General features: G+C 40.1%; 5 protein-coding genes across 8 annotated transcripts; 3 read left to right on the plus strand and 2 right to left on the minus strand.

Moving 5' to 3' along the window:
- Positions 1–7,772: 7,772 nt before the first annotated feature.
- LOC111609279 (E3 ubiquitin-protein ligase TRIM32-like) lies at positions 7,773–10,965 on the minus strand. The gene is made up of 3 exons (XM_023336614.1): positions 10,586–10,965; positions 9,037–9,295; positions 7,773–8,956 (listed from the first exon to the last, which is right to left on the minus strand). The coding sequence occupies exons 1-3, from the start codon at positions 10,963–10,965 to the stop codon at positions 8,222–8,224; spliced, it is 1,374 nt and encodes a 457-aa protein (XP_023192382.1). The 3' UTR covers positions 7,773–8,221.
- Positions 10,966–14,984: 4,019 nt separating this feature from the next.
- fam160a2 (family with sequence similarity 160 member A2) lies at positions 14,985–39,569 on the minus strand. Of its 4 annotated transcripts, none has more exons than XM_005803000.2 (12): positions 39,256–39,569; positions 33,909–34,445; positions 30,993–31,397; positions 29,980–30,210; positions 27,328–27,573; positions 26,824–26,991; positions 26,245–26,324; positions 24,861–25,030; positions 22,633–23,994; positions 20,864–21,042; positions 20,402–20,564; positions 14,985–19,226 (listed from the first exon to the last, which is right to left on the minus strand). In XM_005803000.2, exons 2-12 carry the CDS (start codon positions 34,032–34,034, stop codon positions 18,922–18,924), a joined length of 3,435 nt encoding a protein of 1,144 aa, XP_005803057.1. In that variant the 5' UTR covers positions 34,035–34,445; positions 39,256–39,569; the 3' UTR covers positions 14,985–18,921. The 4 variants fall into 4 exon arrangements, with proteins under 4 accessions (XP_005803057.1, XP_023192978.1, XP_023192979.1 ...); XM_023337210.1 differs by lacking the exon at positions 39,256–39,569 and adding an exon at positions 37,443–37,496; XM_023337211.1 differs by lacking the exon at positions 39,256–39,569 and adding an exon at positions 35,298–35,343.
- cnga4 (cyclic nucleotide gated channel alpha 4) lies at positions 39,542–49,750 on the plus strand. Its single transcript, XM_023336615.1, has 7 exons — positions 39,542–39,616; positions 41,530–41,613; positions 44,699–44,805; positions 45,616–46,199; positions 47,360–47,605; positions 47,758–47,923; positions 48,951–49,750. The coding sequence occupies exons 2-7, from the start codon at positions 41,543–41,545 to the stop codon at positions 49,748–49,750; spliced, it is 1,974 nt and encodes a 657-aa protein (XP_023192383.1). The 5' UTR covers positions 39,542–39,616; positions 41,530–41,542.
- Positions 49,751–51,093: 1,343 nt separating this feature from the next.
- Positions 51,094–77,473, plus strand: trappc10 (trafficking protein particle complex 10). Its single transcript, XM_005803002.2, has 23 exons — positions 51,094–51,265; positions 56,077–56,158; positions 58,790–58,925; positions 63,400–63,599; positions 63,915–64,110; positions 64,223–64,334; positions 64,435–64,682; positions 64,774–64,920; positions 66,114–66,228; positions 66,601–66,677; positions 66,837–66,928; positions 67,199–67,339; positions 67,628–67,737; positions 68,203–68,735; positions 69,488–69,629; positions 70,475–70,633; positions 71,385–71,614; positions 71,987–72,087; positions 72,868–72,991; positions 73,209–73,373; positions 73,544–73,724; positions 74,766–74,960; positions 75,848–77,473. Exons 1-23 carry the CDS (start codon positions 51,205–51,207, stop codon positions 76,093–76,095), a joined length of 3,795 nt encoding a protein of 1,264 aa, XP_005803059.1. The 5' UTR covers positions 51,094–51,204; the 3' UTR covers positions 76,096–77,473.
- A 2,505-nt stretch (positions 77,474–79,978) lies between these two features.
- On the plus strand, positions 79,979–82,769 carry LOC102233502 (protein DVR-1-like). Its single transcript, XM_014470229.2, is given in 3 exon segments — positions 79,979–80,014; positions 80,016–80,337; positions 81,631–82,769. Coding segments are annotated over 3 exon segments (1,215 nt in total). The 3' UTR covers positions 82,488–82,769.
- Positions 82,770–144,179: the final 61,410 nt, after the last annotated feature.

A 144,179-nucleotide genomic window follows, 5' to 3' on the forward strand; every position in this document is an offset into this window, starting at 1 on the left:
GGCCAAATTCATGCATACATGCAAATAATTTCATTTTAGACACAGCATACACATATTTAAATTTACATACTTAAACTTTGAAGGTCATGCTGTTTTTTTGGGGTTTTTTTAAGAAATATACATATGTAGAAATTTGAACAACTCATGTCCAGGATGTGTGGGGTTTGAATCAGGAACTGGTCTAGATCAAGAACATGACCCTCTGTGTCTGGGACACGCCTATTCTCGAACGAATTGCAAAGAAACACCAATTTCAGAGTTTGAGGACGATTCACAAGTTGTTGACCGCAGCTGGAATCAAGAGTTTTAAAGCGCCAACTCACACAAACATATCCAGGAAATGGGCTGCGCCGTTTGGGAGTCTTAGTGTTAAACCACGTTTGAATCACACAACGTCACTCAGGAACATCTTTCCTGGGCAATGGAGGATGTCGCTCAAAGAACTCTTCAGAAGAAGCTACATTTAGCATTGCATTTGAAAGGCAAGGTTCTAAATGACTGCTGTTGCTCCACTGAGTAGAAAGTTACTGAAAGCTGAATTACTGACTGACCACACTGTGCTTAACTGGTCATCAAACTGGCTTGACCTAAATGCCTTGTAGGATCTGTGACCTATTAGCAAGAAGAAGATGAAAGACACCAGACCCAACAACTTAGACAAGCTGACGACTGGTTTTAAACCCACCTGGGCTTCCTTAGCACCTCCTCATAGCCACAGGATCATCATCTCCATGCTGCTGCGCAAGGACACCGTGATTTACGCAAAAGTAGCACCGACAAAGTATAAAGTACATAAACGGTACAGTTTCAACAAGTTGACATTTATGTTACACATCCTTTTTTATTGGTCTTAAGAAATTATATCATCTGAGAAACCGAAGCTTGTGTTTCCATTAGCTGTAGGCCATCAACATCAAGAAGAACCAAAACACTTTAATATTTCGTCCACCTGTAATTACAGGGTTGGAAGTTGTAGGTACTTAAACAATGTTAAGTTGTACCACAATGTAAATTAAACAATGTTTAATTGTAGGTACATTGTGAATTAAACACTTTGAAGTCGATCCTCTCCCAGGTGGTCTTTCTCTGGGTCATTGTCATCTATGAGCTCTTTACTTAAACGACCAGCATGTGAGCTTTTGTTAAGGAGAGCAATGGCTGAAATGCTTTGTTTGACAGGATATTTGAGTAATCTTCATTTTTCCTCAGTCCACCTTTTGTGTCTTCTCAAAAATCTGTTTGCTGTTCTCTTAAAAGACGCGCAGCTGAGTCTTGACCTCAGCACCGTTCTCCTGACTTTGTACCACGCACTTGTGAAGTGGTTTGGTCTCCCCTGTTTAAAGGGTCAAGTGTTGCTTGCAGAGATTAACTCAGTCACACGCCTTGCTACTCAGCTTGATGTTTGTGTGCTTTATTTAAACTGGTTTCTGGCGGCGTCACGTTTGAAGTACACCAGGATATTTGGAGAACAGACCTTGAAGTGTCTCACACATTCCTGCCTCATATGGAATGACAATATTTTAGCACTTGTTCATCTTTTCTTGAGATTTTTCCAAATTAGTTTTGCTTTGTTGGTCACCAGCAACACAAACGTCTAAGATTCTCAAAAGTCAAGAAAATAATTGCGGTTCTTTTATCAAGCACTTCGGGTTGGATTTTGTTCTCAATTGTACGAAGGAGGAAAGTCAAGAATTCATAATACAGTAAAAAACTATTTGGATTAAAGCTGTTGTACCTCTGCTTCCCGGTTCACCACATATGTCGCTTTGCCAGTGAACACGATTCATAGATCTAACTCATTGCTCATTTTGCCGACGAAAACATTTCATTAATGCTTTTGTTTGCAAAGTTTCTTTTTCTGGACAAAAACTAGATGAAAACTGAATGAAAGTCATGCAGAATGATTAGAACTGTGAGAAAGAGGTAGCTAAAGGATTTTAATTTTCATATAGAACGACAAACTTTGTTATATTTTACTGAGATTTTTTACATAAATTAAAACATACTTGTAAAGTGGAAAGAAAATGGTTTACAATTTATAAATCTAAAAAAAATATTTGGTGCTACGCCTCCATCAGCCTTACATATACCCTCGTACCTTACTAAAATCATGGCCTAAGTCTTTTATTTTATTTTTTTGCCAAAATATGTCTTAGGCAAAAAAAAAAAAAAAAAGAAAAATAATAATCATTTTGGCAAAACTATATATATATATATATATTTTTTTTTTTTTTTAGGAAAGTGATGATATCTGGGAAATAAAATTGGTTCCTTTGCTCTTTGTAGAATCGTATAAAATCAAATCTGGGTGCAGGTTCTGTATTAGATTTAGCATCGGACTTTAACTGGGCCGTTTCAACACAGAACATCTGTTTGATCTAAACTCTTCTATTGTCTGTTTGTTTTGGTTTGTTTTCCTGCAGGAAGGTGAACCTCCGGCCAAGTCTGAAACCTTTTTTCTCTAACTTTTTCTTTTTTTTTTTTTTGCACAGTTGCCCTATAAAGCTCCAGCTATCTCCCTATTGACTCTGACCAGTTGTTCCTACTGAAGAAAAGCCTTCCCTCAGTACATATTACTGTATAAGGTGAACTGCTGTGTTAGTTTGGGTTTTTTTTCTGCCAGACAGCATTTTGCATGTGGGCCAGAAAGTTTATTTTGGGTCCTGCCAGCCCAGAGCACCTTCTTCCACATATTTGCCGTTTCTTCTTTCCTCTTTTTGTTGGTATTTTGCATTAAATCCCAATCAAATATAAAGAAGTTTGCATTCAGTCCCAGTAGTTTGAACACTCTGGGACTGAATGGAATACAAGTCAGTGCGTGATCGGATTGCAGTTTACACGCTATATTCAGGTGAAGACGCTGCATCTTTTTCCTGGGTATCATGATTTGCCACTTTGTTCCCTGTGTGTCTGCAGCTGTGGTGAGTCATGGGCCAACACTGCTGCGCTGTAAATAAAATATAACAAGCCGACTACAGAATTAGGTAAGAAAAATGAGCGAGCTGAGCGAGGAACAGGAAAGCTTGATGACAGGATGGACATCAGGGGCTGGAATTAGGGAGGCTGGTGAACGGGGAACAATGGAAAAACCGGATAGATCATCAGCTAGGAAGCAGCTGAGGGGAAGTAGATGGAGCTGCAGCGGAGGAGGGGTGGAGGCAGGAAGGCTCATTCTTCAGAGACAAGAGATGCAGCTCAAACAGAACTGGACATTTCAATCTGCGCATTAACAGCCCTGACTTCACTTCTGGAGATATGCCTCATTGGTAACATCCAGTGGCAAAGGCAGTAAAACACAAATCTACACCTTGACCTGCATTTCTGCTTCAAGCCGAATGTGGCTGGATGCATTTTCCCTTGCTGCTTATGCTGCATACGAAATACCTATAGTGGGAAAAGAGTTCGTGGTGGAATCTAATCAGCTGAAGATGCAAGGAAGGCTAACAATTCAGGTTTAGAACCCTTCTCTATTTACACTGTGCTATATTTGAAACCATTCTATTCTAAAACTAGAACATTTCTGAAGAAATTTAAAGGGGGCCATGCCCGTCAGCGGGAACCCAGCATTCTGATGCTAAACATTAGCATCAATGCTAAGGTAAGCAACAATGTAGTCAATAGCATGTCTGCACATGCTACTCACAAACCTGTTGACTAGCATGGACTTACTCCATTCAGTATCCCAGTGGTTCCCAAAGTGTGGGGTCATTTAGGGAGGACGGGGGCGCAGGAAGCGGTATGGATGAATGAAAAAAAAAAGAAACAGTTGCACAGAAGTGTTTCACTGTAAAGATGGTTGGTAGTGTGTTTTGTTGCAACCTGAAGTGTGAAATAAACTTCAGTGGAGTTTGAAAACAAAATATGCGTATAGGTTTATGTCTGGTTGAACGATGTGTGTGCCCCGTTAATTTTATTTTTTCTGTTTGGTGGGGATTTTATTGTAATCCAGAGGGAGGGGGGGCGGAAAATCTTTGGGAACCACTGCATTTGTGTACAAGCTCAAATTAGCCGAAATGCTAATGATATCCTACAGGCTGTCAGAGGCATGTGGGGTATAACTAGCATGTTGTCTTACTTTGGCTTGCTCCAATCAGTGTACTAAACATGGCTAATCAATAAAAAAAGATATAGCTAAAATGCTTATTTAAAGGAAAAGGCTAATGCTAATGTGCTGCCTTGCCATGGCAGGCTCCAATAAATTAAAATGATACCATTGCTCTCCTACCTATCCTGGCAGGTAGGAGAGCAATACTTGCCACTATTACTACCTGCCACTAGTGGAAGAGTGCCACTTCCACTAATAGTTCCACTATCAATCTTCCTTCACATAAACTACATTTCCAGCCCTCAGGTGAGACCGTGAGCAGCTCTCCGGCCTATTATAGATTCAAAACACTCACTTCTAACGCCCATGTAGATCAGCATTAACATGAATGTAAATGTACGCATTTGTGGTCCAAAGTGGTGAAGAAGCATCTTGAGAAAAACCCACTCGTGTGCATCGTGAACATGTGAACTCAACACAAAGAAAGCGTCGACCTTCTGCCCGGTTGGCGACAGCCGTCACCGGCACAGCATCGTCTGAGGCAGCAAGTCAGCAGTTTGACAAATCATCTGATCGTTTCTCTCCTGGGTGCACCTTGTGTCAAAAAGGTTTGGACAGGTACACGCTTACCACCATGTTGCGTCACTCCTCCGTCCACCCCCACCTCCAACACCTTGTAAGTGTTTATGAAGACAAGGATCCATCAGTTTGACTTTTTTAAACAAATTGCTTTGTTTTGTTGAGGAAACAGGAGGTGCAGCTTTGCCCTGCTACATGGACAAACTGTCATAGTGGATCAGAATATTTATATATTATTTATCTATTTATACTTATAGACGGCAATGACTTTGTTTCTCCATCTGTTGTTGAATTTCTTTAGATCGGGACACAACGTGCTGCTTTGTTTTTTAAAATCGTTCAGCCCACTTCATGTTGTCAGACAGGCTCTCTTTACAAAAAACCCCCCAAAAAAACAGACTCGACTACAAATAATATTGCTCCTGTTCAAAATATTTTTGCAGCACAGACTGTTAAGAGCAGCTACGCAGTCAGGAGGCATTCACAGGCTGTGACAACAGACTACCTAACAACCTATGAGCAGCTGGCGGGGAGTGAGGAGGAGTTTGATGTGTGGACAGGTGGCTGTGTGCTACGAGTCTCTCACATGTGCAGAAAATGTACTTAAAATGCAAATAAAGTCCTTATGTTACACATCACTTGGCAACAGACACAAGCGAGTGGGAGTTTGATCGAAGGGGCTCCTGCCTCAGTTCTTGAGCAAGTTTTATTCTTTTATTCGTTTATGTAAAAATCCACTCGTGGCCGACTTGTGTTCGATTCCCGTTTAGTGTCAACAAACTGTCCAGTAACGGCCACTTATAGAGCCTAAAACATGTTCAGGTGAAAACAGAACAGTTTTTAAGCATTGAAAGTACTGAAAGATATTCATATTTAAAACTGAATTATATTTTAACCTTTTTAACATCGCTCTAACTTCAGTTAGTCTTGATGATAATGTGTGATCAATTTGGAATAAACTACACTCATTATTTAGTGACTAGCAAATTGATCAGAAAAGAAGCACAGCAAGGAGAATGTTCTAGTTATTTTTATTAGTTGTGGGATGAACAACATTGAAGCTGTAGACGTTTCCAAAAAGCATAGAGTGTGACTTGTTGGCCTTATAGTGAGTGAATATTTTATTATTATTATCTGTGGGCTAAACTGAAGCGAGGAGAGCAAAGTAGAAGATGCCAGCTTTTCATTTAAGTGCGGTCATACTGTGATTAACGATTATCTTAAAGTTAAGATGAAAGTGAAGCAGAATGCAGATTAGGAGTTTAATCTGTAGAGCAGCCAATGTCCTATCACCGTAGTAAATGATCCATTTTTAGATTTAGTGTTTAGGTTTCAGAACAGGAAGCAAAAAAAAAAATGCAAAAGTGTCAATCTAAAATGTCAACAAACCTTGAGAATGAAAAATGTTCTGCACACACACAGGCAGCATCAAAACACATTTGCTGTGGAAACACACCAAGCATAATCATTATTGGTAGAAAGACAGAAGAGGAAATACACAAATATAACCAAACACATAGTCAGTGCATTAAAATTAAAAGGTTATATCTATAACTTCGCAATATGTTTGAGTCCACTTGACAGGCTTTCAAACTCTACACACGTTTATGTTGGATTGTAGTGTTGTAAAGTAGTTTGTGATGCTTAACACGCTGAATTAAATCATGATAACAATGACTGACTCCAAACAGACGTTTTGCTTTTTTATTTGTCTTTGCTGCCATCAAATACTGAACAGCAGTTAAACACTTCTTTGGAGCTTAGAAATTAACCAAAATGCACACAATACACTAAATTTAATATATAAACCCAGCATAAAAATAAGGCAATATGTATAATTGGTTAATTTTCTTTTCTTTTTTTGCTTTGTAGAGATGCAAAAACTGCTATACTGTTGTAAAGCCCAGCTTAAATGTTCTCATATTTGTAAGGATGAGCAGCTCACAAAAACTTTATAAGTCTTTCTAAAATGTACTCAGACTTGTACCTTCAGTCTTTGTTTAGCGCTTAAGATTTTATTTGAAAATAGTGTCTATGTCTAAAATTGCCTACCGATCTGCGTATTGGTGTATAAATGTGTGTTTGTGAGTGCGAATGGGTTAATGTGACTCTAGTGTAAAGCGCTTTGAGTGGTCAAAATGAGTGGAAAAGCGCCATATAAGTTCAGTCCATTTACCATTTAAGCTGTAAAACGGGATAATTATTACACAAAATGTTGGTGAAAATATTTTACTGAAATGATGGCATGATGTGACAAGATGTCAAATCCTAAATACAAAAATGACTACATTTCACTCAAACATGTGAAACCAAAATAAAAAATGGAACAAAGTCTTGATATTGTCGATATCTGACCAATTTAAGTGCTGATTTATGTTTGATTTCTTACTTTACTAGGATTCTGTTCTTTAAAGTTATTATAAATACAATAAAATACAGTGAACCCTCGTTTTTTGCGGGGGTTACGTTCCAAAAAGAAACCGTGATAGGCGAAATCCACCAAGTAGAAACCTTTATTTTTTTTTAACAATTATTATACAATAAAATACTCCATGATACATTGAAACCAAAGAACAAAACCTTTTTACAGGCCCAAACATTTGTTTAACAAATAAAAAGTACTGTATAAACATTTAAAAAAAAATTTTAACAAATAACTACTGTACTGTAAAATAATAATTTTAATATGAACTGAAAGCAGATTCCCGTGCCTGAATTGCGGAGATCAGCCCCGCCCCACCGCAACCTGAGTCATTGGATTAGAACGGGAGAAAATAAAAAATTATTATGAAAAAAAACCAAAACAAAGTACAGTAGGACAAATAGTGACTTGTGTATTTCACTGCTCTTCTGACTGAGCCTCTGCATCCTGACTCCGCTCTGTAGCGGGTTTCTTTCTTCTAAAGCCCGCGGTGCAGGTGTGTTTTTTTCGAGAGAACATAGTTATCGGTAGCTGTTGTCGCTGTTTTTTCTTCTGGGCAAAAAGATTCTTATAAACCGACATGCCACCATCGATTATGTTAAATATGGCAAGCTGTTTTACGTACGTGTACATTTTAAACCGCAACGTTGTTGACACACAGGTAGAGAAGAAGCAGAGAGACTGTTTAGCCAATCAGAATGCAGAGCACAACACACGATGCAAATCCGTGAAGCAGCGAGACCGTGAAAGGTGAACCGCGATATAGCGACGGTTCACTGTACTACAAATGATGTAACGCCTCTCGATTGTAAAAGCCACACAGCAAACAACAAAATAAAGACAAACTAAAATACCAATGGTAGATAACCTTAACACATGCTAGGCAGTGTTTTGAATCTTTACAGGTTTATATTGCTTCTTTTTTTAAGGATACCCTTGGACTTACAAAGGCAACCAAATGTGTCTTCCAGCTACTGCAAACTCAAAATTATACTGTATCATCGTCAAACTGATAGGATGTATCATCCTTACAGACATATCTGACCATTACCACATCAGCGGTAAGATGAACTAGATTGTTTTTATTATTTTAATACAAGTTCTAGATACCAGTGTTTACCTCACCAGTTTGTCAAACCTTCTCCTTAAATGTAAATAAGGTCAATTTAGTCATGTCACCCTTTATAATTGTAAATCTTAATGCAATGGTGCATGCTGTCGGACACGGCTAGTTGCCCGTCTGGTAATAAGGTCAGGCCGCGTGGGCTGCTCAATCCCTGGCGTACGATGGGCCAGCCCACGCCTTGAGCAGAGTACAACACAATTCTGTGCTGCTCTCCCCAGTCTGCAACTAAGATATTGCTGTCTTTGTCGATGCATATGCCCCAGGGAGATGTGAGGACTGGTCCCATGCCAGCACATACGCCAAGAACTCTCACTGTGTTCCAGCTTGGCTCCAGAACTTTGATGCAAGGCACTCGTCCTGTTTCATTGCCCCTTTCGGACACTGCTACCATGCCTGAGCTCAAGCAGGTTGCCACCAAGTAAGGCCTGTGGAATCCGGTCACCACTGTGCGTTCGAGCCTGGAGCCCGTTTTAGGGTCAAGCTTCAGGGCGATGAGGGTACCTTTTCTGATATCAGCTACCAAGAATTCATCTAGTCTAGTTACAGCCACCCCTCGGGGAGCTTCTAGCTCATCCTTTGCAGTGCCCAACGTAGATCCTCCAAAAGTCTGGAGCAGGCGACCATGTCGGCTGAACACAAGCAAAGCTCTTTCTGCAGCACAGCTTAAGGCGATTAGACCCTTGGCATTGACGGCAATGTCAAAGTAGTTACGGCATCTTCTGGAGGAGCCACTGATGTTTGGTGAACTTACTTGCTGAAGGACATTCCCCTGAGGGTCAGTCACCTGTTTAAAAATGTACATTCAGTTAAATTTTCAATAGTAGACATTATATTTATGCTTAAGATGATACAAAGAAGACAAACCTGGACACGTGCATTTCCGCAGTCAACTATAAAGAGCTGCCCCTGTGATGTGGCATGGATACCACTTGGCAGGGTAAGATCAGCCCGGCCTGAACCTTGCCTCCCAAACTGCCCCATGAGCTGAACACCGCTTGCAGTGATTTCCATGAGCAATGGATCGACCTCTTCCTCCAACTCCACCAGGGCTGTCTCTCCTCTCTCCTCTCTGCCTCTCTTGTGTTCTTGAGAGGAACCATCTATGACTGACATTGACACTGACCTAGCCACAGGGACTTGTCTTAACCCAGTTGTGGATTTCTTAGGCTGTGGCAAGATGCTATGACCAACATGATTAGGGTATGAGAGGATCTGACCGCTGTCAAATCCTCTACTTAGAGGTGGTGAGGCTGAGGTGGAGCTCAACATGGAGCTGAAGTTGCCACTTCTAACTTTGCATAATTCTTGCTTATTTGCACCACTACTAATCAACGGCCTTGTCTTGTGTGTTAAATCCACTGCCGACTTGGACAGGTGAAAACTGTGATTCAAAGAGCCTTTGTTCAAACTGAAGTTGTCTGATGGGCTAACAATAAAGGTATAGGTGGAGTCAAGGCTGTCTGCTGGAGATGGCGCACGTCCAGAGTCACCTAACGTCCCCAGAGAGTGTTCATCAGAAGACTGGCTAAGACGAGAGTGTGATCTTACTTTGGAGGTAATATCTAGGCAGCTTTGACTCACCAAATGATCTCTTTGAGCCATCCTAGGAGATGCTAGTGTACTACTAACATAAGGTCCATTATTCGAATCAAGTCTTCCTTTTCTTTTTTCTGCCCCATTGCTATCTAGGCTCAAGCAACGACTCATCTTGGCAGATTCCTGTCTTCGCTCAGGGGAAGGAGACGCTTTTCTACTAGTGGCCACAGAAAGAACCTTTCTCTGATTAGAGGGTGAGCAATATTTTCCAGCATTGCTCATCGTGCATACCATGTCCTTTGCTTTAATATCCTTATTTTTAGCAGAAGGGACAGCCAAAAATAAGTTCTCCCCTTGTTGCTCAAAGCAACTTTTATCCATCTCATCAACTAGGGATGCTTCCCAGGCAAACTGTTCACATTTAGGCAGCCAGTGGTGTATCTTTGCAGAAGAAAGCTTCTGCTCTTCCTCTGACTCTATATCACTACGGTTGAAGAGGTTGATCCTTTTGACCGTCCTGCCTGTCGGTGATGTCCAACCCTGTCCTTCTGTGCTTTTTGCCCTTTTAGAACTTTGTTGGTTTATGTCTTCACAATGCATCTCCTGTGAATGTAAGGCACACAGCTTTCCATTTGGCCCACAGCCTCCAACATTCAGACAGAGATGTTGCTCTTCCACTCGAATGTCTCCGAAAGTTACTGCATTGGGCTGGGAGCTTGGTTTGAAGTTTACTTTCTTAAGAGAAACAGAGATTTCCCAGGGCTGCAGGAACTCTGAGATCTCCTCTAGTAAGGGGTTTTTGTTTGGTCCCTTTTCAGATAGAACAGACTGATCCATTGTCTGGAGTCGTTGTTGAAACCGAACCAACTTCTCAAACCTTTGCTCCAACAGAGACTGACTCACCCTGGCAGCTGCCATGTTCTCTCTCTCAACTTGTTCCAAACGTTGCTGAGTGTCCCTATGGTCCTGCTCCACCCTCTCCAGCAGACGCTTCTCTTCTCTGCGTGCTCCGAGGATCGCCCGTTCTACGCCCCGCTTAACCGTCTCAATCTCAGTTGCACGACGTAGCTGAATCTGACGTAACTCCTCCCGGGCCTGGGCGAGGTCGCTCTGAGCCTGGGTTGCCCAGCAGGGAGGCGAATGATGTGGAGAAGAAGATGAAGGACCATCTGACTGAGAATCTGGACTTTTGGGGTCTGGACCGTTTGCTTGGACGGGACAGGTTGAACTGCTATCGAGAGGGGTTCCCACAAACATCTTGAAAGGATGGTAGACTTTGTTCTCAATATCTGGAAAAAGAAAGTGAATGAATAATTATTATAAATACAGAAGATATTACAGAAAGATTGTTATGAAACAAGAAAGGGACATATTTTTAGCAGGGACTTGCAACAACGTCATTGTGCATGGGCCCGATTCATTGGAAGAATCATCAATCTCACGTTATTCATTTACATATATAACAATTTGATGACAATGATGGCAGTATTTTAGTCCGGTATTCCCCAAATGCACAAAAAGCAAAATAGCATAACTTAATCAGACATAACATTGAAATATATGGACACACTCCTCTGACAGACATTGACAGAACCAATGGTTCTGACAAAATATTGGTTCTGAAACAATATTAAGTTCTACAACAGCTTCAAGCTCATCTGTTGTATTCAAGCCTCACTTCCCAAGTGCATCAATAAATAAGCCAGCTACAGACCAATCCATGGTAAAAACACTCAAGAAAATTGCAGATAGGATTTTAGGGTGTACCACTTTATTTTGTTTCCAAGTATTTTTTGTGTGTGTGTTCTTTGTGTAAAAAAATCTAGCGTTGACTCTGTCGTGCGGTTTTAAACATTTGATGTTTCAATAATCTTAAAACCTGACAAAAGCCTGCTATGGGGACAGACTGTTTCTCTTTTCAGCGACTGTGGAAAAGATCAAGCGACGGGCAAGAAAAGGTTTGAATCCAACGCTGAGAATTCGACTTGTGTTTAAAGCCGTTATAGAAAAGGAATCCAGAGAGGGCAAGAGTAGGAGGTACTGAGTGTCAACAGTACTTCTCTGCTCCCCGGTGCTGAGAGTAGATTTTACTTTGATGTTTTATTCATGAAGTGAATAAAGTGATGCAGAGAAACAGTAGTCAAAGTTAGTCATTCTCTATAATAAATATGTAGGAGCAATTTTTTATTTTTTTTACCTAGGACCAAATAGAAAAAACTTCAAATGGTTTAATGTTTAAACTGCTGTCGTATTTTATCTTGTTTTGCCATGACTATTGGCATGTAAAAAAAAAAAAAAAAAACGCATGACATTGGTCTAAATGTGAGAATATGATGTGCATTTTGTGGAACATCATATCCTGTCATTAAATGATTCACCCTCATTTTTACAGTGCACACACTTTAAAATATGAATTTATAGTGTGTAGGATGGGAAATGGCACTTTTCCTGGATCACTGCAGTGAGATTCGCATTATCCTACAGGTATCTATAGCAGCTCCTGCTGGAGACATCATGGAGCATGCTACAATACAAAATGCTCAGAAGCCGAGACTATGCATTACTTACTTAAAGCTGAGTATTTTTCTACATCTTTAAAATACGAGGGAGATAAGCAACAATGTGATAGCGGTACGAGGAATGACTTCAAGTAGGACGTTTTAGCACAAAACGTAACAGACGCAAATTTAACTCAACTTTCCAGAAGTATATTAACGGTAAATAATTCTAAAAACAATTATGTAAAATTCTAACAGCGTCTTCAACACAGAAAAAAAAATGAATAAGATTTTACACTGGGTAGCCTTGTAGGACTGAAACGTTTTTAAGGGCAAAGCACCATTTTTTGTTTTTAATGGTGGTGTGAGAAAGTCAAGGTGAATTTACAAAATGTAACTTATTATTCAGCTGAAATAGCCACCTACGCCCCTGGGCTTTTACATTAACAATTGAACATTTTGAAAGAAGCTAATTTAAATTGAGCTTTTAATAGTTAAAGTTAGGTTTTCTTGACAAATATATCATGTCCCACTGGGAATTAAATATTTGTAATGAGAGGATGGGTTTTGTTAGCTTCATGCATCACTGGCACAGGCAACTTGTAGATTATTTATGGTGAGAGGATTAACCGAGGCACTGGGTCAGTACTGCTCCTTTTGTCATCAGGTTCCTGATCATATTGCAAAACTACATTATGCATTAGAGGGATCCGGTTTCACATCGTATGACCCGAATTTGAAAGAGCAGAAGAGATACTGCTAAAAAAAAAAAAAAAAAAAAAAGTCAAATGTAATGAGATTATTTAACTGTGTTCAGAAAGAAATTTTCTGCAACTTAATGTAACACTTTCACCTTAAATAATTCAACATTAAAAACTGAACAATAAAAAAGTAGCTTTCTTTTATAAATAAAAGAGGGAACCCCCCCCCCCACAAAAACTCCAATGCATCCCATTGCCTTACCTGTCGTCCTGTCACGGTGCTGCAGTGATCCTCCGCTCTTCTTCACCACATCGCTCACCCACTTCACTTTTCCCACCAACCTTTACCCCCGCTCTCCCTCACCATTGTGCAGTTTTTACTTCTTGTTGGCTGTTGCTAGGATACTGCCAAGCTGACTCCAGTTTCCTCTGTGTGCAAACTCTGATACATGTGCATTCACTCTTGACATTTGTCTTGCTTTCAGAGCTGTGTACTTTGCGATTTACTCCGTCTAAAAGTGTTTTAGCTGCGCATTTGGAGTGATTAATGCCAACTTCATGCTAGCAGCCGCCTGGGTGTCGCTGACGTGAAATAGTGGATTAACTTTCCTCTTTTTTTTTTCTACAACAGAAGCATAAATGATTCAATTTCCCTCTTTTCCCCCCCCAGATATAGGCGCAAAGATTAACATTAGCAAATTACATTAGCATCAACGTTGAGGTGTCTAAGAAGTAACGTCTTGGTAAACATTTCATGAGTCTGTGATCCTTCTTTCTGCATGGACTGAATATGAAGGCGTGACTCTGGTCAGAATGATTTCCATTTTATGATTGGTGCAAGTTTTCATAGTCAAGCTAGCAGCTAAAATCAGAAAAATAGTTCTGTGCAGAAGATTCAACTCCTCCTCATTCCTTTCAGAAAGACAAACTTACAACATTTTTATCCAATTAAAATAGGTCATTTTTCAGTTGGTGTTTTTATTTTAAATTTATTTAGCTCTTGTTTTGATCAAATTATTCTCAAACTCTACCCACTTTGAGAACTTTCCTATGTGCTTTGACCGCTGATGATTGAAATAAATTGGATAACATGTGCATACTTATTGTGAGGAAATGCAGTTACATTACCTTTTCCATAAGAAAAAAAAATATCTGCACTAGAACAAATGTAAACAGGGTGTGCTATAAAATCCTGGGAAAAAGTACAAAGAAATTTACTGTAATTTCTGTTTGAGCGTTTGAGCAGCATTGTGTTTATCACCTTAATTAATCAAACATTTAACTGAACTACCAAGACATTAAATCTGACACGGCAGTTCAGCACATGGACATGAAAAGGAAATAAACTGGGATAAAATGAGGGCGCGGATTAGTGGTTGGGAAAGTGACCCAGAATTACAATTTTTATGCTTTTGAGTTTTATTGGTCAGAATGACTCATACCATAGAGTTGGGCAAAACCAAAACCACTTTAGAGATTGCAAGAAATTCATAGCAAGAAAACAAAAATTCTGGATATGAATGTCTACTGAAAGGTCTTTAGTAACTTCTTTCTAAAGGAGGTGGCTGTAAATTAGACACAGAACTTGTACAGTGGGTCAAATGCGGTTCTGTTTTTGAAAGCAGGCCAGTTCCTCAAGAAGTCCATTTTTATTTTTTTTAAGGCCGATTCTGTGCAAATCGTGGCAAAGGCTCTCAGAGGAAGACATTACGTATTTAAAGTCCTAAATAGCTCCCACATATTTATGAGTTCCTGTCAAAGCAGAAGCTGGACAGTCTGAACCCATTTCCAGAACCTCCAGGTTCGGCCGGCTGTGACTGGTCAGGTCCAACCAACTCTCATTCTGCTGCAGTTGTGGCAAAAAATAATAATACATCTGTGATGATTAATGTTAGATATACATGTTTGCATTAAAGAATAATTTATTTCAAAAGGCAACAAAAAAAAATGACACCAAGACAAATGTGATCTTGCTAAGCAATGAATTTATAAATTAATAAAAACTTCCCTTTGTAGTGTTCTTCTGACAGCTTTCCCACTATGATTTTTTTTTTTGTCAGTTTTTTCTTTTTCTTCCTCCTAGCGATTTCAAAATATAAAAAAATATTTACGACAACATTCATCGTTACATTTGGAAACCGTTTCCATTCTGCCGCTTATTCCACACATCTCACTTAGACCGACCGGCTTGATTGATCTCTTCTATTTCTTTTTTTTTTTTTTTTAAACAGTATTTACAAGTTAAAATCAATCCACATCTTCATTCAGCTCCAGGGCAGGGATACCAGAGTGTGTGTTGCATAGATTGCACAGGAGATGAAAAGTTGGAGAGAAAAAAAAAAAAAAAAGATACAGAAAGAGCTTAAACATCCGATTATGGGGGGGGGGGGGAACAAAACACTGCATCATAATAACACACCATGAAACAAATGTGCTTCAGTTACATTTTTCATCCACGACAAAAGAACAATCTGAAGGAAAGTGAAGCTAGAAAACAAAACTTGTGTTTGCAGAGAAGGCGAGATGCAAAACGTTCTGAATTTTGGCAAAAATCTGAAAGTAAATGAAATTTTGATGAATGTCAGATCAACTGTAGTGTATAAAATGTGCATAATGTGCTGATTGCCAGCTGTAGGTTCACCAATCATCACTATTTTTGTCAGGTAGTCAAAAGAGAAAACAGACAATAAAGTAAACATAAAGCTTTTTTTTTTTCTTAATCTTTGATGTCTGAATTCGACGGAAAAAAGTCAACATAAATGAACTTTTTATGCTAATTTAAACATTAACATAAATGTCTCTGTCCTTCTTTCAAGGACAAAGAAGCTTTGATTGAATTCGGCATATCTTGTTTCTTAATTTTTGCTTTATTTTGTCGTTTATTATTAGACAGACGCGCTGTGCTGAACAAAGGTGTGTTTACAGATAGGGAAGACATTAAAGCCCCTGGAAGGACATGTTCGCTCATCAAATACCTCCTTCTACGTTCACGTCTTTTATAATGTGTTCAAATGAGAGAGTTATATGTTTAAAAAAAAGTGGGAAATGACTCAGGGAGTGTATACAAAGTTCATAAAGGTAACTCGAATTATAACAAAAGAAGAAAAAAAAAAACCATACAAGCCTGGTTGTTAATGTCAAACCTCAAAATAAAAGTTGGCACTTTCAAAAAAAAAAAGAGGTTAAAGTATGGATGGATGATTACTGAGGGTAGATGTGGGAGCTGAGGGTTTTTCAGGCGATTGTATTTGGTGTCCATGAATGCATCAAAGAGAAGGAAGGCCAGTGACTGGAATCGCTCGAGAAGCGAGAAACTACGGCCTGAATCCACCAAGACTCTTTACGACCGTGTCTAAAATCGGATCCAAATGGTAAAAAATAAGAAAAAATAAAATCTCGAGTTTAAAATCAGGAACCTGACGAGGCCACCGAGGAGCGAGGCGATGGATGGCAGTGGGAAAACTTTTACATGTAAAGAGAAACATTCAGTGGAGGACCTGCTCGTCTCCACACACTCCTGCAGGTAAAGGGGACGACGTCTGTGACAGAAGCTCATCAGTGCTGCACGAAACACGATTAAACTTACATTTCATTAAACCCGGCCAGAACCGGCATGCAGAAACCCTTTTCAATAAAAAACTGCGGGCTGGTATGAAATGGGTCTAGAAAGTCAGTAGAAAAGTGGCGTACAAATGTAATAAAAGATATGGCTTTAACAAGATGAAAAAGCCTTTTTTTTTCTTTCCTTTTCTTTCCTTTCTTAAAGGTAGGAGAGATGAAAATGTCAACAAAAAATTTTTTTTTCAGAGAAAAAGGCTTTACAGGCAGTTTTTCTCTGCTGCTCGGAGTTTGGAGAAAGAGAGAAAGCTAGTATGTGCAAAGAAACGCGTCCCACAGTAAAAAGACGAGAAGAAGTGACCGTATCAATCTGTTCTCGAGAGGTTCTCCATCGTTTAAAATAGAGATGCAACGAGAATTTTCAGCTCGATAGTTCCCAAAAAGTCACCAGCCAATTAGAAATGTTTTGGGTTTTTTTTTTTTTTTAACTGAAACCTAGACATTTTCAGTATAGAGTAAAGCTGGGAAGTAGAAGAAGCTATTAGCTAGCTAACTAGGGCTGCAGCAGAGAGAGCAAGACTTAAAGCGAAAAACGTCATGGCGAAAACAAGCTGTTATCATTTTGAGCCTTCAACCGCAATCAAATGAGTTTTAGAAATCTCAGAGTTTCTAAGAATCTACATACATATGCAATTAAACACTGCAGACTGCAGCTGTAGCGCTGCTAGCATGCTAACTGTAATAATTGTTAATAAAAAGATAGAAAAGACATTTTTAAAGCGCCTTTACAGCATCTGCTCTGTCACACAGTCACCTCTAAACCTTATGCAGCTAATTATATTAGAAGGATTGAGAAAAATATTTAAAATCATACTTGTCTTTTTTTTTTTCTAGTCTGTCAAAACTGATCCGCAAGAGACAAAACTGATATGACAGACTCCACAAAATCCAGAGATGAGAAATCAGCCCCAAAATTCAGATCGCTGCATCTCTATAATAAAAGTGCAGAAAATAAACCGTCAAGTAAATGAAGGGAGAACTTGGCAAAAGCTTCCAACACTGAACTGCAACTCAATTCAACCTTCGATGCTATAAGAAAGAAACAAAACAAAGCAAACAAAAAAAAAAAAAAAAAACGCTGATCAGAACTGGCTTCCTCACACACACGTTTAGATCTGGTACCTACCAACAAACTGAAGAAACAGTGGCTACGACACTAATTAAATCAATGTTAGTGTTTAAAACAAACAAAAAAAAAACCCAACATATATAGCAGCATGTTAATTTATGAGACAAAAACGTTCAGTCTGGCCTTTTATCAAGACACAAAGCAAAACTGTTAAAAACGGAATAGATGGCTTCTTGAACCCTCAATTTGTCGCTCACTTATTAAAAACAAAGAACTGAGAAGAGTGAATGCCTCAAGGGATTTTTTTAAACTAATTGCAAGTCAATTTAAAACTCTTAAAATAACAAAAAAAAAAAATAAAAATAAAAATAAAAAAGCGACTTCACACAGTGCGGTCTTTTCTGTCCCCGGCTGCTTTATGGCGACGGACTGATGAGTCAGTAATGGCCTGAAGAACTGGCGTCACCTTTGGAAAGGAGTCATTCATCAAAAAATAAACTTACACAATGGCACATGCCTACACCCACATGCTGCTGATATGTCAAGTAAATGGTGCAAATTAAAAGAAAAAAAAAAATCATACATAAAAATGGCATTTAATTACCTAACACTTTCCAGGACGTTCTGTAATTCCTTTACAGAAAAGAAAAAGAAAAGGAAAAACTCCACCTCTTTTTTTTCCACCAGTTTTTAGCTGTCGTTTCAAAACAATTAACTCTGATGATGTCACCAAGTCTGACCTGGTCTTTCCTTGACCAGGTCCTACACAGAAGATTAAACGCTTTGATGAAAGCTAAGACGGGCTTGATGTACAAATATTGATTTTTTTTTTAATATATATATATTTATACTTTCAATGTTTTCCCGCCAAGAAATATTTGGTGTTCTGCTTCCGTCTTGTTGTCTGTGCTACCTGAGAGCACGCTTCCTAACGAAAACATAAGGAGTGTGAACTAGCACCAGTATGTGCACCTACTTCCTTTACGATACCACGCCGTGGTGGGTTTATTTACAAGCTCCCAAATCTCAAGCGTTTAGCGAGACTTAATGTGCACAGAATGTAAATATAACCCATGATATGCACAAGCTCTTCTGTTAAAACAACAATTCCAGTCCTTCAGGTTTCCTATGCTAATTTTGGTAGAAAAATGCCACCGTTTTCCTCCTGTTTTTCTGTCTGCACCATTGCAGACTAATATTTCAGTGACAGAAAGTCTCAGTGCGCAAGTCTGGTGAAGGGAGAAATACGTTTTACAGCTTCAAATGAATAAAAAATAAAGACAAGAAAATCCAGGAGTCAAGTTTCAAAGGGTTTGTGTTTACCAATCTACTCCTCGGCCTTCTGGCTCCGAGGGAAAGGTAAAGTGACGGCGTGCTCTTGAGCCATGGCTGCCAGCTCTTTGAGGAACTCGCAGAAAATGACGGCGCAGTAGACGGCGTTTTTCACCCGCAGCGCCTCGGCTTGCTTCTCCAGCCCAGACGAGCCGCTGCCACCCCGGAACAAGGCGCTGTGCAGCGATTGGCCGCCGTCCCGGACGTGAGCGAGCGCCAGCTGAGCGGCGTGCCGAGCCCGCGTGGGGCTGTTGGTGTGTCGGAGGATCAGGTCTCCAAGCGACGGCTTTCGGCTTTTTACTGGGAAGTAGGAATGTCACAAGAAAATGTCATTGCAAAGTTTCTAAATGTTTCTCCTAATAAAAGTTGGATTTATTTTCGGCAGTTTGAACAGCATTCTGATCATTTGAGAACAAAATATTGACCTTGAGCTGCTTAAATAGTAGATTTTTTTCTTGCAAGTTCCACAAATCGCAAAACACAGAACTGAAATTGACGTTCATTTGTAATAATGCGATTTAAAGTAATTTCCACATTTTGCATTTGTATTAACATAGTACAGCTCTGTTTTTAAAACCTGCAATTCTTGCATTGCCAGACCTTTATTATTACCTTTATGTCGTTTAAAGAAAAATGTTAAATAAAACTTTAGATCGACATTTCAATGAGACACAGTTAATTAAAATTCTAATTCAAAAATATTTCATTAACCTTAAAGGGAAATTAAATAACGGACCAGACGTCCAGTTCAACCCAAGTCTGAAATTGTCTAAAACCCAAAGAGGAGTGAAATGTCCTCACTCAGTAAGTCAAAAACAAAAATACTGAGAAGTAACAGGTTACAGTATAATGCTTTAGGATATTTTCTGTTTTAAATTATTAAAACTTAAAGCAAGTCTGGCACCTGTTTTTAAAAGTAAACACTACTAATTCAGTTTCATGACATTCAAAACACAGTGCAAAGTTTATAAAGCAAATAAACCGCTTTTCCTGTTGGTTTTGTCACAATATGAGCGACTGGAACTGCACTAAAAACTATTAACTGAATTATCAACAAGTCATATCAAAACAGAGAACAAACAAGCTAGCACTAGCCAAACACTCTGCAGAAGAAGCAGATTATTGATAAGTGAGTGGCCATGTCTAGTCAAATGTGTCTTTAGAAACGTGGAAGAAAATATTTGTCACCATCAAGAAAAACAGATGCAGAGTACTCACTGTCACTGGTGGGTGAATTAACAAAAGCAGAATTAAAAAATCTCTACTGAGTTTGTATTGGGAACAAAAAAAAAACAAAACAAAAGACGACGCAACCTAAATATGTTTGTTTGAAAATAAAATGTTTCTAAGTAAATGAGAATACAAAGAACTTTAATCTGAAGTGTGATGATTCATTTTAACCTGAATGAACCAAACCGTTCTTCTTTCAGAAGAGCTCAGTCCCAACACGTCTCCAGTCCGCTTTCTGTGCTCACCTAGTGAATCAGAGCGCCGCAGTGGGGGAACTGCAGCAGCCATGTCGGTCCAGTCCACTTTCCCTCGAGCCACCAGGTACTGCTGGGCTTTCCTCAGCATGGCAGGGAAGTCTTCGTGAGAAGCTGCAAAAGCCTCAATGCGGTTCTTCACAGAACCTAAAACCTGAGGGCAGAAACAGAACAGAGAGCCTGAGCTGAAATGGATTCTCGAAATTTTATTTTGGTTGGTATTGTTTATAGATGTCACGATATGCCCAAACCGGTAGGCTACGATTGGAGACTTGAATCCAATCAAAGTAGGAACAGAGAGAAACTTCTACAAATTTGAATTAGAAGAAAATATGAGGGTGTAGTTGGACAACAATCCCTGGAAAGAACCTTATCTGAAGAACAAACAGATCTTCATTCAGTCAGGACTGCACAGAGCTGGGGTTCGGTTGAAGCTAGTAGGAGTTGGCGTACCTGGATCAGCGACTTGACGCTGGGCTGGAAGACCATGTTGGTGTTGAGCAGGAAGGAGCGTAGGAGGGGCTGAGGATAACAGGCCAACTGGGCTACGATGCCAGTGAGCAGGATGTTGACGTACAGCGAGTTTTGGAGCATGTTCTCCAGCTTGGCAAACAGAACCACCATGAATGGGCCTGCACAGAGGAGAACGAGAAAAGAAAACCAGAAACAAAAGGTTTTGAGTTAGAATGTGCGTTAAATTGTTCTTCCACTTATGGTTTCTGATTATAAAAACAAACTAGAGCTTTTTAATCCAGGTGAACATCTTGGGGATTCACTGACTATTGCGTGAACAGGAGGATGAACAGAAGCAAAGAGGATCCTGTGCAATCTGTTGGCTTCTGTAGCTGGGCAACCCTTTAAAGACGCTGTCTTAAAGCAGACGCGTATTTTCTCAGTGTGTATTCTGTTTCAGTAAGTAGCCTTTTCTGCCTCTGAAGGCTGTGGAGATGCTTTTTATTTTTCAAAGATGGAGAAATTGATCAGGTCTGACACAATTCGGAAAAATGTGTAAAAAAAACCTCAAGTTGCTCGGAAATGTGTGGTCACTGCTGGTTTGTCACTTCTACATCTAGTTTATTACAGCCATGTGTAGAGTCAACATCTGACAAAATTACACTTTGTGTAGCCTGGCTCCAAATCAAAAGACAGGAACACACGTAATTAGCTCTTTTTTTTTTTTTAACAACATTTTTTAGAGTTCTCTCAAAAACTTGCATTACATTTGGATGGAAATTGGATGAAAACATATTAGCCACTGATGAATTTTGAATGGATAATTATTGGCTTAGATTCCAAAGAAAGAACAAACACTGACTGACATATACTGAGAAAAACATGATTAAGATGAAGCTTAATTTAGGGGATTTTCTATTAATTTCACCCGTAGATTGAAAAAAATGACTAGGTGCAGCTTGCTAACAAGTGTAATAGAAACCAAGGGGAATTGCTCTTATTTAACAATGCACTCTATCAGACTGATGAACACCACCACCTCATAGACGGTTAAATAAACCTGTTGCGACAATGATACTTATTCAGTTCTCATCAGATTGTTGAAATGAGGAAAAGCTTCCATCTGAAGGTGAGTCATGCTAGTGTTTGCGGCTCATAGATTTGCTACAGAGGCTTGCAAACCTATTCACGCGCCTTTACTTTTTCTCTTTTTGTCACAGTAATACCTCAGACTTTACTGTATTTAATTCTTTAGACCAAAATAAAAAAGTTCACACATAAAAACGTGGCATTTGTTTGTATCTGGTAATTCAGGTGTAGATCTGGGAAGAAAAGCTAAAAACAAACTCTCAATTTAACAGTATGTTCTGGCCTCGACCGACGTTTATGGAATGTTGATCATTTTTGCAGAACTTTGAGTTTGAGTTGGTTAGTCTCAAAAAATCTTAGTTATTGTTATACTGGGACAAAGGAGAATGGATATTTTGCAAGTAACTGTAAATGCCTCTTAAATGCTACTTTAGTTTGCTTCTATATTTTTCTACTGTAAAATCCTTGATAAATGATTTATAATTAAACATACCATGTTCAGAAAGTGCACACAGATGAAGGAAGATAAACAATACCAAGGGGGAAGCAATATTATTAGAAGGGGAAAAACATATTTGGTAATAAATACAGACAGCTAAAGTGTTTTCCAGCCTAAAATCTGCTCAGATTTAAGTAATAAAAATACAACTAAGAACATTACTTGCCACAGAATAATTTACCAGTGTATGGCTGCGAGGCAGGCTGGTTAAGTGGTCTAGCAGGACTGCAGACTCCCACCTCGGGCCCCTCCCCTTTGACATCACCAGTCAGTTTCGCGTTCAGAGCGGTGGAAAGCTGTTCGTCCTCCTGCTGCTCGGCGGACAGCGATTCTGCAGCGGCGTCAGACTGCAGGGAGGCGGCTTGGCTTCGCTCCTTCACCCGGTCCTCCAGCTCCCGCAGCTCCTGGGTGAAGGCCTCGATGCTGATGCCCTGACCGTTGGCGTCTCCGGGGAGCTGCTGGGGGTCGTCCGGCGCCTGTTCCAGCAGTTCTTCGATGAGCCGCTCCACAGATTGTTGCAACTGTTGGTTGGTTTCTGGGAGATCTGAGGATATGCTGTGCTGCCCTGAGATGGCCAGCGGTTTGGTATCGGGGGCAGGAAACTGTAGAGATTTCACGTCGCTGCTGTTCCTGTAGCTGAAAATCGACTGGGGGACGGCGGCGTGACTGTGGGAGGAGTAAGAGATGGGAGAACCGTTCTGGTTGGCGTTCTCATCCAAGAACTGCTGCTCCCCCAAGTCTCTTTTCACTTTTTTCACTTCTAGTCCTCTATCCCGGCTGTCCGAACAACCGTCCGCCTGCGCGATTGTCCCGTTATACATCGGCTGGTAACTCACAGTGATGGTGGACGTGGAAATGTGCTGACTTGGGGAGGAGGTGGAGTGTGAAGCCGACAGAGCGGAGGCAGCAGACGAAGAGGGGACGAGCGGCGGCACCGGTTTAGGAAGCAGTTCCTCCGTTTGAAGGGTGCGCTTCTTGGAGCGGGGCGTGAGACTGATGCAGTTGTTTTTGCCTATTGTGACGTCCCACTCACCGCTGTCTCGGTCCGAACTGCTCCAGTCTGACCGCGCCGCCGCCACAACGGCAGCCCTCTGCTGGCCCAGAGGAGTGCCACCACTTCCTCCGTGCTGGAAGGAGAAATGCTCTGGGAACATGGCTATGGAGGCGTTGGAGGTGGGGGGAGGTGGAGGCGGAGGGGCTGCGTTCGGGGAAGGGTTTTCTCCGTCGTAAGGCGCGGACCAATCACGGCAGGACCAGGAGCAATGCTCGATTTCCCGACGCGCATCCTTGAGGTACTCCAGGTACCCCGCGTCCCACTCCAGACACTCTGTGTGGGTTTGCTGCTGGTGCATGGGACTGTCCGGGGACAGAGCGTGGGACCCGGATGGACCAGGGTGCAGCGGATCCACGGCGGGAAGGTTAGATGTGCCCCCTCCTCCCAATCCGCCGCCGCTGCTGCTCTGCTGCCGCATGAAGAACGACAAGCGGGACGGGGTGCTGGGTCTGGGTGGAGCTGGAGCTTCAGTGCTTGGATTGTTCATGACTGTGGATGACACAAGAAACCCCAAAAACATTCACATCAATTGAAAAATATTATCTTTAAAAGAACAAACTCCAACTTGCCAAAATCTGAAGCTAGAGTTTGGGTGTCCAGGCAAATTTTTTTTTTTCTATTTTGTTCCTGATGTTTCATGACATAAATCAGTCATTACCAGGGAATCCGCAGGTCAAATTTAAGACCTTTGTAACCGTTTACATAATGAATGAAATTTAAGACTGGCATCATAGAACAATTTTGGCAGAATTTGCCAAAAGGTTTTGCACGTAGCTTCGCATAGGTTGGAAACAGAATGAGTAAATGGCAAAGGCGAACGTTGTCAAGGCAACTGATGAAAAATGTACACTGTACCCACGACAGACACAAAAAAGCTAACAAGATTTGCAGCTCATTAGCGGTAGCCTAATCCTCCTTGAGTCACAGAATACAATGGAGACGCCTGCGTACGACTCAAACTTTTGCCTGACAGAAAAATCCAGCAAGAAAAAAAAAAACTCTATACAATATATGTAAAATATGAGTTTAAATAGTCCTGTCATGACAAAATATAAGACCTGTGATTAACGTATTTAAGCCTTATATATTTTTTATGAATTCAAGACAACTTAATGCCTTAATTTTAGATGCACAAAATACTTTTTAACTCCTTTTAAGGATGTGCAGACACCCTGCATTTGTGTATGAGGAAATACAGAATCTTAACCTTTAAACCAACCCTTACAGACTACTTCACTGTGTCAAGGTAACAACCACTTTATTAAACTGTAATTTAGTTCCTTTGCAATCAATCCCGGTGAAGCAGATCCAAATCGCTTTCCTCTTTCCTTTTCCCCCAGATGGTCGTCACTCACCTTTGCCCCAGAATGGATTGTCGTCGTCGCGATCGGTGGAGCTCGATGCGTTCAGCCGACAGCACTCCGGGATCAGCGACAGGAACTTGTTCGCCGACTTTCCGTACATGTCCGTCTCCCTGATGGCACGACGCTGACTCAGCATTACATGGGTGCAGGGCAGGAGATACCTGGGAGAAAAACAGACACATGGAGTTTTGCTAAGTTTTTTTCATTATTATTATTATGATTAGTTCTTAGTCTACACACTGAAAATACACAATACCCCCTGAAAGGTTTTGTCATATATTTATATATATTTGACATATTTTTGCAAAGGTAGCTCATAATTGTGAAGTAAAATAAAAAGGATGAATGGTTTTCTAGAGTTTTTATACATAAAAATCTGAAAATGTGACACACATTTGTAGTTTCTCAAACTTTACTCTGACACAAATAAAAATCCATTGAAGCCACTTCCTTTCCAAAGTCAACTAATTACTGAACAGTCCAAAGAGTTGTGAAGGCTTTAGAAGTTTGTTAGAGGTTATGAAATAAACAGCACGATAAAACCAGAGGAACAAAGTACACAGGTCAGGAATAAAGTTGTGGAAAAGTTTCAAAAAAGTGGAAACTTTATTCCACAATAAAGTTGTGGAAAAGTTTCAAACCAGCAACTTTGGGCTTGTCAATCGCATAAAAAACATTAAAGTTTATGATCGTAACATGAAAAGAAAAGTGAGAAAACTAAGGGGTGTAAATGCTTTTGCAAAGTGCTGTATGTAGACTTCAGCAACTCCATTTCTTGTTCTTATAAAAATCTACATATATATGTATATATGGTTATAACCACACTTTCCAAGGTCCTATCAACCATTCTATTTATGATAACAGACTGGTTACGGAGAAGAGAAAGATGCTCTGTAAGCACTATGAGGAAACATTTCTGCACTGAGCTGAATAATTTCACACTGCTCATAAGACTGTCGCTGCGTATGATTTGTTAAATCTTTATTCCATTTTAAGCTGCAGACACAGCACTGAAGTTAGCATGTGACTCACACCTGCTGATTTGGTGGAAAACTAAAGGGCTAGTTCCCTTTTTTTTTTTTAAGGAATCTTAACTGCATTTTATCATCTTAAGTTCAAAATTTATGTTACTGACTACATGTTTTAGTAAAACATATTTCTTATGTATGCAGCTTTTACTCTTTCATTAGAAAACGCTAAAAGGTTCTCTGCTAGAAAAGCACAATACCTAGAGAAGTTGAGCCTGGACTGAATTTTTGAGAAATAATTTATTTCACCTTTCTTTCCATACGTGACTTCTGAATCATAAAAGGTTTTCTGCTCATATAAGAGAATTCACCCACAGTATCAACGCTCGGGAAAACTCGGGAAATACCTGAGAACAAGCTGCAGCATGATGTCCTCACAATGCAGGGACAGGAGAGTCCTGAACAGACTCAATGAGACCATGCAAAGCTGCAACAATAAAGAAACAGTCATACACAGGAGATCCATTCTTTTTTGTTTTACACTATTACAGCAGAAAAGTTTTTAAAAATTCTGACTAGAAATTTAAAATAATGTTAATAACGTATCCAACCTCTGTAGACACCAGACTTGCTTTAGATTTTAAATAAATAACTCTGACACTCATGCAGGATGATGAAATCATATCCCATTAATAGTTTCCCAAATATTTATTGATCTAAACATTTCTTTTCTAGCCCAGAACTCGTGAGTCGGTGCGAGCATTTCAACTGAGATACATTTCTGAATATAAACATCCAACACAAAAGTAGGTTCTTGCAGCAAACACGAAGAGATTTAGTTTTCTTTTTTCGTTGTTGTTGTCATAGCCCAGAAGCTTCGCTTTTCTGCTGTCAGATTTTGCCCTCAGCCCACTCAGCGCCCACACAACCGTGTTCATTTTAAAGCCTCAAGGCTCTTTCATAAACAGATGCACATGTATACAGACCCTTGAATTGCTGCTTATGCGCGTGAGCAGCGTGTCCAGGATGGTGTCATTGTCATGGCGATGCAGCAGGATGAAGCGCAGGAAGGTTTTGAGGAGCGATGTTTCCGTTATGCTGCGCAAGAAAAGATCCAGGTAGGCGGTGCTGGCGATCATCTCGTCCACCGACGACTGCAGACACACAGGCGCGCGCAAAAACGCAGTTTAAAGAGGAACAATGTGACGAATCTTCCCGCCGAGGAGAATTTAGCAGAGGACAATTTCTTCGGTGGGAAGTAATTACTGATTCATCGTCTGACTCATCAACACCAATTGAAGAAAATTAAATTCTAAACCTCCACGTTTTTTGTCAGTTCATCTCAAAACACAAGAACATCAGCGAGTCGTTAAACAAAGTGGAAAGAATGTGGATTTCATCTCTCCTAAATGTTCTGGACTCCAGCAGGCAGACTTTAAAAACATTACACAAAACTATTTCTAAACCAGAAACAGAGTTCAGTTTCCAACCTTGTGCAGGGCGGGGCCCATGACGGGGACGAGGAAGCCGTTGTGGAGGTAATCCAGGAGCTGAGAGCGGACCAGGGGGTGTGCCACCTGCACCACGGCGTTGCAGAACTCCAAGGAGTTCATGAAAAGCACGAGAGACGACACGCCCATCCAGTCCTCCCGCCGCAGAGAATGCCAGTCGTCTCCACGGACCTCGATTTTCCTGGGCAGAGAGGAGTAGAGGGCGCTGAGCCCCGTCGCCAACACCTGCAGGAACGCAGAGAGATTCAGGTTAATAATCGATTACGAGTTAGTTTGAACGAAAGAAGCTTGAAAACTTCTGGTTACTAAACCATTTATAAACCTAAACAATACAAACAATTACTCAAAAAAAAAATTAGGAAATAATCCTTAATGTTACATAAAATTAATATATCACTTGTAGGGACATCCATGTGCATTTTAAAGTACAGAACAGAGCTCCTTGTCACTGCGTTTTCAGAGTCACAGTCTCTCATTAAACTCAATTTGTAATTACTGTCCTGCAATTTGCTCAGGCAATTTTTAAAAATGATGAGCTACTTTCATCTGTACAGTTTGCCTTTTTGTTCACCCTTCCCACTGAAGTTGATGCACAAAAAAAAATAAAAACTATAAGCTGCGGCAACTCCAGGTCAAATAGTCTGCAGACGGCTGTAGCTAACTAGACGAGTGTTGAAAAGTGTGTTGCTCATAATTAATTTGTGATTTAATTGGATTTTACTTCATTACTTCTTCCCACGGGGACAGGTTGGTTTAGGTAACTTTCTCTTAACAGCATTTTTTTGTTGAAGTGTCAAAACAAAAGTAAAAACAGAAGAAATGTGTAAGAAGAAAAACCCTTCCTCAGCACTTAGGTTGAACCACAGTACTAATGCAGGACATGTGATTTCAGTGAACTGTAAAGGTAATGAATTTTAATCACATACATCAATTTTAATGATTTAGTGATACTTTCTGAAATTAAATAAGATCAAAATATGGGGAAAAATAATCCTCTGTTTAGACAAAATAATTAAAGCTATTTGTATTAATATGTCCTAGGTAAGATCATAGTGTGTGTGTATGTTTATTTAATTTTTTGAACACACACCAAGCCGTCTACATCCTGTCAATAACAGCCTAGATGCATATTCGTGTCTTAAAGTAGGCCTTGAATGAGTAAAAGTGGTATTACGTGAAACACAAATTCTATATTGCATCATAAATGTTGAGTGACAACTTGTAAAACATAAATGTTAAACCTGTGTATGAACACTTTATGCTTCTGGATCATTTAACATTTTTAAACCAATTAAATTTTAAAACTCAAACTATGATGTCAGAGAAATACAAACAATAAATATCTAGAAACATTAGTTCACAAAATTACAAAAAAAATGATGTCTAGAAGAGGAGAAAAGGCCAGTTATGGATGCAGAGGGAAGGTGCTGCAATGACTCGATAACAGACATCTCCTTTGAAAATGGCATGCAAAGCTGAAAGTAATGGGTTAGCACGCAAAGACAGAAAAAAACAGCGCAAGTCAGGCGTTGGGTCCTCCATGTTTCCTCCACTGGACCTTTCCAGAAGTAAGTAGGTCATCTTGAAACTGCTGGGAGGACAGTGAGCAGAAATAGCTGAACCAGCTCACTGCCACCATAGTTCACAGAAAAAGTCAAAAGATGGAAGTAGTGACCACTCCTTTGAATCTCGCATAAAAGCGCCACACTGTTTTGATTCTACAGGGAAGGTTTATCTCACAATGGCTTACCACAGTTTAGAATAACTGCCCTGAAAAGTAAACATGCAAATTCTCACTGAAAAAAAAATCATTAGGACTTTAGCAACTCTTTATTCTCATCTGGTGGCAGCTAAAGGGAATTGCAAGAAGGCGTGCAGATTTTTTTGTTGGCTGATTTTTTAAAAAGTAAATATTTTAATAATAAATCAGCTGAATCTGCCTTTTTTAGTGGTAAACTCCAAAATAGTGACATCTCCTAAACTGATTTCTTATCCAGAAACGCTAGAAAAACTGAAGCGTTCACTGAAAAAGATTGACAAAAATCAAACAAAAATACAATAAACCCACATGCACATCATAAGGAACCCTTTTATGAGATATTCCTCTTAACATGCAAGCGTTTCTTTGAGTGTAGAGACTATTTTGTGAGATGGTCACAGGAAACTATGTGATAGGATGTAGATAAGGGTGGCTGATCTGTCAGAGTGCATAGTCATCTTCTTCTGCAGCCATTATCACGCATCATCACTAATGCATTAGAGTTCCAGAGCCCACATCCTCCTCTTTCTGAAGAGCAAGAGTCAGACAGCAAGCCAGGGTCTCGCTTTTGGAGCTGTACTCAGCTGCTATATTAATAAAGAGGTCAGCTTCTGTTCCCTATACATCACTTTGACGCAAGAAGTCAAAATGGCAATATGTTTATCAGCACGATGCTGTATTACATAGTAGAACCTCAGCAAAACCAAAAAAGATATTACCAGTCAGTTTGAAATCATCCATAAAAACACAAACTTCCTCCATATAAGAATTTTGATATTAAGCTTTAATCTTTCTAAATGTTTTGTTTTGTTTTTTATTTTTTTGAAAAAAAGAAGCCTGGCACTAAAACAAAAACAAATGTTGAGGTTTACCGGGCAGAAATAGGAGTTTTCGGCAATGTGTCGCGCCACTGCCTCGTGACTGGCCGAGGCCGCCATCACCAGCAGCAGCGCGTCTCGGGCCTGCTGGCCAATGGCTCCGTCCCGGTGGATGAACGGCACGAGGAGGGAGAAGATGAGCAGGTTGGTGGAGCCCTGTTGGGCCGGCGCAGCCTGGAACAGCATCTCTAGGACCACCGGCTGCCGGGCCATGGTCACGCAAACCTGTTGTAGATTCAAAAAAGTGAAAAAAAAATTAAACTAATAAAAACACAAAGGTTTCAATGAAGTTCAAAGCAAGCATTTAACAAGAATAAAATATTATAGATGACCAATTATGCTTCCTTGAGGAGGTTAATATAGGTCTATGGGCTACACAAACATGATAAAAATTTTTTTGCAAAGTATGATTCTTGGGTTGTGATATTTCAGTCTGTCTATCTCCTTTCAGAAGATATTTTAGGGCTCTTGTCACTTTAAATCCACATAAGCCACGCCTACCAACTCAACGTTTACACTCGCAGGTGAAAATAGCTGCAAACAGACGTAAAATTATACAACTGAACAGCTTTGAAAAGCATTAGTAGAGCCTCCTGCAGCAAGTGGTTTCTGGACGGCAAGTCAACATCAAAACACTTGTCTTTTCCAGCAGCTATTGTACAGCGCACACAGCTGTAAAACCAGCCGACTACACATGCTGGAGCTCTGCTTGGGTTGCTAGGTGATGAGTTGGGCTTTGCTGGGGTTGCTGAGTGAGGGACAGTGCCTGCTGATTTGTGACATTACATTCGGGAGGGTTTTTGAAAAGGCTCATTTTCCACACGTCAAAAAACAACTTATTGACAAAATACAGCTGTGTGTGTGTTTTTTTTTAAGAACTTAATCTATTTTTAGAAGCTTTAGAAACTCAAATGGAGGTAAAACACTTTAATTTGAGCAACAAAAAAAAACAACAACTCAAAAACACAGTTATGAAGTATACCAAAGATTTATTTCTTTTTGTGTACCTGATTAAGCAGCAGTACTAGGCTGTTCTCCAAGGCCGGGGGACAGCCGAGTTCTGGGTCGGCGCATGCTCCCAGCAGCCTCAGCAGGGGGTGGAGAACAGCTGTGTGCTGCAGCAGAGGCTGCTGGGACTGGCCGATGAGCATCTCGAACAGTTTGAGCAGGGCCCCCTGGCTGTCCGGGTCCAGGCCGCGCCAGAGGTGCCATTGAACCAGGCGCTCCAGGATGTTCTCCGTGACGACCAGCTCCAGGATGGGGCCCATGGGCGCCACGCAAGAGCCGCCCTCTGTGCTCTCGGCGGGACGCTCCTCCGCCAGCAGACACAACATCTGGTCGGTGTTGTTTCGCACCGCAGTCAGGTCGTCGCTGGAGGATGACGTTTCTCGCTGATCCAAAACCCAAGAGACCTGAAGAAAGAAAAAATTACGTTACAAGGATGATATCCTTATAAAGCTCCTTGTATCCTTGAAATCGTTTTTTAAAGACATACAGCTCTTGGATTACTCCCAAGTTCAAAAATCACATAAATATGCAACTACAAAACATGCAACATGAAAAAATTTGTAAAATGTGGAAATATTTCCACTAGTCTGTATGTTTAGATTTGGTCCAGCACACTTAAACTGAGTGGATAACTCTTTACTGTGAACAAAAATCAAGGTAAAGAACAAGATTATTATTAAACTGAGAAGTTGACTGCCGAACAGTTAGGCCTTTCAGTTCCTGAAGATTGAAGGAAATGGGATGGACACAACAACAAAACCAAGGACAGCTGCAGTCAAGGCCAGCTGAGCCACTAAATAGTAAGGTGAATTGCTGCCTTCAACACATTTCCTCTGATTCGAATGCAACTAACCTCCCATTAGAGCAGGCTTCTCAAACTCCAGTCCTCGAGGGCCACTGTCCTGCAGTTTTTAGATGTGCCACAGGTACAAAACACTGGAATGAAATGGTTTAATTACCTCCTCCTTGTGTAGATCAGTTCTCCAGAGCCTTAATGACCTAATTATTCTATTCAGGTGTGGTGCAACAGAGGCACATCTAAAAGTCGCAGGACAGCGGCCCTCGAGGACTGGAGTTTGAGACCCCTGCATTAGAGCTTAATGTGGGTTCTTAATTCTGTTCCAAAAAACCCACAGTCCGCCATATTTTATATGAATCTCTGCTCCAGCACAAATGACTGCATTAACTCCTTAGAATGGCATCAGGTGCAACAAAAGTCTGTTAATCATCTATTAAAACATACAGGACATGGGGTTAATAACCTGGATGGAGAATCACAGGTTTGGAGAACACAGTCAGCATTTTAAAATGAAAGACTTTGATACTAAAGTTCTTTCAGTGAGCTAAAAAAAACAGGCCATTAACTGGTATCAAGATATACTAAGGTTTTAAAATGTTTTAGTTAACATCTTACAACTTTTAGGCTACGTTTACTCGCGAGTGCTGTCAGGGAGCTACTGGTATTTTTGGATGTTAATGGATGAAATTACTAATACATACTATAAGAAGTATTTAACAGCAGTCTGACACAATCATTCAAAGATAGACAATAAAGCAGCATTTGAAGTGTTAAATGTAACAAGAGGTTTCACAACATTATCACAAACAAGTGTGATGTGCAGTCACCATGAGTCGACACAACGACCAGGGTTTGGTTAGCCAACATGACAAGTCGGAACAACTGCGTCAGTGGTGAAGCTGCACATGTGCAGAAACTGAGATGAGTTAACACACAGCCAGCAACCAAACATACAAAACAGGGCAGATGTTCGCCCACACAACCAACGTCTACTTATTGTCTTCTCGTTGTAACCACTGCTCACACTGTCATGTCGGAGGGAGAAGAGATTATTTTTAAAAGTTTGCAACATCAGCACCACAGCTACATCTTCTGAAAACAATTTTTTGTTGAACAAAAAAGCATCCCGTTGAGAGTCCGGTTGAAAGAGCAAACATCCAACAAAACAGTCTAATGCTGCCTCCAAGCCATTTAACCCATCAGGAGGAGGCAGCGCTGTGGAAGCCGTAACGCTTTTTATCCAGGGACTGGACATGAGCCAATCTGGCTCCTTACATTAGCACTGGCACGGTCCATCTAAAGTGTTAAAATCTACACTTCCTTATTGGTCAGATCCATAAAAGCACTGACAGACTGTAAGATGTATAGCCGTCTTAGCTATACAAATAGACCGACAGTGTCAGTAGCTAGAGGCATAAGCAAACATGCAGTTTGATTAATTAAACAGATAATATAAGCTTGTTATAGTTGTTGATCTATAAATACAATAGCAGAGTGGCAACATCTAACTCTGAAAAACAGGGAATTGAAAACAAGAACTAAATTCAATGTCTGTGTTGCCCTGGGATTAGTGTTTGTACTCAAGATTATCATACAGTGACAATATCACACTGGCCTATGCCTAAGCACAAACTAATGGTGGAACTTAGCTTATGCTAACTAAGTTCCACCATTAATTAAATCTAGTTAATTGCAGCATCTGTAATTAATTAATCGAATTGAATCGGTTAAAGTCCTGCTCATTTAAATAAGCATTTATTGAATTTTATTTAAACAAGCAAATCCTTGAAAATGTACAATATGCATTTGTAAACATTTTATTTGGACTTTATTATTTTATTATCTATTTTCCAAACTACTACTTCAGATGTGACCCAGATCATTTGTAATAAAGATGTTTTTTCCCCAATTAGGAGAGTAGATTTAGTGCATAAATTAGCTGAGTAGCAACCACGGCTGCAACCATCAGTAACAGGAAGCCAGTCTTTTCTTTTCACAAATTATATTCACCAAATTAGGTTCAGTCTGGGTTCATTTTTGACTTGTATCTCAAAAATGTCTTCCAGCAAAGTAAATAAACAGAACTGTGAGCGTATGGCGTCGCAAAGCAGCGAACCTGTCTCCAGTGGTTCTCAAACACCATCAGGCAGGTCTCCGGGTCCGCAGTGCACGGGCTGGAGGGGGCGGCGGAGGCAACGGCGCTGCGGCCGGACCGTGGGTTCAACCTGCTAAGCCAGCTCATTCCGAACCCAGCGGGAGGCAGGTGAAAGGTCTCACAGACTCAAACACCAGTGAGGGATGGGGGGGGAAAGAAAACAAAACAAACAAAAAAAAAAGCAAAAAGGGAACTTCTGAGTCCAGAAAACAAAAGCGCCCAGGACAGAAAGCAAGAGCTCAGGAGGGGAACTAAAGGAAAAGATATGGACAAAGATAAAGGAAAAAAGAAAGGGAGGAGGGACGGAGAGGGGAGGAGAGGCGATCCCAATCAGAGAAAAAGGACGACGCTTGAACGAGCTGTCACTGCCGATCAGCCAACTCCAAAGGGAAGGGTGTTGCTGATTTAGAAACTTTGCTTTCTTGTCCTCCGGGTGGACGCTGTCATCCAGTCTGAAGCCAACACCACTCCATAGCCGGTCAGGACGGGTACACCTCTCTGTGAAGACAAACAGAGAAACGACTCCTTACTTTAAATCTACAGCTTTTCTGTACCACAAATTGATGATGAACAAACAACCACCATAACTAGGGTAATGTAACAATTTGTACTTAACTAGAACTAAAATTCCTTATTATGCACACATTGCTCCACTACATATCTGCAAAAACTGGAACAAAGGATGTCAATAGAATAATTTTTTGTCCATTACAAATTAATTTCTCTGCAAAAACCTCAGAAAATAAATGTCCTAATTTCTATATTGTCAGATTTCTTGCAAGCCGCCCATCAAAAGGAAAAGAAAAAGACAAAAACAATTCAAGTATGTAGAAAAATCACCTTTTTTCCCCCCCAACAAATATAAGTAAGCCTCTGCAGTACGCTGTTACCAGGGAAACTGTTTCAGTCCTCTAGTAGAAAAAACTACAAGTCCCGCTCATGTTTACTGTGGACCTGGGAGGCTACTGGCAAGAGAAGCAAGCAAATAAACAAGTGTTCATGCTTTAAGTGACAAACTCATTCATACTGTTGCATCCTTTCTCTTCACAAGCTTACAATTAAAAAGAAAATGTGATATATATTTCAGATATTTAACAACTTTACATTTAATAATCAATACTAAGTGTAAAAGACAAATCTATAACGTTGGATACCAAATTTGTGTTGTACTTTCAAAGCTTAGTTGTTCAAAGAGTAACAAGTTTAACTATAAGACAAAAGGAAGTAGAACTAAAAAAAAACCTGCGATTTCCAGATATAAGAAAGCCAGTTCAGTTCACACAAATTTAACCACATCACAAACCAAACTTATTATGAACATTTGGTTACAGGTGAGTTCAGTGCTGCCACCTGCTGCTCCTCCGCCCCGATGCGCAGCAGGACGCTCCGCTGACTCAGCAGCGGCTCTCTCTGCGGGATGAACCGACATTCAGACGGCGGCAGAGATCGCCTCCATCAGATCCTCAGAATGAAGCTTAGACTTAGTTTCCAGATGTTGTCAGACAGTATTTTTATAAGAGCGTAAAAGTGCCAGGTTAGTAGCTTCAATACGCAGGGTGACGCTGATCAGTTGGATGGATGAAAAAGCCCGACATCATGATGCATTGTGGCACATTACTCCAATAGACTTTTTTAAAGAATGTTTTTGTCACTAGTTGCCTTTATTTGACAGCAATCCGACAGGAAGGGGGGAGAGATACATGGGCCAAGTGAACAGAGGATGGCAGTCATACTCCAGTCTGCCACGGTCTACAGTCTCTACATACAGACATCCGCTAGCCTTTGCTGGAATTTTCTCTTTGGTAAATTATTTACATTTTTATACAATCTGAAGCTGTTTGACGAACTCACCTGGTTCATCTTTCATTTTATCGGAAAAATTTGTTTCGTCACGTCATTGCGACTAGTCGACTGGCCCCGTAAAAAGTCATTTCAGAGTAAAGAATCAACTAGTCGACTAGTTGGTGCAAGCCCTAATTTAGCTCCATCAGTACTGACTAGCTTCAATGTCCCTGTTAAAGAAAAGCATAGGCACCATGTGTACGATGTGTTTTCTCAATATGCTGCCATTATGTCCAGGATAACACTTGGTTGCACTTGACTTAATGCAGGAATATCATAGTAAAAGGGGCAGCACACAAACAAGTGTAACATTTTTCATTAGTTCAAAATCATGTGTCCTTTGACTTCACAGTTATGCATGATGCTGTGTTGGGCTATCACAAAAATACACTGAAGTTTGTGGCTGAAACATGGCAACAGTTTAAAAAGTTGAAGAGGTCTGAATATACTAAAAAAACATCCTTAATCCATCAAATTGTACATTTAGGAAACCATTTGACTTGTGCTTGAACAAAAGGATCCATTATAGGAAACCACCCTAATGAGTCAGTAAGCTAATATGTTCGGTGTTACAATAAGAAATGTCATCATTACAAAGATTTGTAACATGCTCCTCATTTCCACATGACATGGATAAATGACTCATGATTTCCACTTGGGATCAGACACAAGAAAAAATAAAACCTCCATCCAGAACTTTCTTTATTTTCTCTCAGTAGCTACACACAAGTGGTTCTGAAAAGAAGCTAGGTCACTGTTTATCCTTTTGTTTTTCCGTTTAATGATTAACCACTCCTTATTTTAATAAGGTCAGCATATGAGTTCGTGCAGAGAGCTAAGGATATGAATGGGAGGAAAACACACAAAAAAAACCTCAGGAATACTGTTTGACTAAGATTTGTCCTCAATATTTATGTAAATTCAGTCAGAAAACCTGAAGTACTTTCAACGAAAATACCCTAAGCTCGACATGCAGATTTCAGCGCTGCAGCACACACGGAAATTCAAAGTTTCTTTAACTTTCAGGTCACACACAGCATCATAACAGCACTCATAAAACGAGTTCAAAGTGCAACTGCAGATACCACTGAAGGGAGGCGGCGTTCCTAAAGACCTGAGCCGAATATCAGTGATCAAGCTCACCATTCTTTAGGCTTGAGTATTTCCACCTCTTGTAGCAGATCAAACTCTTAAAATAGGCTAAAAGTCAGGCAAGAAGTTTTGTTTGTTTTTCCAGAGTTGCTGTGATTTCACACAGTGGACAAACTGAAACAGACTCCAGCTTAACCAGTATCCTTCAGGGATTTTTTGCACCTGGCTGTCTGGTAGACTTGGTTCGATTGAGAAGCAAAAGTTCAACATTTGTTGTATGTTCAGCTGGTGCGGTTCGCTTTCACACTGCACTGTATCAGATGAGCCAAACTAATTGAAAAACCTGTCCACCCCCTCGCCTGTGGTGGCGCTGCACCAAGAACCATTGAAGGAAGCAACGTGAAAACCTCTGAAGAAGACACTGAGCGCAACTTCCTTCTTCACCAAATGTAAACAAAAACTTGAGTGGCATCAGATTTTAGCTGTTGTAAGATTTCTCTTTTGACCACAAGCCACTTCTCCCGCTAGCGCCAGACTCGGGTTTGTTTTGGTAATACTGACCCCAAATGCCTTGCGCTGTAGTCCGCTCGCTTCCTGCTTTTTGACCAAACGGAGACCGTCACAGTCTTCTCCTGTTGTACTAGGGATACACGATATAATCTGCACTAACATCGGCATCGTCCGACATTATTTAACATAATGGTATTGATCGAATAAATAAAACTGAGCCAACAAAAATACTTATTTTGATGCCTTTGTAATTGCAGAAGGTTAGTCATGTGTTGAAGTGCAGGATTGTGGGGAGAAGCGGTGATGAAGTCAGCGGTGTATTGCTTTCTGTCAAGGTGTCGAAAGGGTAGTGAAATGTAATGTGTATAATATCGGTAAATATCGGTTATTGGCCATAAGAGCTATATTAGTATCGGATATCGACACTGGGCCAAATTTCCATAAGCGCATCCCTATTTTCCACCTCTAAACCTATACCAGTCTTCACAGATAACATCAGAGTCTGTTGTGACTGGAAAGATACCAACAGATGTCATTTCAATTGGATTTAACCATTTAGGAGTAACATTTCATTTGTTAAAAACGTTTATCTAAATTGCAGTTTAGCACATATGGCAGCTGACTGCACCAACACACTTCCTGCAACATGATCCAAAAACAAAATTTGACAGCCAGCTTTAAAAACTGCTTTTAACGTTTTCTTATAAACAACAACCAGGGTGTGAGCTTTGTTTATGTCGATATAAAATACATCATCAGAGTACTGGTGTGTGAAAGTGAAACTTGGATGCCAACAGCTGTATAGAAAGACGGTAGACAGGAAAATGTTGGGTAAATGCAATCAATACCACCATTATATCTAATCGGAGACGAAAGGCAGACGCACATCATCCGTCTGCTATAGACGTTCAGCATTAAAGTTGTGAGAAATACTTTCTACACATTTGCACTTCCTCAAAGGGTGACATGTGCAAACATTGTTATCTAAATATCAGATAAGAATTTTTAAAAAGTGGCCAAATAAACCACCAGAGATAAAGCTATGCACACATGTACAGATAACATCTTCTCAACAGTGTTTGCAATTTTACCCACTACTTATCTGTCAAGAAACAGGTTAACGGGTTAATGCAAGTGACTGTGAATTATATGTCAGCTGGGACTCTAACCAGCACACTTTTATGAGCAAGGCAGACTCATATTTGATGGAGACCAAAAGCATAAAAGCAGTAATACTAGGCAGACTTTTGGGTAGAAACTGAGAAGTCTCAGAAAATGAAATCCTTTCTACCTACTCCTTTACTCTTTTTTTTTTTTAAACAGTGGTTGCATATTTTATATGTGAAACATAAAAACCCAAGAAAAGTCCGCTTTACTTTGATTCACCGTGGGTTTTATGAGGTGAGATGACAGCCTATTGAATGGTTACTGTTTAGCCCCAGAGTTTAGAGATAACAACCAGAGGCATGTGTCCGAGTCAATTAAACTAAGGAGGCAGGAGTTCAAAGGTCGAATCTTTCCTAATGCTTGTACATCATATGTTCGTGTCAGTCACTGCCTTTGACTGACACTTAACGCTGCCTTTCTGATTAACACTTTCATTTTTGTATTTCTTTTTTTTTAGACCTGCCATTCTGCATTTCAGTTTAACCAGCCCGCAGAGGCGTTTTCACCGGGCGACGTCGGAAAAACAACAATCGATGCAATTCAATTTCGAAACGATGTCGCGACCTAGTTTACACTGTCAAATATGAACTTATTCCATCTCAAAAGCCCTGTATTAAACACACCTGACCAAGGAAAGCCAACACACACACACACACACACGCGCGTAAATCAAGAAAGCAACACCAAGAATGCGCACCTTGTTTACGTGCAGGAGTCTCGGCAGCTGTACAAAGAGGAGCAGATTTCCTCGGATAGCTTAGCTGCCAGCTAGCTGCCTGCTAACGCCTAGCCGTTGATGAATTCCACAATGTCAGAGCAACGAACGGCCGACGGACACGAACGCAGCGCAGAGACAACCGGCGGACTGCTCCACACCGACCCGGCGACGCTAACAGACTAACCACTCCTTCTTCGGGGCAGCTGCGCATCCTGCCAGCGACAGATAAACATCCCATTTGATGATTTCTCAAACACTCTTCCCTCTCCCGCAGCCATCTTACTTTTACTCCTCCCACACGGCTTCACTGAGTCACGGCGACGCTGCTCGCAGCTGCATGGTAGGTATGGAGGGTTTGGAGGGGCAAAAACCCGAACCGGTTCCGATAAATGTACACTGTGTGCTAATATTTGTGACATTATGGAGGTGCGATGCTGCCACTCTAGGAAAAGAAAACTGGTCATTTTTGTAGTGTAGACATATTTTTTTGCTTCAACAGTAGACCGCAATATATTTCTATGTTATATTTCATTGTTATAACTCGATAACATTGAAATAGCAACTAGCTTGGGCTTGTTGCTGAAGGTTTTGGACCTAAGGAAGCTTAAATAATTTTAACCATCCCAGTCATCTCTTAGTAAAAGTCAACTGATTCTGTTTGTGAGCACTATGCTTGATTATCCCGCAGAACGCACAGATTCCATCAAAAAAATTTGACCTATTTTATAACCCAATTTCAAGATTTAACTGTGAAGATTTGCTTTCTCTCTATTTGAGCAAAACATATATATTTTACAATACAAATTGTGACTTTTTAACTGAATGAAAATAGTTTTTACAAATCTTTTTTTCTTTCTTTCTTTTATTCTCACTACCAAAAAAGGCGAACACTGAATGCGGACTATTTTGTGACAATATATAAATCCAAAAAATGTATTTTGGGTCACAATATTTCACAGATACAACTTGAAAAGATGATCAATTGTATGTAATTAACTTGAATTATCCCAGTACTTTGGCTATTAACAGCTCCAAACATGATATTGGCGTAACTTGAAAGTTTTCTTCATATCTCCTTCAGACGAAATCAGTAGTTTTGATATTGGACTCTTTTTGACATTTTGCTGACATTCCAAATATACATTATGGAAACACGTGCTAATGCAGTGTAACCTGTAAATATGAGCACATCTGACTATAAGTAGTTGTTATTTTCTTTTAATACAAACAACTCTAAGTGTCATGAATTGGACTCTGATGCCACACTAGCAAGATCACGAGCAACCCCAGAAGGGACCGTAGTTTTATTCTGTCAGTAGAACATTTCCTTATTCACATTCAGTCCATCACCAATGAGGATGTCGGTGGTAGAAATCAACATTGTTTTTCTAAAGCCATCAAAATGGTTTGTGCAATCCAGGGAAGAAAATTACAGAGCTCCACCCAAAGAAAGCTGATGTCTTACCGCCATAATCTGTGTAGAAGCAATGTTATGGCAACATGTTGAAGCAAAGGCAGAACTCAGTGTCTATGCAAAGGGTTCTTTTGAATAGCAAGGCAGAAGACAGGATACAAGGGTTACTACTTCCAAACACAGAAATTTAAGGTGTCTCTGGTGTTGCTGCTGTTAAGCTTTAACAAAAACTTGATCTAAATTCAGTTTGGTCAGGATAAAGTTAATTAATCATGTTCATTGTTAACCATGAACTCAGTTCAGATGTCCAGCGTGAATTTGTTTTGGTTCATTAATCATGTTTTTTGTCCAAATAAACTTGGTTTATGCTAATTCACAAATTAACATCCCTTTCATTCTCTCCTTTGATCTTTGTTTTGCATAAATTGTGTTTTATAATGGCTAGATTCCAAAAAACACTGCTCTTATTTGTACACGTTAATTCTTTTGTAGATCTGAATTTTTGAAAAAATGCAAGCAAATGAAAATATCACATTCACAATATAAAATGCACATTATTAGTATCCATAAAGTTTTCACACCTAAACGTAAAAAAAGCTATGTTTGTCTTTTGCTGTGGTGGCAGCATTTGCTTCCATATTTGTTTAGAAGCAAACAAATGTGGTTCTTTTGCTTGTTTGTTTTTTTTGTTTGTTTTTTTTTTTAACAAAAGAAGCAAATGAGCAACATCTTAGGCACTAGTTTGCTCTAAAAAACATTTTTCTCAACAGAACCCATTTGTAATTTTGGCACACCCTCTATAAGGCACATTTTACATACCTGTAATTTTTCATAAGCAGAGGCCTTCCAACTATGTCTGATGCAGCTGGTACTTCCATCCATCCCAGACTCTCAGTGCAGAGAGAGCTCGGCCACACTGCTTGGTAATTATATGTTGTTTCTAGACGTTAGCAGCTATATTTGCATACAGTTTACCTTGCTAAGATTACCGGTAGTCATGCAAAACTAAAAAGAAGATAGTTTTGCATAACTGCATTGTATTTTACTTTCCTTAAACATCTAAAATTAAAGCTCTGAGGCCACATGAAAGCAATTTTGATTACTATGTTTTCTTCGTTTAAGATCAGCTAGGATTAGAGGCACAATTTATCTTCGTTAAATGCCAGAATAATCCGGGAGAGAGAGTTTTTCCCGATTTAGTTTTTGTTTCCTTCAAACATTCATACGCATTTCCCTACAGTACTTTGTAGAACCGCTTATAAAACGTGTCACTTGGGTCAAACATTTTAGGCGTCTTATCTCAAAGCAGCAATAATTTGCTGGAATGTTGACCCACGACACCTGCCAGACATGTTTTTGCTCAGACATCACTTTTCGACTCTAATGATTTTTTTAAAATTAGACTAAAATCTGGGCTTTGTGATGATTACTACAAAACACTGAGTTTGTTGATTTCTTATTGGAATTAGGGCCATTATTAATTTGGAGGACCCATTTTCGACCAGACTCTAACATCATTGCTAATGTCTTGACATGTTGCTTCAGGATTTCTATGAGCCTTCATAGATTTCCTAAGTTCATAGATTTTCTAAATTGGTGTGAAGTGCACCAATTCCCCCTGAGGCACAATACGTTGCTGCCTCCCATTACTTCACAGTTCGGTTAGTGTTCTTTTGTTTTTGATTTCCCCCTATTCCTCTAATGTCAGAATGCTCGTTGTGGTCAAACTATTCAACTCTAGTTTAATCTTGTCACCAGATATGAAGATATGAAGGTCTTATTTTTGTTGTATGCATTTGCAAAGTGTTATCTGTGGTTTTTATGTTGCTTTTAGAGTAATGGCTTCTTAGTAACTGAGTGGCATTTCAGCCCATGTGGATACAGGACAGAACTGGTTTTATTGATGCACCTCCAGCGAGGACCGCTACAAAGTTTGGTTTTTCTTTCTTTTCCTTTTTTTTTGATTACTTTGCACATTAGAGTACAAGTAGACGTCATAGTTGAAGAAAGTCATAAAAAATATTACCTAGTTTCCTTGTTGATATTTTGTTGGGCGGTTTGTATCTATATATTTTTACATCAGATGTCTATGAGTGATTGTTCAGATATTTTGAACTACTACTTGCATAAAACCTCTTCTAATTATCAGTCAATCAATCAAATTTTCTTTGTACAGCACATTTCAGCAACAAGGCAGTTCAAAGTGCTTTACATCATAAAAACGCAAAAATTATAAATAAATTATTGATTTTTGTTTGTGAAACTTTCCGCCGGTGATTGAACCGCTTTCACCCCGACTGCCTCGTTTTCAATTTGTCCATTATTATGGGCATAATTATGACCAACTCCTCTAGCTCCTGTTTCTTAGACACATACAAAATGTTTCTTGATGAATAAATGATCTGTGTTATGCACTTTCACCTGCTAGTAGTAGCTCCTGACCAGCATATTTTGGGACATGTAGGTTTACCTCTGTGCCACACTCGGTGTCTGTTGTGGCTGAGATAGAAGAGACAAGACCCTCTTGGTTTTCTATGGGGAGGAAAGAATTCCCTGAGTACCTGTGACACCTGTTGTTGTTTCCTGCCATAGAGACGGGCATCGCTAGGCACTGCGCAGGTAGTTTATCAGGTCAGCATTAAACCTTTCTGCCCGATGCAAAGCGCCCAGCTCTGAGGACCTTAGGAACACCTACTTTTGAAGTGGAAGTCGTAAGAAGCTAGTTCCGATAATGGATGATTTAGGTAACGTTAGTGTCAGGACGAACCGATGGCGTGGGCTGCTCAGGCGGCATCATGGACAAAAAATGAATGAGGAAAGTAAAGTCGGAGGCAAGGATGAAGAGAAAAAGAAGCCCTTTTGGGACATGAAATTTAATTTCAAGTGAGTAATTGGTAATATGACTTGACATAAAAAAAATATTTGGATCTTACTTAAAGTTTGTCATCATTTTAATGTATATTCAGGTTTCATCTGTTTTGAATGAGTAAAGACTACTGAAATGTTTCCACAATATCTTCTGTTCTGAAAGGCATTTTGATGACAAATCATGTTCTATAAATATCATTTTCTTGGGTACAGCATAAACTCCTGCAATTAGTCAGTCAGAAATAAACTGTGTTAATACTTTTGAGTGGCTATGGCAGATTTTGTATATCAACAACACTATAGAGGGATCATTGTGGAGGGATCATTATTTAAATTAGGCAGATGTTTTTGGTTTTTTTTACATATTCAGATTTACAAAGCTTTCAGAAATCATTGGCTTTGCTATATATTTTTGATTTTCAGTTTTCTTGAATGTTTGTATATTTTTGTCATGTTACAACTACAATCATCATTCTATTTTACTGGAACTGTATGCAGGAAACCGATACAAAGACGTACTTGTTTAGAGAAGTAAGTAAGCCATGTGTTGGCAGTTTAACAGCTTTCCTGTTTTGGATTATCGAGTGAAATGATCACAGATAATCTCTCACCCAAGTGGATTAGAAGACTTTTTAAAGCCAATAGTTACATTAAATTTGAATTAGGAGTATTAGATCAAAAGGGGTCGAATATAAAATGCAAGCCACACTTTTTTAAAACGTTGCCTCTAAAGTAGTTGAGCACTTGTAATCTTTTCCTCCAACAACATCACTTTGTGTTGGTCCGTCTCATACAATTCTGAAAGAATACATTCCACTTTGCGGTTGTACTGTGGAAAATATCAGAAGGTAGGGTTACTTTTGCAATTGTACACTTTGAGTCATCGATGTGGAGTCTTGTAAGTCTTTCTGCCTGTTTCTTTCTTCCACGTCACATTCCTCTCAGCTGGAGAGAGCAGGCCATTGATCCTGCAGAACAGTTCTATTATGTCTGGTTGCAAGTGATGATAGTGCCGATTGTTTACAACTGGGTAATCATCATTTTAAGGTAAACGACGGCAGCATCATGCATTCACTACGGTATAACTTGTAATGAACAGACGTCCTATTAGACAAAGTACTGTTGTTTCTGTTTTATCAGGACCTGCTTCACAGCGATTGGTCTGAGCTATCTTCCTGTGTGGGTCACGCTGGACTATGTGTCAGACCTCATGTATGCTGCTGACATGACTGTCACTCTGCATACTGGTAAATACAATTTTTCTGATTTGATTTCAACTCTTGGTCTCTACAGCCAAACATAAAAACGGACTTTAAATGCAACAAGGCACTCCAAACCATCAAAAACTATGGAATTTAGTTTTACTTTTGTTGCCATAGTCAACATGTTAGTATCTCTTTACCGTTATCAAAAGAGAAATGTTATCTTTTCACAAACATACAGGCTACTCTCGGTCAATTATTTTTCAGAGTTCCCTTTTGAGCATCAAATTGATAGTAATGGGAAGTGACTTTAATCCAAATACCTGCTTCCTGATTGGATTCAGTGACAATACAACATTAAGAACTTATTATAAACCCAAATATTACCCATTCATTTTTAGAAAACCCATTTAAAATGGGATAAGTGATTGTTAACATTGATTGCTGCTGAATTCACTGTCTTTGGATTGTTAGCAATACATTTTGAAATATTTGATCAGCAATGAACAGTCTATTTCATTGTAATGGTGGCTTGCAATAAATTGTTTATTCATTTTCCTTCTTTTTTTGGTCTCACTCCCATTTCTTCTTTTTGCATTCTGAACCTTCTAAAGGTCTAACTGTGCAAAATGTGAATTCTTGCCAGTTTTCGACTGGTTTTAAAATTTAGATCAGGAGTGTATTCCACAGCTAACAGGCTAACAAAGTTCAGTTTTGGTGGTTTGGGCTTACATAAAAAGCACACTCAGATATTTGCAGCAGTGACGTCACCTGTATCCACACGCTCCAGGTAGACATCTTTCAAAAACTGGGGAAATGTGACGAGTTCATCCTTCCTTTTCCACTCATCTGCAGGCTTCCTGGATCAAGGAATTCTCATCAAAGACCTGACTCGCCTCAGGAAGCGCTACCTGCGCTCCAAACATTTCATGTGGGACTTAGTTTCCCTGCTGCCCACTGACTTCCTCTACTTTGCCTTTGGCTTCGAGACGCCCTTGGTGAGGATCAACCGGCTTGTCCGTATCCCGCGGCTCAACGAGGCCCTGGATCGGATGGAGACAAGAACCTCCTACCCTAACACTTTCCGCATCATAAAGCTCATGATCTACATCTTTGTGCTGATCCACTGGAATGCCTGTCTTTACTTTGCTCTGTCGAATTACATCGGCTTTGGAAGCGATCAGTGGGTCTACCCCAACATCACTGATCCAATGTTTGCCTCCATGCGGCGCCAGTACTTTTACTGCTTCTGGTTCTCAGCCCAGATTTTCACCACCGTAGGAGACACCCCTCTGCCAATCAGGGAGGATGAGTATTTATTCATGATTGCAGACATGCTCATTGCCGTGCTGGTGTTCGCATCGATTGTCGGGAATGTCGGGAATGTCATCACGAACTTAAGGGACAGAGACAATGTCTTTTTCCCCAACCACGAGTTGGTGAGTTTCAGAGTTCCTCTGTTTTTGTTTTGCTTTGTCAAATAGAGTTATTGACATCTGTCAATCTGTAAAATAGTACTATTTTATAAGGTTTTTAGCAAACTAGCCTTGTGAAAACAGAGGGTTTAGATCTTTGACTATTGGGAAATGATTGGCTTCCTGGAAATGTGGACTCTGTTGAAGTTTTAAATTTTACCCACTCACTAATGTTTGGCAGTGATCTCTGTAATTTGCCAGTTTGACGATACGAAAGCTTACCGGAAATTACCTGCACTGGAAACAACCATCCTCCACTGCAAAGAGAGACGTGTCGATGGCTGCTAATAAGATGGCTGCAAATATTAATTTAATATTTGGAACTGTGGCCAACAAGGACTGAACGACTTTGTTCACTTTCTCCCTTGCCATTGCTAAAACTGCAGGCAAACTATTCTTAAAAAAGCGCAGAAAATCAACATCATCATTCACAACTTCTCCTTCTGTTTGCTAATTGCTCCGGTTCACATTCTGCCGGAGAAATCCACTTCAATGGAAGAAAGCCCAGATGGACCACTGAAAGATGAGAATTGAACAGAAATACACATGAAGGCAATGGTCAGACTTTGTCAAACCGCAGTGAGAATCATCATCCAAAAATGGAGGAAACATGGAAAAGTGGTAAAACTTTCCAGGAGTGGTCGACCGAGCAAAATTACTTGGGTTATACAGCAGGAGAATGATCCAAAGTAGAACAGTAAGTCCACCTAGCAATGGCTTGAACAAAACAAACAAGTGGCATTGAAGTGGCATAGTCAAAGTCTGGACTTCAATCCAATTGATATGCAATGCTATGACCTTAATCAGGCTGTGAAGGCTTGGAACCCATTCGATGCGGCTGAATTAAAAAACAAATCTACAGGAAAGATTGGACCAGAGTATCATTCCTATAAATATAATAGGAATAATAATCTAAAAAATAAATTTCCCTTTTTTTCTATTCAGGGTGTCTGATATTAAAATGTGTTTTATGAAATATTTAGTAAGTCAAAAGAAAAAGCAAAAAGCTCAATCAGAAGAAATCTAAAATGAGGCTGACACCTTTCACAGAACTGTCCTAATTCTCTCTGAAAACATTTTTTGCCTAGGTGTGTGGATGATGAACTTTTATTTCTCCCCTTCAGGTCAAAGCATACCTGCGTAGCCACCACGTTAGCAAGGAGCTTCGACAGCGCATTGACAACTGGTACCAGCATCTTCACATCAACAAGAAGATTATGCGGGAGAACGAAATCCTGCAGCAGCTGCCGTTGCACATGAGGACAGAGATCGCCGTCAGCGTCCACCTCCCGACTCTTTCTAAAGTCACCATCTTCCAGAGCTGTGAGAAAAGTCTGCTGGAGGATCTGGTTCTTAAGCTCACACCTCAGGTCAGGGGGCGGTAACACACAGAAGTCCACCAGTGTTCAGACAGCAACAGCAACAAGAATTGAGTCTTTGCGGCACACCAATAACTATAAACTTGTTTCCCTTGCACACTGTTGCATTAAATACTTGGTATCCCGTGCCTTTTGTCTTGCAGGTGTTCAGCCCAGGAGAGTATGTCTGCAGGAAGGGAGACGTGGGCCACGAAATGTACATCATCAAAGAAGGGAAGCTCGCAGTTGTAGCAGATGACGGCGTTACAGAGTTTGCGGTGCTGAGTGCGGGGAATTTCTTTGGAGAAATCAGCATCCTTAACATCAAAGGTAGGATAAAGGCTCTGCATGCTTACATAAATAACGTTTTATATACTTTTTATAGCTTTTTGTGGATTTGCAAAGAAATCTTATTTCTGTGTTTTACAGTGCGACAAAACAAAATTACAAAATAAAAATAAGCTAAATCAAACATGGAATCATTAAAATAGGTGTTTTGAAACCAAAGAATAAAGAGGAAGTACATATACGGTGTCTTGGAAAAAATACTATTTCCAAGCACTGTTCAGGTGAAATCACTCAATCAGGTTTATTCATATATTGTGCACAATACAGAGAGCTTGTAGGACATTCAGTAATGAAGCAGGTCTGGATGAGAAAAGCTCTGCCAGACAGAGACACATGAGTTTTATACCAAGGATAAAGAATTAACAACAAAGCCGAGACAGTCTGGTTCTGATGCAGCTGTAGAAAACAACTTCCAACGTTCTACATGTAACCCAAATAGTTCTTTTGGTGAGAGTTCATAAGCATTTCATATAACATGACTAGCAGATATGACCTTATTGTAATTTTTCCATCACAACGGCATGATTTGATATATGTTACTTCATAAATACATAGCTGCTTAAGTAAAAATATACTAAAAAGGCTGTTTTAATTATCTAGTCGGCAGGTAGTTTTACCCAAGTCGACCAGTAGGTGGTGCCATGGTGTTATGAAAAAGCATATAAATTGTTCCCAACACCAAATGTATGTACACTTTTGAATTCGAGCAAAGTTCCAAACAGAAACAACCCCTGCAAAGTTTTTTGGAATTTAGCAAACAGAAATAATGTTGGTATTTCTAACTAAGCTAAGACAAGTAAAGTTTGGTCTGATTTAACTTCAGAGAGTGAGGTAAAAAATGTATTTATGTATTTTTATTCAGTATAAAATATCTGGTTTCAACTGTAGAAACAATATTGGAAGATACTGAATTAATAATATTAACATTAACATTTAAGGTCTTGTATACTTCAGGATTATATTAAATCCTTAAGAAAATACTAATTCCTCCGCCCTCCCCTCCTCCAAGGTAACAAGTCGGGTAACCGTCGCACTGCCAACATCAAGAGCATCGGCCACTCCGACCTGTTCAGCCTTTCCAAAGAGGACCTGACCGACGTGCTGTCTGAGTTTCCTGCAGCCAAGCGTCACCTGGAGGAGAAAGGCCGGCAGATCCTTATCAAGATGGGGATGTTGGAGGAAAGGGCCGAGGTGGAGGAGGTGGAGGCTGAGAAGGTTGAGACAAAGATAGAGAGGCTGGAGAGCAGCCTGGAAGTCCTGCGGACCAAACTGGCCCGGCTCATGGTGGAGCTGGAGTCGAGCAACAGGAAGATGAGGGCCAGAGTGGAGCAGCTGGAGATGCGGGTCGCTGTGCTGCACATTCACCTGCCACCTGGTGAGGAAGGAGGGGAGGGGGCCTCGGGAAGAGAGGACGGGGTCGGAGGAGAAGCTGACTGGGAGCGGGAGGAAGCAGAGGGAGAGGAGGAGGGTGAGGAGGAAAATGGGGGAAAGCAGGGAGATAATAATGATGTGACCAAAGAAGGAGACGGTGAGAGCACTAAAAGTACAAAGGATTTGACTGAAAGAGTGGCGGTGGGGAATAAATTTGATCTGAAGGACTCAGACTGTCTGAAAGGCAAAGAAAGTGATGGAGAGAAAATCACAGAGAAAGGAGACGGAAGACCTGGGAAAGGTGATGGAGCTGAGATTGAACCGAGGAATCACAAACACGACCCATCTGAAGAGGGAGAATCGGTGGACAAGGAATACCAAAGAAGACTCAGACGAAAAAGACGCGCAGGGTTCAAATTAAAAGAAAAGAAAAGTTAAACATTTTCAGTGTAAGTTAATCATGTTTAGAATAGCACAGGATCAGTGAGAGGAGTATTTTGTGTGTGTGGAGTATATCAAGGAGACGCGTCTGTTTTTTGTTGCTTTTTTTTTTTTTTACTTTATTTGTGTTATTTTAACAGTTTTATAGATACACATACATACATTGAACAGTTAGACCCCTCTCTAACAAAAATTACAAAATTACAAAAATTACGCGTCTGTTTTAAAGTCACTAAAGGTTCTGCTGTAATACACCCATCTTTCCCTAGATGGCAGCATTGCATCTTCCTCACAGGATGATTTTGGCACCCAAACCAGAATTGTAGTTTATGTTAACCTTTCTAACCATTATGGAGATGTGTGGTTTTTCATGCGTTGACATATATTATATATGTAATATAAACAATTATTTGACAAGTTGTGGCACTACACTGTTCTTTTTTTTGTATTCTGTATTATGTATATCTTTGTTATTTTTTTGTGATTAAAATAAACATTTATTTATTTTTATTTTATTACAAATCAAATTTACCTCACTGTTTAAAATATATCAGTGAAGAAAATTTACTGTACCCCCCCGCCCGTCATGTGTAACGTAATGTGATATATTTTTCAAATCTAAAATCTTGTGTGTTACTTTAGTCAATGTACTCTTGGTTTGTATTTCAAAATATTTTTTTTAATTGTTAAATTAAGTTGAGATAATTAAAATTTACTAAACCAAACCATAACACTATCATCTCGAGTTTACTTGATGTTTGTAAAATTGGGCTGCACCTATAGGGCCAGTTGGTAGCACTTTTATCTTGCAGCAAGGAGGTCCTGGATGGCGTTTGCATGTCTCCCCCTTTTATTTTATGATTTCTTTTTAAGGAAAATAAAAGTAAAGTAAATTTCTAACTACTTTATTCTGGAGCTGTGATGTTACGTTCAAGCTGTATCTAAAACCCCATAACTAAGAATTACTTTACATTTTACATAATAAAACGAAATGAAATCAAACCAAAATAAGCCACCTATTTATCTTTTGAACTGTATTTATTTAGTTTTATACTTGGTTTGTAATTTAATTGTAATAAAAAATAAAAAAAAAAACAATATATTTCCTCTTGTGTTCAATTTAAGTTCTAAGTCACCTTTCATTAAACCTTTTACACTTTTAAAGGACATTTTATATGCAAAACGACAACTGCAGCTATGTCTTAAGAAGTATTTTTATGCGTATGTGTTTCAATCAAAAATAATTTCTTCATGTTTGCGTGTTGTCAACGTTTCCTTCGCCAAAACCAAAATGACAGACTGGCCCTTTAATGACGCAGGGCTTACGCACTTCCCGGAGGTGCAGTGGGGACGCAGGCCCCACCGATTCAACAGAGCTGCACAAAGAGGCACTTCCTAATAATAAAGCCCTGTTTGGAGGTTATTTTCATGGAGGACTACCCTTAAAACATATGGAGAGTCAAGAGGAAAAGCCAGTCATCTATACCATGGAAAACAAGCCGATTGTAACATGTAAGTGATTGATAAAACGAGACGGCCAGCTTCACTTTTCCTTCTCTTGACAGCTAGCCTGCTAGCTATATTCATTAGCTCTTTTTAGCTGAGCTGGCTGTCACCCTCAGCTTGTCTATGTGGCGACTTCGCTTCTACCTGTCCTATTTTAATACGTGCATAATAAGCACTCCGGCTGCTGTCTACAAATTGACCTCATAAAACATGGGACTTCTTTCAGCTAGCTAAGTAGCTTCGCTGTTTTAACAGGCCGAGCCGAGGAGAGAAACGTCACGTTTATTTGCTGCAGTTTTGTGAAGGAGACCGTCCTGTTCTCTGCTATCCTGCGACTGCTTTCTCTGCTAGCAGCTGGGACACTGTCGCCCCGCATGATGTTTGAGGCCATGTTACCATTCATAAACCCCTGAGTGTCTGCTGGAAGCTTGTTAAGAGGGGTTATTTTAGGAGGGAATGCCAGCTGCATCTCTCACCGCAGACTGCTCCATTTTTAGCGCCTCTCCCTGGACCGGGAGTACACAGAAATACTGGAAATCAGAGTAAGAAATGTAAAAGTCAACATGACGACAGACTGTTGGGATATGGTGACAGATTTGGAAATGTGAAGCACATGGTGCCTGTGGGTAATCAAGTAAACACTCAGGTGGCACTGAGTTGGTTCATGTCTTTTTCAGTCAGTTTTGGTGACTGTGATGATAAATGACCTGTTTTAGGGAACTCAGCGAAAAAGCTGTCGATTTACTGACAAATTGAACCAGCAATAATTCAACCAGAGATCAGAATCTGCCCAGTTCCCTAGCTAAGAACTCATGCTAGTTTTTCATAATGTAAACACAATCAACACCATTTACTTTGTTGTACTTTTTTTGTGGTTTGACTTGTAGGTTCTTGTAATTCTCTCATTTTGAGCTAGTTTGAATACTGCTATGCATGTTAATAAATCTGCATTGTTATTATTATTGTTATTATTATTATTATTATTACAGATGGACCAAATTAGGGCTATACGACTATATCAGTATGTGCAAATGACAATTTGGAGTTCAATAATTGCTGGCTAATATACTCCGAGTGTTATGAACTTGCATTTCTCATGCTAATGTCATATTTTGCCAGCCAGCCAGAGCAAACCATGCTCACACGGGATACTACAGACCAAAATGCTTAATATTTCAGAGTGATGGACAGATGAGAAAGAGAGGAAATAAGAAAATAGGTTTTTATATCAATATTCTAGGGTTAAAAAAAAATGCAATGTCTGTTTTTTCCAAGATAATGCAGCCCTAAAACAAATAAACAATTTTCTGAAAATGCCAATTTCAAAACTGCCAGACTCTAAGCCTCATTAGAGTACCCCAGGACCCAATTTTTATGTGAGGACTTAAACAAAATCCTACTGGTTTTTACCATAGGTCGCAATAAAAATATGCCGTTATTTGTAAAAACAGATTGTACTGCCGTGATTAGGCAAAACTAAATCTACTGAAGTAACCACAGCCAGAGTAGTCTAAACATTTTTTATTGCTTCAAATGTTTAGATTTTTTCTTCTAAAAATAGGGGCAATAAAACTGTTTCTTCTTATTGTAACTGTTATAAACTTTGTCTACACACAAACACACACACAAAATACACCAAAGAAGCAATATGTTTATAAAATGTTTAGTTTCTTATTTAACATTTTTTTTATTTAATTATTTGCTGATTTTTTTATTAAACATCTATATATTTTAAAATATATATGTATATCTTTACTTTTGTATAAAATAAGCATAAGTGGTTAAATGAAAAATCTGCAGAATATGCCTCTTTTTTTTTTTTTTTTTTATCAGATTAAATGTCAGAGAAATTGATTACTGAAATAATTGCTCACTGCAGCCCTGCATCATTTTGTACTTCTGTTTTGTAAATTACACTCTTCCTAAATTAGCATGTAGAGAATTTAGCCGTATGATAGCGAGATTAGGGTCACAGTTGTCAGACGCCGATCCAGCCAGTTTGTGTGTGTTATGCTCAGGCTTAGAGGCTCACTTGGACTTGGATCTCAAACGTGTTTGCCGTATAGGGTTTGTGTTTGAACATTGACTATTGAAGCCTCCGTTTTTGGTTTGGGTCTACAGAAGTAGGGCCTTTCTAAAAGAAACGAAGAACGGCAAATCATTGTCGTTGGTCACCAGTGTTTCCAGTCAGGTAGTTTTCTGATTTAGAGTATCAGATTTTACAGACTCATACTAAACTGACCAAGTCAGTTCACGAGTCTGTTCTCTGCCAAGTATACATTTCTGACTGTCAGCATGTGTTGTGATTCATAGTTTGTTGCTGTGTGGATAACGATCCGTGCAGGTTTTAGTATTTTATTTCTTAAAAGTACAATAAAAATATATACTGGAGCTTTGTCTACATGTGAAATCATAACTTTGAAATTGCTCCTAGGCGCTATATGGGATTTCTATTTTTTTCCATAATGACAAAACTATATTCCTGGGTGATATGAGTGCATGAGTATCTCAATGCAGCTTAGTAGCCTCAAGTGTTTATACTTCCTCATCAGAATACAATGTTCCATCAGTATTAAATTCCCCACATAAATACTGTGATATTTTTCCCCACTTAACTTAATTGTTTGTCCTCATAGAGAAACATACTTTGACCCGGAGTCCAGTAAGGTTTGAACTCTGTTAAAAAAGCTGCTATGATGTTCTGAAAACACTTGACCATAAATGCTCGTAGCTTCGCCTCTTGTGTCTAAACTTGTATCTGACTCTACCGCTATAATTGTTGAAGTGGCACGCTGAAGTAGGCTTGCTTTCAAGTCGGGACATATTTCATTGCTGTTGCTGTTTGTTGCACAAAACTGTCCAGAAAATGCGTTCATAAACTTGTTGATTAGCTTTAAAAGTCATAAGATCAAATAAAAAAACCTTTAACTTTTGCTTAGCCAGGACAACTGGGGATGTTTGAGCTGTGGTGAAAACATTTGCTGTAAGAGAAAATCCAGATTCATTAGATCATTGTTTTTTTTTTAAGAATTGGCTGTTTTAAAATGGCAACTACAGGGTGTTTTGCTAAGGACTGATGCAAATCTGGGGGCATCCCTGTTATTACCACTGAGCTGTTTGTAAAATTTATTTTTCATGTGACAGCGGAGCCCATTGTCAACTCTGGGACTGTGAACCGTCCACATTGAAACTGTTGCAGGACTTTGGTATCTTTCTTTGTTTTAAGCAATATAACAATAAAAAATTATTTTAGATGCGAACTGGAGAAAATGTAGCTGTCCTGTTTGAAATGTATGGCGCTGTTTAAAGTCTGTTAGTCTGCGTCAGGTGCTCCACACATGGTTTTTACAACCCGAGTGCTTTTTATATCTACATTGTTCCAGGCCCGTTTGGTTTGATGACTGTTTTAATGAGAAGGGAGCACGTTTAAACGGACGCCCGACCTGGAAGGCGTGTGAAACCTTTAGCGTTTTTAAGCCTGGATTATTTTCATTACTACACACTGTTCAAACCTCAGATTTTTTTTGTAGCAGCTACTTCATGAGTGGGCAGATTTATCTGACATAGCTCCTTGTAAGTAAGTAAGTTCTCATAGACTTTTAAAGGGATCTTAAGGCCAACACAAAGTAGCGCATAATTCTGTAATGGAAGCAAAATAATTACATTTATGGTTATTATTGTGGTAACACTGTCTGTCTGGACTGCAATAAGAATAAGCTGATTATTAAGGTATTGTACATTCAAGGTCTTGTTGTCTGTAAAATAGCTGGTGATGCTTCTTGTTGTTTAATGCAGCATAAAAAGATTAAAAAGCTCAAGACTAAGGTGGTCAAGTCATAAGCTCCTTTCACAAAACACTTCAAGGAGGGATTAAGTCGCCTTTTGCAGTCTGGTAATAGACTGGAAATAGAGTTGAGCCCACCTCGGTTATATAGTCGCCATGTTGGTGTTTGTAATCACAGGCCGCTCCTGGCTAAACTCTATAGCTAACCAGCTTTGTAAGTCGAGGGAGTGATGGAGGGATTTTGTTCGCCGTTACTGTTTTTAGAAACAAATGCAGAGATTTTATGCGTAGTACTGACGTCGATGTTGTTCTGTATTGCTGGCTATATTTTTTGCAGGGCTGCAACTGACGATTTCTTTGCTCATTTGGATTAAACATTGGCACGTTCTACAAATTTTTCACACTGTAATAGCTAAGCAATTAAATTAAAATAATGGGGAAAAGATAATTGCAAAAGCCTGTTCTTTTAAATATATGAATTCAAAATAATATGCTCATTATTACTACATTTGATGAAGCTGATTGTCGTCCATGTTTGTCGACTTCTTCTTGCCTCTTAAAGTTTTAATGGTGGTTTGCAAACAAGCAAACAACAAATTGGTGCATTACTGCCATCTACTGGTATGTTTTCCCATTATACAGTTGTCTCTGCCAGTTTGCCTGAGACTTTGATACGTTCAGGTGTCTTTTTGCTTGGTTTCTTTAATCATGTGTAATCAGAGTTGTTTTTAAATCTGCAAAGGCTGTCAGTGTCTCCAAATGCAGTTTTTGCTTTAGGCTGCAGAGTGATCGTCTGGTGCGAAACTAAACCCAACTGTTCACTGCACATTCTTGAAAGGCTTGTTTAGCATGTTTGGATTCTCACTCCCTGTGTTCGCTTTATCTTTAGGAAAATTCTCTTTTGCAATTCTCCTGTGTTACTGACAGAAATGATTCTTTAAGTCTAAAAAGTGGAAGGAATAAAACTAATTTCTTCAAACACTTTTCTCAGTTTTTTTTTTTTTTTTTTTGTTCTTGTTTGTCTTCCGTCCAGGTGCTGGAGACCAGAGCTTGTTCACGTCGCTCTACACCTCATTGGCTCAGCAGCTTCCCAGGGAGCCGATGGAGTGGAGAAGGTGAGTTTTGGTTAAATCCATGAGCAAAACATCAGGAAAAATATAAAGAGCATCTTTCTTTGTCTTTTGTCAAAGGTAAGAAAATAAGAAAGTCCAGTGTTTAAAGATTTAGCCAAACAGTTGGTGAAGAGAAAGAGTTTTTGTTTATTTTAGTTTTGCTCATGTGGAAAAACCTGATGTAAGTCAGGTCAGAGATCATTTCCGCTCCCTTGTTACTTTCTGACAGAAGTTTATTATTGATGCTCTGGGAGGGTCATTTATGTTGGAGGACTTTTCCTCTGACAAAGCTACGCATTATGGGTTTTTGCCACAAAACGTTCCCTACTGCAAACTCAGTGGTATTAAAGGAGGATAGAGTAGACTAAAGAAGGTTGTTCGGGAAGCTAGGTCGCTTTTCTTACAACTCCATAAAATAGACACTGCTCTCTGCAGATATAGGCTGTTTGGATCTTCTTCTGTTTCATTTTCTGGAGTCGCTTAGCATATTTCTAACCTGTGAGCAACGTTTAAGCTTCAGAACAGTACATGTTACTCGCTCAGTTGATTTTATCTGGCAGTAGAGTCTCAGTAGCTGTGAAAGTTCAATTAGGTGCAGGTTAACGAAGCAGGGTGTTGGAAGAGTTGCTCACTGAGGAAATCTTTTCTGGATTGGAAGTGATAATCGCTTATTCTGCCTTCAATGAACCACAAGTGATGCAGTGAGCATAGAAATAGAAGTATTTTTAACCTTTTTAGCATTTTTTTTTTTTTTTGGAAGTTGTTAAAAAATATATTAAAAATGTATTGAGTTTAGGTACAATAGTTGCAGAATTATATCATGCACGTTAATTTTTTTGTTTTTTAATGTTTTGACTTGAGAATAAAGCCCATTGTCGAATAACCAATAGGAATTATTGGTGCCGGATGGCATTAGTGCTTTCAATATGAGAACCTCAAGCCTATTGCAAGTTAGATTTGTGCAAAAATTCAGTTTTCAATGTTGAAAGTACCAACAAGTAGTTCAACGTAACATATGTAGCTGCTTCATCCTCTGTCTACCAACCAACACTAATGTTGCACCCAATATTAAGATTGTATCTAGTGTTTTTATAGGTCGCGGTTAACAAACTAGACAGCTCTCTGCTAATTGGTGTCACAGACAAATTACAGTTTGCAGCTTTCAGACTTAAAAGATACAGGAAGCTGTTTGGGTAATGCTATATTGTGAAGGCTTGGAGGAAGTTGTCTTTCAGTTTATTTGCTACGGGGGAAAAAAGGCATATTATTTTTACTAGTTGTACATATCGTTGTTGTTTTAAGGATTGCACTGCCGATCTGGTAGCCTTTTGGGCTTCCCTTGAAGAGAAGTGGCCTCAGTTTACTGGCTAGGATCAAGAAATGGTTCCTATGGGAATGGCTTGAGACCTGATTACAAAAGGCCAATTCAGCAAAGCAACGTCACACTGGAGTAAAAGTGGTGAAACCTGTTTTTAGTTTTCAGCCTTATCAGGGTTCAGATTTCAAAGCTGTAATAACAAAATGCATTGTTCAAATGAGGATGGATTTCTTTGAGATCAGCAAATATGGGAGCCGGTGTCCTCACCATGAGTTTTATAAACCCGACTGGTTGCATTGAACGTGGTCTGCATGAATGTGACACTGAAGTTATTTATGTTGGCGTGGTCGAAACTAGCGTTACCACACTTCTGGTTAAAGTGGTAAGAACGAAAGCATTTGCTACCGCTAACAGCAGCACATTGTTTTGTTTTTTTCCTTTTTCTTTTTATCAGTATATCATTCATAATGACATTAATTTGAAAGAACAATAAGGAATGTAGGAATGCTTGCAATCACGTCATTTATGAATAGATATTCACTCATACTGAGGCCCAATCTAATACTTTAAATACTAATATGTTAAAATAAATGCCATGTTTACCGTTAAAAGGGTTTTAAAAAGACATCTTTAATAACAATGACCTTTTCCTGCTGCTTTTGGATGGTCTGTCTGTAAATATTGCTAATGTTAATGCTGGCTTGTTTATTTTCTGTTTTCATATGAATCATTGAGTGTACAGCACATGACATATTTCAGTGTGGTTCCAGGTAATAATGTGGGCATAGACTCCTTCAAAAACTGACTTTGGTTTGAACGTTGTAGAATTGAAGGACTAGTGTTTCAGCTGCTCTTTACAGAAAGCTCTGAAACCAAAGCCTCACACAGGCTGGAAGCTGCAGCAGCCATTATAGTCTCTGTTTTCCAATTATTGTTACTGTAAAGGGTTTAAAACAGTGAGAACTCATGTTAGACAAACAAAATGATGTAAAGTGCACAAGAAAATGGGTTGTGTATCTGGATCGGATTGGGAAATCCTCAGTTCATACTCATTGTTTCACAATTTAGACACAAAAAAGGTATTGCACATAATAAATATTCTCAAATTGTGATTGTTTTTTATTTATTTGAGAAGCTAACAAGTAGCTAATCAAACCTTTAAACATTTATAGAGTAATATTTCAAAGACAAGCCTGACAGAGTGACGATTCCGATGGTATATCATCATCAGATGTTGTCATTTAATGAACATCTTGATTTTTCATTGCCACAGAAGTGAAATGAGGCCATGAAACTCTGCTTTGTCTGCTGTGCAGGACTTATGGCCGCGCACCAAAAATGATCCACCTTGAAGCTAATTTTGTCCAGTTTAAGGAGGAGCTGCTCCCCAAGGAGGGCAACAAGGCTCTTCTCACGTTCCCCTTCCTCCACATCTACTGGACCGACTGCTGTGTGAGTAGACTCAAACACACACACACACGCAGGCACACACACACACACAATAACTCCGCTCTGTTTATTTCGAGGAACAATTGCTATAATTGCTTCCATATTCCTCTCTTGCTTAAAGATCTGGAACTTTGTAATTGAATAAAAAAACAAATAAAAACTTGTTCTCTGTTTTTTTTTCTATTATAATTATTGGTTAATGAAATTAGCATTTGACACCAACCGAGAGCATGGCACACCCATGGGAGGACTTGTGGTTAGTCATGTTCTAAACTTTTTACGTTGCAGTCTTACAATAAAAAGCCTATTTTTAGCAGTTCTCAGCTGCTGGGTCTTGATAAAATCCTTAGCACTTTGTGAAATGGGAGGAATGACGTGGTTGTTTACGCTCCAGCTTAGAACAACTATCTGTATAAAATAGGGCTGTTGTAACCAAATATTTTAGTAATCGAGTAATCTATCGATTATTCTAACGATTAATCGAGTAATCAGATAAATTGATAAAATATTGGTAAATCTAGCGTAATACCAGTGTTACTATTGGATATCAACATCAGTCCAATTTTTCATATTTGAGCATCCCTAACAGTAACTTTTTTGTAGTTTAGGAAATTAACCTGTAGCAATAATAGCTCACTTTCTAAGTTAACCTGAAGAAAAGTTATACAAATACGCAATATTTACGGGAAAATGCTAATACGGGAGCACAGCGGGGAAAGGGGGATGAAAAAACAGTAGTTTCCCTGCCAAAATGGGAGACTTGACAGGTATGCCTTGCCCGCCCATTTATAGCTTTTGTGTCAATGTTAGCAATGGGATTTGACACCTTCGTTCGTCACAGTCAGAAACTCAGCTCCCAGCTATGTAAAGGGATGCGCTCCGCCACCCGTTTGTTGAGACCTCGATGATATGAAATTTATTGTGCGGTTCGTCCATAAAGCTACACTTACACTGTAAGCATCAGCTACTCAGCCGCTCGCTGTGTTCAGTCTATCTGCTCACCTGTATAAATACTCCTGCAGTGCTCTGAACCAGCAGCTCCCGGAAGAGAAAAGCTGCCGTACTCCAGGCATCGCGTCAGTCATTTTAAGGATGCTTATTGGTCCCCGAAAAACTATGAAAAGCCGGACATTATCATCAATCAACAAAATCCCCACAGGCCGAGCTTGAAAATTGGACGTTATGCTGCTAACACTCAGCTTCCGTCAACAACTCATAGGCGGAAGTCAGAGCACTGCACAGCAAATAATGTTCCAGCCCGAAACACGGTTCGCTAAATAATAAAACATTAATTAACGAAGCTTCGAGGCAGATGCATTTTCCTCGAGGAATTTTAACAATCAAGGTACTCGAATCATTCGAGGAATCGTTTCAGTCCTAGTATACAATGTGTCATAGACCGGTTTGTATGCAAAACATGCAGAGACAGAATTTAGAGTCCATCTTTCAGGAAATCTTTCTGACTGTGTCAGTGTTTGTGAAGAGAGTTAAATGTGTCAGTCTCATTGATGATTTAAGCAGTCGTGACTTGAACGATATAGAAAAAGTCAAGTTTTCAACTCTGCCGCTAGTTTATACACTTGTCAGCCTGCTTTCATGTCCCTTCGTAAAGGTGCCACAGAGTGGCGAACAACACAGAGGGAGGCAGGAACCTGCTGCTGCTGACTGAGCGTTCGGTTTAGTTAAGGAAGTGCTGTCACCAGCTTGTGACTCATGATGTTTCACAACAGCTATGCCTGTAGTGTTGGAAAAGTAAACCTAAGCTGCGATTTACTTTAAAGCTTATAAGAATTAGATGTTCACCTCCCAAAATTAGTCAACAAACGGGCCAAAGAGTGTCTCAGCAGCTCATTTTGGTTTGATAAAACAATGTCAGACTTGTAGTTTTGCTAATATTGTGAGAATTAATATACAATTTCTTTTCTTTCTTTTTTTTTTTGCTTTCAAATTGATTTGTTTTACTGAACCTTAAAAGGTATTCATACTCCCTCATAATTCTGTGATGCCGCAATTGATTTTTTTTGTTATTGTACTGTCCAGTGGCACCCCCAGAAAATTTTCATAGCTGCTCAGAGTTGATGAGAAGATGAATGGAGATTATAAATACTGGTAGAAAACAGGGTAGAGGATGCAAAGGCCTTTAAACAGGAGCTGCTTCTTCCAACAAGCTGCCACCACTAAGCAGAGCTACAGTGGAGTAGTTTAGCTTAAGCATATTAATTAATTAATGGATACACGTCAATTGTTAAAAAATTTAATAAAATCACAATTTTCAGTAAAAGGTTTTTGCACTAGGAGCAGATGCTTTTTCAGGTGTATCAAAATTATTGTATTTCATAAAACCACAACAGAAACACAACGAGTCGTGATCAACAACCGGATGTTACTACTGCCAGAAAAGGAGGAGAATGGTGCTGTTGAATGTTTTTCTTTTGTTAAATGATTTATCACATGTGATTTATTTGCATTTCTTATTTAATGGGAACACTGCTAGTGTAAAACTGTGTTTTACGTTCTTTCACGTTAGCAGAATACCGACAGGTTTTATAATGGAACTGCAGCTACTGACCCACTTGTCATCCAGTCTAACAAAAACTCTGCTAAATTTCTAAAGAATGGACAAAAATTTCAAATCTAGATGTGCAAAGCAGGTAGAGAAAAACACGCCAAGACGTCTTGCAGATACAACCACAGAGCACACTTTGGGCGGATTTATTAATAAAAATATTGAAGCTCATGAATGAATTTCTTTCCCCTGCATGAATATCCAAAGTTTTGTGTTGGTCTGTCACTTACAATCCAAGTAAAATACATAGAATGTGATGAAATGTGGTTGCAATGCGCCAAAATGTGAAAAAGTTTAAGGTGTGTGAATACTTTTGAAAGACGCTGCAAAGATAATTTTTGTGCCCTTGCATTCAAGCTAAGCAGTCAGGTTTTTGCAGTTTCAACCCGCTCAGGGTGTTTTACTTTTTCATGTTTCTGTATGACATTTTACATCTCTTAAATCATCTTCATGTCACAGCTGTAAATGTCTACATCGCTTTTTATAATGTCATCCGTTAGAGAAGATAAAAAGCTGAAAATTTTGACTTTTTGCACCATTCTAGTTTTCAGTGCTTTGGAACGTCTGCCGCTGCCATTTGTTTTCCTCCAAGACGAAGCACATTTTCACCTCACTCCATGCCAGGGCTGATAGGAACAGGTGTGTTTGTGTCTCTAACTGAGCTGTGGACAGCGCAGGCTTCAAAACTACACCAATTAACTTGATAAGAAACCTCTTTATCTGTGTGACACGAGCACCTCCGTCTGCTAAAACCAAACACTAATTCAGCTTCCAATCCGACCAGGGAGCAGCACAAACACGAGACCCAGTCGCTGGAAAGTCAGATGGATTTAATCACATCTCGTTAATTAAAACCATCTGCAGGTTGCCATGCCTACAGTCTTAAAGAAGCAAACGCATTGTGTTGCAAAATTAACTTTGTGCTTCACAACATCTTTTTGTGATCATCACTAACTGGTCGCAGACATTTAGCAACACTCCGCAGACTGCCGCTTGCTTGTTTCGGTTTCAAAACACTATCTCCCGTTTCTCCTCCTCCCCGTCGACGGTTACATAACAAGTGACTCATATCATCATATTCAACCCCTCCAACTCTTCCAAGCAAATTGGAGCAAACGCCGCCCCGAGGCATCGGCCGAGTCACGGTACTTGATGCAGGAAGTCCCGGTCACAACATTCACATCAGTCGTTTACAGAGAAGTAGGTTTAGTTCAGAGAAGGTGAGCAGCATTGTTTTTGTTGCTTCCGCTGTCCAATTAGCTTAACTTTTCTAATGCACAATCCCCTAACGGAAGCACACATTTGTTTTTCCTGATAGTTCATGCTAACATATAATTATTTTGACACTGCTTTAGAAGACGCGCAACGCTACTCAAAACATATATTTCACAATCCTTTAAATATATTACTCCAACTCATTTACTCTTTTTGTTAAAACTATATGTAGACATGAAACTTTTTTTTGTCCCCAATATAAATTTGATCAATTATTTCATATAAAAGGAGTCGCTACCAAAATATTGAGTTTTTAGAAATGAGCAATCCTTTCAGAGACCTGACCTAAAGAGCAGGGCCAGCCCCGAAAAAAAAAGCCGGTGGAAAAGCTCCGAAAGCGAGCGGAGCCGAGGAAAAGGGGCATAACAGGCAACAGAAACGAGCATCTTCTTGACATGTAGTGTAAATTCAAATTCATATACTGGAAAATTCATATTATACCCTCTTAAGATAAATCCTCATTGCACATCTAATCAATCCCTCAAGAACAAAACATGTACTATTTGGTGGCAGTTATCACTGCAAATCGATTCGTGTTTTTCCTCTCGCTTTTTATTGGTCGTAACGATACGGCCGATTAGCGCAAGTGAACGTCCACTGACCGCCTGGCTAACAAAATCTGTGCCTCTCGTGCAGGACACGGAAACGTACAAGAGCTCAGTGAAGGAGGACATGATGCGCTGGCAGAACACGCTGCGGAGTCACAGCTCGGCGGACTGGGTCATCATAGCCGTGGAAACCAACGACACCAAGAAGAAGAACAAGCCCAACATCCTGCCTCGCTCGTCCATCGTGGACAAGATCCGCAGCGACTTCTGCAACAAGCAGAACGACAGGTCGGAAAGCTTCCCCATTTCAAACGGGTCGGTTCAGATGAAAAGAGTCCAAAAACGAGGAATGGTAGCGCATCGACTTCCCATCGTTGTCAATCCGCACTTCCTTGTTTTGTTGCGCTCACATTTTGAGCTTCCGCCTCTGTTTCTGTCCTGTCAACACAGACAACGTTTGGTGTTTTTGTTTCATCCTTTGAATTGTTGGCGCAAAGACAGAGCAGAAGCGCTCACTTGTTTCTCCTTCTCGACAATTCTTCGTAGAATCAGAATAAGTCCAGCTGGCCTACAAATGTATCAAATTCTCTTTGTTACAAACAGGTGCGTGGTTCTGTCGGACCCTCTGAAGGACTCGTCCCGGTCCCTGGAGTCCTGGAATTCCCTCCTGTTGAAGCTGCGCACTCTCCTCCTCATGTCGTTCACCAAAAACCTCGGGCGGTTTGAAGACGACATGCGTACGCTCCGAGAGAAACGCACTCAGCCCGGCTGGAGCTTCTGTGAATATTTCATGGTTCAGGTATCCCAGCGTATTGCACTATCTCTATCTGTTGAGATGGAGTTTTGTTTTGTTTTTTTTCTTCTGTCATTCATGCGCATGTTCAGCCTCTTTAATGCCTGTGAATGTCTAGGAGGAGCTGGCCTTTGTTTTTGAGATGCTGCAGCAGTTTGAAGACGCCTTGGTCCAGTATGATGAACTAGACGCTCTTTTCACTCAGTACGTCCTGAACTTCGGCGCAGGAGGTGAGTTGTCTCCACCAGTCCGTGTTTTTTTTTTTTCCTCACTTTTACAATCAGGAGTGGGGCGTCGTTTTATTTTTGACCGGCTTGTGTTTGTCCGCAGACACGGCCAACTGGCTGGGGTCGTTCTGCGCCCCGGTGCGCAACTGGAGCGGCCTGCTGCTGCGGCGGCCCATCGACATGGAGAAGAGGGACAGCATCCAGCGCGGAGAGGCCAGCCTGTTGGACCTGAGGAGCTACCTGTTCTCTCGGCAATGCACTTTACTGATCTTCCTGCAGAGACCCTGGGAGGTCACGCAGAGAGCCTTAGAGCTGCTCCACAACTGTGTGCAGGAGCTGCGCCTGCTGGAGGTAAACTGAGCCCAGTTTCTTCTTCACGGCTTTACACACCGTTTTGCCTCACAGCTCCTCCTGAAACGCTTTTGTTGTCGACCTCGTGCAGGTGTCTGTGATAGACGGGGCGCTGGACTGCTGGGTGTTTCTCAGCTGCTTGGAGGTTCTGCACCGGATCGAGGGCTGCTGTGATCAGGCACAGCTAGCTGCCAACTGCTCCCATACTGTCGGACTCTGGGCCTACGCTACAGACAAGGTGAAGCATAATGTTAGATATTTGTATAAATGATTTAGTCTTTCGTTCACCATAAAAGTGGGGAATTTATCAGACTTGAGTTTGGTAAAGATAGTTGGAGTGGAAGAGGAAAAAGATGCAGTAGGTACAGATGGAAAAAGATGGGGAGAGACAGATTAAAGGAAAAATATTTATATAATTTAAGAGAGATGTAAAATGATGTAAAACATTTTCAAGTTTTTTTTGTTCCTTGGAAACAAAACTTACCTCTGATGTTTTCTTGCTGTTAGGCTATAAACATCAAAATAAAAGCCCTTCCTGTTTCCTTCTTTCAAACACTCCTTTATTTACTTACTACACATTGCATCTTTTATTCTGTTTATTTTTTATAAATTTTGAATATCTTTACTATTTAGAATTAAGGACAAAGATTTAAAATATGTATTTACAAAATGGTTTTTCAATATTATCAGAAATCCTCCAGCTTACAATGAGAAGAAACCCTCCAAACCATATTTAGTGCTACATATGTTGACAATATGAAAGCAGGGACAAACAGGTTTATACTTAATTATTACAAAGCGTGATCCAGTCAGAAATTCACCATTAACATAATAGGTTTTTATATAATCTTATTCACTTTCTTAAAGCATAAATGTTATGTAGATATTACATTTGAAAATTTTTCCAAATATAAATCAGCCTTTAGTAGGTTTTTATATGATAAATTGACCACAACATGACTAAAAGACAGCTTAATAAATATTAAAATATTGAAAGGTAATTATCAAATTTTATGTAACAATTTTGGTCCCAGGACAAACTGTATAGATCTGAAATCCTAGCCTGCAGAGATCTCGTGTTAGAGCTGCACTGCATGTGGATTTGATGAGAAAATGTTTATTTCGACCATTAGAAACATTGGGCTCGACTCTGAATTGGGGTGATACGCTTGACACCTGACCTTGAAAAAGGACTTGTGAACATCTTCGATCTCTACAAACAACATGCAACAATTGAGCATATTTTTTCTGTGTAGTCATTAAAGCCTATCTGTTCTTCTTTTCTCAATTTGTTTTACAGAAGCAGAGCGAAATTCTTATTGACTTAAGAAGCATTTTTGTTGTTGTCTGATTAAAATGTAAAAAGGGGAAGACAAAAAAAACCTACCCAAACAATAAAAGTATCCCCTTTTTTTGTTGTTGTTGTTGTAGCTGAAGAGTTTGGGTGAACTCTGCGGCCTGGTGTCAAAAAACGGGCCGACGTCCGAGGACCTGAACAGGACCGTGGATCTGCTGGCAGGACTCGGGGATGAGAGGCCAGAAACTGGTGAGCTTGAACCTACAGATGTAGCACTGAAATTAAAAAAAAAAAAAAAAAAAAACATTCTTAGATTTCCAGGCTAAGCTTATTTGCTGCTTCTAATTGGGACAGTTTTTTTTTTCTTCTTACATCATTTTGCAGCAGCGGCCCAGTGAGCCTCCTTTAGATTCAGTCTAGCTGATTCGGGACAAGAGTTTGACTTCTTCTATTTATCTCTCCAGCTCATGGTTATTTTAACTCTGATATCAATTTGAAAAAAAAAAAAAACAAGCTGTAGGAAAGCTTAATACCTGGGTGTAGAAATGAAACTAAAACCTGCTTGACTTTGGTTTCAATTGGAGAAAAATAACACTGTTTCTCTCACATGTCTATTCACAGTCAACAGCTTGCAGAGTCCTTACAAAAAGCTGAAAGAAGCCTTGTCATCCGTCGAGGCTTTCGAAAGGCACTATCTTGTAAGTCCGTCTCACTCTAACCTCTTGGTGTATTTCATTAGAAAATATTGCTCCAGTTGTCCCACCGATATATTTTCTGATGTAACGTCCTTGAAACATTGGATCTAATTTTTTCTCTCTCCATTCCAACACCTCCTTGTTGGCTCTCTGTTGCATCAGGAACTTTCTCATGCTGCTATGGAAATGTACCAGGCCATCGGCCGGCTGCGGTCCGCCAGGCTGGTGGGGAAGAGCCTGGCTGAGTTCTACATGTAAGGAAGTTTGGGAGTAATGTAATGTACTCTGACTATGTATATTGGTGTGCGGTTATACCAGAAAAATTTATTTAAAGTAAAGAAATAACTTGTTTTTTTTTACCTAAATTCATAGATTTGGTATTAATTATTGACTTAGTTAATGAATTTGAAGCATTTTAGAGTAGGGGAAAGTTTTTTCACACTGTAAATTATGTATTCTTTTCTACAAAAAAAAAAAAGGCGACATGTTTTGTTTGTTTACCCGTCTGCGTGGGTCTTTGACAGGAGGAAGGGAGACCCTGAGCGGGCGGAAACCTTTCTGCAGGAAGCTTTGAAGTCGTACGTATCGGAGGGATGGAGTCTTCCTGTGACGCACACCAGGAAGCAGATCGCCGAGTGTCAGAAACTGCTGGGCAGAACTGAAGAGTATCCTGGGCTAGTGACTAACGTCAGCTAAAACACACCACTTGTTTCTGCATTTTTGGTATTTGTATCAATTAGCATTAACAAATACCGTTCGCTATTGATCCGTGGAGGTAAAGCTTCCTCCACTGTGTTTTATGATTTTATGTCTACATGCAAGAGTAAAGAATTATGCACGTCTAATTAATGAAAAAACAATTAGAAAAGTTTTGGTAGGGTCATTAGACCTAGAAAGATTACCTTTTAAAGTAGCCGTTATTTATTATGTGGTTTCCTTGACAACAACTGCAGCTACTTGCAAACCAGTGCCTTGCTGGCCGGTGATGTGAATCTCTCCACGGAGGAGAGGAAGCACTTTTGTCAGGAAATTCTCACTTTTGCTGGCAGGTCCGGAAACCAATGTAAGTAATCAGTCATGGATATGAAAAATATTAAAGTGCATTGGTGTGTTTTTAATCAGTTTGTAACAGGTCAAGCGCCTTTATTTAAACATCTGTTTTTGCTTTGTTTTAACGTGGAATCTAATGAAATTAGTTTGTTAAACACTCAGTTGAGTTTTCATTAATGTGGCATTTAGCGAACATATCAGCATGTGTAGGCAGAAAGCAGAAAGGCAAAGATAAATGGTGAGGAAACAAATTAGTGACATTTATAGTAGAGTTACTGCTGGAGGTGCAGTAACTCTACGATAAATCCGTTTTGTCCAACTGTAATCGGTGAACCCCTGGTTTTTGCAAATGGACAGATTAAGGAACTTCTCCTGCATGTATATTCTGAACAGGACTGATTTCAGTGGCGTACAGTTATTAAAAAGCACAAAAGTTTCTCCCTCTCCTCACTTGTATTTTCTTTCCCATCTTCCGCAGCTCACAAAGTGACTCTCAGCATGAATGTCTTTGCTCAGCTAACGCGGCTACAGTTCCACCCAGCGGCCGCTTCGGTGCACTCCGGAGCCGTGCTGCAGGTGGAGCTCACTCTGAGGTGCCTGATGCCCGTTTCAGTGCGCATTCAGCAGCTGGCTGCTAGCATTCACTTTGACATCGATCACGGTGGGACTCACGGGAGGTCCAAGGGGACGCTGAGGAACTCAAACCAAGGGACAATAGAGTTTAAACAGGGCAACTCATCAGCAGGCCCGCCCTCCTCCGCGGCTGCTGGTCCCACGCTAGAAATGGACGAGGTTCAGGACAGGAGTCCCTCGGACAATTCTCTCAACTTCGTAGGAGTGGTGTGCAAAAACACCCACCTGATCATTCGCCGCCGTGAAAACGGCTCGCCGCCGGAGACGTCCAACTGTGTCAGCCCTCCTGCTGTCGCCATGAAGGAAGGAGGACAGATGCTGAAGGTGCAGAATGTCACGTTAGAGCCCGGAAACAACAGCATCACCTTGACAGCCCCCGTAAGGAGGTTTTTGGTCTTACTTTTGAACATTTACTTCTTTAAAATATGTTAAAATGTATTCATACGAGAGAGTGTTTAGGCCCGGCTACAAAAATAAATAAGCCAATTATGAGAATGCAGTCATTTTATGTAAATTCATATGACAGAATATTGGGGCCAAGCTAAGAAAAAATATGAAAACAAAGTAATATTCTGATTAAAAAAAGTTGTACTAGAATTAAGTCATAATGTTAATACAATAAAGTTGTACGACGGTAATAATCCCCAAAAAAGTTGCAACACTACGATAAAAATGCTGTAGTAATACAACAAGAAAGAAGTCAGAGTAATATGAGAATAAAGTCTTAATAATTTGAGAATAAAGTTGTAATATTATTAGAAAAAGTCATAATATTATGCAAAAAAAAAAGTTTGAATAACAATGAGGAACGTAGAGCATCCTAGTATTGATTTCACATCAGCATCAAATTATCATCAGTTGCAGGATTGTTGGAAACAAATGTGCAAACGACGTTTTGTTTTGTTTTTTAAGAAAGAATCACGGGCGGCCCAAGCTGGTCAGGATTTCAAAAACTATCAAAATGTACAATATCAATAAAACAACTTTTTTTTCCAAGTAATTTAATGACTTATAATATTATATTTTCATAAGAAAAAAAATATTGATCAAAATGGAAGATGTTCATCATTTTCTCGGTCCTCCACATTTTGCCCATTTATTCTCTGCTTTCCTCTGATTTTGCTCCACAGAGTGGACAGCCGGGATCTTACATGTTACGGCAGCTGTGCGCCACTGTGGGTGAAGTGCAGTTTGTGCTGTCTCATATCTACCCATCGGTCCGATATGAAGTATATTCTCAGGAGCCCCAGCTCACCGTGGAGCCACTTTCAGGTCTGAATTTATGTTGTATGAGTAAAATCCAACCCCTGCTACATGACACCAAAATACATGCTATCAAATAAGTAGTTATTTTCATGAAACTTTAAACCTGACGGGTTGTAAACAGGTTAAAACATCCCAAGTCAGTCTTTCTCAAACTGTGGTCCCCGGACCGCTGGTGGTCCGCGGGGCGCCCCCTAGTGGTCCGCGAGGTACTGCATGTAGACGACCGTTTATTTGCCGTGACGTCAGCTCAAAGTGCGACGCTACAGCTAGCTTACCAAAGGATTGTGTTCAAAATAATGATGAAAACTGGCTTAAAACCGGGTTACTCAAAAGAAAAGCTGCAGATACCGGTGAAAAGAAAACAACTCCAGGAATATTATAAGATCAGAGGAAGCTAAGTTACAGCTGCTGAGTGTTGATGTGTCGTTCACTAGCGATTGGATTCCTTTGAACGGCTCTATGCGGTGACGGGTTAGGAGTCGGCTCAGTCTGAACTGTTCCTTGTTTTTTATGACGTTACTTGGTAATGAATGGTGCTCTGCTTACACGTCCACAGCTGTTATTATTTTTAGTTAATTACATTATTAAATACAATTAATGCATGTAATTGATTGAAATGGGTGGATTATTTTTTATATTTAATGGTGCAGAAAATAATTTTTTGTTTCTGCCAAAGCAAGTCAAGCCTCAGAAAGACTGTCCTAAGTGAACAGGCTGCTTTATAAATTCACATTCTGCAGAATGAAATGAACTCTAACTCACTATAACGAGGCGTTTTGGTTCCACTAGAGGCCAAAAGCGTTCTGTCGTGTCGTTCTCTTGCTCACTGTGCTTCTGGTTGGTGTCTGCAGAGCCTCTGTTGGCGGGGATGGCTCAGTTGGTGAAATTCACCCTGCTGACAGGTCACTACACTGTGAAGAAAGGAGACGCTCTGCAGCTCAGCAACACGGAAACCATGCCCATCCTGCCCTCCTCCAGCTGCACGGCCCGCATCAGCAGCCCAGAGGCGGGTCAGTAACAGCAGCCGCTCATCGCTGATGCAGTTTAACATGTTCTCAGATTTGATTCGGTCTTTTCCAGCATCATACAAGATGCATACAGGTGCTTGAAGTCCTGCTAAATGCTTGAATTTCTATTAGGTGGTTTGAAGGTTTGGAAAATGCTTGATCTTGATATTCAGATCTGTGTAGTTGAAATAAATATTTTACATGTTAAACTTATTGAAATCAAAGGATTTGTTTTTATTGTTTTGTTCTTGGACCACTCAGGTGTATAGCATATGTGTGAAAGACATTTCAAAACATACAGTTTAGCTTTATTTTAGTTTACTTTGTGTCTGCTATGTGGAATACTACAAGAAGACATTATTATTAACAGTGATAAATGATATCTGTTAATCATGACTTGAGACTCACTTTATTTTGTTAGTTCATTTGTATTGTTTTTATCTCCAAAGTGTGGTACTGAAAAAATGTGACAACTCACCTCGAAAATGCTTGAAAAGTGCTTGAATTTTACTTTGGGAAAACTGCATCAACCCCAGATAGATTTTATTTTTTCTCTCTTTTCGATGTTTTTGAAAAACATCGAAATTTTTGAAAAATTGTATCGGGATAAAATTAGAGGATTTTTTTCAGAAAAGTCACTTAACTTTTTTTTTTTTTTTTTTTTTTTCCCCTGAAGCTGTAGATCTTTTACATTTTGTCAAAATCCCTTCACATTGTCATTTCTTCTCTTGTTTGTTTATTTATTTTTAACTAGAGTTGGTGGGTGAAAGCGTCTTGTCCATCCAGTCGTCTGAAAAGGTGACGAGCATCAGCCTACCTCCCACCCCGCCCTACCACGTTCTGGAGTTCCAGCTCGAGGTTTTGTGCATCATCCCGTCCGGGTCCGAGCGGCCGGCCAACGAGAGGCTGACCAACGGGGAGGTGCGCCATCGACCTCGCAGCTACAGTCATCCCGACACACCCATGACCGCCATTGACCAAAGGGTGAGAAACACAACATTTCATGTTCTTGTGTTTTTCTAGCGCTTTGCTGCAGGAGTGTGATTTTCCTTTAAGGATATAAAGTTGCTGCTGTGGCCTCCTAGTTATTTTACATTGAGAAACTGAATGCAGTTTGCTCAAATTAACACGCCAGAGTCACGCCAAGAAACCAGAGTTTCTTGTTTTAACTCAACCTAGACGTATTGCAGCGGGTCGTCAGTACCAGAGATTAGAGCCTTCTGATATTTGGTATTTCTTTAGCATTTAATCAGGAAATGTCTGAGAAACTGAGACGATCACAAGTGGAAAGGAAACAACGTAGTCTGAAACCAGACAAGTTTTTTTTTTTTTAAACAGTGCAGTTTCTGTCCACAGATGTCTATCGACTGTCCATGGTCGATCTACTCCACCCTGCTCGCCCTTACCTTCTACATCCCCTTCAAGACCAAACACTCACTGCTTTCCGCTGGCAACAGGTGAGGCAGCACGATTGTAGAATAATCTGTCATCCAGATAAAAATGTTTATGGGATTATGTTTGGGCTGCAACTAATGAGTGTTTTAGTATTTGATTATTCTATCTGTTATTTGACGATTAATCAGGTAAAGATTCTGCAGATTTCTCATTTAATCTTTTTTTATACATTATTAGAACATTAATACATGCCAATAAACAAATAATTTAATTATGTTTTTAAAATAAGAAAATAAACTTTGTATTGCCTTATACAAGAACATCATTCCTTTAGTGTGCTCTTGGCCGTCTATAGCAAAGGATGCATCTGCTGCTAAATAAATACTTGTTAAAAGCTCAGCTCTTGACTTAACATCAATACAGTGTATGGCTGATCTGGTGATGCATTTTTTGGATTAAACGATTGATAATTGGATGCAAAAGGTGCTTTTTTTTTTAATGAGTCTGAAGCAGATGAAGCTAAAACTGACACCAGGAGTTCTGGGTAAAACAAATATACAGAAAAGGAAGATTTTTTAAAATTTCATATGCAAAATGTAAATATTTTTGTGCAGTTTTAGCATAATTTCTGCTCTGATTGTTTTTCTTTTAGCAAATGGCCTGCTCTAGAGTTTTTAATACTCCAGTTAGCAATTGATTACTGATTTTTCAACAATCGATTAATCACAATTAATCCGATTAATCGTTTCAGCCCTAGATTATACTTTGGTAAAAATAGCAAATACGTCGAATTCTGCATTTTCTTGGACTTACCTTTACCTCTGTCCTCTGTGACGCCACAGAAAGTACATCCAGGTGTGTGTGCAGAACGTGTCAGATATGAACTTCACCCTGGCAGACATGAAACTGACAGAGAAACAACACTCATCGTTGGAACTACAATCCTTTAACACTAAAACAAATCAGGTGAGAAAGAAGGTTTTTCTTAAATGTAAACGGAGAGAAGAACAGTTCAACTTTCCATGTAAAGGCTGTAACACATTAGCCAAATTATCCTGTTAAGCCAAAAGCTCCATTCAGACTTTTGTAGTGATCAGAAAGTCCTTTTTGTGAAAGCATTTCCAGAAGTGTCCGAGGATCAGGACCTGGACATGATTGATGCTTTCTTCCTCCCCCCTTCTAGCTTCTGTGCAGCAAGCACAGCGTGTTCTGCTTGTGGGAGGTGAGGTGGAAGGACGATCTGCCCTCGTGTCTACAGTGTGTTTTCTCTGCCAACTTCAGTCCGCCTAACCAAGACAGCTCTGCCTTCAAACCGTTCCACTACCAGTTCCAGCTGGAGAGAGTCACTGTGAGTCACTGAGCCGTTTTCTTTTCCTTCTTCTTCTTCTTCTTCTTCTTCTTCTTCTTCTTCTTCTTCTTCCTCCTGTGGCCTGAACGCTCGAGTAGTACTGTCACTATTGTAAATAAAGATTGCGGAAAGAGAAAATGACGACCCGGCCTCTTGTTTCCTGCTGTCAGACATTGTACAGCGTGAGAGCGGAGATCCTGCCCCCCGCGGGAGAGCAGCACTGCCGCTCCGGTTTGGTCTGCGAGCTGGAGGTGTGTATAACACGACTGACTGAGCCCTCAGAGGGAGAGGTAGCCGAGGACAGCAAGACTGACACGGATGGACTCAAAACCACCAGGCTTATGTATGAAGGTGAGTCGGCAGCAGGGTTTTCCTCATCTAAATAAAAGCGCCGTGAATCGGATGATGGTGAATTAGCTTGGATTTTGCTTTTCTTTAACACTAAGCTGATGGTTGGAGCCGAATGCAAAATTTTTATTCACACAAGACATTGCAAACCGAATCTCATTTTCACTTTATGTTGGTCTGTCACATAAAATCCCCAATAAATAAGCTGAAGTTTGAAGTGATTAGGGATGAAACTATTAGTCAGATTAATCGTGGTTAATTGAGTTTTGAAATAATCGTCAGCTAATTTAACAATCGATTAATCGTTATCTTTGGTATACAGACTCATAAATAAGGCCGTCAGAGCAGTAAGTAAGCCAAAACTCTACCAAAACAAATATAGATTTTGCATCTAAGATAAAAAAAACAACATCTTTTTAAATAGGTTTTACCTTTAAGTGGCATCATTTTAGCTTCACATGGTTCAAATCCTGCTAAAAAATAATAATAATAAAAAAAAAAAATTAAGCACTTTTTGCTATCCAACTTTTAATCAGTAAATGCAAAAATTTATCAAATAATTTACAAACGATCAGTCGTACACAATAACAGGAACGCTGCTATTGCATTTTAGCCATTAAAATATACATTTTTCTTTATTTAAAATGGCATTGAATTGTTTATTTGGACCTTGTAATGTATTTCTAATATCTAATATTGTATAAAAACGACTCAAGAGGTTAAAAAACCTCCATGGAATTTACATTTTTCTATCCAATTAATCATCCGAATAATCGATTATTAAAATAATCATTGGTTGCAGCCCCAGACGGGATGACGACACGTGAAAAACGACACACTAAAAATGTTTGCAAGCGACTAGATTCTGAGAATTGATCATTTTATGGTACAAATGATCTGATTAAATAAATCTCAAATTATACATCCATAAATAATAATATAGATAAACCCACCACTGTAGGGGAACATTCAAAATGCTGCAGACGTCGCTGAAGAAGAGCAGGGACTGAATGAAGGCTGACTGCTGTGTGTTTGTGTCCGCAGTGGCCGACAGCAGCAGCAACTGGGCCGTGTGTGGGAAGAGTTCAGGGATGGTGCTGATGCCTCTCAGGGTCAACGCCGCCCACAAGGTGCAGATCGAGGTCATGCCCCTGTTCGCTGGTCACCTGCCCTTCCCCAAAATCAAAGTCCTCAAGTACCTCCCTCACAACGCTGCGGCGGCCATCCAGCCGGACCCCGGTGAGACCCCACAGGAAGTAAAGCCTCTGCAACGCCAGACCGATCTAATCCGTTTTATCGATTAATCAAATTTTGGGGGTTTTCGAGATTTAATTTTGAGAAAATCTGGATTTTTTTTTTTTCTTCCCTCACCAATGCACTCCTTGCCTTTGTATAGTTCAGAGTGATATCAGCACATTTAAGACCTAAAGATAGGTTTAAAATAGAAGCTTTAAGCTTCTATTTATTTGTACTTTGAGTTCATGTCATTTCTACGATAAAGTGGCCAAAATTTTGTTTAATTACAAGAATAAAAATCATAATATTACCAGAGTAAAGTTGTAATATTAGACTTTATAGAAGTTAAAGTAGTAATTTTAGTACTTTATTTGGTTTATTTTTCTGCAAAATAAAAAACTAAGCAGAGGATTGTTGAGCATCTTGAGGAGTTATACGTTGGGACACGTTTTACAGTTAAGAAAATAATTATTCTTCTAACACATCAGCTTTGCAGTACTAGTATCAGGACTTTGAAACGACTGTGCAAACAACTTTTAAGATGGTTTATGGTAAAATTGCATCTTTTTGCAGCTAACATTATCTTGTAATTGAACAAAAATTCTCACAGCATGATCCCTAACACTCCTTCATTCAAATCACTGCAGGGAATCTTCAAATAAGCATTTGTAATTTCTTTATAGAAAAGAAATTACAAACGACTAAGGCGAACATATAAAAAAAAGAAGAAATTAAAATTAAAACTCAGATCTGTTATCGTCCAGCTCTAGTTATAAAATATATACTGTGTTTTTGTTTTTTCACTGATTCAGCAGGGAGGATGTTGTTCATCCTCCGACTCGTGCTGACCCTTTTTTAATGTCCCTCTCTCCTCCCCCCGCCGCCCGCAGACAGCTGCGTGGAGAACGACAGCCTGTCCCTGCTGGACAAGGCGCTGGACGACCAGGGGGACACGGCGAGCATCCGCAGCCGCGGCAGCGTCCACTCGGTGGGCAGCAGCGACCAGCAGCAGAGGGGCGTGGCCATGCCGCGCCTGGAGCCCTTCAGTCCGGGACAGGTGTTCAACAACAGCCACTCGCAGCAGGTGCTGGTGCTGCCCACCGCCGACGACCACATCATGGAGGTCAACGCCACATGACCCTGGGGGTGAAGACTCCTTCCTGTCATCTCTGGACGAACTCCTCTGAGCCTCGGGAGCTTGTCCGGGCCGGGGTCCGCGCCGAACGGCGCCGACGCGGACTCTCTCCCCGCCTCCCCCCCCTTTCCGTCTACGCATGAAACGTTCACTTCACTGGAAACACGGCGGACTGCACAGTGAAGAGCCAACGCCACCCGACGACGAGTTGAAATAAAATCGTGCTCCTTGCCATACTTTGTACATATCTCATTGAATGGATTTATAGATATAAATATATAAATATATATATGAACTGGAGAATCAAATCTGCGCCTGTCGTGCTATTTTGAACTAAAGGAAAACACTCCTGATCGTCTCATGTCGCACCAAAGCTCTCGATGTTTGTACGCCATGATCTGCTACTGAAGTACCGTCACGCTGAGTGGGCGTGGCCTGCTAGAAGTGCCGCTCTGGACCTCTTTTTGGCTTTATGTGTGTTTGAGATATTTGCCTCCATCGCTACAATTAAGTTAAAATATTTCTTTCCTCATCCTCGCCGACTCTTCTGCTCCACTACTCTCAAGTGTTTCCTCATCACGTACCTTAAAGCGGGAGAATAAGATTTAGGATTACGCCCCTGAGCGATTATTATGAGTAATAACAGTAAAGAGACAGCGCCTCGTCCTGAATATTTAAAAAAAACAAACATGTTGTGGAAGTTACCCAGTTAAATTTATGTCCATTTTGAGTAAATACTGTTATATTCCTGGCAGATGTGCCATTAAAATAAGTCATTCTCATTTAACTAATGATAATAAACGAGAGGGGGAAAAGGCTCAATTTTAACTTTTAAAAATAAAACAAATATTTCAAGTTCAGTTTGTAGTGTTCAAAAGTTAGTTTTTAAATGCCCCTGAGAATTCTGTGACATTTTCTTTTCTACTAAATTAAGCTAAAAATCAACTCAAAAGTCTCTCATTTAAACCCTGTGAGAAAATAAGAAGCTTGGACTGATGAGGCGGTGTGTGTTTTTCCTGCTATGCTGTGGCTCTGTGTCTCTGTATGAGTGTGTGTGTGTGTGTGATCAGGGCAGACTTCTACAGCGGGATCAGCCAGCGGGCGGTACAGTCGGTCTTCATGTGCATATTTATTTGCTGTGTGCACACGCGCGTGTCGCTGAACCTGTCCTATGCACACATGCTGCTGATCCGCGATGATCTAATGAGAGAAATGGGGAACTCTACGATTTGTTTTTTTCTTTTCTTTTCTTTTTTTGGGGAAAGAATGAATGTCAGCGACTTCCGCCCTGCCCCTCGACCCTCTGCTGTATTCTGACCTCTGTACATACTGATCTGTACATAATGATTGAAATTAAAAAGGATATTTGATGCCAACTGTACTAAACAAGAAAAACAAAACATTGAATCGGTTTTGGTCGGTTGGATGTGTCGGAGTTAACACGTGCTGGCAGGTGTTTACTGATCGTGGCTTTTAGAAAATTACATTTACACATTTTGGGAAAAGTAAAAGTTTGATTTTATTGTAGATCAGCCAAACAGTTACTCTTTGAATCAAGTTTAAATCATTAGAAGCATAAAAAAAACAGTGTTTACTGTGATCAAAAAGTTACGACTAGACAAAAGACCAGATGCAGAGGTAAGGTATTTAATTTTATTAATTGAAATTAGAAAGCAAAACTGAACGATTATATTGATCTAACACTCTGATTTCTAGTGTTTATTTCTGTTAATTTATGGCTAAAATATCGTGTCTCAAATTAGAATATTATATAAACTAAACTGAAACATTACGACTATCGTAATTATGCAGTCCAGATGTGTGAGTCGTCCACCGGACCACAATCAACCTCTCTACATAAAGGGTAAGTCACAAAAGGTCACTGCTGGGTGTACAGAGTGATGTACTGTAGGAAAGTTGAGTGGAAGGAAAAGCTGAGGTAGATATGGTATATAGAAAAATCCGAAACAACCTGACAAACTTCCCCCTTGGGTGTGTAAGAAGAAGAACCAGACTTTCTCAGTGGTCCAAAGTCCTATTTTCAAATGAAAGCAAACTTTGCTTCTCATTTGGAAACTAAGATCCTGAAGTGCGAGGGAAGAGCGGAGAGGTTATGGAATCCCACGTTGCTTGAAGTCCGATGTGAAGTTTCCGCTTCAGGTGACGAGTTCAGGAGTCGCCGGGTCATCTGGGTCCAAAGTCAGAGCAGCTGTATACCAGAAAACCTCAAGAGCACTTCATGTTTCCCTGTGATGAAGAGCTTTATATATATATATAAATATATATATATGCCGATTTCATTTTCCAGCAGCACTGGGCACCGACCCACTTCCAAAAGAACCGCTAGCTGCTTGGACGACCGTAGAGTCAATGTTCTGGTCTGGTCAGCAAACCGCTCTGACCCAAACAACCCAGTGGAGAATCCATGAGGTATTGCCAAGAGGAGACACCAGACCTCCGCTGAAACAACATGAGCTTTCTGAACAGCTACTTGCTGTGGGCTAATTCATGCTAATGAAGCCCAAAACTATATACTGATTAATCCTTTATTTTCAATAAAAATGAAAAACATTTGAGAGCACAAATCATGTGGCTTTGGGGGTCAACTGGTCCTGTTAAGCTGGGTTAGGATTATTTATAGCAAATTTAGACAAAATAACTTGAAAAATGGAACATGCAGCCGGGAAAAAACTTCAGTGCTGACGGGTCAGCTTTGCTTTGGGGAAAGTTTCAAAGATACGAAACAGCAATCAGTGATTCTGAAAAAAAAGAAAAGAAGATACGTTACTTTTTTTTCTGCATCGAATGATTTAAATAATAACAATCAATAATCCAGTTTCAAACATAGCATCTGCTTCAACAGACTGAAAGAGCACACAAAATGAGCACGATGAACAACCATTAAACTAAGCAAACAATTTCCACAAGGATTGGGAACATTTTGGATTAAACGAGTAAGCAAAAAAGAAAAACTACAAATTTTTTGCACTGCTGCTAACTAGAGCAGCACATGTCAATAATATAAACTGTCAGAAGATTAAAACAACAACAACAACGTCTTTTATTTATTTTCTCTGGGGATGTGTAGGGTAGTACCTTCACTGCACACCAGGTGGTGCAATAAACTCAGCACGGGGGCAGAATGAGGTTTGGTGACAGCAGATCAGGCGAGTCAAAAGTCTGAGCAAAACCTCTTGTTGGTCCTATTTATGTCTACATCCAACCCAAGCAAACCAGCTGGAGGTAGAAGGAATCCTAAAACAGGATTTCATTTTGCGGCCAACCTGCAGCCTGGGACGTCACAGTAACTTGGAGAGTCTTATGCTAAGTTTAACATTTACTGCACAATGACATAAAAAATGCCATTACTCATCGATCGAGTCGCGATGTGCATGAAATGCGCCCCAGGCTCAAACAGAAGTCACGGGAACAATTTAATAAACATTAAAACATGCCTCGGTTAAGATTGCTTAAGGTTTTCTACAACTGATGTCCAACTTCCCTGCTGAATATGCTTTGAGCAGTTCTTTTTAACATGCAGTGCATAAACACGCAGTTTTGATTAGCTCGTGGGAGAAAAGGACGGGATTAAATTCAATTTAATTAAACGGAACAAAACCAGAATTTAATCTGAATCAGTGCTGTCTTTCATTCTAAAGAAAACCCCTGCTGTTTTTATTATTGATATATGTTTATTTATTGTATTTAATACTTTCCTGTTGTGTGACTAAACCTGGAATACATTCGGAATAAATAACTTCTGAAAGGAACTTTTCAGACAGTACTAGAACCTTCATGTTATTTCTGGGGGCCTCAGCTCAGTCCACCCCCAACCTTATCATGTGGCCCTTATCTGTGGCCCTTCCGCCCGCTCCTCATTAACATAATGATCCAGCTGCACAGCGGGAGGCTCCCAAAAGCTCCAGGTGAAGAACCACAGAGCTCCACTTCAGTCCCCTGGACCAGACATGGCTGTTCTGCTGGTGTTAGCTGCGTGGCTACTCGGCCTGCAGGCTTTCTCGGACGCGGAGGACAGAAACACCCGAGAGCGGCTTTTCCTCGGGTCCCTCGGTCTTTCTGAGCGGCCGCAGCCCGCAGGAAGCCGCCACACCCGACGCCCCGTCCCCTCCGAGCTGTGGAGGATGTTCCGGAGGTCGGAGAGCATTCAGGCCCGCGACAGCGACCCCTGCACGGTGTCCGAGTACGGAGTGCGCGGCAACATCATCCGCTACGTGCAGGACCAAGGTGGGTGAGCTGATAGTGATGAGGCTCCGGCCACTTCATTAAGTTTTACTCAGTGAGCGAGTATATAGAGTTTAGAGCTAAATGTCCCCGCTGTTTGACGCTTACCGTGTTTTAAAACAAAGTTATAGCTTTATTAAATTTAGTTAGCCTAGCTTTACGAAAACCCTTTCATTGTTTAACCATTTAAAAAAAAACATTCATGTATTTCTTTTTTTTTTTTTTTGGTAAAACATTTCCACAAAGTCGTTCTTACTCGTGAAGTGAAAGTGTTGGCCTGTGACTCTGCAAAGATTTAACTGGGTTTCATATCAGTCAATGTCGATAGAATTTCTTTTCATTGGTTTGTTTTAAATAATTGAAACGCTACCAAACTGGTGATGTGACCTTTCCTGTGTTTTTCCCCCCCACACACTTTCCTCTTGAGCTCATTTTCTCCTTCAACTCCACATCGTTTTTTTTTTACTTTTTAACAGTTGATGTGGCAAAACCTGGAACTGCTGCTGCGCACGTTCGTCAACAGATTGCTGCTTTTGATATTTTTCCTTAAAGAGAAATTGTGAAAACACTGAGTAATTTTCCTATCCTTCACAACAATGTACTGTGATGCATTGACTCGTTACATAAAACTTTAATTAATACATTAAGGCTTGAGGCTGTGATATGAATAAACCAGAAAGCCCATTTTTTAAATATATTTCTGCAGTGGATTTGAAATGACATTCTACAGCTTAGCATATAGAAGAAATTGTGCTTTTTTTTTTTTTTTTTTAATTAAGTTACTGCATTTGACGATCGCAACTTTAAAATGTGCTGCTAGGCTGAAATGATAAACTCCTTACTTGTGTCTGGTCAGTTTGGTGCGTCTTTGTTCGTAGGAGCTCAGCCTCGGAGGGAAGAGAAACGACCAGGATTTGCATACGGACCCCGTAGGAGATGCAGTGTCGTTTATTGATCACGGCGTTGTTCAGCAACGAGGCCGGGTAAACTAAAAACGCATCCGATTAATTTAGGAAGCGGCTCAGGTAAAGGCTTTTCTTCTGGGGTCTGTAAATCACCCTGGACCGCTGCTTCAGCAAAAGCCAGCGATGCCGCTGCTAAAAATCACAGAGTCCAGGCGCTCTGTGTGTTCCACAGAGAAATAAAGGGCCGTGAAATTTCATCTCCACCGTTATTTATGTCGTTGTGTGCTTGGTGTCTCTTCAAGCATCCCCCTCCCCCCCCTGCAACCCCTCTCCCCCCTCTCTCCCCACAAGACCTTGTTAAAGCACAGCTCTCCCTGCTGGTGTCTTGCAGGCAGGCTGGTGTCGGGTTGGAGCAGCAGCTGTCAGGCCTGTCTGGTGAAGCAGCTTTTCTTCAACGTGTCTGTCCTGCAGCCTGTGGAGCTGCTGTCTCTGGCTCAGCTGGAGATCAGGCTCCATTGGAAGCCTCTGAGGCCCGCCGGGCTCCTGCGGGGGCCCCGAGCCGTCAGCATGTCGCTTTCCAAAGTGATCCGAGCCACGCTGCGGGGAGCCGATCCCCGGGCCAGTCGCAGGCTCCTGCTGTCGCAGTCGCTTCGGCCGCAGCTGGAGCCCGCCGCCGTCGCCATGGACCTGACGCCGTTGGCGGAGAGCTGGCGCAAACCGGGTCACAACTACGGCCTGGTTGTGGAGCTGAGTCCGCCGCCCGGTGCGGATCCGGAGGAGCTCACGCCTTTTCTGCCGGGCAACGCCTTCCCTTTGGAGGAAGCCTGGACTCTCCCTCTGATGGAGGCCTCTCTGGTGGTCGTGTCCCTGAACCCGCACCAGTGTCGCTCCCGGCAAAGGAGGAGCGCCGTTCACCTCCCCGTGACGCCCAGTAACATCTGCAAGGCCCGTCGCCTCTACATTGACTTCAAAGACGTGGGCTGGCAGGACTGGATCATCGCCCCGCCGGGCTACATGGCCAACTACTGCCACGGCGAGTGTCCGTTCCCGCTGAGCGAGAGCCTGAACGGTACCAACCACGCCATCCTGCAGACGCTGGTCCACTCCCTGGACCCCCAGGGCACGCCCCAGCCCTGCTGCGTCCCCATCCGCCTCTCCCCGATCTCCATGCTCTACTACGACAACAACGATAACGTGGTGCTCCGACACTACCAGGACATGGTGGTGGACGAGTGTGGCTGTCGATGAGAGCGGTTACCAACAGCAACCGGTCCGCTTTTAAGTTCGGTTTCTTCAGTTTTTTTTTGACTGATGAATGAGATTCCCTTATTCTCACCACTGTTAGCTTAGCTGTGAATAGAGCTTTCCAGGGCTTTTTTTTTTTTTTTTTTTAAGTATAGGAGTTGGTGTTTGTAAATAGAGTAATATTTGTATTTGTCCACAAAGATGACATTTTTAATAAAGGCTAATGTTAAAAATTGGTCAAGTATCTGTTGGTTTTTTTTTCTCTTTGGTTTGTAATTAATTAGAACATTAACTCGAAGCATTCATATGAAAATACTGTTGGAATCTAATTTATGCACGCTACAAAACAAGCAATCAATTTGACTAGACCAAATAATATAAAGATTATACGCGGTTCGTGACTGAAGATATAGATTTGTAAAATTTTAATCCTTCAGCAAGTGGAACTGGTTCAAATTAACACTTTTTATATATATATATATATATATTTCTTTTTATAAGATCTTAAATTAAAAATGTTCACTGCAACACAGATTTGTTTTTGTTTTTTTCTTTTGTTAGCTTTGTTTTGAATGTCATTGAAGTCAGGCTCGGCAAATTAAAGACGGCAAGGACTTGAGGAGAAAGTTCTTGGCTTTTGTTGCTGAGATTACACTAAATTACCAGAAAAAATGTCGACAAAATGAGCTTAGAATTTTAATCTTGATATTTTACGATAAAGATAGAAGCAGTCATAAGACCAATTACGTCGTCTTTGTAATCTTTTTGGGGAACTTTGCATGTCCCAGCAACTGGGCTTTAATCACATTTTCACATTTATATTTATCGATGGTCTCATGGAACCAGCAGTGAAGAAAATAGTAAAAACATAACTCTACCACGGCCCAATATTTGAGGGTTCTCCAACGTTAAATGGAATTCATCCTTGACACTATAAATTCTAAGAAGTTTTTCACGACAAATAGGCGGGTACTTTCTACATTAAAGAGAGTTGTACACTAACTCAGAAATGCACACAAAGCTCTAAGGAAATCTGCAGCTGCATATTTGGAAAAGCTAAATGCTTTGTCGAGAGATGTTTTTTTTTTATTATTATTATAATTATACGTGACAATGATTGAGCTATTTGGCCACGATGACAGAAGGCAAAAATGGGCTTTTAAAGTTAAAACTACAGCAGCGACTGTCGGCAGGGTGCTGGAAGCATCATGCAGAGGGCCTGGTTTGGTGGTAGTCATACAGTTGCAATGAAGTGGTGGAAATAATGGAGGGCCGCCTTCAAATTCCCCAGTGCACTCGGGCACCGAGACAAGTAACCTGACTACAGTGAGACTTGGAGCCGATTGGCTCAGGAAGACTAGTTTGAACAGAATATGCTGTAGAAAACTGTAAACATTTTGTTCTAGATCTGAATATAAGTTTGATCAATTCTAAAAATAAAAAAAAAAGTGGACACATTTTAAACCCTAATTGCAATCTACTCTATTTGAAGCTTAAATTTAAAAAAAAAAAAAAAAAAAAAAACCCCAGCAGAAGACAGAGGAACCACAATCAGCAGATCTTTTCGTCTCTTCAACGAAGAGTTAAACTCCCTTATCTCACCTTCCTACATGATAACACCCCCAACCCCCTTCGTCGCCGAGCAAGACGAACCACTGGGGGTTGCCATGGCGACCGCCAGCCTCTCCAGCAGCCGGGGGAGGCTTGGCGTGTCGTCGCTTCGCAGAGAGACTCCGTGGTGTGAAAGAGAGCAGGTGAGGAGAGCGAAGCTCCCACAGTGTTGCTGCGAGGCTCGGCTGCAGAAAAAAAAAAAAAGTATTTGCTCCTTTTCTGTCGGAAGGAAATGATTCAGATCGTTCCATAAATTTGAGCTGAGAAAACACTAAAAGTAAATTTCAAATTACTAAGGTGAAATAAAAAAAAAAAAGCTATCGAACCCAACCTGATTTTAAGGGAAGTAAGTCGTCCTCCAAGTTTCAGAAAACTAACAATGAGTTGTTAGTGAGGGAAAGTGGCCCACTCTACTCTGCAGACATGTTCTCATTCTGTGACATTGGAGAGTTTGCACAAGATTTCAATGAGATGTAAGCCAGGTCTTTGACTAGGCCACTCCAGATACCTTTTTCAGAGGTGTGCCAGTTGGTGAGTTCAGATTATTATCTCGCCCAAGAGGTCTCAAGGTCGAACGCTGATGGGGGCGACATTGTCCTTCAGAATTCTCTGATGGAGAGCAGAATTCATGGTTCCATCAGTGACTTACAATCATCCAGGTCCAGAAGAACCACAGTATCCCCAGATCATCTCACTGCCTACACCATAGTCTTGTCAGGTCATTAATTAATTTGTCTTAGGGGATAATTAGGATGATTTTTCGGCAAATGTGAGACAGATTTCAGCGGCAGTACTATTTGCGTTTGAACTGTCTCATGAATATGTGTGGACAGACTCATAACACTGGGTTGTTGGATTATAAAATCCACAAAAAGTAAGATTTCTATTTTCATTTTTTGCATTCTGCACACATGACTTAATTTACATATTTTTATTCTTAATTGATGTAAATTAAAAGTTGGTTTCATTTGCCTACAAGGGCTGGGCTGTCAAACTCATTTCCATTTTGGGCCACATCAAAAATCTGAATGTTCTTAAAGGGCCGGGTGTGCCAGAATGCAATGATGAAACCAATTAAACTGCTGAAATATCAATATTTTTGATTTTGTGATTGTTTTAGTGGGGTTTTTTTGTGTCAAAAAGAATAGGAGCTTTTTAGAAATTTCTTTTAAGTTGTGTTTGATTTATACTGGATTGTGCTATAAAATGGCACTACGTTCCAGGAAAATACATAATGCCGCCCCATAATTTTCTGCTATTATAAACATCTTGAGCACTCTTGTCACTGGACATCCTTGAAATATTACGTATTATGTGTCCAAACTGTAATCCGCCTTTGAATTGAACCTCGCTGTTTTCTCATTCCAGAACCGTTGTTCCAACACTTAGATACTCCCTGCGGTTCTAACAGGAAAACAGGTTTGTCACCACTCTCCTCCTAGTAACATGTACATGCATCAACAATGTTTGTAGCTGTTGAGAAGGGATTCAAGATTACAACACTAAACTCTAAACTTGCTCCATATCACACTTACTAAAAACACTGCAGGCTGTTTCCGTTGGGAAAGAACTGTTTCTAATGCGTAGATTTCAGCCCAGGAAATCTACGCTATTTTTTATTTCATCTTCCAGATGTCACTAAACCAACAGAGGGTGCCAAGGTGCTGGAAGCAGGCCATAGTGATTCCTGTGGCTAAGACGAGCCACCCAAAAGTCCTGAATGACTTTAGACCTGTTGCACTGACTTCCCTTGTCATGAAATCTTGGGAAAAATTGGTTAAGAGATATATTCTTACCAAGACTGAACATTTATTGGATCCTTTACAGTTTGCCTACAGGGCCGGTCGGATAGTTGAGGATGCCACTGCCACTTTACTAAACTGTGTTTTTAAACATCTTGAAGGTAACAAAAATCATGTTAAGTTGTTATTTGTAGACTTCTCATCGGCTTTTAACACAATCCAGCCCCATATTTTGATTGATAAACTTCTTAATAACTTTCATCTGGATTTTAAAGTGGTGGGCTGGATTCTTGATTTTTTTAACATCCAGAACGCAGAAAGTCAGAGTGAATGGATGCATGTCCAGAGAGATGTCTCTGTCTACTGAGTCCCCTCAAGGCTGCGTCCTTTCCCTTCTTCTTTACATTTTGTACGCAGACGACTGTCGCAGCCGGCATGATAACAGGTTAATATTAAAATTTGCAGATGACTCAGTGATAATTAGCCTTCTACATGATGATGAACATGCCCATGGCCCTGTGGTCGGTGAATGTGTTGACTGGTGTGATAAAGCTTTTCTTTCACTAAATGTACAGAAAACAAAGAACATGAGCATTGATTTTAGACAGAAGCCCCATAACACAAATCAAACGGTAATTAAAGGTCAGACAGTGGAGACAGTAGAGAACTATAAATATCTTGGGACTATTTTGGATATTAAGTTAAAATTCACCTGCCATTCAGAAAACCTACAAAAAGATTATTTTGTCTAAGGAGGCTCGCAAAGTTTCAAGTTGATAAATCCTTGATGATCCTATTTTATAGACCATATATTGAATCTGTGTTGACCTTTTCCCTCCTCTGTTGGTTTGGGAATCTCAGTATCAGACCAAAAAATGCCTTTAGCAGAGTAATACATGCTAGTAATAAGATCTTAGGGGTTGAACAATGCTCACTTACAGAACTGTGTAAAAAAAAACAAATCATTAGGAAAACTAAAGACATTATTGCTGATACTTCTCATCCTTTACATGCTGATTTCCAGTTTCTGCCTTCTGGCATCAGGCTCAGACTTCCTTGTATAAAAAGTAACAGGTACAAGCTCTCCTTTGTTTCTGCAGCAATATCTCTCTTTGATGCAGGACAAGGTAGAGGGACTTGCACCTGATCTAGTGTAGTAGCTGTCGGTCAATAATGAAATGCACTGCTGTATTCTTCCCATTAAGTGCTGATCTGTATTTTATGTGCTTATGGTATTTTTTTGTTCTTTATTTTTTAATCTTTGATAGTTTGTCTTTTAGTTTTTTTATACTTGCTGCAACATCAGTTGCCCAAATTGGGATATGAATAAAATGAATCTGAATCTGGAAGTGTTTGTATTTCCCATCTGTGCTTGTGTGGATGTCGATATCTTGTGCGGCAGAGTGAGAGGAAAGACACATCTGGTCTTATTTTTAGAGTCCGCCAAACAGCCAGTCTCGTGTCTCTTTACGTTAAGAGCAGCTTGATCAAACCTATATCGAAGAGAAGTCATTATGAATATATTTTATAGCGGTTTCATAAAAAGAATGCAAGCCAACGAGTGGAGGTAAGGTCAGGGAGACGCTGACATTTAGTTATGGAACCTCAAGTAAGTACCCTGTATTGGACTTTTATCGGTGTGATAAAATCGCAGCCCTTTGACATTTACTATTTTAAAGACAGCGGTCATTTGTAGGCTGTTGTGCTATTAATGTGTTTGGACATTTTTATGGAAAAGACCTTACATCTGTTCAGATTCAGGAGGACGGATCAGAGCCAGTGGAAGCCTTCAGATTTGAAATGACAGTTTTTTAAAATTTTATTTTATTTTTTAGCCAGCTAGCATGTAACGTGCTTTTGACTGAATATGAAAACTTGCATGTTGAGTTGTATTAATATCTCAGCTCTGCAGACACAAATTGGCTCTTTCGGAGTCAAAATTTGGGCCTTTGTGATTGTTACGAACCATTTTACGAGTGTTAAAATGCAATGCGGTGACGGAAAATGTGGTGCAATTTGACTGGTGATGAGATAAATTTTTAGAAAAGAAGAAAAAAAGGCTTGAGAGACAGTTTATGGTCTCTGCATTTTATTACTATGCGTTCTCAAACTACCAGAAACCCAAAATGAAGAGTAAAAGTGATACCTTTATGTATTTTAACATTGAACAGACAGTTTGGTTCCCCTTAAACGGTGCCACGTTTGCAACAAAAATGCATTTGTGGGTTTTGTGGCAGAATTTAGTACGAGATGGCATGGTCGGTAACTTTGCAGTGGATGCCACGGCAGCGCCACTGATTCATGGGAATGACAGACCAACGTGCAGGGAGTTCATCAAAGTGTTTAAGAAGACAGCCATTTTGGTGCTCAGAATGGCAAAAACGAAGGCGGCGATCATAGTTGAGAAATCTTGTAGCTTCATCGACCGTCAAGCAGCGAAAGTGGATCGCGTTAAATTCGTCTTGGAGTCCACGTCTCTGATGGGCTCACCTGGCTGAAGATGTCCAGCAGAGAGAGTGTGCTTCCCTGAGAGATCCTGCAGAGGATAGTGAGGGGAGCTGAGAAGGTCATATCGATGGAAACACCGCGTCTTGCTTTATTAATTTAATTAGATACAACGAGGAACTGATTTAAATGATTCTTCGAATTACACAGAAGCTTTCAGCAGGATGGAAAAGAGCAATAATCACGTCTTCGAAGACTCAACTTTCTTTCCCCCCCCCCTTCTAGTCCACATTTTCAAATTGAATTTTAATTGTTCTGCATTTAATCTGACAAAGTCATTTGCTTTCAATCAGGCTGCAGCCATATTTTACCGCAGATTAACTTTGCCGAACAGACACGGAAGATGGATGAAAGCGAGCAGTGGAGGAGTGTGTGTGTGTGGGCGTGGAGGCGTGGGTGTGTGTGTGTGGAGGGTCTGGGTGTGGGTTCAGGAAAAAGGAAGGAGCCTCAAGCACTTCGACAGCTCTTTCTCTGTCAAAGACAAAGTCATTTCCACTTCGCCCTCTGGGAGCAGCACTGCACACTCTATCTCTAATAGTCAGACTCTCAGCAGTGTTTTGCTTCCCCGTCTCTAAAAGTGAAGCCCTGCCTCTTTCCCTCGCTCCCAAACGAAGCCTCGGTTGGTGATGGATGAACAACAGAACTAATTCGTCTCTGTTTTGTTTTACGTCGGTGGCTTTCTCGCGGAGCCATAAAAGCAGAGCAGTGGAAGTTTAGCAGAACTTTAAACAGTTAAACAGCCATTAAATAGACTTGTATTAAATGCCCCCTTCGAGCCTTAAAATATGGATGAGGTGATACCGGAATAAATGATATAACCAACTTGGTTGCACTCGGACAAACTTCAACATGGCTTGAAACAAAACAAAACATTAGCGGTCGCGTTTTATGGTAAATAAGCTCACATTGTTGTGATTATCAAAGACAAACACAATTTTGTTGATTGAAATTCAATGTACAGCCATGCTTCTTATTAGAAATACCTGTAGCATTTTCTAATGAGATGAATATATAAGATGAAGTAACAATCTGTTTTGATTGTAAAGTACCACACATTAAATACTATCAATTACATTGGTATGTTTTTGTAATTACTGTAGATCATGCCCATAATCGATCCACACTGTAAACCTTTATTATTTTATCTCCATCTTTAAATGTATTTATAGATTATGAATAACTGAAGTTTTTGTGATTTTTTTTATTGTTGTTGTTGCTATTTTCTGGGTCATTTTATGCTTTAATTCACCACAAACACACATATGACATTTAAAAATGATGATATTTAGAAATAACAGTATGCTAATTTGCCCGTTACGTATGCATCTTCCATGTTACCATATAAAGTTTCCCATTTTGGCCGCAAAGACAAGCCCCTCTTTTCACTGTCTCCTCTTGTTTACCTACTGGTCCAGTTCAGTCTTACAAAAAAAATATGTGCATAAAATCATTAGTCCACTGGCACAAACATTTCTTGTGCCGCACCCACTTCACACGCACTTGCCAACTTGGATCTGTGACTGCACCTTCTTGGCTGCAGCTATTTCTTGCAATGCACCGTCAACGTCGCCTACAATTAATTTAGTTGATTGCATTTAGAGGAAAGGCACTCACTAAACCGAACACCGTTTACAATAATACAAATATGAAGGGTTGCAGTAAGGTGAAATTATGTGTCGCTGTTGCTTCAATTTACTTCAATTTCTGAAGGTTTCTGCTAAAGGTCCTGTGAGGATCGCTTCTTAAACCCTAACAACTTTTAAGTGACAAGAAGTTGATAAAATGCTGCTTTAAAAGACCTTTTTGCTGATTATTGTGTTCCAGTGATGCTTCTCATTTATGTTAGCACATATTAACACATTACCTTAAAGGCAACATTAAAATAATTGCTAAACGTTGAGCTTAGTGTTAGAGTAATGGTTTCTCAAACTTTTTATCACAAGCAGCACTTTGAACAATATACGTTTTTTTCACATGTTACCATTTTGTGTTGCAAAAAGCTTTTGCTGCTTACCTGCTACCTTAGAACAAGCTAAAGCAGTAGCAGACCAGGGCTTGGAAAAAAATTAAGACTCTTATTCATGGGCGCTAGATGAGCTGCTAAAAAACTTGGTGTTCCATTTTTACTTCTAAGTGGACTTTTCCAAATGTCCATTTGAAAATAAATTGCACAACAGCCAATCTAAGAGCTTACTCTTTCTGAACCCCTCAAAGAACATGAAGGAAAAAAGTGGATCCTGACTTTAGTGAGATTACAAAAACAATGTTTGATATGTACCTGTGGGTCAATCCTGAGACACACAAAACAAGTACAGCAATGGAGAGCACACATGCCTATGGGGGTATTTTTATTTCTAGCATACGTAGACACTTTCACTAATCCTACTGACCTGCCAGTTCTGGTTGAATTCATCAACAACCAACTGCATATTTCGGGACAGCTTAACAGGCGTTATGTCAGTCTGCATTGCGATGCGTTTCTCCCCTGCAGCTCGTTTTCATCCCGTAACCGACACGTTCTGCCACAGGAAAAGCTCAAGCAACAGCTGGCGCAGAGCTGTGTGGGGAACACGCGTCGATGGAGGAACGCAGGCCGAGGTGACGCTGGCGTGGCGAGTCACAGAAACGGCCAAATTTCAAACCCTTTGCAGTGACTCGGGATCCATTTACTGTTTCTTTTCTCCATGTCCCTAGTAGGATTCGGTAAATTCCAGGTGGATGAGCCGGAGATTTCAAACTGAACCCCCCCTGACTTAAATCCAATATGGCTGCTTTGCGTATAAAACGTTGTGACAGGCTCAGTAAAAACTGTTTATATGCACTTCTAACAGTTTCTCATCAAATCCGTCCCTCACGGTGTACCACACAGCCTTGTCTAGTGAACATGCAGCTAATGTAAAGAATACAGAAAATCCCTCTGTTTTTTTTGTTGTTTTTTTCAAAGTGGAACTACAACATGGTTAAGTTTGGGTTTGTGCTGTGTGGTAACTTGCTTTACATCATCTCTCATTTATTTGCATTTACCTCCCAGAATCTGTCAGCATTTCTTTTTGAAGCTAAAGTACTTGCACCACAGTTTGGGAGCAATGGTGTTACAGTTTTTCAGCTAATTTGCAGCTTGTTTGCATGTTTTGGCGAAAAAGTTAGCAAAATGAAAAATCTACATCTTAATCACAAACATCTCTGAAAGTAATTTAGACACCAAATTTTGCTTCTAATTACCTGAAATGTCTGCAACTGTCCAGTTTTGCTCAACAAAATTACAGCCAAGCACTAAACAACCAAAAACAATACAAATAAAAAAATGCTGGGTTGCAGTGCTCTAGAGCTTGGCTTTTATTTTTTATTTTTTCCCCTCGTCATCCTGCGGTTTGATTCTCCCACATGATCACAGTCAACGAGAAATGAATAATCAATTCCAGTCAAGAAGAAGCCTGTGGAGCCAGTATTACTCTGCTGCACTCATAGCATGTCGCCACTTCCTGTGTGCTTTTCTGTCTCCAGCCACTTTCTCGGTTTGACGCTGCGGGATCCAGCTGGGGCGACCAACTGCATGACGGCAACAACAAAAACTCAACAAAAGTAGCTTCGAAGTTAGATAAACGCTGCAAAACAATTGCACAAAATGGGCCCAAATTTAAACGATCTTGACTTAAGGAGAAATTAATTAAACCAAACAGAATGTGTGAATCTACTTAACTTTGAATTATCTTATGTATATTCCCATAACTACAGCAACAGATGTTTTACCAGTGTTTTAGATAAAAACGTGCATGAAACACACACACACACACGCACACACACACACACACACACACACGCACACGCACACACACACACACACACACACACACACAAAAACCCAATATAAATCACAGATTCAGTTAAATGGATAGAAGAAACCTCATTCATTTTTACTTTAGTCAAAAATCTGTTGTGTTTTTTGTTGTGGGTTTTAAAAACAAACAAAAGAAATGTAACTTCTGAAATATTTTAATGAGAAACACAGAAATTGTGGCTCATGTCAATCAGCAACAGGGGTCGACTGTTCAAAAATGGTGTTCAGTTCATTTTTTTCACACGCAAGAATTACCTGTGTATCTTCAGGAAACAATGCTAATCCTTATTTGAACCTATCCATCCCTTTAAAGGGTATTTTGGTGTCAGCCAGCAGGGGGCAATGTGGTTTCAGATGAAAAGTGTTGACATTCAGTGTCTCTCTGTGTTAGTGTGTGAATTCTCACAGCGTGGGGTAGCTGGTTAGTGGTTAGGTGCTGAGCAGACCACTGCAGAGCCCACGAGCCATGAATCTCAGAGAGAAGTGGATGTGGGAGTTTCTGTGGGTTGGCTTATTAACATTTCATTTCTTTATTTCCCTCTAATTTTGCTATAGGAAAAAAAAACAACACAACTTTAAAATCACCATTAGACATCAATTCGTCTTCTTCACCGGGTTTGTGCTCTTAGAATAATTCCAGTCCATATGCAATGACGTCGTCATAGCCAAGGGATTGATACATTTTTAAAGTAATGTTTGCCTATTTGTGTGTCGTATTTCTTCACGGAATCACAGAGCTGGAAAAAAAAAACAACCCCCGAACGATTGAACTGAGCTCTTCAGATTGTTGATTATCTGTAGAAGAAGTTTTTGAACACAAGGGGCGGAATGTGGCTCTCTAGTGGAAAACGAGACAAAACCAGTTCAGGAAACCCATCGAGACGATCACAGAGAGAGAGAAATAACATAAAGACTGGAGATAAGTACCAGCACAGTCAATGTGTTACTGCAAAAAGAGCTTAATACTTACAGCTCATTAAATATGCAGCAGGAGTGTCTTACAGGAAGACATGTTATTGATGTATGACTGCAGACTGCGCAGGCCACACTGGTCCCTCCACAGTCCGTTTCCTGTCCTCATTTACCCCGTAATGACACGTTGGAGTCTTATGAAAGGTTTTTGTTGTTTTAACGTATTTTCTTTGATTTCCTGTAATGCACCTTGTATATGAATAATGTGGTACAAATCAACTTGTCATGTCTTGCAATGTAGCAACTCAGGAAAGCCACTATCAGCTAGACTGGCTTTTCTGCCAAATGGTCATCCATCTTCCAGCCACACAGTGTTGTCCCTTTGTACATGCTTTTAGGAGGTCTAATCTTTGCTGTTTGTTTGGTTTCACTTCCCCATATCAAAGCAGATATTCTTCCTTCACAACTTATGTTAGTTCGTTTTCGCTAATGTTTTCTCTGATATTTCAGGTTTAGCAGTCCCCACTGGTGGGTTTGTTGGTGCCCCTCTATGAATGACAGGGACTTAAAAATACATTTTCAAGTTGTCACAACAGCACTTTTAGCAAAGTTTGAGTTTTATTTTATCCATTCTTAAATATTTTATTTTAAATAAGCAGTCATTAAAGTCTACCTCATGTGCATTATTGCATTTTTCTATTGCCTTTCTAGAAGGCTCTATGACACAAACTTCAGTATTGGATGGCAGCTGGTTGTTTGATCTGACGTACTATGCCTTGCAAAAGCATCCATACATTTTGGCTTTGTCAGAAATAAAGTTTTGGGGATGTTTAAAACAGGGTTACTTAGTGATTTAACAATATTCCAAAGAGACATCTTCAAATTTGATGCATATGACAAAAATCATATTGCAAGAGTAGAGAGGTGGAAACAAGTAGTAAATGAAAACACTAAGTATAAAAATATTTTCTTCTTCTGTTCTTAATTTCTCGTTGTAATGAGAGCTTTAGTGTTATTTCAGTTATTCGGTGCGATCCCACATGCCACCGCTAGGGGGCGTCTGTCGCTCTGGTGGCATAGAGAAGGTTTAGCACACAGACGAAGAAGAAACCTTCCTATTAGATGCTAATGGAAGCGCAGCGTGTGTGTCTCATCTTTTCTGTATAACAGGTCAGTAAAATGCATTTTGGTTCATATATATTGTCTACCTTTTAGAGTTGAAGAGGTTATTGAGTCGAGAGTCAACTAGAGAATCACATTATGTAGTTTCTGAATAGTATCGCGTGGAAGACAGGACTTATTTCAGGAGACTAATTAATGCTAATGCTAGCGGACTTTGTACGTGTGTTGAGCTAACAAAACAAATCTGTCTGGAGCCGCAACAAATTAAAAGCCTTATATAAGGCTAACACTAAAGGCAAAACAGGCTTTAAATATTTACATTAGCCTATTATCAAAATGACTAAGTGTATACATAATTAGCATTCATGATTAAATGTTTATTTTCCCTGCAGTGCGTCCTGGACGGAATGACGTACCACGTGACTCTGTTGTACAATGGTGCTTTAGGTTTACCTTCCGTTACAATATTAATGTTTTATGTTTCGGTGCATTGATAAAATGAAAGAAATGCAATAAGGAAATCAGATTTTTGATGTAATTTTGATTATGAAGATCGACAGGGAAAGGGTCTTTTTTTTTTCCTTTTGGAACAAGGAAAATCTGCTCCAAAATGCAGTTTGCATAACGACCATCGCTCTTTGTAAATAATCACAGTAAAGTGTGTGATCGAAAAAAACAACAAAACGGAATGTGCTTAACGTGCCGCTTATCTGGGCAACAAACGGAGAGCAATAAAAGGCAACCTGAAGTTATAAAATAAAGCAGTAGCCTTTTTAAAAGGTAAAGTATAAAATTAAATTAATACACTTTAAGTTTGATTTCTGTGCAAGTGCCGAGCAAGTCAGTGCAATGGTAAGACATGGCAGCATCCTCTTTTGACACGCAACCATCCTCGGACCTGAGCAACGAAACACAATAATATCGCTAAGTGTCATTCTAACTATATACTGACAAAAATCACTAATCAATTTCTAAAAACAACCACTTTGTTACTAAATATATGTGCCTATGGAAGGATTGTGTTCTTACGTGTTTAATGTGACTTCTGTTTACGGACGTCACTGGACAGCTTCTCAATATCTGGCATGTAAGATGACGGCAGCTAATGTAGTGCCTTCCCTGGAAATGTCTTTGCACCTTACCGTTTTTTTCAGACTATTAGCCGCTACTTTGTCCCCACGCTTTGAACCATGCGGCTTACAGCCCGGTGTGACTTATGTATGTACGTTTCCAGTTATTTCCAAAACATTTGTAGGTGCGGCTTATAGTAAGGTGCGCTCTATAGTCCGGAAAGTACGGTACTCTTTTTGTTATTTGACAACTTCTCGCTACAGAGCAAACATTCAGCTAATCCTTCCGCATTAGCAATGAATGCAAATGATTCGGTCCATGAGTTGTAGAATCTCTCGTCGGCGATTTTTCTCTTTTCCCCTTTGCTCTCCATGGTCCACCACACACCCGTCGGTTTGTTTACAACAGCTGAAAGAAACGCGTCACGGGCTATGACGCAAATCTTCGTTGACAGAAATGTTGAAATTTAATATTTATTCTACACATTTTTATAGCATTTTAAAACGTTAAGAACGACTGTTTGTCCTCCTACAGAAACCATATTAAACCAAAAAATATATTTCCCACCCCCCATCTTTTTCCATTTTCAAACATTTTGAAAAAGCTCCAGAGAGCCACTAGGGCAGCGCTAACGAGTCGCGGGTTGCCGACCCCTGAGGTAGTCCTTAAGTGGCTGAAGGACTACTGAATTCACTTTGAATTTAATGTATTTTACACATTTCGAAATAATTCTCAAACCAACTACATTGTTTTGTTCTCTTTATTTGTAAAATGGACATGTCTGTATGGGTTATTGCAAAAACTCAGAGAAACCACATTGTTTTGACATTTGTTGAGCAATTAATGGCTGTTTTATCTGTGAAGCTTAGTAAAGATACACAGCATTAAAGGAGCATGACACCTTTTTCCAGTTTCGTAGTTAGTTTTTTGTGTAAGAGAAACTATTGTTGCTCTGCTAAAACAATGGATACAATTAAAATCTAAAAATGTTGAAATATTAAAGTACATGTTATTTATGGAGAATAAAAATGTTTTAATTAAAATTTGTTTTAAGAATTATCTTGTACTACCACCAAAATACTAATTAGCATTTCTCTGTTACAGTAATGTAGAAATGGCAGTTTACCAAAAATACGAAAAAGCTTAATTTGTGTGCTTTTTCTTTAGCTTTCCAGGATCGAATCAGTTAAATTTTTATCGATGGCAAAGATGACAGTGAGGTCACTTTTTCTCTCTAACTTGCAGTCGTTGACCTCCATGATTCCTTCAGTCTGACACCAACAGCTGACTGGCTAACGTCCGGGGGTCACATGCAATCGCTTTTCTTGGCTCTGATATTTCTAATCCTTTTACAGTGTGTGTGTCACACTGACACACATTAAGTCCACCCACTCCATCACCTAATCAATGATAATGGAATCACAGTGTATCCTGCCTGGCAACAACGGCCCCTGCATCGTTTACATGTTGGCTTACAGTTTCGGTCACCCACAAACACATTTGCATGTGAGGACACGGACAAGCCCGTCTCTCTGCTGCAACAATCCCCCAAGGGTCAGGGGATAATTAATGTAATTTCAAGCTTATTAAGTGACAGGTCTTAGTACATCAGCAGTGCAACTAAGCATTTCTTGTCCTTTTCCCCCCCAGCTTTCCAGTAAATTTGAAGCATATGTGAGTTAAGATTTTAGTCTCTGTCTTATGACAGTGACTAAAATCAGTCTCACAGCCAGTTATACGTAGATGTGATTTCTTGGTTTCTATTCTTAATAAATTTAACAAAATTTTTTTTCACATTATTGTAAATAGGGCTATTTGTGTGTAGAATTTGAGGAAAGAGATTAATTTTATAGAATTTGTAATTAGGTTGTAGCATAGCAAAATGTGGAAAAACCAAAGCTTTCTGGATGCACAGTGGAACCGTCAGATAATTCTTCTGCATGTTGGTGTTCCAGCTAAAGCCTTTTTTTTGCCCCGATTTTCCCTTTACGACAATCTTGCAACGTCCTTCAAAGTGTGGTGTGTTACGCGGTTGTGTGTTGAATATCCCCGATCTAAAATTGGGCTTATTAAACATGGTCTTGGCCCGATTATCGCAGCCAGTGGGGTTTTTCCCTAACTGGGAGCGAGAACGCAGCCTGTTGAATGCGACAGGTAGCCAATCAAAAAGCGCGGTGACGTAAGAACGGAAGGGAATCTGAGAGTCCGGTGGACATTGTAGTTGATGTGTGGAAATGTTTATTACTATATGTGAAGGTCATTTTTATATATGTTTATTATATGTGGTTATGTTTATTCAGTTAAAAATATTAACTACGAAAAACATAACTCACCTCCAAGTCATAGTGCAGCAAATAGAGCGGCTGCTCCCTCCGTCTTTTGTTGCGTCTTTTATCGCTTAAAATGAGCCACAAACTATCACTGCTGCTTCTACATCGTCATCCCTGTTTGATTATTCTAAATTCACATTTGGTATGTTGGGGATTTTACTGGATTAATACTAATGCTAGCCCGGTACCAATTGGTCCACGGACCGGTACCGGTCCGCGGCCCGGGGGTTGGGGACCACTGTTCCACAGTGTGTGGTACAAGTTTCCTCCAGCAGCTTTGGGGGAAAAAAGTCTTTGCTGAGAACTTTCACTGAAGTCAAACCCTTTAATTTGTCTGTGAACGCAGCTCCTGGATGCCAGCATGCGCTGTGGCCGGCGGTCTCCTGTAATGAGGTGACAGCTGGGTTCCACCAACACACACCTCTACACCTCAAATGGACACACACTGCAGACAGCGGTAACACCATTACCACTGACCCTTCAGCTCGAATTTGCCCAGGTATCTCTCCGTGTGTGTGTGTGGTCATGTGACAGTTGGAGTGTTTAATTAGAAATCATCCGGCTGATTCTTCACACTGATGCACTTCAGCGCATTCACATTAACTTAAAAACAAGTGGTGCTTTAATGAGCATCAAGCAACAATATTAGATATTCACACTCTTGTTAAAGTGACAGTGCTTCAGCGAGACGAGATTCATGCTTATTAAGAGGCTTTTTCAGTGAAATGACTCCATTCTAACCTTCCTTTGTTTAATTGCCAAAGGACGAGTTCATAAATTAGCTCTGCAAATTCATAAAGTAAATATTTCATATTTATTTGGGTATGGAAGAAAACGTGTGTCAGTGTATACCAAGGCTCTGGCAAGTTACAGTCTTAAAATTTCTGCTTTTTTTTCTGTCTTTGTGTATTTTTCTTTCTTCACAAATTTATCTTAACACTGATTCTTCTATGGACAGTAACTCCAAATTGTTGGAGAAAAATGTGTCTCTTCACTGATGTTTTTTTTAAATATATTGAATAGCTAAAGCTTGGGGCGCTAGGTGGCTAAGTTTAGAGCGCACCATGTTCAGATGCTATTGTCCTCAACGTGGCTGTTCTGGTCCAACTCCAGGTCTTGGGTCATTTGCTGCATGTCTTCCTCGTCTTTCTTCACCCTAAAGCTTAAAACCAAAACTGGAGTAGACGTTAACTTCTGCTGTAGTGTCAAGATGGCTTCCACTGTGCATGCTAGGGTATATTTAGCATTTGAGCTTCTAAAATGGGAAGTTGCAAGCATTTTTAGATGAGGTCTCAAGTATTCATGGTTTTCAGACTTTAATTAGGAAAAAAACCTAATGATTTTAAAAAAGTTACACATTTAAACAGATTTAGTGACAGCTATTGGTGAGGTTGTAAGCTGCTTTTATTTTTCTGATTAGTTTTCCAGTCTATATCTGGGAGTCGGGAATCTGCATAGAATCAGCGCTTGCGTCTTTTGCACATTACCTTTGAAATACGTTGCTCCAAAATTGCACAAACATATTTTGGGCTTCAAATTTTTGTCGACAATAAAGGCTCTTTCATTAAGAATGAGAAATTAAAGCAAATTATTTAGGAAAAACTCTTCTTACAAACCCTATAACTACAATAGTATGTTTTGTTTAGACATTGTATGTTTTTTTGGTTGTTTTTTTTTAAGAGATTAGTTTATTTTGGTCTAATTCCTGAGAAAGGATGAATAGCATCCCCCTTACCCTGCAGACGAGATTAAAATCAATGGTCAGCACATGAAAAATTAAAATCACAACCCTCTCTGGAGAAATAAATCCTGCCTCAATGAGGCTTTAATCTGTCTAAGTCTGAGGGGAAGGAGGTGTGCCTCTGCCAGGAAACAAGCCGAGCTCTGGACCAGTGCAAACAAGACAGCCTGGTATGTTGAACTGATGGTTGTTCATTTCAGCATTTTAACTTCAGTTTTCTGACTGTTTTGTTTAATTTTCCATGCTGTGACTCCGAGTCCAACTGGATTTACAACTCATTGATTAAATTGGCATTTTATTGGCAGCTTTATGCGGCAAACACACATATCATAGTTATGCAACTAAACAAACCAATAATTGCTTGAACGTGACTACAAATATGTACAAATCGATTACCGTAGAGGTGAGAATGTTTTTATCTGTAGAATATGTTTGAGTCATTCAGAGACAACGAGGTGATTCTGATTGGTCAGAACAAAATAAACACCTGCTGAGATGAACTACTAAAGCTTTTTACTGAGCTTCTGTGCCATATTCACTCACATTTTAAAACGAGGCTCTGTACACAAACCGAAGACATAAATACACTTAAAATAGTCCTGTTTTTTTTTTGTGTGGTTTTTTTTTTTACAGTTTTTACCACACAGAATTGCAGTTTTCCTCTAAGCTTATTTCCTCTGTCAGCAGAAAACGTTTCCCTTTGTTAATTTCTCAAGGAAACAAGCAATTAGGAAAAGAAACACGACTGTCTGGAGTTGATTGTTCTCTTGTTAATTTCCTTTCTCTTTAGTCAATAAGCTGTTGTGCTTCTGTGAACACTGGATTTTTTTTATTTGTACCTCTTGTAAATAGCTTTTTGTGTTCCTGTTGCGCTGGAACAACACTTCTCGTCGGTAGTTTTGCTCTGTTTTAATTTTACGGAGCCGGCCTAAGTTATAGGCAAGTAAAGACACAGGAACAGACCTTTTTAACGAACTGCTGTATTTTTATGGGCCATTCTTTTACTTCCGCTGTTGCAACTGCAGAACCCAGGTCCATGTCACTTTACCAGGGCATAAATTAATGTTAGAAAAAAAGCTTTTGTGGGAATGCAGAACTTTTTGGATGGATTTTGAAGTTTTGGGAAAGTCCTAAATATTTCTTTCTGGTTGAATTATTATTATTTTTTTTGCATTATGTTCCTGGCATCTCCTCGTTTAAACTCCTTGATACTGTACATTTTTCTGTAAACTTTAAATGATAGAAATAAAAAATAGTATTGGATGTATGAACATCTTGGATTTAATCTTGCCTCTCTTACAGTGGGGTTACGAGCACAACCCCACTGGACTGTATCATAATCAGATTTTAAGTATGAAAAACAGAATGGGCTGCATTAACAGTCCTCTGAGATATTTCTACCAGGCTTTTATTTTTAAAAGGAGTTACTATTGCTAACTTCCTCTGACGTTGAGGTCACTTTAATTCTGCTTCCGCGCATAACTGCTGCGAGTTGAACGATGTCTTCTGAACGCCATTTTATTCCCCCCAACCAGAGCTTGCTGTGATACCAGATTACCTGAGTTTACTTTTTACAATTCTAGACTGTGTTGTAAATACCAATGTGGGGAGGCTGTGTTGGAGAACAGCATACAAACTCAGTTCTTTTTTTCTCTGTTCAGCATGTTTTTCTACAGTATTAAAAAATGTGTGGGCTAATTAATGTTGCAATATTTCAGTGTTTAGTTCTTTACAGTTACACCTTTCCATAAGATTTGGTGTAACTATCTGAGGAACCAAGAGGAATCACTGTGATGAAAACAGCCAACATAGAAGCTGAAATTCTGTTTTGTCAGAACATAGTAAGTCCCTGTTTAGGAGCTCAGCAGGGTTCCCCCTCGAAATACTGCACAAATAGTAATCTTAAAATATTAAATGGATGCATAAACGCACAATCAAACGTGAAAATGTAAATTAATTTCAGTGATTCTAGTTATTGTTACAAATTTTAAAGAAAGTCACCATAAATCATTAAAAATTGGATTTAAAAAGAAAGGTGCCACAGTTTTACTTCTTTTTACTTTTGGCTGTACCCTTCTTACATGGTGCAACGGAGCATCAGTTTTCATCATCAAGCATAACGAGTTCATACATTTTTATTTTAAAAGAAAAAAAAAAATTGTACGACAGGTAGTTTTACTGGTAGGCATTGGCACGAAGTTGCATCAGTTTAGTGTCCCTGAGTATCCAGTCACCTGCCAAAGCCACTTTACTTGTTATTAACTCCTAAGCAACCTGCACTATATATTTACACCTGGTTGTATAAGGTTATATAAATTATTTAAATAGGTTTAAGCCACTGTCTGCTGGGTTGTTGCTGAGAGTCCACCACTGAGCGCTCTTTGCACAAAATGAAAGAAGCAAGAGTGAGAAGTGTGTCTTAAAATGGCTTCTCTGCTTTGAAAAACAAAGTAAAAGGCAAATTAAGGATCATTTATGTTGAAACTCTATTCAGAATGTAAGAGTTGGGATCTGGTGTCACTAAAACTGGGCAAATTAAGCATTTGAAGATCAGAGCAAATACGTTTTTTATTCTGCGTCTACACCGCAGCCTGAAGTGACCCAATTCCGATTTTCTTGACGTAATGCGACCTGTATCTGATCTCCTCATGACAGTCTGAACAACACAGGTCGGATCCAGGTCGGAATGCGACCCAGGCCAGTTGGATATCCGATACGTATGCGATTCAAATTTGGATGAATGCGACCTGAACGTCATTGATACTCGACAAATGTCACTATTCTGCGTCCTGATGCGCACAAGCCGGAAGAAAAACAACCATGACGGACTATAATGAGATTAAGTTGCTAACATGCTGGCTCTAGTCGGACAACTTAAAACGTGTAAGCTATGCTCCATGTTTACTACTGCAAATACTGAACATTTCTTTTATGGCGGTTGGCAAACAGTGAGAACGCTGACATTATTGCGCCCTCTACTGCACATGCGGGACACTTTCAGGTCGTTTGCCCGTTCACACTGAAGAACACATACAGGTCGCATTTCAGAAGTGTGAATGGCCATGGCAAAAAAATCGGAATTGGGTCACTTCAGGCTGCAGTGTGAACGCAGCCTTAGTTTCTAAGACTTTTTTTTAGAAATTATCTTCTAACATATAACATAATCTGATGTCTATTCAAATCCCTCCATTCGATTCTTTGAATGACATTTAGTGATACAGTGCATACAAAGTTTAGTTTATTCATAAAAAAGAATGAAATAACTTTTTTCTTTCAGTTCCTCATTTTTATTGCTCAATCGCCTCGATTCCACAAATTACTAATTAACTTCCACTTTTACAGGATTGTCTCCTGTTGCTTTGTTTTTGTTTGTTTGCTGTGTCTACCTGCATAAATTCAGAGGATCATGTCCATCACTTTTGTGCTCGTTTCCTTAATTGCTTTTCTTGAATTGCGCGAGTTTTCCCATGGCGTCATGAAAGTTCAGGCACTCTAGCCTAAAATTAATTGTCCCGGGCCATCTGCTACACCTGGCAGGTTTGAGAAAACAAGCATACTCATTGTTAAACCTTCGAGCAGAATGTCACAGAGGGCCAAACAAGAGCAGAGCTTATAATTAATCAGTTTTTCTCACCTTGACTCGCAGTCATACGCTTCTGCTCTTCTGTTGGAGCTTATGAACTGAAAGTGCCTCTTTTGGCATCATTAAGTCTGCTCACTCTATGCCCCGAAGATCCGTCAGCACTAGAAAGAGAAGGTTGACTATGTAAGAAAAAAGCAAGATAACTGTAAATCAGATTTTTTTTAAAAATCCACATATAATAGAGCAGTTATCCTGCAGTTATCCTCTAAATAGTAAATGTTAGTTGTACTTGGAGCTTCTGATTCAATTTTAGTATTCAGTCTTCTTAACTTCACACCTTGCATTAATACTTGAATCTGATGAACCTGAAATAAAATTTACCTCTCCTCCTTAGATCTCAATGACTTTTTCACATGTAGATCCTTTAGCTAAAAGGTTTTTTTTGCAGATAGCTTTTGAAGCAACACGGGTACCAAATTGTACAAAGGCATCAACACATTTAAATACCTTTACACAATGAAGAGCTTCCAAAAACACAAGATGCATACTAACCAGAGGCTGTCAACGGCATTGCTCATGGAGCTGTAGTTTCCAACAAGTATTAGTTGTATTCAATCTATTGTTTTCTCCATATGCCTACGCTAATACGTAGAGCTCCAAGACAAAAACCTTTTCTTGGAAAGTTAGTTTTTATTAGTTTAAGCAGATGTTTGCTTTCTGTTGTACTGCGCAGGATAAATTTTACAATATATGTGGAAAAAGTTTTTAAATGATTCACAATGGTCATGTCTTTACATCACCAAAACCTGACATTTTAACATCTGCTTTATAAACAGTGAAAAAAACCCCGTAGACGTTCTATAAAATCCTTGGTGTCTGTGTTACTCCAGCTCGCTCGAAGCTGTAAAGGCATCAGAATAAACATGTGAAAAGGACATCATTTAAGGTTAATACTGTCAGCTTCTTTAGGTGACTCACCAACAAGTGAAGTGAGTGATAATTGTTTCTCTAAAACTGTGTTGTTTGCGGAGGATGCAAATCAGGACTCCTGACTCATGGAGGAACTTGTGTTACATCTTAATGTGCTCGCTGCGATGAAACCGAATCTCTCTTCCTGCCTCCTCCTCCATTTTCTGCTGTAAATCTACCATGATGCAGTTATCACCATGGAAATCGCTCGGAGATGGACCCTCTCTGGACAATGTCAAGAGCCTGAGTGGCTCTTTCTGCAGATTTGATTCTGGGCTTGAATGCTGCAGAGAGCCAGAGGAGGTGGGCAACTCCTGAACGCCTACTATGAAATCTGAAGGGTCAGAGTCAAGGTCACCAGTTTTGTCTTAACTGTGAGATTTCAGATGGTGAGATTAATAACAAAAAGTGGTACGTGCAACATCTGACCATGGCAGTAAGATATGATCGCAATCTATATAATCAAAATGATCCTGACCCAAACAGACAAAAAGTTTTGACTGATTCTTCCATTCAAATGCATCACCACTGGTTTGTAGTGCTGTTTGAGAGTCTTGGTGCAGAATAATCAATATGTTAATTGCCTTAATTAACTTCACATTTGCAAGTGTTGATATGAGTCCTTACTGGTGAGGCTTACAGACATGCACACCCGATGATTCCTCCACCATTACAATGCAAAATTATACCGATCATCGCAAAGGTTTGCATATCCTTAAACCTTCCCACCAAGTTACCTCCCCAAACTTTAGTGTATTTTATTGGAATTGTATGCAAGTCCAAACTATCCCAGATTGACATTGAATCAGTATCTGAATGTGTTTACAAGTAAAAATCTTAAACGTGTGCGTGATTTAAAATCCAGAACTAGAAATTTTCTTAAGAAGTCACTTTTTAAGTAAATAGAATCCACCTGTGTGGAATTTAAAGTCATTATGAATTCAGCTCTTCTGTGAAGGCCCCTCGGTACAGCATCATGAAGACGAAGGAATACACCAGACATGTCGGGGATAAAGTTGTGGAGAGGTCCGAAGCAGGACTGGGTTACAAGCCAATACTTCATGGAGCACATTTCGATCTACGATCTGAAAATTTGAAGAATATGGCACAGCTGTAAACCTACCAAGACATGGCTGTCCACTTATATTGACAGATCAGAAAAAGAGAATAATCAGAGAAGTACCCTATGGTAACTTTGGCCAAACCGCAGAGATCAACAGCTCAGGTGGGTGAATCTGTTGACCGGAGTTGACATTAGTTGTGGATTTCAGAGATTTCACCTGAAGGAAGAATCAGAAGAAGAAAGCCGAGTCCTGTTGGCAATTTCCCATACGTCATGTGGACAACACAGCAAATATGTGAAAGAAGGTGCTTTGGTCACATAAGACCAACGAACAAAGTGCAACGCTAACGAACCCTTCACATCATCCTGAACTTTGGTGATGATCCAGCATGGGCGCATCAAAAATACAATGAAGATCCTGATCCTAAGGTGAAGAAATTTGGAAAACTTCTTTTGCAAGACTTTGCGTATGCCAGACGCACAGAAAATGTTCTAGTATCCCCTTTAGTGCTTGTGATCTTAAAGATAACTCTCTAAACAAATTTCCATGAAGTTAGCTTTAAAACCTTTGTTGACAACCTTTTTTTAAAAAAAAAATGTGTTCATGCTATTAGCATATGTTAACGTCAGCCCCGTGAACAGGGTCGCTGTTTTCTTCTGTTAAAGCAGGGAAGGCAAACCTAAGTGCTCGCATAGATCAAAGATGCACATGTTGAAGAGGCTTTTTAGTCCTCATCATTTGCAACAGAACAATAGCGACAATGCTAATGTAAAATTAAATAGTTAAATGGGAATTGACCTTCCTCCTTTGCTTTTTATTTGACTTTATGTGCCTCTTAAGACTGAGAAAATACCTGTGTCTGATTGGTTTGGCGCATGTCTGGCACCTCTTTAGTTCCTCTTTACAGGGACAATCTCCCTGCTTCTCTAAATCTCTGCAGAAAGCTTTTTAAATGGCGGTAGCCATAGCAACAGTGCGCCGCCATCACTTCGGCTATCCTCCACATACTCCTTATTTTAAGTTCTGAGCGGAATATTTGCCCTGATTTTATTGGTTCTGCTCCTTTTTATAGTCTTCTGTAATAAAGTATTATTGAATTAAATTAAAGTCTATTAATGTCTCCCTATGAGATAATAGAGTTGGGAGCGAGGGCCGAAACATCTGCGAGCATGTTCGCAGTAGCTCAGAGAGGAACAGAGATAGAGACAGAGATTGAAAGAGAGAGCAGAGAATGAGAAGGAAATAAGGTCCACTGCTTCCCAGAATAGAAAGAGAAAATCCATTTATTCTGAGAGGCCTGCAGGGCTGGAGGTAGCAGGAGTCCACTGTTGAAGACACACACCCACCCCCCGACACATACACCTCTCATCCCTCTGGAGAAAATGAATTCTTTCCCTACTTTTACCCTCTCTCTTTTTTCCCCCGCCCTTTTTCCCTCCGTCAGCAACAGCCCCTGTGATTTTAACCTGGGCACGCACATCCCATCGGACACGCACAGACTTACACAGAGTCGCTCACCTGGTCACCCGCCTAAGGTGTTGTGATGCTGCCTCTCCCGCTCTGCCCGGCCGACAGAGGATACGAAGCCATTTATAATCCTGCAGAGAGGTGGAGACCAGGGAAAAGGGAACAGGAGACGTGCGGCGGGGGCAGGGGGAAGCAAAGGTGCGGAGGAAAGGATGAAAGGGGTGTTGATAAGTGAGGAAACAGGAAGGAGGGGGAAGCGAGGAAAAAAGAAGAGGAAAGGTCGAGGAACAAAAAGTTTGAAAGAGAGAATGAAGAGCGAGAAAAATGAACCCAAAATGGTTGAAAACTGACAAGGAGAAGATAGACAGAAGAAAGAGAGTGTGAGAGGAAGAGGCTTCAGAGAACAATAACAATCAGATAAAAATGGAGGACAGTGGAGCACTTACAAGATAAGGTGAATCAATTGAAACTACAGAGAAAAGCAGAAGATTGAGTAAAACAAGTCTCAAGTGGAATGAGATCACCAGGGAAGATGAGAAGAAACTGATGAAATGGAGTTTGTTGATAAATTTGAATCTGGGAATGGCCTTACACCTGGTTTTATCTGTACTGGTTTTGATTTTGTGGATGGAAATTTGTAGGTATTTGTTGCGGTAATAAAACATTTAAAGGAATTAAAACATTTAAATCAATATCTTCTCTGTTGGATGTCTACGCTGACTTCAACAAAAATCCAAAAGAACATTTTGAGAAGACGGCAGAAGAGAAAAGAGAAATTTCCATCTAAACTGAGGTCACAGTTGACCTGTACTCCAATGTTCCAGTCATCCTAATTGATTGATAAAAAATGTTGTTGAAAAGACGGACACGGTTCATAAAATAAAATTTAAAAAAAAGACGTTATTGAACAGAAAAATACTTTGGAATATAAAAATTGATTTGTTGGATACAAAAACAGTAAGATTATTGAGTCTATATAGATTTGATCAAAATGTAGAACAGAAAGTAATCTGTGTAATTAGAAAACAGTAGTATGCTAAGGTCTCATCCTTGTGGTACCCCACAATCCATTAATCTATTTGTATGATTTGTTCTTTAAATCGCCATTTATATTATTTTTAGGTCTCAGGAAATGACTGAGGGATGAAGAGACTGATGTCTGGTTCTTTAGGTTCTGACGGGTCTGCGGTTCCTCTCCTGACACATTCTGTCTGATATCAAACAACCCACTGTGCGCCACTGAATATCGCCGACACATTTTTTAATGCCCCTATTAAACTTCACTCTGGTTGTTTAGCCTGGAATGTGTGTCTTCCTACTACCGTCTGTATTTTTGCCAGAGGTTTTGCTTCTAAGGACGGTGTTTTATTGGGTGGACATTTTAAAAAGACGCAGGTTGATAGCAGCTCACTGCGCTTGCGTAGCAACCGTCTCTAGGTAACCATGACAACAGCGTCAGTTCGTGGGGTAGGCGAGGAGGAGGTTCGCATTTAGGTCCCGAAACGACAATTTAGCTGACCCTAATATTTCCTCTGTTTTGTTTTGGTCGTTATTATTACACTTATTGTCGAGATGTGTGTGATAGGTGTGTCTCAGACATTTATAGCAATACGGAATAAATCGCGTCCCGTATTGGACAACAACAACCGCCTGTCATTTTAGCCTAGCTTAAGCTAACCTGAATATTTACAACTCTCTTGTTGATACTCTGACATTACTTACCTTCTGTCTTTCAACCACTTTGAAAAGCTTTTCTTCGTCTCTCTAACATCTTTATTCCTCCCCCTCTTCTGTTTTCTGTTTTGTGCCTTGGTGTTTTTTCTGCCGCCCCATCTTTAGCTCCCTGTAGTTGAGTGCATTACTACAATTCAAATTTAAAAGAAAAAAAAAATAAACGCGCCTCAGCTCATTCTCGAAGGGCCGCTGCTCAAGCTACATGGGAGGGCAGAGCGGCTGGCAGGAGGGGAGGGCCGCCTGATCAGTGCTGTTCCTCTGTTATTGATCATTTTATACACAAACAGCTGTTAAGTACATAAAATGCTGACTAGAAAAAAAAATTCCCCACATTGTTTTTGCTGCCCGTCTACTGCAGCGCCCCCTATGCGTTGCATACACTGCATACCCGCTTTTTGAGCCACTGGTTGTGACAGACCTATGCAATAGTAAACATTGAGACTTTTCTTTAACAACAAAGGTTTTTCTTCAGTGTTAACGATGGTCAGTGATGTCGGAAATGATTTCACTGGACTTATTTCGAGCAGTTCTTAAAGATAGGCAACAAGATTCTATGAAACAGTGTCATTGGTTTTATTGTTTTATACTTGTGCATATGTATTAATTGTTTTTATCTCGTAACCAGGTTGCTATGTATTGCAAATTCTTGCTCAGGTCCGTCTTGAAAATGAGATCTACAGTACAGACCAAAAGTTTGGACACAACTGTGTCCAAACTTTTGGTCTGTACTGTAGATCTCAACGGGGTTTACCTGATTAAATAAAGGAATATGAAAAACAGCGTCTTGCAGTGGACTGTTGGGATATTTTAGTTTTTTCCGTTGTGGTTGTGTTCGTGCTCCAAATTTGACCGTAGGTCTTTTATTTTGTTGTGAAATAATAAAGTGGAGTTTTTTTGTATTTTATGTATATTTATTTAATTACAAATTGGTCACTTATTTCATAACAGCGTACTGTACTATGTTTTTGCCTTGTGAAGGACTTTGAACTGTCTTGTTGCTGAAATGATCTTTACTAATAAACTTCATTTATTTGTGTAGATAAAAAGCTAAACTTATATCAGTGGAAATATGCAAAGAGGTCAAACAAGATTAAGATTAAAACTCGCTGTAAAAAAAAACAACAACAAAAAAACACCTGTTTTCAGTTAATGCTAACGTCAGGTGACTGAGGAGAAACCAGGCCAGAACATTTCCTCCTTTCGGGATCGGTTCCAACTGCATCAGATGGACCTGCATTGATTAGATCTTTGAATGAAAAACAGTTCTCTGTTGTTTTTTAAAAATTAAATCAGGCAGTATTGTTTAGCCAAGCTCAATGGAATAAATCCTTAACCACTGCACATTTTTATTACAGGTGGTGCTGGCACAGGAAAAAATCATTTAATCAGGGCAATTGAATATGAATCAAAACGTTTATTGTCGACTGTGAGTCGATAGTTGCTTATCAGAAGTGTTGTTTTTAGGTAAAGGAGCACATGTTGTGTAAAAATGTGATGGCTGATATCTGTTATGTTCTGGGGTTCTCTGGTTCTCTTGGTGGGGTTTTCCTGTGCGCCTTTTCCACCTCTTACCACCAGATGGCGACAGGTTCCGGTTGGAGTGCGGTGGTGTCATCATCATCCTCAGCTGTCATCGATTACCCTCATCAGTGGACCATACTTTAGGAGTTGACCGCCAGTCCAGCGTCACCTGAGTGTTTGCCAGTCAAGGTACCTCTGAGCCCCCTTGAGCCCTGTCTCTGTGTTCCTCGTTACCTTGAGCCTTCCAGTGATCCTCTTTGTGTTTCTCTGTTGCCTTCAGGTGATCCCTTTGACACTCTGGACCCGCTGACTAGATCCTGGCAGTTTTCCTTGTTTCAGAACCTCCCTCGTGACGCCGTGGAAAATACCCACTGGTTGCCCGAGTTCCCAGACTCACCTCTCCGTTGTTTTGCAAGTATCTCCTGGATCCCACGGCTGGCGGTCGAACCACTCCTCTGTGTCTCCGTTGCACCCGAGCCTACCTGTCCGTTCTCCGCCGCACTCCTCCATTGTTCCTGGACCCACTAAGAGACCGAGACCCTGGACATAATCATAATCTATAATGAGACATAGAAAGTCTGATGCAGCTCTGACTTTGTATGTGGAAGTTATTGCACCTTGATGTTTTATGGCAAATAGTCAGACTTTGACACTAAGCCACGCCCACATGAAAAATCCTGTGATAACTGTTTGACCTTCAGTGCCTCAAGGTTATGCTGAGTGATTCTGAAGTCCGTATCTCAAAAGCTGTAGGACGAGTTCGATCAGATGAGACGTCTATAAAAAAGAGGAAATGGCGGCTTTGATCCAAAATGACCGTCTTCCTGTTGAGTTTGGACCATGGCTCCAAGAGACTTTTTTGTAGGTCCTGACCAGATACACATGTGTACCAAGTTTCATAAGTCTGGGTTGAAGCATGGCTTGGAGCTGATGTTTTAAAAACGTCTAGGGGGCGCTGTAGATAAATTAGGCCACACCCACCAAGGATTCTTATGGATTCCTGTCTGGGGCTGGATAAGGATCCATCCCAGTAAGTTTGGTGCAACTCAGCTCAAAACTGTGGAATTTAGAGCCAAACATATGGCAGCGGCGTGACCTGTCACTTCGCTGCGTCGCCATGGCCAAGCCCTCCATTGAAAACTCGTAGCACTTTAAAGCAAGTGAGCCCAATTGTTATCTGTCATCCAACACAAAATCATCTTGATTAGGTCAAGAGAGCCAGAGATAGCGCTTTCCAAGAAAAAAAAAGGCACTTCCTGTTCTGAGGGGGCGGGGCTTAGATGACGTAAGACTATGACGATATAGGATCATCGGGCATCCAACCAGGATCACTCTTGCCAAGTTTGGTGCAGCTCGGTCGAAACATGTGGAATCTAGAGCCAAACATATGGCAATGGCATTACAGGTCACTTCGCCACGCCGCCACGCTCCATCGAAACCAGTCAGGGTTGGAATACACAACCACTTATACCACAGCATGTACGGAAAACCACAAACGCAAAAATTCAATCATGTAGACTGTTAATGTCTTCATGTTAAATAAAAAATATTACTTAATATTTAAGTATTTAGTCATTATTTCAGCTTGACTCATTCAGAACTGTTCTTATTGTTTCCATAGCAACGATCAGAAGCAAGACCTTGCCCCAGAAGTCCAGTGAGCTCACTGATGAGGTCATAGATGACATCATGTACATCACAATAGATCAAAGAAGTTCTAAAGATTTAATGTGTTGCGCTCCAACATTGAGCCCAAACAGTTTTCAGAGACCAGAAGCCAACAGCCAAAATGAAGATCAGTGATCGTTTTAGAACATTTTTGGATAACTTCCATCTTCATCCAAAGGCGATTGTGGAGAGGGAGGACCCACTAAGCCCCATAAAGATAACGAAGAACATGAGACGCTTTGAACGAGACTTCAGACCTGTGGCACACCTTTTTAAAAACCTGTCTGCTTTGTCCAGCTGGCGCTCTGTGTACATGACAGCCTGTTTTTTCTGTCTGTACATGTGCACAGTGTGGTTTAGCTGGACATTTTCCTCCATCGTGCTCCTCTTGATTCTCCAACTTTCCATAAATTATCTAATTTCCAAAGGCTGGAGGATCACGAGGAGCATCATACCCGACATGTGTGAGCCAGGGGAACATCTGAAAGGCACAAGTGTCTTACAGATGGTTCACTTGGCTTTCAATTCTGCTCAGAAAACCCAGGAGCTTTTTGGAAACATGGCCGACACGCTTGAGAAGATCAAAAATCTGTGCATTTGGGTCCGGCCAGAGCCCACAGTAAAGATCTACGTGGGACTTTGGCTGGTTTTGATCTTCTCATGCGTGTTGCCATGCCAGCTGCTGGGTTTTATCCTAGGTGTTTCTGTAGGGATCAAGTTTTTCATCATTGACTTGATCCTTGAAAGGTTCCCAAAGCTGCGGCAGCGGTTTAACACCCCCTACAACTTCTGGGCTAGTTTACCCACCGACCTGCAGCTGAGGGAGCCCAGAAACACCTGGTGGAGCAGATGGATTGCCACGGCAAGGGCCCGATGGAGCACGGCCCGAAGGAGCATTTCTAATGCTCTTCTCGGTGCCAGAGAGAGACGTTTTCTCCCTCAACGCTGGAGGAAACGCTCTCGTTTCATTGGGACCTTGCAAAAGTGGCGATGTCGGGTTAGGAGAAGGTAGCGGACCAAAGTGTGTCCCAGGTCTGTCTGGACGACGGCAGCAGCTAGTTTTGGAAAGGCGTTTCAACGGCAAGGAACAACCGGCGGATGTCTGTGGGAAAAGGTAAGAAATGAAATCACACCTGACGTTACGGTTTCTCCAGCCCCTCCTCTTCAACATGATCAAGGAGCTTTTGGAGAGGAGCTAAAAATAACGAATTCGGAAGATAAAAAAATCCCAGAACAGATTATTATTGACCATTTGAGGCTGGAGAAATCTGACTGGGACTGAACATTTATCTTGATGTGTTCAGTTAAATGAAATTATGGGATTGAAAGTTAAAAAGATTTGACAGGTTTCCTGTTTGCAGGTTTCTCTCCGGGTGCTCCGGCTTCCTGCCACAGTCTGAAATTAAGACTGTTTAGTTAATTGGCCTCTAAATTGTGCTCAGGTGTGATTAAAACATTTCTTTTCTTTGAATAAGACATTTGCCTGGGTCTGAATTCCTGCCAGGATTCTTCTGTCTTTATGGGGTTTGCATTTTTTCCAAGTGCATTAGTGGGTTCTCCCCGGCTTCATCCCAGAGTCCAAAAAAATGACTGTTGGTTTATTTGGCTTGTCTAGTTGACCTTTGCCCCCTCTCTTCAAAAAGTAGTTTTCTGTTTGCAGGTTTCTCTCCGGGTACTCCGGCTTCCTGCCACAGTCTAAAATCACGACTTTAGTTAATTGGTCTCTATATTCTGCTAAGGTGTGATTAAAACATTTCTTTAATTTTCTAAAATGTGGATTGCCACAGCAAGATGGCTGCCCCTTGCTGTGGTAATCCATCTGCTCAGGAAGGTGTTTCTGGGCTTCCTAAGCTGCAGGTCGGTGGGTAAATTAGCCCAGAAGGTATAGGGGGTGTCAAACCGCTGCCGCAGCTTCGGGAACCCAGCCTTGGCTCTTATGTCTTCATGGGGATTGAATGTTCTCCAAGTGGGGCCAAAACTATCCATCCATCCAGCAAGGGGGCAACGTTGGTGGCGCAGGAGGCGCATCCCTGAAGGCCGGTCCGACGGACAATGTCGGCGCAGGGGCCGGACCACCTGGAGGCGACGAGGGAGCCCTGGGACCACCTGGAGTCGTCGAGGGAGCCCTGGGACCACCTGGAGGCGACGAGGGAGCCCTGGGACCACCTGGAGGCGACGAGGGAGCCCTGGGACCACCTGGAGGCGTCGAGGGAGCCCTGGGACCACCTGGAGGCGACGAGGGAGCCTTGGGACCACCTGGAGGCGACGAGGGAGCCCTGGGACCACCTGGAGGCGACGAGGGAGCCCTGGGACAACCTGGAGGCGACGAGGGAGCCTTGGGACCACCTGGAGGCGACGAGGGAGCCTTGGGACCACCTGGAGGCGACGAGGGAGCCCTGGGACCACCTGGAGGCGACGAGGGAGCCTTGGGACCACCTGGAGGCGACGAGGGAGCCTTGGGACCATCTGGAGTCGTCGAGGGAGAATCGGAGGGAGCACCAGGAGGCGGAAAATCGGAAGGCCTTCCATTGAGGAAGCTGAGCCTGGGGACTCTGGGTTGGGCTCTTCAATTTCTGGGGACGAGGTCGCCGAGGTGGTTAAAAAGCTCCTCGGTGGCAGGGCCCCGGGGGTGGATGAGATTCGTCCGGAGTTCCTTAAGGCTCTGAATGTTGTAGGGTCGTGTTGGCTGACGCAACTCTGCAATATTGCATAGACATCGGGGGCAGATCCCCTGGATTGGCAGATTGGGGTGGTGGTCCCCCTGTTCAAAAAGGGGGACCGGAGGGTGTGCTCCAATTACAGGAGTGTCACACTCTTAAACCTCCCTGGCAAGGTCTATTCAGGGGTCTTGGAGAGGAGGGTGGAGGCTCTCGCTGAAGCGGTTTGCAGCCGAGTGTGAAGCGGCCGGGATGAGGATCAGTGCCTCCAAATCCGAGTCCATGGTCTTCAACCAGAAAAGGGTAGAGTGCCTTCTCCGGGTCGGGGGTGGAGGGGTGGGAGTAGGAGGTGTCCTGCCCCAAGTGGAGGAGTTCAAGTATCTCGAGTTCTTGTTCACGATTGAGGGAGAAGAAGGGAGCTGGAGATCGACAAGCGGATTGGGGCAACGTCTGCCGTCAAGCGGGCGCTGTACCGGTCTGTCGTGGTGAAGAGAGAGCTGTGTCAAAAAGCGAAGCTCTCGATTTACCGGTCGATCTACGTTCCCACCCTCATCTATGGTCATGAGCTTTGGGTCATGACCGATAGAACGAGATCACAGATACAATCAGCCGAAATGGGTTTTCTCCGTAGGTTGTCTGGGCTCTCCCTTAGAGATAGGGTGAGAAGCTCAGTCATCCGGGAGGGACTCAGAGTAGAGCCGCTGCTCCTTCACATCGAGAGGAGCCAATTGAGGTGGCTCGGGCATCTGGTCAGGATGCCTCCTGGACGCCTCCCTGGTGAGGTGTTCCGGGCACGTCCCACCAGGAGGAGGCCCCGGGGAAGACCCAAGACACGCTGGAGGGACTATGTCTCTCGGCTGGCCTGGGAACGCCTTGGGATTCCCCCGGAAGAGCTGGAACAAGTGGCTGGGGAGAGGGAAGTCTGTGCCTCCCGTTTTAAGACCCTACCTCCAACCCAACCCAACCATGGATGGGTGGGTGGGTGGATGGATGGATGGATGGGTGGGTGGGTGGATGGATGGATGGATGGATGGATGGATGGATGGATGGATGGATTGATGGATGGAGTAAAAATATTGTAGTGATAGTAAAAATAGGTAGTAAATTCAAGTCTAGGATTCATGTATAAAGCCTGTTTTATGGCACATTTCAGCAACAAGGCAGTTCTTGGTGCTTTACATCACAAGTCATAGAAATAAACAACAAAGATAATTATCATTTTTAATCTGTTCTTCGGGTTCAAAATGTTTTTCTATCCGTTTATCTTCACAATTTCTTCTGTAGAAATATGATTATAAATGCTAACATTTGCATTAGCTGCTACATGTTTAGCATTGAGGCTATTTTAGGCTAGCATAGCTTTCTGACAGGCTAACTGCTTTTAGCACAACTTGAACACACTGGTCTCTCCCAGCATCCAATTAGATCGTGGCGCCGCAGGCCCAGGTAGAGCAGCCTGCGCCCCTCCACACTCCTCCTCTTCCTCACTCACACATTTATCAGATTTTGTCATTTAATCTGATGATAAAATAATTTAAACCGGAAGAATCAAATTCACACTTATTATCATTGATTATTATTATTGTTATTATTATTATTATTATTATTATTATTATTATTATTATTATTATTACTAGTATTGTTTGTTTTGATCGGCGCTTTTCTCCACCAGGTTTCTTCAGAATAATTAAGATGTAATAATTTAGATTTTGTTGCATTTTTTTATCTGACATATTAATAAAAATCTGGATGTTTTCAGGTTTTTTCCAGTCAGGTGATTTACCTGCTGGGTAAACAGAAACAAAATCCTGACCTGCCTGCTGGGACGGGTTTAATGTTCACTGCAGTCCAATCATGTTAGAATAAATGTTTTTATTAACCATAAATTTGTTGATTTATTACTCAATTGATTGATTGATTGTAAATCAGGATTTTCTGTCTGACTGATGGATGTTTCATCATTTTGGTGTTCCAATGTTGGTGGTTCTGTTGCTCCGGGTCAGGGCCGTGCAGAGATCTATGGAGGGGCCGGGGCTCAAATTTAAAAAAGGGGCACATTGAACAAAAACTCCGTACAACAACATAGCAACAACCCATATTAATCAAGAATCTAATTGGATCCTACTATATCATTGCCATCATGCGGGGAAATGCAAAGTAAATCTAGTCTATATTTTCCCCAACAGGTATAAAGTTTCTGTTTCTGCTGCTGACAGTCCTGGAGATCTGAGCTGATCTGAGACCGTAGCTGTTAAACAGACCAGAGGAGAGAAGATCAAAGGTTATGAAGTTATGAAATAAGAAAATTTGCTGCCATTTTACTAATTAAGCCCTAATAATATCTATTTAACCTCTAGAACAACCTGGCTGCAGACTGATTTATAGATCAAAAAGCTCAAAAGGGTTAACTCTATATAATAGTTTGATGTTAAACTTCTAGATCTAGAATTATAAGACTGGGATATCAAGGCAAAGAAAACTCAGTAGCTGCTGATAGGGGCCATTCAGGGGCCTCCAGACATTCAGGGGCCCCTAGAAATGGTTTAATTGTAACACAGACTGTAGATCTAAACTTGTAGCATCATTTATAGAGAATGACAATGTTATTACATTTTATTTAATGCATTTAGCTGAGAAAAATAAATAGTACATTTAGGATTTAATTAGGACATTTACTTTGTAAAGGTTTAAAGAATCATCTTGATAGTTTGATTGTTGCGTTACCATGGCTACAATATGGTGTAATCTTTGTGTTTGAATTGGGTTTGTTCACAAATGCATCACAGCAAATAACCAATAATCAGTGATTGATTTTAAACTGGGCCAATAAACCTGGTCTCCCTCTCACAGATTCACCTGATCGATATTTCACAGGTCAAAAGATGTAATTGGAAATATACAAATCTTTTATTTCATCTCAGTTGATTAGGGGTTGAATTAAGTTACTTCCTTTAATCTGCATTGTTGAGAAGGTCATTAACCAACTTTACAATTGCTCTCTCTGTGGTATAAACGACCAGCCTTGACATTTTAGATACAAGCCTTAAGAAAAGTGTCAGGTCTTCCTCTCTGCATCTTTCTTCCCCCTCTTCTTTTCTCACTTTTATTGCCTTTCTTCTCCCGAGCTTTCTCCAATCCAAATGTCATTCTGTCCCCACCGACCTGTTTCTTTCTCTAATCCACTGACCTTCAAACCCCCGTCTGCACGTTCCCTCAGAGTTCAGAAGGCCCACTGAATATCACCCCCAACCACTTAGATTATACTTAACCTCCAACATGAACTCTGAAAAGTCACATTTATGTCAACGTCAGTATTTCAAACGGAGAAATCAAAGCAAACACCTATGGGCTCTATTCAGTGATACTGTAAACACGTTACAGCTCACCACATCCACTCAAAGGCCAGTTTCAGTCGACTACAATCCCCTTCGGCTGCAGCTTAAAGCTGTTCATTTATCTGTTTAAGTTGCTCTCTGTTCTTCCTTCCAATTTCCAAAAACCAACCTTTGTCTTGGTATATAAACTGAACCTTAAAGCTGCAGTATGTAACTTTGATAAGAAAAAAAAAGCTTTTATACTGTAGACCTACTGCCATCTGCAGAAATATACAGCTCTGTCAGAAACAACCAATTGCGGTTAAGAGGAGGGTCTTGGCGTTGTCAATCAACCTACCTGTACGTGCTGCTCACAGCTTCCCCTTTGCTCTCTACTAGGCTACAGCGGATTAGCAGTATTCCTGTAATGATAAGTTGTTTCTCCATAATTAGCACATTGAGTAGCACGTACACGAGCCTGACTGACAGCGCTAAGACCCACCTGGTTTGATTTGGTTGTTCCTGGCAGAACAGTGTTTTTTCTGCAGATGGCAATATGACTACAGGGAAAGGGTGGAGGAGTTAGTATTTCCTCATACATAATTTTAATTGAATTGAAAGGATTTAAAATGTAAGAAGGACTGACATTCTTACCGGAGACATCAACTTTTTTGCAAGCATATCACTATAAGACTTTAATTTCAGACAACAGCTAAACTTCTCTAAGTTAAGTAAATATCTATTCCAGGTATGGGCCAATCACAAGACAATTATCTCTATCTTAAGCAGGTCCATAACACGAAACCTTTCTAATGATTTCAGAAAATTTATTTATTTTTTGGTATTTTTTACACACCTCCACTTAAGCATGAGATAGTTTGCATTTGCTCGTTTCTGAACTGAACACTGTGGGTGTTCTCTTCCTTTTGTCAGTGAAAACTTTTACCATTAAACTTTGATCCTGTGCTGAAGAGTACGAACAAATTGTAACGCACATTTAAAAAAAAACCTGTCAAAAAGAAATGCATTCTTCCTCTTGTTCCTGGTAGGGATGTACCAATCCAATCCCAACCTGGGACCCATGCTCAGTTTGAGGGACCAGTATCGGCCTCGTTGACTGCACTCAAACACTGATACCTACCGTTTCCTTATGTCTACTATTTTACTTCACCTCCACCTACGAAAGCTGCCGTTGGCGACTGATGAAACATTATCCACTTCTCACAGCGACAGTCTAATTTCACTTTGAGTGAATTTGTTTACCGCCTGCTGAAGCTGAAGCAGACAGGACCAAACATCCTGTCTCTTTGTTTCTCCTGTGATGAAAACAATGTCACCTCCTGGGCCATCAACCTTTTCTTAAGTGGTTTCTTGTTTATTGTAATTTGTAGTCCTGTCACTCCATATTGGATATGCTTTCTCGGGTGAAAGATCACATTAAGACACAACGGATATTAGCTGGTGTGTTAAGGTGTTGCAGTGCCTTGCAAAAGTATTAGCTTCTCTTGAATGTTTTCACATTTTGCAAGTTTTAACACACTTTTCAGCACACAAAAAAACTGTGAATAATATGTGAGGTAGGAGAAAAATGGCTCTGTAGTTTTCGTTTTCTCTCTTACAAAAGGAAATCCTAAAAATTGTGGCATCCTTTTGTATTCATCCCCTTTCACTCTGATGCACCAAAATTAAATCTGGTGCCAGTAGCTACGTCAATGATAAAAGTGCATCCAGCTTTGTGTGATTTAATAGGTTTGTTAAATTATCTTGAACACCATCATGCTGTGGGCATACTTGTCTTCAAGAGGAGCAGTGTAACGGGTTAAACAGTTGTGCATTATTACACTTTGAGTTTGTCCATCCAATAAAATACATAAAAAATTATGACAGCAATGTGACAAAACACAAAAAGTTTTAAGAGGTATAAAGATATTTCCAAACCTGAGCATTCAGTACTTTAATGTTCACACTGAGCTGTTTCAGGGAAGCAGTGGGTCTAACAATGTCTTTGTCCCATATGAATGCTAAATGACTCATAAGAATCTAAGTCAAGGCACATTGTTTTTTCTCTAAAGAGGAGTGAGTTTAATAAATTAGAATTATGATAACCTGTTAAAGCCTTTACCTCTCCTTTTTTTTTATTTTACTGTCGAACCAGAGTGCTGATGTTACAATTTCCAGTGCGGCTAATAGTGATATATCCCTTAAATAGTCATCATCTTAAACTTGCATGCACGATTAGACACTGCATGTGAATTCCTCCAGGGAGAGAGAGAGAGAGAGAGAGAAAAAATTGTTTCATGACTTCAGTGGTATGAGGTAATATGAGATGGTGCATGTTAAATTATTAACCATAAAATACAGAAAAGACTTAGTTTGGATTAGCAGGAGAGAGACAGTCTATTGTAGGACCACTATATCCCAGACCTACTGACACATTGGAGACAGGGAGGAATTGGGTCAGGGCTTAAATGTATAAGGTAATAGATGGATACAGCAGAGATTTATGTGTGACTCCCTCTCTCCAGAGAGAAATAGAGAGGAAGAGACCGACTGAGAGAGGAGGAGAGAGATGGGCGCTTGGTGCTGGGTCTAAATCAGACTGTCAGTTGGTGCTAAATTTTTCCTAAGGCGACAGAGGGAAGAAGAGGGATAGAGGGTAAAGAAAGCAGAGCAAAGGAGAGAGAACTGGGACATGAAGAGAGAGTGGATGGATTGTGAAGGTAGCGTAGAGACTGGAGGAAAGAGCAGAACGGGGAGTTTCACAGGGCAGACCCAGCCCAGATCAGGAGGCATTTAGGAAATGCAGCTTGGCTTGTGCCAGAAACAAAGTTATTTCAGGGCACCTGGTCTCAAGAAGAAAAAAGACGAGTCCACGTCTGGGGTGGGTGGAGTAGTTATCTTGCAGGTGGAATTGGTTTGAATGAATGGACTTTATTAGCCCCAGAGGGAAATTCACAATTCCAGCTTCCTCTTCAAGCTTGATGATGTGCTTCTGTGCAAGACATTTATTGTGAGAAGGCCTGATTTAGGCCTACATCAGTGTAGGCACTTGTGTGTGGCGCTAGCTGAATGTGGGGTTGTTGTGTAGTGTCAAGTTAGACAAACACAAGAGAAATGGAAAACATTCATCCATTGTCTTTACCTTCTTATCCTTCCAGGGTCACTGAACGAAAGACGGGGTACACCCCGGTGCAGGGGAAAAGAAACATTTGACACAAAATGTTGATAATTTATTTCCGAGATTTGTTACCAGTGAAGTAGTCTCAGGTTCATCTATTCATCCAACCAGCCAGCCAGTCAACACAGGGAAGAAAGGCAAACTATGGAGAAAGTTTCTGTCTTGGTTTAGGACCCACAGAGAATCCAGTTACGTCCAAATTCTGTTCTGTTCATTCCGGTAAAATCCAATCATGTCTTGATTCAAATCCAATTACGTGGAGTGGAACTTAATTCTAATCATAATACAGTTTTCGTTACACAATGTAACAAGTTATCTATCTATAAAGTCCAAAGGATTGTATCGGGCCATTAACTTTACAGCAGTCCAATCAAGCACACGGCGCCAGTGGACAATTGATTACATCAAAGGTATTATTATTAAGTAAATTCAACGTATCATCTACAGCACAGGTGTCAAACTCCAGTCCACTGCCCTGCAGATTTTAGATGTGCCACAGGTACAAAACACTTGAATGAAATGGTTTAATGACCTCCTCCTTGTGTGGATCAGTTCTCCAGAGCCTTAATGACCTAATTATTCTGTTCAGGTGTGGTGCAGCAGAGGCACATCTAAATGTTGCAGGACTGCAGCCCTTGAGGACTGGAGTTTGAGACCCCTGATCTACAGCTACTTCTCAAAAACCATTACTGTAGCTGCAACGAGATTTTGAATAACACATTGAATTAGTTTAATTTGTTAGGTAAATTACACAAAAACCTTCCTAATTTTGTTAAAGCCAGCAGCAACGAGAGTCATTGGCAAATAAAAACAGCAACTAAGGTTTGCTGGAGATTTAGGTTTGCTGGCCTCAGCTGTGTCCAATGACCTTCAACACTGATTGTCTTTTTTTATTGCATAGTAAAATTCTTTGAGGTGCTTTCAAAGTCTTCATAATGTATTCTGAGTGGAACCTGATAAAATCAATGCAAGTCAAGGTCTTCTGTGTAAAACCACATGGGTATTGATCAGTTTGACACAGGCCTGTATGTGTAATCCAATGCATTGCATCACGTACAATATCCAGAGCAACATAAGCCAATTATTAATATAGCTGGTACATCCTCCTTGTATGTCATGTTCTGATCTTAACATGAGCAAAGTGTACCTTAGCTGACATTGACAACCATTTTTCAACTGTTGGTCATCAAACATGTGTCAGACTGTGGAGTTGTTAGGTTGTTGGTTTTTAACATGTTCTTGTGATAATTAATAATAGTAAAAAAAAACAACAACATTGTTAGTCATTGAATGTTGATGACAGATTTGAGGTTTAGTCTTCAAAAAAAAGCCTTTTATTTAAACATCCTAGAGAAAGGCATATATTGTAAAATTATTGATCACCTCTGGCCCTGAAGACTTGGAGGAGGTTGCATTTAATTTATGTGACAGTAAGAGAGGTCACAAGGTCATGAGCAAGTGTTTGAAATAAACAACACTGAGAAGTTGCGACTTAAATGATTCAACTCCCACTGTGAATTTGGCTTATTGCCAATTAATAAACAAATACTTGACTTGTTATTTTGCAACGAACAAATCAAGTAGGAATAATTTAAATAGCTCAGCGCAACTGGTGTGACAAGTTTGTTTTCCGACTTCAACACAAAATGCCTCATTTTATGACCACCACAGTCTCAGTTTGATTTAACTCCTTCATTGAAAGCAACTTAAGTAATTAGTAGAGCTCACTTTTTGGCGCTATGGCCTGCCATAAACTTGATTCATCTCCTTGGAAACCTTAGAACCACTTCTCGCAGGGAAGGCTGCCAGCGCATTAATATCGTTGGGTTTCAGGGGTGCAAATACATTTTTCAATGTCTCAGAAGAGTGTGAGGCCGTTGACTCAGATGGCGACTGAAAACAAGCCTTGTTGGGGAGATGAGTTAATGATCATACTCTGTTTTGCGAAGCCAAATGATACCCAGACTTCAGTTTCCTTCTTGCCATTTTAATTAAATCCATCCTGTCCTCCACATGCTGCAGATTTATGGTGCCAGAGGAAGCTTAAGAACTGCAGCATCACCAAGCCATCACCATGCTTTATTAAAACATATGCTCTGTTCAACATATGCTTCTGATCCATACTGATTTTTAATTCATGGATCCACAAATACTTATCTAGTAATTGTACAGTTGTGAGTTTGATTGCAACGTCAATGTGCTCCTATGAAAGGCCCTAAGTTGCTTAGGGACACGCATATAAATGTTAGAATGTGTGACTGAGTGAATGAACATTTAATTGTCCGTTTTGCTAGAAAGTGCTAAATAAGTTCAGCATACCTACCATAATTTAAGTTTGAGTATGGGGCTTACTGTAGAAACTGCTGCTTTCATATCTTCTGCCATGACAACACACGGGATATGGAAACGTTTCTGTTAATGAGATTTAATCATTTCAAGACTGCAGCAGTCATTGAAAGAAAGATGTACGTTTGATTTTTGGGAAAACAATGTATGATATTTGTTTTATTTACCAAATTATTATTATAATAAATAATTCTTGATCTGATCTGAACAATTTTTTAATTTTGACAATAGAGCATTTTTAAAACTTTATGTAGAACCAATGAAAAAGCCCCATTATGTACAGCACCACAACCCCTAGGTCAAAGGTCATTTTCCATCATTGTGAAAGACTGTATCTGGCTTGTATTAGTACCAATGTTTGCAAGGTTAAACTGCTGATTTTCTTTATCTTGTTTCTAAAGCATCCTCTACTAACACAGGCATGCTTCCATACTTAATGAGAGTTTCATTTGGTGTCAGTGACTACTGAAGGCTGCGCTAATGATGACTTAAACTGTGTGCCTTCAGCTCCGGTCAATAATTCAAAACAGCTACGAGTCACTTCACACACTCCAATTAGAGGCAGTTCTTGTATTATATTCAGATAAATTATGTTTGTGGGTTATTTGCTTTGTGAGAATGTAAACTGCATATTTGGGAAGAAAAGCCAAGATTCCCTCGAGATGTACGAGTAACTTCTGATGTAAGGATTCGGGGTTGAAGCAGGGCAACCGTGCACTGATCATAAATTTCCTGGAAGCTGTAATGTGTTCTGGCATGACTGAGCATTATTTTCTGTGGGTGAGTGTAAGTGCATACAACTGCTAATGAAAGTATTGAAATTACCATTACCGTGTAATGACTCGCCACTTAGAGCAACTTAGTTTTTCACAGGCTCTGCTTTCATCTTTAGTAATATAGATATTTCCGTGTTTACTTATGAATGAGTCTATATAATCTCCATACAAGCCGTGAGGAAATTGCTCATGGATGGAGAGCAATCGACGTAAAGTCCACCAGCATTTTTACTGACAACTTCAGCAGCTGTTTTGTGTGTTTTGTTACAGTACAGACCAAAAGTTTGGACACACCTTTTAATTCAATGAGTTTCCTTTATTTTCATGACTATTGACATTGTAGATTCACACTGAAGGCATCAAAACTATGAATAACACATGTGGAAATATGCACTAAACAAAAAAGTGTAAAACAACTGAAAATACCCCTTATATTCTAGTTTCTTCAAAGTAGCAACCTTTTGCTGTGATTACTGCTTTGCACACACTCTGCATTTTCTTGATGAGCGTCAAGAGGTCGTCACCTGAAATGGTTTTCACTTCATAGGTCAACCTGTCCTGTCAGGTTAATAAGTGGGATTTCTTGCCTTATAAATAGTCATGAAAATAAAGAAAACCCATTGAATTAGAAAGGTGTGTCCAAACTTTTGGTCTGTACTGTATGTTAGCCACTTTACATTTCATGAATGTTGCTTGGTTTTTAAAAAAAGGTGTTGTTTTTTTGGTTCAGTCTGTCAAGTAAAAATGCGGATTTTGGAAATGTGTGCTTTGGGGAAACTTTAGAGTTGAGGTAAGGCTGAACTTATTGTAGGAAAAATGCAATGAGTCTACTGTGTACAATTGTTCTAGCCATGCAGATAATGCTAACAGCTGAGTTAACTGTAGCCTTTACAGAGAAATCTGAATTGTCTAAAATTTGTGTTGGCAAAGCCAAGGTGCCTAGTTAATCTAATAATACCTAAATTTACACTAGTGGTGTATGTTTGAAATTTTCAAATTTATAATCTCTAATCAATTTAACATTTGATTGGCAGTAAAAACATAATAATTTTTTTTGTACAACTGGATTTAAATTCAGGTTAAAAAAAAACACAAAAAAACAACTACTGTCTGCCTTTTGAGCAATTCTGTTATGCTGTGAAGTGTTACCTGTAGGTAAAATGTGACATTAGAATAAATATTTCTATCATATAATATTTATCATTACACAACTGAAGAGCACAAAACAGAGACGATGCTAAACTGAGTACTGTTGGTGTTATTGTAGGCAAACAGGTGATTCCTGTTCCTTACCTGCTGTAACAAACTGCTGCTGTGAGGAAGCTCAGCTGTGCAGGATGGACACAAAGTGAATTTCAACATGGGTCAGCAGACACGTAATAGAAGACGGATGGACACGGCCAGGGCTGGATTTGTTCTAGGAACAGAAATCCAAACTATGCTTGGCCTCTCTTGTGAGCACGCACACACACACACACACACACACGCACACACACACACACACACACACACACACACACACACACACACACACACACACACACACACACACACACACACAGACACCCACACACATACACACCCACACACGCCTACACACATTGGATAAATTTACAGAAGCATTAAAAACAACAAAAACCCATATTTTTTTTATTCAGCAGAGTTTCTGTTTTCTCTAAGGTCCTAACCAATCAAGACGCAAGTTTGATTCGTTTCACACTATACTGCGTCAAACGAACCAAACCCTTAGAAAAAACCTGTTCGGCGCCTCGCCACTGGAGGAAACAACACGACAACCTCAGAAGAAGACGTGAGCACAACCTCCTCCGTCACAAAATGTAAACGAAAATGGAGTAGCGTCAGATTTTAGCGGTTGTGGGATTTCTCAATTCTCTTTGATTTAAAAAACCACAAGCCATTTCTCTTGCCACCCTCTCAGTTGTTTTAGTTGTATTTACCCAGAATGCCCTGCTCTATAGTCTGCTTCCTCCTTTAGGAGCGGTCTTTAGATTGCTTGGCGTGGACCATAGTTCACTTTTTTGGTCCGCATCAGAGCTTGTTTGTGCATTCACACCTCCCCAACCGGACTTTTCAGAAAAACGAACCAGCGTTTGATAAAAGTGGATTAAACGGGGCCAGTGTGAATGCACACCATGTTTTTGTAGTTCACTGTGTAAGCTTTTTAGAGCGACATCTTTTGTAGTCTTGCGCATTAAGGAATAAGAGGTTGCTAATTACAACCTTTCCACTGCTCCATGGTTCCATGGCAGTAGCTGACCAGCAGCTGCCTAACCAAGTCGTTATCTTCTCATCCACTTGGACTCAAAGTGGTGCTTAGCTTGTAATCAAATGCATCCCAGGAGAGTGGAACCCTTTTCTTTTTAAACTTGAAAAATTAACACGAATCTTAAGAATTACACTATATTTGTTGGAACTGCTCTAGCTGTCGGAAAAGCATAAAAAATGTTCAGCCAGCGCTGATCTGATCCCAGACACGCTCAAAGGAAATCTGTACATCTGCGCGTTTGATGTGATAAAGTTGCGGAGCTGGATGGGTCTCCGCGCGCTCGCTGTTTACTTTGGTACCATTATCTTTTATTTGTAGGCCGATTGTGTCGCTTGGCGGGGAATAAATGGGCCGTAAATCAGAAATGTGTTTGTGCATAGGTATGAGGGAATTCACACGCATGCACAAACACAATAAACGTGCAGGTGGTGCTCACAAATACAGGCAAACTCTTAGTTTACTGCGAGGATCTGGCGGAATAATAAAGAAATAAATAAATAAACAAAAGTGGCAAAGAATGAGTCTGATGCGTTCATTACCAGCTCAAAGCATGAACACAAATCCACCATGTGAATATGCACATTAGAAAATCAGCCACGGCGAGGTTCACTCGTCAACACATTTGAATATGCAAATGTTTCTTGGCACAAAAAGCTTTGACAGGCTGTTATTGCATGATTCCAGTGGGTGCAGATACAACGGGCTCAAAGGATATTACAGGAAGAGCAAGAACGGGGTGGGGGACGGGGGAGCCATCCCAGACAGTTGCTGGGTAGATGTGTGCTTGCTGCCTGCATTCATCCATCTGTGGGCGCATGTATGTGTGCATTCACAGAGGAATTTTTGCGGTTCTCGAGTTGCTCTCTGTTTACTGCCTGTCAGAGTCAGGGATATGCTGGCGACAGAGGGCATGAAAACACGCCGATTGTAAAACCTCCAAACACAGGTCAATCTTTTCGTTTTGGACTTTAGACTGTTGAATCAAAGCGTGGAACTTATTGAATCCCATGAAGGCTGGTCTAATACAAACAAAACACTTAAGGAAATTTGCTTAAATTTCCACTGTACACAAACTCATTTCAAACATCACCTCCCAGTTTAAACGTGGCACTCTTTTGTTCTGCATCAGGTGTGACTTTGCGCTGAGGCGGAATCGGGTTTTAAAACGGATCCAACACTGAAACCAGAATGAGAAGTACGCTGCTGTGAAAAATGAGATTTTCTTTCATTTTGAGAACAAACGAACCCCCCAAGGAATGAATCAAACCTGCCCCAGTGCATCCTGGCAGAAGTTGCACAGCATTGAGCTTCTTGTCCATTTAAATCTTCAATCCTCAGCCGCCGCCCCCAAAAAAACAAACAAAAACAAACCATTAAAAAGAGAATAACAGGTTCATGTTCACATTAATTTATTCCATACAAAACCAACCTGCTGTGCGTATGCATGTGTTGCTTTGTATTCAAGGCAGAGTGTGGGGCATAATTTGACCAGTTGTCCGTTTCCTGAAGGACTTTGGTGTTTAAGCTCCAGTTAGGAAGCTCACCGTGTGTGCAGAACCTCCTGATCCGTTTCTAAACCATAAGCTGGTTCTCATCATCTGTGTTTGTTTAACAATTGGCGCGGATTTAAACGGCGAGGTAGATAATCCACCCTGATCTGCTGGTTTGTGATTGCCGCTTGCTCGGTCTGCCCCACACATTTGAATGTTCCTGCGAGGGAAAGAGACCACACCTGTGCAAACCCAACGGCGAGGAGGCAACGGGTTCAGTTTATATGTAAAGTTTGTGCAACCACAGGCTGCAACGGACAAAATCCAGCTGATTTTCTAACAAAAAACCCCACGAAAAAACCAATAATGAAACGTCCTCGCCGGTTACACAAGCTGCTGTGGTCGCAATGTTGATTGGATCTGCGACCATGCCAGCTGGATTTAATGTCTGTTGAAGTTACTAATGGCTTGTTGAAACAAAAGTGGGACATAAACCCCCCCAAAATCTCTATGAAACAGAAAACCAGCTCACAAACAAGGCAGTGATGAAAATTGCCATGCATCCAAAGTAAATACAGATCCTTATAAATCATGCATTTTGTTAGGGCAGCGCAGCTTTATTTTTTAAATTTATCTATTATAGATAGATAGATAGATAGATAGATAGATAGATAGATAGATAGATAGATAGATTTCTTAGTCTAGATTTTGTGCTTGTCAGTGGCACCATGACCCCCCTGAGCTGCTGTGAGGAAATCAGAAAGCACTGAAGGTCAAATGATAATTTTGGGGAAGAAGCGAGCGAGAGTACAAACAAGAGAATGAATAACTCTCCTATGTGCGAGTGATTTTGTAAAGGTCGGGGAAATTTTAAAAAATCAGCAGGGAATGAGAAACTGCACATGGCAGTTGTTGAAGACAAAATATTTAACCTCTGCTGCCCAACTGTTGACTTTAGATTAATGGTAAAGTATGTCTTTTTTCCACTGTCCAGCGTCTTTTTATTTTACTTTTTTTTTTTTTTTTTTTTTAACTTAACAGCTGAACTGTAAAGTTGTATGTCCTCTGGATATAAAGTTAAAATGTGAATATTGCTCTTCAAAACAAAAGCACTTTCTGATTAAGTGATTCAGAAATGCAACACCAACTGGTTTAAAGTCTTTCCGTCAATTTTCTTTAAAAAATATACAATTATTTGTAAAAAATCAAAACAAAAAAGACAAAGCCTTGAGACATTAAGGAAGCCACAGACCAGATCCATCTGAGATGCTGTTTGACTTGCCAACATCTTAGCTTGAATCGAATGTTTTTATAAAATAAAAACGTCAAATGTTAATGTGCTGATTTGATTTGAAGGCATAACCAGTAGAAATAATTTTCTTTAGACAGACTACATGACATGTCAACTGTCGGAGAAACTTGACTTGTAAATAGTGACTTAAATATATGAATAAATGTTCTTCTACAATGAAACTGGCCGTAAGATAAAATCATTTAATTACACTTAGTGGGTGTGTTATAAATGCTATTTACAATAAGGAACCCCCAAAGATGAAACGCTGATGAGACTTAGAAATGTAAGCTGGCAAAAAGAGATTGCTGACTTTGTAGCTGCATCAGTGATAAAATCCTCCCTGTCAGCATTATGAGGGAATATTCCCTTCTTGCATATCACATCTTTGATGAATTAATGCGTTGCCTCGATACATTCCTAGAGCAAGTAAAGAGAATGTTAGCTATGTTTCTGGAGCTGCACTGGGAGACTGTGTTCAGAGAGCCATGTGGGTGGAGAGTCTTTATTAATTTCTGTTAAATGTTGCTTTTATTATTGTAAACGTCTTAGACTCCCCGTTGTAGGAGACGGCAAGAACGGCTACTTTTCTGTGAGTGACTGGTGAAGTGAAGTTCACTGGTGTAGCAATCACAGGAAGAAACCCAAGCGGGTTTCAGCTAATCTTGGAAGGAACAACTTTCATGGATTATTTACAACATATTCTGCATTTTCTTCATTAGCAACCACAAAACCTGGTTTGCAAATCTGGACCAGTCAGGAATATTTTGGAAACACAAATTTGACAACCCCCCCCCTCCCACCCAAGCTTTATAATTCTGTAAATAAAAAATAGAAAGTTAATGCATGCTTATATCAATGAGAACAAACTTTAATATCCAAGCCTCAGTGGACTAATAAATGTTCAGAATGAAGCACCTGAGAAATGATTCCCAGAAGAGAGTTTCAATGTAGGCCGACAAAATGTGCGCGATATCCAAATACAATATAAAGCGACAGGTATCAGCTCAGATCCTGTGAAGTACATCAGGGGAGCAAGTCTCTTTATCCCATCTCTCAAGGTCTCTTTTTGATTTATTAGTGCTTGCATGTGCCTCAGAGGCTTCCATATTAATGACTAGCATTATGTTAATGGTGCCATAAAAGAAAACTGCTCTGCAGGTTTCATGGACTTACTTCATCAACCTCTATCATCTAGACTCGTTGAATAAAGTATTGATGATGCGTAGTCACTTTGCGGGTGAGCCATGGTTCTGGCGGTAGAGCAGGTTTTTTTTTTAATTTTTACACAGACATTTAAAAGAAATGATGTTTGTTCAATAAATGACCAAATGCGTGTAAGAAATCTATGAAGTAGCTTATTGGTAGCTTATGGTTTTACTAAATTTTGACTCTACGGGAGCCATTTTTTATGTTTCATTTTTTAGAAAATAAAATCATCTAAGTAATCAAACTAAGTTCTTAAAAAATTACAGAGACAGTGTTAGACCTATGGTTAAGGAAGCTAGCTCTGCTTCCAGCTCCAGCTCTAGTGCTCTGCTTCTTCTTCTTGAGTTTTGTTGGCGGTAGGGAAAAACTGTTAGGTGAGCATCACTGCTAGCGCTGTGCTAACTTCACCTTTATGCTGGAAGCTGCTCCTACAAAACAAACCAGTTAATTGGAGTTCAATCACCACAGCAAATTTAAGACAATTAGAATATTTAGCATTATCTCCATCTATTAATATCACTATGACGTAAGTTTAAAAAATGGAACATCCTGTAATCAGCTTGTCCACATAAGACTTTGGAGGACTCCTGCCTTCCTTCTGACTTGACAAAACACCTGAAGCTAAGATGAAAAAAAAGCATCAATTAAAACACAAGCCATCACAATTATTGCATTCACAGCGTAAACAAAGGAATAACATAATGTAAGCTTACCAGATGCAACAAAATGAAAATGTCTAAAATTGCTTTTTAAAACGGTGTACAAGTTAGTTGTCATAAGGCATTTATTATTTCCACTGGCAGATTTCTTTCACTTATAACATGGGAAAAATGTCTTGTTACAAGTCAAAAAATCTGCCAGTGGAACTAATACATTTTTAATCAGTACTAAGTAACAACTGACTTACAACAAACTCCTACAATTTGCTGAAAAGTTACTTGTAAGTTAGTTTTGCCTATTTCCAAGTGTACCAAGACATTTGTACGAGAAACCAGACAAAACATACTTGGTAAGATTTTGTTTCTGCAGTGTATACTTATGTATTTCACACTATTAGATCACAATATTTTATCTCCTCATCAAACAGTTTTTAGCCACATATTCCACCAACAGAAACCTTGCGACTACAAACCCTTAAAACAAAGTACCTGCAAAATATTAGTGCTTCAACTGCATCTTCAGGGACTTCATTTTATTTGTATTTTTTAAAAGGAAAAGCATATTTCCCCATTTGCTCATACGTTCACATTAAACATCGAGGCCACTGATGACTCGCCCTCCCAGAAGAGAACACATAAATGTCAAGTAACAATAAAGGGAGGAGGATACAATACCCTTACCCTCAATACACCAGAACGGACAACAATGGTCTGTTGGTGTCTCTACCAGCCTGAAAGGTCAAGAACCGCTGAAAATATGTTCCCAGATGTCGGGGTAGACTGATAGGTGATAAATATTCTAAAACAAAGCCCCTGTTTCTACAAAGCCATAATACCTACACACACACACACACACACACGCACATGCATGGTTAGGTGGTCACTGTAAATGTCATTACAGCTGACAGGAGGGCAGCCAATTTATTGAAGGATGCTCATAGTGCAGTGTGGGATGGCTATAAAGAGGCGTCACCCTCAAACAGAGGAACTTCAAGGCGGACGCCACCGTGGGCTTTCAGGGCCGTGAAAGGTCGATTATGTTCCAGTGAAGACAGGAGGACAGGGAAAGATCGTTTATTTTATATTTGGGAATGCAACTTTTTTTAATCGTGGAAATGGAAGGAGCTGAAGTCGAGATATATAGTGTCCGTCAGTGAAACGCTTTGAGCGATTCATTCATGTTTGTGATTTGACAGGTTTTTAGCTCATTTTTGGGCTGGGATTTATAGCTACAGAATCCTGAGGACGAATGTGAATGAAGGGTTACGAAGAAACGTAAAGACGGCGTCACAGCTTCACCGGCGACTTCATTTTCTCAGGAAAAAAAAAAGAGTCAAAGTTTGTTTTAAAATAATAAAAAAAAGCACCCCTTCACATTCTGGATGTTTTGTCAAAACTCACTAAAAGGGTAGTAAATAAATAACTTAGCAGTGGGATAATAAAACATCAGAAATTGAAAAGTTCCTTTTTATGGGCACAGCTTAAAGGATTTTATAATGTGAAGTCAACTTTCTGCCATTTTGAATTTTACAAGGTCATAACTGTTGACGATGATCATTCTACCGGCTAATATTTACACAGCATAAATTATGTCTGGGTTAATCCAGGATTTCCTGTTTCTCTTTGGTGTAAATATAACATGACGCAGAGTCTATTAGTTTAATCACATTTAGAATTGGAAAGAGCAGAGAGAGTTAAACCAAGCACTTCCATAAATTTGCTCACATCAACAGTGAGAACAATTTACCGAAAAGTTTAAAACAACTGGATCCTGTGACAAGTTAAACCCAAGTTAAATGTAAGGAGGATGGTACAAAGAGATGTCCAAAGCCTTTTAAGCAGAAATTATTTTACTTTGAGTCTTTGCAACTGCAATAAAACATAACTTTATTTAAAAGACTCTTAGAGTATGTGTCAAAAATAATGGCGGGTACCTTTTTAGATTAGAAATGGACAAGGTCTCCCAATTTGACCCATTTCACCGACAGTTGCACCCTACAGGCGTTCTTTTGTTGTTTAGTTTTTTTTTTTACTCAATCTTTCTTTTTTGACTGACTTAATTGGTCTTTTTTTTTTCCAGCAAAACAAATATGACTCATTTCAAGAATAAGTCATATTCTTGAAGTGCGTTTAGTGAACTAACACGTCTGAAATCGGCCGCATAAAACTTAAAATGGTTCAAGTTGAAAAGACGGAGGAGAGAGAGATGATTATTTTTTTAACTGTCAGGACACAGAGATTTTTTTTTTTTTAGCATTTTAAACAGACATGCTTTAAATTTAAAAACAACATGAGATTCTAAAAAACACATCTCTTGAATGAAGTGCGTGGCACGGTGGCAAACGCACCGAAAGAGGAGGGGAAAACGCCTCTGCTTGCGCCTCCCTAATTCGATGTGAACAATGCGTGCAACTTCTTGGGTCCAGCCTGCGGCCAAATTAAAAAGTTCCACATCATTAACAGCTGAAGGTTGCTACACTGTTAATGAGAGGCCCAATTAGGCTTTATTAAAACAAAGAGAGAGGCTGGGAGAGGTGGGGAAGTAACCCTGCAGTATGAAATTCACTGACCTTTTGCCAAGTTTGTGCTGTTGGAGAGACGGTTGAGAGTGGAGACAGAAGAACGGAAATTAGATGGGGGGGAAAAATAAAACAATTGAGCAAATATAATTAAATCCTATTTTTTTTAGGGGAAATTTATAGGGAAAAGTCTGTTGCAGATGCATTTTGGGAATTTGATTTACAAATGTTAGATTTGCTAGCAAAAGGTTATTAAACCTTTGCTGTTTCTAACATTCTTTAGGAGAAAACTCCCATCTTGTGACAAATGATAAGCGATACTGAACATGAAGGCACACACAGATGATAAATTAAGTTATACAGACATACTCCTGCATGCTCTTTTCCACTTGATGTGATGAGTCCACGGGACTAAACCTGCATATAATTCCCTCTCTTTGATAAGCTTCATGTTTTCCCGCAGAGAGTGGCCCCAGTGTCCCTAACCTGAGCGAGTAGACACATCATCATAGCAGGATTTATACCATCCTTCCAGCTTAACACACTTGGAAATCCACATCAATGAAACATTATCGCTGTTGTCCGATGAGCACAGTACTGCAACAGTTTGCATTTGGATGCATTGGTCTTTAGCTTCGGTTCAGTTTAGTTTTGGTATCGTTACGGCAACCTATATTCCACTCTGTATATGAAATCTGATACTCCCTGTGTATTTGCGTTACCTTTAATTCCTGCTGCTTGGTAACCTGTGTTACCAAGCTGGTTACACAGGTAATTTGTTATTTGGTTGGGTTACCTGCTGTCTTGTACCTCTGTTGTACGCTGATATTAGACTCTGCTGTGTGTTGCATGAAATGAGCATTTTCTTAATCACTGTTGCTGTGCGTTATATATGATTCAACTCACAGGCAGCTTGCCACCAAAATTGTCTTTTATTATTTCCACTTGTGTCATCAGTTACTACGTGTCTTCCTTGTTTCCTACCCGTTTTGACAGCCTGCTAGGAGCACCTGTTCATAAAGTCTAATGTCCTCTAAAGCTCAGAATTTTTCACCTTAATCTGGTTCCAAGGTTCGAAAGATTATACCCTGCCTGGAGATTTTCCAATGTAAGGAAACCAAGAATATTTCCGTCAAGGTAAAGAACATAATGCGGAATAGATTTAGAGTTGTAATCAAGACCACCAAATCGGAGACTGAGTCAAAACCAAGACCCTAGAAAAGACCAAGACAAGACCAAGTTTTTCAGGGACTGAGTCTAGTATCAGAACCAAGATACTAAGTCTTTAGGGAATCTGGTGACCGAGTCTTTTGTCTCAGTCTTTTGGGAGAGAGACCAAGTCCAAGACCAAACCAATTCCTGACCATTTTCAAGACCATTGCTATAATCAGTTTAATGAGTGCCATAAAAAGACATTTGGAATTCTGCAAATGTTTGAGGCTCTTATTGTGAAGGAATGTGTGGATTTCCATCATTTGTCAACCGGCCAGGAAACCTTACGTCAGATAAGTATTGCTTGCAGACCATTTAGAAAGCGAGGTCACACCCGACTGACTGTGCCCATGTTCCCAATTCAATACAAATATTCTTTGGTGGCTTTAGATAGAAAACTTGAGCATAGTATCACCAATTGGCCCAAATGACAATTATATTTGTCAAAGCAAAACATACTGGACCAGCAGCTGGATGATCATTAATTGTTTTTTTTTTTTTAATGAATTACACAAAATGACAGTGATGTCCATTTTGTAACAAAGTAAAATTTGTCTTTTTCCCCCCTACACATTGGATGCCATATGAAAATAAAGGTTCATGCCCCTGGTAGGGTCACCCAAGGCAGACAGGTCCTAGGTGAGGGACTAGACAAAGCGCAGCCCGAAGACCCCAATGATGGACGGCAACATTGGACTTGGTGTTCCGTCACCCGGATGCGGGTCACGAGGGCCCCACTCTGGAGCCAGGCCTGGAGGGGGGGCACGATGGCGAGCCCCTGGTGGCCGGTCTTTTACCCATGGAGCCCGGCCGGGCTCAGCCTGAAGAGGAAACATGGGTCCCCCCTCCCATGGGCCCACCATCCGTGAGAGGGGCCAAAGGGGTCAGGTGCAATGTGTGATGGGTGGCGGCCGAGGGAGGGGACCCTGGCGGTCCGATTCTTGGTTGCAGAAGCTGGCAGAAGAGGATGGATACACAAAATTAATTTAGCTCAGGAACTGGTTTTTTTTTTAAACACACTTTGTAAGAAGCATCATATTGTTTAAATTCATGTGAAAAAATGAGGAAACCCCATTCATTTGTTTTAGCTGTTTTACAAGAAATGTTCACAAGTGTTTCTTGTGAACTTTAATTAATTGGTCTTTAATTAAAGTGATTTAATTAAAGGCCAAAGATTGAATTTCTTTATTCATTAAAAGGCATTTCACAAATGTAGGAGTCAGGTGAATATCTACCATGACATCCGCCCTCACTTCAACAGTCGGCAGCACAAAAAACTAAAAGCTGGAGATTTGAACAGAGCAAACGTCCTTCAAAAGGCTGCTGAGGTTCTTGTCATGAGCCCCTGCCTGTGATTTTTGCCATTTTAATTGGGGATAAATGTAGAAAAGTACCAACTTGCAACTAGAGAGTGCCTCTTTTAGCCGACTTTAACATTTAATTGCTCAAGTATAATTACTGGTGAAATTAGAATATGTTCTAGAAAAACAACAGCCGGCTGTAGCATCTCCAATTATTATTATTATTATTTTTTTACATGACTGCGTGTGTTTTGTAATCCGCAATTATTTTAAATCAGAATAAATCCAGACAGTCCTTGTATCAGTCTGCTCATCTTGGCCAACTAAAGCACTGTTCCAAGGTCTTTTCAGTAGTCTATCAGAGCAGCAGAGGAGGGGAGGGAAACAGAACAGAACAGGAAACAAAGCGCTGTTATCTAACACCCCTGGGCTGATGTCAAAGAGAGCTGCTGGCAATTACAGCAGAAGACAGAAGAGCACTCTAAAAGTGTTTTAAAGGCACATTTCTTTCTTTTATTCTCAGATTTATCTCCTCCACAGGGCTTCTTTTTCTTCTCTTTTAATCCACTCTTTCTCTAACAACCCTAAACTCTTGGTTTATCTTGATCTCCTCCCTCCATCTTTATCTCTGTTTCCGCTCTGAAAGCCTATCTGAAGCACAGCTGCGTCTCAAGAGAACACAGACCTCTCCATCTCCATCAGCCTCTTGCCTCCTGCAGTCTTCTTATTGCTGTCCTCCTTCTGGCAGCTCCCAATCAGCACAGAAAGCAGTAAAAGCCCCCTTATCCCAAGGAACACGATCACAACAGTGTCACCGAAAATTTGTCAAAACCCGATGCCTTAAGTGCCGTGATGAGACAAGTCGGCACCGGGGCAAGGAGAGAACGGCGTGGAGCTATTGGAGGAATCATAGACATTCTCTGTTGTAGAGGCAGATTATTATTATTTTTTGTCAGAAAACAATATTAAGAGAAAACTATAGGTAAATCCAAAGTTTAATTTATTAACTGTAATCATAAAAGCTGTACTGGTGTATACGGTAAATGTATCTGTGTACAGTATTTAGTTGTACATATAGGCACTGCTAATACTGGAACAGTACAGCAAAGTTATCAAAATCCAGGACAAATAGCAACTCAGTGATTTTGCAAAGCAGGAATGATGCTTTTATTTTCAGTCCAGTATATAAAATATTATCAGTGTTGGACAGCATCTTCCAAGCCTTGCTCTGGATTGGACTGCTTCAGTGCTGCATCCTAGGCGCATAAAGGAGCAATACCACAGATCCTTCCTCCCAGCAGCTGAAAGACTTTGTAACCATCACTGCTTCCAACAAAATCCATAACTCTTTACAACTCTGTTGTTATTTTCGCTTTTCTCATTTCAAGTAACTTTCCTGGTGTTACTTGCACATCCTTGATGTTTGAACGTATTTCTTTTTTAACTTAGAAATAGTCAGTGGGTTTTTTTTAGGCACACAGTTTTCTTTCTTTAAGTTACCCTACTCAGCTACACATTTCTTTGAATCTGAGTATGCTATTTTTAATAACTGTACAATATAAATTTTCTTGTGTTGTAAGATTGGCCTTACTGCACAGTCTGCTATCCTTATTTATTTTATTTCTTTGTCTTTGTGTTCCCACTTGTCTTAACTTTCTGAACAACAAAGGATATTTCTGTTCCATTTCTATTCACTAGTATTAGTCTTTTCTGTCCGTCAGATTCGATATTTGTGTTTGTCGGTGCCAGTGGTATAAATGTCGTTTTTGACATATTTCTATTTCAGAGATGAAGGAAATAAATGTAGCTATCTTGAGCTACGTTTTAAGGTCATGACATGTGCCCTTTAGGTAATTTGATGTCATCAGACAGGTGCATGGCAGCTCTTACATCAAGTGACAATGCCAACACACAAAAAAAACCCTTTAGTTTGTAAAAACTAGAATGGATTAGTTTGACTTAGTTATCATTTGTTATCTTAAACGGAGTTAAGAAATGATTAATAAAGTGGGTTTTTTGTTTTTCAGGGCAGTGCTATTGGTTCAAAATCTATTTTTTAGTGTACATTTTATTCTTTGAAAGTGAAAAACCAAATTTGAGTGTGAACAGATGAATAGATGTTTGAAGCTTCAGCTAAATTCATACACCATTAAAAAAAACGAAGCAGATTCAGCTAGGGTTGGTGTAAAAGAATATTTTACTAATTGTACTCTATATAATATTTTTCACGAATAATCGAGTAATCGATTATTATCTCTCTCTCTGTCACACTCTGTCTCTCTCTCCCCCAAAACGGTGACAACACTGTCGTACTCCAAGCATCGCGCCACACAATTTAACAACGCACGTTTGTCTCCAAAACCTTATAAAACGCCGGACAATTCAGTGTCATGCTGCTAGCACTTAGCAACAACTCATAGGCGGAAGTGAGAGCGCTGCCCACCACAAATAATGACCGGAACACCGGAGCGCTAAATAATAAAAAACATCATTCAACGAAGTTTCGAGGCAGATAAATTTTCCTCGAGAAATTTTAATAATCGGAAGTACTAGAATCATTTGAGGAATCGTTACAACCCTAGATTCAACATGTTTTCCTCAACCTCGAGTCCTATTAGTGTTTTACAAACATGAAACATTCCCATAATGAGAACTTGAACGTTTATGACATCAATTCTACTTACAGCACCAAAAATGACTCGTGTGCAAAACTGTACATTTGCTGTTCATTTTAGTTTAAAAAACTCCCCCCTCAAAAAACAACAACAAAAAAACAACTAACATTTGGTTATTTTCCCCTGCCGCTTGTATCTTGTTCATGTCAGAGCAAAATGATAGAAATGGCACATAAAGGTGGTGGTGTGTGGAGAAATAAGCCAACCTGCCCGAAGGCCAGAGGAGGAAGGGAGAAAAAAAAAGTGTCCAGGGAAAAGCTTTCATCAGGTCTTTCTCATAAAAGACGATTTACAGCCATCTGGGGCACTTTGACCAAGGCTGAGGTGCATTTGTGTGAACGAGGGTGTTTTTATATAGTTGTATTCATCAGGGTGTGATCATAACTCACGCTCACCGGGGGGAGGGAAAGTGAGAACCTGGTAGAAAGACATCAACACTTTCTGGTGCCTGAATGGATTGTAACGTGGTAACCAATGTGTTCAGTAAAACTAAAATTGATTTGTTGGCTTGTCAACAAATCAGACATACACACACACACACACGCACACACACACACACACACACACACACACACACACACACACACACACACAGCCTAGAGTTAAAGGAGGTCCAAAAACGGCCCACAATACATTGAAGAAAGGAGTGTATTAACTTGTACGGGACACATTTAAAAAGAAATTCCTTTAGTGTACAAATTACTTCAGAAATATGTGTTTAAATTAATAACTGTCCAGCTTAATCATATAAAGGTTTAACTAACCAAATCTTGACAGAATACTTACTGGACACTCTATTGACTGGTGGTCGCAAAGCAGCCAATACAGACGTGCCATTTATTTCCCCGGACTCTGATTGGCCAAGAGCGGAGGTAAAGCATACTCTACATTATCAGTTTCTGCTGTAATGCCACGATGGTTTCCACTGTGTGTATTAATGCATGTTGAGGTATATTTGATGTCTGAACAATTAAAACAGGCAATTTGAAGGATTTGTTTGAGGAGCTGGATTTTCTCGCAGGCAGTTGTGATTTCTAATCACCTCCAAAACCAGGGATCCACTGTAGTTGAGTATTTATTTGTTTCATTTTTTCTGTATACAATTAAGTAACACTTGTCAGAAAAAACTCTTCCCATCTCCTCTGTTAACCTGTGGAGTGAGCATTTCAGACTATTCATCCTGACTGGAGCGCCACACTAATACGGATGAGGTTAAACAAATATTTTTCATCATGTGAGCCACTTGAGATGACTAATTAACTGTTTAAGTTATTACTCGTTGCTCATTTTAAGTAATTTTTGATTTGTTGAGAAATGTATGTCATCGATCTAATTATTGACTAGGGTGTGGCACTTCTGAGTCTCCACATTTAAGAAATATAGCCAAGCCAACTTTAATTATAAAGTGAGTTAAAAACAGTAGACGCAAAGCTAAGAAAATGAAACATAATTAAAAAAATACAATTATTACATGTAGACATAAAATAGAAATGAAAGTAATAACGGAAAAAGAGTAAAAGCAAATGACATGTTTTAAAATTAACTCTAAAATGAAAAAGCAACCAGTGTAGTTAGGACAAAATCAACTCCAAATGAATCCAAACTACCGGAAAACTAATTATATAAAATCACAAGACCCCATCTGATGCGAGTTTCAACAGTGAAAATTAAAACCTGCTGACTAAACTGGCCATGACTACGTCCTACACAGACACTGAGAAGATGAACATTAATTGTGGTCTGTGAAACATTTCTCTGCAAAGCGTCTGACGCTACTCTTTTTCTGAAACCTGGGTGGAGCGATTCAAACTCGAGGCATACCCAATCTGTTCTATTAACACCTTGAAAAAAGGCTGCCACCTTTAGATTGCATCACCTGAGGCGCACTTTAACATCAGGGACGAACAAGGGAACCAAGCTTCTCTCTGATCTATATATCTATATATATATATATATATATAAAAAGCCTTGGCATCACGTTTGTATATTCTGTGCAATCAGTGCTTTATAGGTAATTGGCTCTTCTACATCTGCCTTACACCTGCAGTGCTGTAAAATACTGTTTGCAGGCTTTTGCGAACAACAAAGAAAAACTGTCACAAATCTATTTTTCAAATGTTGTGACTCCAGCAAATCAAGATGAGATGTGTTATCCACAATTATAAATAATGTGCAACAGTGATGAACTTTCTTAAGAGTGTCCAGCCTAATAAAAGCGTGCTGAAGACTCATCGAAGAGGTCATGAAAAGAAGCCGACACGTTAAACACCACTTCCCTACGGAGGTGGTGTCTTTCTGGAATCATATCTGCTCCACCTTTGCCAAAACTCTAAACACACGTGTCAAACTCAAGGCCCATGGGCCAAATCTGGCCCACCATAGCTTTTTATGTGGCCCTCTAGATTCTAGACTAAACACCAAGTGTGCTTAAATATTATGTTGTCAATCAAATCAGTGCAGTTTTTATCTGTTTATTGCGAAATTATATAAATCAGTCCCTCCAGTTTTTTTTTAGGATTATCGTGGAAATGCACAATACATTAACAAATCCATGCCCTTTTTTGCACTAATAATTTGGAGTTTATTGCAGATTTTTCTTAAAAATTGTCAAAAACTTTCTTAGTTGTACTAAACAGCTGCCTCAGCTTTAATTGATGTCAGATTAGAGTCCATGATCTACACAGTAAGCAATTACTTTTTCACATCGGGCCAGTTTGGTTTGGAGAGCTGTGTTCCTGTAATAAATCAAGTTATTCAAAAATTTCACATTGTATTTAATCAGGCTATCTTTCTCTGTTACTGAAATCTGACTGTCTAAAAACATTTAAGAGAAACAGTGTTGGAGGGGCGGTTGCCTCTCGTACGCCGGCCTTACGCCCGGTTGTGAATTTAACCTGACACGGATTTAAAATGCCAGAGCAAAGACCCGTTTGGCATTTTTCCTTCTCGCGTTTTGTGAAAACGAGTTGATCAGCTCCACGAGAAACCGACGCGACTTGCAACAGTCACAGCCCTGCGATAGCATCTGAGATGGTCTTTCTTGATATGCAAAAACATCGTCCCAATTAGCGCGAAACCATCACGCATCAGCTCACATTGTGCAAAGTGAGAACGGAGGCTGAAATCAGACAGAGATTGTGATTAAACGTGATTAGATGTAATTTTACAACAGCAACACGATTCGCGGCGGTACAAAGACAAGCGAGCGTGACATTAACTCGGAGCAGATAAATAGTCCAGGACGTGCGGTGTGTTCAACAGAACACAAATTTAAAATAAAACAACCCGACTTACTCTGCTTCCTTCATTATATCTCGGCGAACATGTTAATCAGAACATTTGCATTTGCGCGTCACCTGACTTAACGAGCCGGAATTAGCAGAGAAAATCAGAACACATGAGGAGTAAGAGCAGAGATGCGAACAGCACCTCCCCCGTGGCGCTGATAAATAATGCAGCAGTGTTACTTTTTAAACAGAGCACATAGCTGCACGGAGACATGCACAGAGGGAGAGAGGAAAACAGAATGATCACAAGTCCTAAACCAGACAGCATCCCAAAATCACAAATATCTACCTATTATGTCCAAACTCCAGGCCGAGAGGAGTCGGGGAAACAATTTTGATTTCAAGCTCTTGAGTTTTTATGAGAAAATGCTTGAAATGTTTTGTGCGTACATATCTATATGTTCCTATTAGACATGAGTTTTGTTTTACTCCTTTTCTTTCAACAAAAGTCTATTTTAATGTACGTGAAATGAAATCATGACTAGTGTTAATGGTTGCCATGGTAGTGGTATAGTATCGTCATAGTTAATTGTTAATACATTTACCATAAGGGTGTGCTCAGCGTGAACTTGAGACTTAACAACTGAACTGGGAAACACAACAGGAAGCTACAGTATATTCTTGATCTGTTATTAGTTGTATTGCAGCTAATGCGAAGTACAGTACAATACAAGTACAGTGGTAAGAGTTGTTAAGTAAGAAGAAGAAAGTGAGGAGAAATGTCTCACAGTAGGCGTAGCATTGAAACCTAGTGAACCAGCACCCTTTCTAAGGATTTAAAAGCTCTCTGACAACTTCTGTGTCTGTAAGTTACGCCATTGTTGAGTGATTGCTTCTGACAAAAACAATCTCATTCAAAATGTTACATTTCTGACAGCATTCAGACCCCCCTTGCACTCCTCTGAATAGCTTTTAAAGAGATGAGTGAAATCCCACAGATTGGGATTTCAGTCAAAGTTTTTAAAAAATGTATGGCTAAAGCACTGCTATTAGGGAATAGGAAAAAAATGAGAAATTAGATTGTGGTTCTCAGTGTGCAAAATGCACTGGAGAGTGAAATCTTAGACCACGTCTAAGGTTACAGCTGTAAAATGATTTCTATGTTGCCTTTGGGAGGCACACGCTTGAATTTAGAAACTCAGATTAATTCTGACACAGCAGGTATTGTCCTCCTGGTTCTTACTGCTCTCCTAACTTAAATGCTTCAAGGGTTACAATTAATGTAAAGGTTTGGTGCAACGATGAACGGAGCTAAATAGAGAGTAACTCTTTTGACATTGTAGAAGACTTGAGATTGTGGAACCGTTTGTCTTCCAGAGCTACAATGGAACCGTTCAGGTGTGAGAGCAGACCACTCAAAATCATAAACTAAATCCAATTGATGGAAAGGATTGCAGCTGTAAATACGGGTAAAGACTCTGTAAAGTGCTGACTCCTGATATTGTTTTTTAAATCCCAACGTCAATGTAACTCTTACGATTCTCACATTTCACTTAGTTTCCCATCATCAGTTTTTATGAGCGAGAGCATCTCCATCACACTAACATCCGCCCAAACGACCAAATGTATAATCTACATGCAGAGCGCTAATGCATATCACTTAAAATATAATAGCATTTTTTTCTTTAGATCCACTCATGCACACATGAATATTGCAATAGTAAAGCTTATTTTGATGTAATTTTGTGCACACGCTAACTAGTGATGGGTATGTAAATGTTTGATTTGCAAAGACACTATCTCAAGTGGAGCTGAAATGTGTGTGTGTGTGTGTCTCTTCGTGTGTGTATGAGATGTTTTTGGGAAGTTTTACTCGCACGGAGCAAGTTGTCTCTTTGAATTTAGCAGCTGACACTAAGAAACTGTTTATTCTGCATTGTTCGACGTGTGTGTACTTTGTTTTTTTTGTTGTTTTTTTATTTACTCTAGCTTAGCTTACTGACAAAAACGCTCACCAGGAGACAGACAGCCCGACACACACACACACACCCAGTGGGAGATGCTTCAAAGCGTAGCATCGCTGTCAGCGATTGCTTTCTGTTTCATGTGTCCTCTATTTTTTGATTTTTTTTTTTTTACCCCCCTTTCCCTCCAATTCCTTATTAATGGCCCAGATGTGGCGGCGGCACACGGGGAGCTCATTACTCCAAAGACAACACAAAGCTGTTGTTTCCATATTCAAACATTTTGGGAGGAGGTGCTTTCATGTAATATGTAAGCACAGCAGCGTGCAGCTTCCTAAACTAACAATGCAGCTTGTTCTGGAGTTTAAGCTCGGTGTTTGATTAGGTGTGAAGGAGGAAGAAGAGGTTAGTTCATCCATTATGTAACCTTTCTGCTCGTGGTAACAATTATAACTGTGTGTTGGAGGAGGAGAGGTGGCGAGGGAAGGCGTGAGGAAAAGACGAATATATTTAGAAGTGGAAGAAGTAAAGATGTGAGTTGGAAAATACAGGTAAACAGAGCTAAAAATGGAATACATTGGACGCGTCAGGTGTCGCATCTGAAAATACAAATGTGAAGGATGATTGAGATAGGGAACTTTGGTGGAGCAGAGAGAGGCGAGACAAGAAATCTGTACGCTGAAAAAAAAAAGGGGGTGGGAGAGGGATGGGG

The sequence above is a fragment of the Xiphophorus maculatus genome, chromosome 7, assembly GCF_002775205.1.
Source record: "Xiphophorus maculatus strain JP 163 A chromosome 7, X_maculatus-5.0-male, whole genome shotgun sequence".
Lineage (NCBI taxonomy): Eukaryota > Metazoa > Chordata > Actinopteri > Cyprinodontiformes > Poeciliidae > Xiphophorus > Xiphophorus maculatus.

Excerpts from the sequence above, each read along its gene's own strand:
- trappc10 (XM_005803002.2), top strand. The coding sequence starts at position 51,205 with ATGGAGAGTCAAGAGGAAAAGCCAGTCATCTATACCATGGAAAACAAG. Across the intron at positions 58,926-63,399 it reads TCTACTGGACCGACTGCTGT|GACACGGAAACGTACAAGAG; the intron begins GTGAGTAGACTC and ends CCTCTCGTGCAG. Across the intron at positions 73,374-73,543 it reads TCCAGCTGGAGAGAGTCACT|ACATTGTACAGCGTGAGAGC; the intron begins GTGAGTCACTGA and ends TCCTGCTGTCAG.
- fam160a2 (XM_005803000.2), bottom strand. The coding sequence starts at position 34,034 with ATGAGCTGGCTTAGCAGGTTGAACCCACGGTCCGGCCGCAGCGCCGTT. Across the intron at positions 26,992-27,327 it reads TGGGCCCCGCCCTGCACAAG|TCGTCGGTGGACGAGATGAT; the intron begins GTTGGAAACTGA and ends GTGTGTCTGCAG. Across the intron at positions 20,565-20,863 it reads GCGTCAAGTCGCTGATCCAG|GTTTTAGGTTCTGTGAAGAA; the intron begins GTACGCCAACTC and ends TTCTGCCCTCAG.
- LOC111609279 (XM_023336614.1), bottom strand. The coding sequence starts at position 10,965 with ATGTTTGTGGGAACCCCTCTCGATAGCAGTTCAACCTGTCCCGTCCAA. Across the intron at positions 9,296-10,585 it reads CAGTCTCTGTTGGAGCAAAG|GTCAGTGTCAATGTCAGTCA; the intron begins GTTTGAGAAGTT and ends CCCTGTGGCTAG. Across the intron at positions 8,957-9,036 it reads GCGGAAATGCACGTGTCCAG|GTGACTGACCCTCAGGGGAA; the intron begins GTTTGTCTTCTT and ends ATTTTTAAACAG.
- cnga4 (XM_023336615.1), top strand. The coding sequence starts at position 41,543 with ATGTCTGATGCAGCTGGTACTTCCATCCATCCCAGACTCTCAGTGCAG. Across the intron at positions 44,806-45,615 it reads GACTGTCACTCTGCATACTG|GCTTCCTGGATCAAGGAATT; the intron begins GTAAATACAATT and ends ACTCATCTGCAG. Across the intron at positions 47,606-47,757 it reads TTCTTAAGCTCACACCTCAG|GTGTTCAGCCCAGGAGAGTA; the intron begins GTCAGGGGGCGG and ends TTTGTCTTGCAG.